This window comes from Pelobates fuscus, chromosome 7 (assembly GCF_036172605.1).
Source record: "Pelobates fuscus isolate aPelFus1 chromosome 7, aPelFus1.pri, whole genome shotgun sequence".
NCBI classification, from domain to species: domain Eukaryota; kingdom Metazoa; phylum Chordata; class Amphibia; order Anura; family Pelobatidae; genus Pelobates; species Pelobates fuscus.
The window spans coordinates 57,267,754-57,411,932 of record NC_086323.1 but is presented as its reverse complement, the minus strand read 5'-3'; the positions used below and the strand labels follow the sequence as shown (position 1 = coordinate 57,411,932).

Below are 144,179 nucleotides of genomic sequence, written 5' to 3'. Positions count from 1 at the left end.
TAATCTAAAGGGCACTGCTGTGTAGCCTAAGATTACATAGGAACACGCTAAGCCACAGGTGCTGAAAAGGTATATCACTAGATGTTTTAAAACTACAATTCCCATGATGCCTTGTCAGTCTAAGGCATGCAAAACCCTGTAATGTATCATGGGAGTTGTAGTTCTACAACATCTGGGGATCTACCTTTTGGACACCCCTGCGCTAAGCACCTTATTTAAAATTACAGAGCTTTTTTTTTTTTTTTAATTCTTTATTTTTGTAGTGCGTATATTAGTCACAGGCATACATATGGTACCCCAACGGCATTCCATATGCAGGTTTCTAGACATTAGTTACAGTAGGGGGTAAATAAACAATGCACTTTTTTTGTTATTTGTAAAGACGAAATGTGCATGAAAAACAGGCGTGAAAAACAGGCGTATATAACAGGCTTAGACGACAGGCATATAAATCAAGCTTAGAACACAGGCTTATAAATCAGGCTTTGAAATCAGGCTTAGAAATCAGGCCTAGAAATCTGGCTTTGCAATCTGACTTTGACATCAGGCCTTTAACATCAGGCCTTTAAATCAGGCTTTTAAACCAGGCTTTTAAAACAGGCTTTTTAAAAACAGGCTTTTTAAAAACAGGCTATTAAAACAGGCTATTATAGCAGGCTTTCAAATCAGGCTTCAAGAGATTAAACCTACGTACCGCTTTAGTCTGGTTAGCCTTGCGTTTTATAAATGTACTGCGTTCACCTAACAGTGTGGTGGCGCTTATTTAAAGAAAAAACAAAAGGAAAGATTTTAAGGCAGTTTGCATAGACGCTTCTCTTGCTGCCCTCGTTAGTGGGCGCTTAATTAAGGCTTATAGTAAAAGTAGGATCAAGTGGGTATTACAGTAATGTAAGCAAATAAAAAAAAAACGGTATATCAGAACACATGCTGTTATTTTATATCAGAGCTGTGTGTGTAAGAGGGAGCAGCAGATCTTAGCCCTGACATATCTAGTGTCCCCTTGTGCTTGTTCTACTCAGCCTATGCCCTTGGCTGTCAGACACAGTCCAGACCCATTTGCAGGGTAGTTGGATTCCCTCAGTGGGTGTTTGGTTCTGGCTCGGTGTATCTGGGGTGCCTCCTGTGTCGCCACGTGGCGGTTGTCTCCAGCCCTGGGTCGCCGCATGGTGGCTTGTTTGTCCAGAGTGCCGTGCTTTGACGTGTTGCATGGCCTTTGGGGCTGCTCTGCATCCTCCCCACTGCGCTGGTGGAGGCAGGTGTATGTGCCCGGGTCGGCGTGCTCCACTTCTCGCCCTCCTGTGTGTTGGGGCTTACGTGGTCGGGCGGCTGCTCCGAAGGCTCGTAGTGGGGTTCCATAGTGGCGTCGGCGGGTCACAGGGCGAATCCACGAGACCACCGTCCGAGCGGCATGGAGGTAGGACACACCCCTGTCTCGCAGCATCATACAGAGGGTCGAGCAGAGCCGGTCCAGGGCCTCCACGGGGTGCGTGTGGGACTGGGCGCCCGCGTTCTGCTTCCATTGCTTTCGTTGGGAAGCCATCTTGGATAAGCACCGACAGTCTTTTGCTACTGCCAGTTGTCTCTGCTCGCTTTGTGTCGTTTGCCCGCTTGTCTAGCTGGGACCGGGATGACCCCCACCGGTCCGGGGGGGGGGGGGGTTAGGAAGTCGGTATCGATTCTTGGGGTGCCTGGTGCTGTAGAGAGCGGCCGCCTCTCCCCAGCTCCAACTCCTGTAGGCCTCAGGGTACGGCCCGGTCTGTGTGCCCCAACAGGCTCCAACTGGCTCCAGAAAGGTATCCCCCGGTTCCACAGTGCACCCCCGACGTGGGTAGTGCACTCTGCTGGGTCTTTGGGCTGTATAGCCGGCTATATTGCCCTTGTTTCGGGTCACTCAGCAGGAGCTCCGTCCCCACACGTCTTTGCAGCTTGGCGGTCAGACTCCGCCCCCAAAATTACAGAGCTTTTAAAGATCTATGCAGCTGTAAGATTGCCATTTCACTCTCTGACATTAACGGATGGATTTACACTTCCTTCTTTGATGTCCAAATTCAGACAAATTGTCTGTACAGCATGCCCACTCTGGGCAAGTCCCTATGCCCCCTCTCCAGGTCTTAGAGTGAGCTTGAATCGTGATAATGCCCATGCGCAATTGTTGTCTCCAGATAAATCGTGCACAGCCAAGTTCACAAAAATTATAGCAACCACATTATAGCTACTATCCACATACTGAGCAGTTCCAATTATTCTTTGTAATGACCTGGAACCTTTGCATGGGATTACCCACATATCCCATAACTTACTGATGGGCAGGTTTATAGGATAAAGGGATAAAACTCGATCCCATAGACTGAGATTGGTGAAGTCCGTTTGTGGTCTGGAGGAAGTCTGTCTGCTTGTGCAGTCTGTCGTTGCAAGTGCTGCACCTTCAAAAACTTTAAGGGTGAAACGTTTTGCATAGTCTTTTAATGAATTATCTATAGTTCCCCCTCTTACAATATTGTAAAGCGCTACGGAATCTGTCGGCGCTATATAAATGGCAATAATAATAATAATAATAACAACAATAGTTCCAGGGCTCTCTAAACTCTGGCCCTCCAGATGTTGCTAAACTATAACTCCCATGATTCTTTGAAACTAAATAGATAGCCAGAGAATCATGGGAGTTGTAGTTCAGCAACATCTGGAGGGCCAGAGATTTGAAAACATTGAATTTTTAAAATCGGTGTCATAATAAAAAAAGTGGATAAAAAAAACCCAGAAGAAACTTGGCTAGAACGATTAAAATGGAAATAGTCCCTAACTTGCTGGACCTGGAGATATTATTTTTTCCCCAAATTTTTTTCCAATTTTTTTAGTTAATGCACCTCTTTTACACCACACAACTCTTTTTGCCATGTTTTTTTTAATACTTTTGAGTACTATAAATGCATTAAAAAAAATAGATATTCCCTTCAAGTATACATGACAGTACCAGCTTTGTACTTGGTATATTCAGGGTTTACACAATACAAAACTCTTGTTATTTGACAGCATTGTTTAGAAAAAGTCTTGGTAGGAATTTTAAGGAACAGATGACCAGTAACGTAAGCCAAGACATAGATAATAGATTTATTTGTAACGTTGACATTTTGGTCTGAATGTTGCAAGCCAGTAATGAATTCACTAATCACTGTTCATTTAAACCACTATGTTTATTTAAGTGCTGGATGTGTACACATTTTAAGTAGACTTCAGAAAAAAGGTAATGAACAGCATTTCAAAAACGGTATAAAAATGCTTTAAGTGTAAAACGTGTACCGTTTCTAAAGGCAAAATAAGTTTTTGGAATGATCAATAATTTTTATATGTGTGTCATAAGAAATCGTTGGTTGTCGTGCCCTATCCAAACGTTTTGGTATATGTTGACTCAATAATATAACCGAGGATTGTAATAGTCTTCTTATTCCTCTGTTTCTAAATAAGTGTCTCTTCCTGTACCCTGCCCAGATGTTCAGTCTGTAGCACCAGATGTCTCTCTGTAACTCTCCTGGACTGCAGATCACTATCGCTCCATGTTTAGCTCCTGTAGCACAGATGATAAATCCATCATGTTGTGTGCAAGCATGGTTCTGTTGATAGCTTCACCATGTGTGGTCCAGGAAACAGCCTGTAAAAGTATATCAAGGGAGGTACATCTATGTTTCCCAAGATCAGAGCCTAGTTTCTCTCTCCCAGCCAACAGCTTGGTTCTCTAATTTGTTCCCTTGATTACAAGAATCCACACAAATTTATATTTTACATGTTTTGAAGGTCTCTGTTTTGCATTCTCTTAAAGGAACACTCTGTGCTGTAAGTAGCTCCCATGCATTGTGATGTGTTGCATAGTTTTTTCTCTCCCAATTCTTTATTTTTGTAGTGCATAGGATAGTTCACAAGCTTACAGTGACATTCTGATATGAAAAAGTACAATTAGTAAGATCTTCATAAAATGTCAGGGATATATCACTTTTTAAAACAGGAAATAAACAAGTCTGGGTCAGTATACAAGAAATGGAGATACTCATGTGAAATTAACTGACAGCACAAGAAAGCAAATACAAGCTAGTTAAACATGTCTAGATTAGTGATTGAACAAGACATATTCTAGGCATGTGGGTAAACGATAGAGTGAAAATAAAATGAATCATGCTATGTTAACATGAGAGTTGGGCTGTGTGCCCAGGAGTAGTGTTAACACGATTGTGGTTTCAGAAAGAGTAGGCTATAACATTGTGAGCAAACAAAAACACAGAAACTACAGGAGTCCACCGCATGGTAGCTGTGCCCAGGCTGGTAGGGTCGCCCCAGCGGATCTAATGCGTCTTCACCTGATTCCTGATTTTCGAGGAAACTGCTGGGCTCCCTCTCAAAGAGGTAAGTGTTGCATTGTACCTCACTGGTAAATCCAGGATGCATTTGCCGCCACTCCTCTCTGTTACAGTAGCCGCCTCCATGAAGGGTCAGAGACCCAGACCTCTGTGCCCCGGCTAGGCCCCAAACAGGTACAGGCTCTGTTATAACCCCTTTGGGTCTCTGGAGAGTGATGGAGCTTTGCTGCCCTGGCATCCGCTGTGAAGAGAAAGGGATTCTCCAATCAGATGGGTCATCAGAAGGTTTGAGGGCATGATGGGCCGCTGCTGATAGCTGGTTGGTGATGGTGAGTTCGAGATGTGTGGGAGTTCTACCCTGCCACGCTGGTGTCTTGCCTCTAAGTTAACCCAAAATTCTGTAAAGATAGAGTTCAGCTTAGTCAGAGTTGCGGTAAAGTAGGAATTGCGTGAATCTTAGGAGCCATGTCGCACTGCAGCACACAGAGGTTCGAGGAGCCAAGAGTAGCGTTGAGTGATCTCCTGGGACAGAGATGACCCCAACTGGTCTAAAGGGTGGGAGGGGGAGTTCAGTCAGCTCTGGGTGACAAGATGCAGCGTCTGGATGCGGCGTCTCTCCGACGCCTGTCAGACTTGAACGCTGCAGAAATTCCAAGATAGGCATTCTGGGCTCAGACTGCACTGAGCGACACACCAGGGTCCCCTATTAACACTCAAGCATATTATGCGGTGAAAACTGCAAGATGGCAGGCAGAAATTTTTATTATTTATTTATTGCTGGCACTTGAGTGCCAGTAAAGCGCTAACGTATTTCGCAGCACTGTACAATTGGGAAAAAGACAGTACAATATAAACAGACCAATAAAAATGTACAGTCTTGCCCTGCCCGTAAGTAGACCCTGAAGACCTTTTATACAAAGTACTTTGCTAGATAGCCCATGAGCTTACAATCTAATAAAAAATTAATTCATTTTTAAAGTTTCTGCAGCTGCTATGCCTTTACAGACAAGAAGCCTTAGTACTGAACTGGAAACGCCAGGAAGAAGCTCCGCCAATCAGGTCTGTGGACTGTGAACTTAATCTCTCACGCACTCCTGGCTGGGCACCATCACTACAACACTCTCTATTGATCCGTTTCACCCCCAACATCTGTACTGCCCATTATTTGGAGGTTTGATATTTTTTAATGTTTTTATTTATAAAATATTTTACCAGGAAGAATATATTGAGATTTCTCTCGTTTTCAAGCATGTCCTGGGCGCACTGACACATTTTGTTCTTTGGTGATTAAAAATAAATATATTGAAGGCTTCCTTTGTGATTGTGTTACTTTCAGTCAAAATCTATTGTTAGTCCAGCACAGTCGTCTTTTTTTTATTCTTTTTTTTTTTTTTTAAAACTATGTAAGCTTTTTAATTGTCAATCTCAGTGTTCCCTCTAGTGGTGATACTGCAATATGAAAATATACCTATGATCTTCCTAGATATTGCCTCTTTATATATATAGTTGAAAATTTCTCGCACAGGTACATACTGTGAAACTGCACTTTAGCTTTTAGCATTTGTATTGGTAAAGTAGCAAGTATACGCAATTCGAGCGGCTGTGTATTTATGTATGAAATACATGCAAACACCCAGTTCACATGCAACATTCAAATCTGTTCATCGTGTGATCTGACTATACGGTTTCTTTAAAAATGTATCTAATGTACTAATTCCCATTGCTTTATCACAAGAATAAAATTTTGAACAACCCAGGGGGGAGATTCAGAGCCTGGACAGAGCAGGTGCGGCTGGATTTTGAGGCAGATTTTAAAAAGTCGAGACATACATGTACACAAACACATATAAACATACAGGGAGTGCAGAATTATTAGGCAAATGAGTATTTTGACCACATCATCCTCTTTATGCATGTTGTCTTACTCCAAGCTGTATAGGCTCGAAAGCCTACTACCAATTAAGCATATTAGGTGATGTGCATCTCTGTAATGAGAAGGGGTGTGGTCTAATGACATCAACACCCTATATCAGGTGTGCATAATTATTAGGCAACTTCCTTTCCTTTGGCAAAATGGGTCAAAAGAAGGACTTGACAGGCTCAGAAAAGTCAAAAATAGTGAGATAGCTTGCAGAGGGATGCAGCACTCTTAAAATTGCAAAGCTTCTGAAGCGTGATCATCGAACAATCAAGCGTTTCATTCAAAATAGTCAACAGGGTCGCAAGAAGCGTGTGGAGAAACCAAGGCGCAAAATAACTGCCCATGAACTGAGAAAAGTCAAGCGTGCAGCTGCCAAGATGCCACTTGCCACCAGTTTGGCCATATTTCAGAGCTGCAACATCACTGGAGTGCCCAAAAGCACAAGGTGTGCAATACTCAGAGACATGGCCAAGGTAAGAAAGGCTGAAAGACGACCACCACTGAACAAGACACACAAGCTGAAACGTCAAGACTGGGCCAAGAAATATCTCAAGACTGATTTTTCTAAGGTTTTATGGACTGATGAAATGAGAGTGAGTCTTGATGGGCCAGATGGATGGGCCCGTGGCTGGATTGGTAAAAGGCAGAGAGCTCCAGTCCGACTCAGACGCCAGCAAGGTGGAGGTGGAGTACTGGTTTGGGCTGGTATCATCAAAGATGAGCTTGTGGGGCCTTTTCGGGTTGAGGATGGAGTCAAGCTCAACTCCCAGTCCTACTGCCAGTTTCTGGAAGACACCTTCTTCAAGCAGTGGTACAGGAAGAAGTCTGCATCCTTCAAGAAAAACATGATTTTCATGCAGGACAATGCTCCATCACACGCGTCCAAGTACTCCACAGCGTGGCTGGCAAGAAAGGGTATAAAAGAAGAAAATCTAATGACATGGCCTCCTTGCTCACCTGATCTGAACCCCATTGAGAACCTGTGGTCCATCATCAAATGTGAGATATACAAGGAGGGAAAACAGTACACCTCTCTGAACAGTGTCTGGGAGGCTGTGGTTGCTGCTGCACGCAATGTTGATGGTGAACAGATCAAAACACTGACAGAATCCATGGATGGCAGGCTTTTGAGTGTCCTTGCAAAGAAAGGTTGCTATATTGGTCACTGATTTGTTTTTGTTATGTTTTTGAATGTCAGAAATGTATATTTGTGAATGTTGAGATGTTATATTGGTTTCACTGGTAAAAATAAATAATTGAAATGGGTATATATTTGTTTTTTGTTAAGTTGCCTAATAATTATGCACAGTAATAGTCACCTGCACACGCAGATATCCCCCTAAAATAGCTATAACTAAAAACAAACTAAAAACTACTTCCGAAAATATTCAGCTTTGATATTAATGAGTTTTTTGGGTTCATTGAGAACATGGTTGTTGTTCAATAATAAAATTAATCCTCAAAAATACAACTTGCCTAATGATTCTGCACTCCCTGTACAATGTCAAATACCTACACACACCCATATTTATGCATGCACCAAAACATAGAGAGATACAGACATATACAACAATGGAAAGATAGATACACAGATATATGGCAGCATGACGTTAGACAACTGGGGATAGAGGAAATATGGTCACTCATTCGCCCCCTGCTCCTAGCCAAATATAAATACCAAAGGATTCTTAGAGGGAAGCAATTACCCTTGGTGTCCCTGTAAGGATACATACACTTGCGCGACACCACTCACCTGGTGCCCCTACTTCCCCAAGTAGGCACCACATCAGTATCACAACCTCAGACACCTTTTCCAATGTTTTGGACGCCAGATACGGGAGCCCGGTGCCTTTTATCATGACATTCACTTTGCTAAAGTGGTTGTTTAAGGTAGCTGCCCCTTCTCTGTGCAGTGAAAAGGTGATTTCACTTACCTTTTCTCCCATGCTGCGTTTGGTCTCTCCACACTGGCATTGCTTTTTAAAATCGCCTATCTCAGCAAGTATGGATATTCAGTTACACCATATGGCCATATCATGTTAAGCCCACCGCTCCGCCACCGTACCCCAATATCAGTGGGTCCTACACTTGTTTAAACATATTGGGGTTCTGTGACATTGTGGTGGGCTTAACATGATATTCCCATATTTGTTTGCTGAGATAAGTGATTTTAAGTATTAAGTATAACTGTATTTTTGTGTGTGCGCTGTTCCTTAATCTGTTTTTGATATACATTTTAGTCTAAACGGCAGCACCACTGCTGAAAAGGCATGATCCAGGTGTGCCTCTAATTCCTCTTTTTTTCTAGTTACAATTCCACTGAGACAAAATACAGTAGGACCAAAAAATAAATAAATAAAAAACACTTAAAAGGACACTTCATTTAATGGTTCTGGTGTGTATAGCCTGTCCCTGCAGTGTTAGCACTATAAACACTTTATATTTAGAAAAAAAGGTCATATTTTCATTGCTGGCTAGTAACACCTGTAATGCTAGTCACTCAGATGGCCACGGCAAGTGCTTTTTAGTCCAGTGCTGCCCTGGCGTTCAGCTTCTCCACGCTCAGCAGCAATGCGGATTGGCACAGCACGGTATGTTGGCGTGCATGCACAATATCCTTCCAATGGAGGCGGAGCCAGGCCTGCCTCAGCAAGATCAGCGCGTCGTGGCAGAAAATCACCTTTTTACTGCACTGAGAGGGGGCCCGTAACGTAAACAGACACTTAAACATTATAGTATCAGGAATACATGATTGTATTCCTGATACTATAGTGTTACTTTAATGCATTTCATACCAAGCAGTACTTACTCAAAATCAACCTATGACAAACCAAGGACAAACTGGTATAAAATAGGTTAAGCATGTTTCAATAATATCTTTTCTAGATTTAGTTTTTCTTACACTTACCAGAAAAACATGCCTGCGTCGTCATCGTCTTAAAAGGTACATTCCAAGCACCATAACCACTGCAACTTACTGTGGAGGTTATGGTGCAAGGAGTGTTCTGGCAACCCCTACTGTAAGAAGTGAGATAATTTTAGAGCTGTTTGCCCTCTTACCTGGCATCCACTCAGCACTGCTTCCTGCTCACACTATTTCCTATAAAAAGCCTGACGCTCCTAAGCAGGAGCTTCCGTTATTGCTGCTGAGCCAAGGTCTTTGGCTGAGAGCATAAGCAAAATTTTCGCAGCCAATGAGTTAAGCCCTGAGTCACTGGGATTATCTCAAACAGAGAGCTAGGCTCTCCATGGCAAGTAGTGGAAGCAGAAAGGATTGTCTGGAGGACCCCAGGTAAGAAGTCAAACCATTCTAAAACAGTGTGGCTACTTACAGTGGAGGTATGCCAGTGCACTGCTGGCACCATAACTGCTACAGTGTGCTGTAGTGGTTATGCTGCTTAGAGTGTTCCTCTAAAGAGATTTTGTAAACTCAATTCCAGGTTATGTTTTGGTGAATTAACAAAAGAGATAATACATTTTGACTATAATAGTTGGACTTGAAAATAAAATCTACAAATTGTTTCTCAAAATTTCCACAATGCGCTGCTTAGTAAGTAAAATACAGAGTAGTTATGAGATCGATCTAACAATATATTTAGGAAAAAGTCACAAAAAATAGGTTTTTGCCAGCATTATTTATTTGCCAGTAAGCACGTTTTTTTTACTGTATAAAAATATCAGACAAATTTAACATTTGAAATTACTTGACAATCATAAAATAGGATATAATCATAATGTCCACCCACTTATTACAAAATTTATAGCACTTAGAATAATTGTGGGTAATATTTGCTATACCAATTGTACTGATTGGGGAAGGTAAATATAGACCTAAGTCTCCAACTGTACCTTTTTTAGCTGGTCTAAAATTTCCTTAACTCTCATTGGCTCTGAAATCTTGTTCAACTTCAATTGGAGGACTGCTATTACACTAAAAAATACATACAAACTGGGCATTCATAGTCTCCAAAGCTCAAATATTGAACCTCCAGCTATTGGAAAACAACAGCTCCCATGGAAAAATGACTAGTTGATCTATATGGAAGGTAAGGTTCCCCCAAAAAGGTGACGTTCTGGTATTTGAATACCTCTACCATAGGATATAGCTCTTATTTCCCTCCTGTAGATCTGAAATATCAACATAATTAGTTTCTTATATTTGTGTTTGTGATTCTGATAATTAAACTGTATGGTTTGTTATATTCCTGCAGCAAATCCGTCTTATAATGTTTCCCATAGAGGTAGACAAACCCCATCAGGTAGTATCGAAAATATGTGCATTGTTGAGGCTTGACACTGTTCTTGTTGTTGTCTATAGCAAAAAAGCTCAAATGTTGGTTAATATGCTTCCGAGAGGAGACATACAGAACATTCCCTATGTAACTGGAGAGATTCTGTCGAAATAATGTGTAAAGAGAATGTAAGCTATTTTTGAGCAGGGCATGAAGCACCTTCTGTTCCGGTATGTCCAACTTTTCTTCTTGCAACTACTTGTTTGTTAGTCCATCTATTGTACAGCACTGCATAATTTGTTGGCGCTTAATAAATAATAATAAAAATAATGAGAGAAATATTACAATAGTCCTTTTATCTGTTCCACAACATATGGCACTGCCACTTCCATTACTAAATGGACACAATAGTCACCCAAACCACTTCATCTCATTACAGTGATCTGGGTGCAGTGGCCCTGTCCTTTTAACCCTGCAAAGTAAATAATTGCGGATTTTTAGAAACTGCAATATTTACATTGCAGGTTTAAGTGAAGTCACTGCACTGAGTAAAACTAGGTCACATGATGGAGAAGCCCCCCCACAGGAAAGCATTGACCACTCGCCACGTATGTGCATCAAGTCCCCAATGATCCTCTATGAAGAGCATTGGATTGGACCATTGTGGAGGAGGCCATGCCTCCTCAGTTGTGTTGTGGGAGGCAGAGAAGTCAGAAGCGCCGAGGAAGCTTTAAAATTCTACATTTAATTTAAAGCAAGGACTAAACTAAAAAGGAGTGGAACAAGTTCAGTATTCAGTAGTAGATAAGTTAATGCTATTGATAACTAGCTTTTGTGTTGTTGCATAGCAACCAGTTCGGTGTCACATTCCACCAACAATGGCACGCAGGTAAATGGATTAACTGGAAGGGGAAGCACTACTCATACAGCCATCATCCAGGGGCTACTCTTATTTGTTAAAGGAGCACTATAGTGCCAGGAAAAACAAACTCGTTTTCCTGTCACTAAAAGGTTATTAGGTGTCCCCCTTCCTCGGAGCCCACCTCCCGCTGGGCTGAAGGGCTTAAAACCCCTTCAGCCACTTTCATTAATCCAGCGCTGGGCTCCCTCAGCGCTGGTGACCTCTCCTCCCTCTGCCGTAGGCAGCTCCCGCGTGGAGCCGAATGCGCATGCGTGGCCGGAGCCGCACGCACATTCAAACCTCCCATAGGAAAGCATTACTCAGTGCTTTCCTATGGACGTCAGTGTGTCCTCAATGCGATTTTCGCATTGAGGATCGTGGAAGCGGCCTCTAGTGGCTGTCACGGAGACAGCCACTAGAGGCTGGATTAACCCTCAATGTAAACATAGCAGTTTCTCTAGTGGGACCTGGCACCCAGACCACTTAATTGAAGTGGTCTGGGTGCCTATAGTGGTCCTTTAATAATGATTCTCACCAAAAGGCTGAATATGTTTCATAATATTAAACATAGAATGCGACGGCAGATAAGAACCACTCAGCCCATCTAGTCTGCCCAATTTTCTAAATACTTTCATTAGTCCCTGGCCTTATCTTATAGTTAGGATAGCCTTATGCCTATCCCACGCATGCTTAAACTCCTTTACTGTGTTAACCTCTACCACTTCAGGTAGAAGGCTATCCATCTCTGTAAAGTAATAATTCCTGGGATTATTTTTAAACATTTGCCCCTTTAATTTAAGACTATTAAAACAATATAAATTATGTTTTACAGTTAAATTGTCTGATGCGCTTCTTAAAAGTACAAAAACAAATTAATATCTACTTTTCCGTCTAAGTGGTCATAGAAGTCTGAAAATATGGTATATTTATTTATCATCTGTTATTATAACGTATAACTGACTTTTGTTTCAGCAGATCATTTGGATTTATCCTAATAGGCAGTGGATTAAATATGCTTTAACACATGCAGGCACTTCTGTTAGATTTTGTTTTGTTTTTCTGCAAATACCTGTGTTTGAAAGCTGATTATACATAAAATAAATTCAACAACAAACCAAAAACATAAAGCAGACTATTATATCAGAAAGAGAACAGATTGTGTAGAATCAAGCCGCATAAAACCTGTCCCAACGTGATATTTTCATCTTAGTGGGTTATGCAGAAAACCTGGTTTAAGATGACTGGCTAGGATCTCAAACAATAGATAAAATATAAGGCATTATTAATTAATAAAATAAAGTGCATGTTATTTAAAGTCAGTTTTAAAACAGCTCTTGTGTTCCCTGCACCAGATTGCAGTAGAAATGGATAAATACATTTTCTAGAATTCCAAGATAATATCTTATTCAAATAGTCTGTAATCTGAGAAAAACAACTAAGTCCTGCTACTCTACCATATGGATAAGAGAGACGCTTTTAAGAGGACATCATTCAGTGCAAAATTGCCCTGTGTCTTCTAATCTGTTTCTTCTTGTCCCACCAAAGGCCAGGGACAATTCCCAGATTCTATTGAATCTACAGGTAGAACTGGGAGCACTAAATGGGATATACGACTCCACACCCCACTGAGTTTATCCACATCCATCTCATTGTGGGAGCCTATGTGATTTGGGCTTGTAAAACGTTTCCACAAGAAGTCTTTTACTTTCTCCTCTATTCCTGCGAGAGACAGATTTTGATCCAACGTTTCTTCATCCAAAAGAACTGTGATCACCAGAGCCACATTTGTGAAAGCAGCATTCTCATGATCACAGTATTTATAAAGAATAAGCAAGGATCCAGCGGGTAGTTCTTCTAACCGATGTAAAACTGCTGCTCGATATGTGGTTTTAAATCCTGAATCTAGTTTCTGATCAATATGCAGTTTAGCAGTCTTACTGTCATATTTCGCTTTAGTAGATCCATCAATCACCAAGCAAGATGCATTTAATGCACTGGAATATGTCTTGGCTAGTTGTTCACTTAAGCAACGCAAGGTACGCTCTCCGCCACGGGCTGCAGTTAGGATAATCGTAGTAGGCTCCAGGGGATTGGACTTGTTTAGGTGTTTTAGATGCATTTTTTGGCTTCTCAACCAAAGAGCTTCATTCTGTCCGGGAAAATAAGTTTTGTAGCTTTCAAATTCACGCTGGTATATCTGGAGCACTGAGGGATTTGGATCGGGAGATGGACTGGACCCTGAAAGAAAATACAAGAAAAGGATCCCCACACCAGCCACACACAAAAAGCCTGAAAAAAAAAAAAAAGTTACATGGAGCAAGTAAATAATATGCAAAAGTATTTTTACCTGTGCTATATATAGTGGTATCTCGATCAATGTTTGTAGATTTGGAAATCTATATTAAAAAAAATATATATATACTTGACAATTCTAGCATTTATAGAGTTAAGGCTGATAAAGCCATGGAGCCATTTTCTAAGGTTCCAAATGCCTAAAGGAACATTATAGGGTCCAGAATACAAACGTGTATTCCTGACTCTAAAGTGGAAAAACCTTATTTAGGTGGCCAGCCCCCCATTGCGCCCCTTAAAAAGGTAATAAACGTACCTTTATTTCCGAGCCGCGTGGGTCTGCTAGCACTGGCTCTGCCCCGATCCGTATCCTTAGCTAAGATAATCAGAATTGACAATCTCAACCAATCCAGTGCCTTCATATGGAAAGCATTGGATTGGTTGAGATTGTCAATTCTCATAATCTGATGACTGGTGCTTAATCCAGCACAAAATACAAAAGTTAAGGAGAATGGATAGCACTGGAACTGCAAACGTTTACACACTTGGGAGAGGGGTGAGTACACCATGTTTATACTTACAAGGCATAAATACTTGAACTGTTATTTTATGCACTTTGTCCCGATGAAAGATTATGTTTTAATCTGAAACATTTGCAAAAAAGTAATGATGGTCCAGGTACTCAAGTTCAATCCAGTAGGCAGATTTATTGGAGCAAAATCAAAACAACGTTTCGACCCACAACAGGGCCTTTGTCAAACGTTGTTTTGATTTTGCTCCAATAAATCTGCCTACTGGATTGAACTTGAGTACCTGGATCATCATTACTTTTTTGCAAATCACATTGTGAGGATTGGCCAAGCTCAGGCCCGGTTGGATACTGGGATCCATGAGAATGCACTATCCACATTGGTAAACATATTAATCTGAAACATTGACACATCAATAAAAGTTAAGTCGTACTTTTTGTAAAGTCCCAGAGTGCTATCAATTATCAATTCCTCCATATATACATACACCCACACACACACACACACACACACACTCACTGATCAGCCACAACATTGAAACCACTTGCCTAATATCGTGTAGGTCCCTTAGTGCTGCCAAAACAGCTCTGATGCATTGATCCATGGACTTCATAAGATCTGGAAATGTGTCCTGTGATATCTGGCACCACGACATTAGCAGGAGATCATTTGAGTCCTGCAAGCTGTGAGGTAGCACCTCCATGGATCGAATTTGTTGTTCCAGCACATCCCACAAATCGGATTAAGATCTGGGGAATTTGGAGGCCAGGCCATGAATGCCAGGACTGAGATATTTAAAAAAAAAAAAAAAAAAAAAAACACACCAGAGAATCAAAACACCAACTGCTGGTAGATCAAGCAGTCACATGCGATTCTAAGACATATGACTGCTATTTTGGGGTAAAGAAGGAAATATTTCCAAGTTTGTTGCAAAATTGGAAGCGCTTCAGACTGTGTTTTTTGCCTTCTTTTGGATCAACAGCAAAAACATATGTGAGGAAGGCTGAACTTGATGGACGCAAGTCTCTTTTCAGCTATGTAACTATGTAACCCCCTTAGCCAGATCATTATGAAGAGTGGCTATGGATCCAGGTTAAAGAGTGGAGCTACCATCCGCCACCTACTCTACATGGACGACATCAAGCTGTAAGTCCAAAGTGAGCAGGACATTGACTCACTGATCCACCTAGGATATACAGCAAGGACATAGGAATGTAATTCAGACTAAATAAGTGTGAGCGGATGATAGCAAAAAGAGAGAAGGTTGTCACGGAAAAAGGAGTTCATGTACCAGAAGATCCAATCGGAAATGTAGAGAACAGCTACAGGTACCTGGTGGTACCACAGACACAACCATGAGGAAGAAGCAAGGAGAATATCAACATCCAAGTACCTCAAGAAAGTCAGACAGATCTTGAAGTCCCAATAATGGCAAGAAGATTATCCAAGTGATCAACACGTGTCCTCGATGAGTCATTGGGTACCCAGCTAAAATAACCTGGCCAAGAGAAGAGCTGGTCACCATGGATGTCAAACCCCAGAAACTACTCAGGATGAATAGAGGATTCCACCTGAAATCCAGCACACAGAGACTGTACACCAGCCAGGAGGAGGACAGGTCAAGTCCAGGATAAAACACAGAGGGATCCCCAAGTACATCCCAAAGATGGCTTTCAAAGATGAATGAATAAGGGAATGCCTGAGACAACATAAACAAGTAGCATGGAGGGCACACTGTGTGAATCAAGAAAAGCTAACCACAGAAAAAAAAGGTACATACAAACTAGGTGCTCTATCTTAATCCAATTTGCCCTGAAGTTAATACATCAATATATACAAAGAGAAAAATAAATTTGATTCAATTTATGCTAAAATATATCATATGAGAATATACAAAAAATGAATGAAACATATACAAAGGCATCCACTTGAGGCTGCCGCTAGTTTGGCACAATCTTGGAAAATATCCTTAGTTTTACCAGCCATTCAGGGTTAAGATACAGTTGTAGCAGGAGCTGGGTAACCCGGCTGGTTACCCCCACTGTTAATGTATTAAGAGACCCATTTTCCCCCAGTAACTGGACGACACAACGTTTTGGAGGTTTAAGCACTGACAAAAACTTTATTGGGAAAAAGGCTTTTAAGCACAGACCCGCAACAACATTGATACCAGACAGTGGTGTCCCTTTGCATGGACAGTTGCCCTTCTTTCACACCCCAAAGGCGAAAAAATTGAAGCACAGGCCTGCAGCCTACTCCTCATCCACCCTCTCCGGGCTCTAGTCTCTCCAAAGCTGATCTCAGGCGGTAGATTTATGCCAGCACCTGAAACCGAACAACTCCAGCAGCCGGGGGATCAATCGCTACTCACAAAGACAACCTGCAGGCACAACATCAAAGATGAGGGATTTTGGAACCCTTTGAAAATGTCCACTGCAGCACAAGATGGCGGCCTATATTTTACCTAGCTCCACAGAACCAACTGACTCACCTTCTCAGCCCACAATCCCGTTTATGCTCCCAGCTTCTCCAGCTCCTCAAGAGGGATCAGAGCTGGCCACCAAACAGGATATCCAGAAACTCTTGCTGGATATCAAGAAATTATTTGAGGTCGATATAGTGGTAGTGAAGGAGAATGTTCAGGTGGTAAGGGACAGGGTCTGCATCTCCGAGGAGGACATACTCAAATCACTATGCAGGACACCATCAGAAGAGTAGAATCCTCTCATCAGGTACTTCTGCACACATGACCGCTATAGGCGACATCATGTTAATATAAGGGGCATTCCTGACACAGTTCCTGAAGAATTGGCACATTATTTTAGACACCTGGTAGCTAACATACTACCCCAGAATCTGGCTAGAAAGCTGACATTTGACGGGACATACCGGCTGCCAAGGTCCTCAAAAGCACCTCCCACTGTTACACTGGATGTCATAGTCCATTCAGTGGCGAAGATCTCGTAAACCAGTTATAAGTCAGCTGAAAGACTCCTCATCAAAATCTTCCGGCGTATTGCATTTCGGCGAATTAAAACTTGTAAATTCAAACAGGGGAATTTCATTCCGGCGAATTCACACGGGCAAATTTAGTTCCTAAAATAGGGCTTAAGAATGAATAGTCTTAATATGTAACACTAAAATTGAATTAACATCAATGTTACTATAGTATATGGCAATAAACATTTTCCTTGTAGCACGATGTTGTATAGTAGTATCTAAATAAAAAAATGTCAGCTTCCAGGTTTCAAAAATTGAGCTGTGCATTAGGTTCGATGGCGCATTAGATTTAAGTAAATACGGTATTTAAGCAGAGACTTGACCCACCTCTTCTATAAGGTTAAAGAACCAAAATAAAGTAATATATAAAAGGCATGAAGCAACAGAGAAAAATAATAAACCAAAAAACACTGGTGAAACCAGAAATTGAGAGTAATAAGCAGACACCAACAATGTTTCTCAAGGGAGGACAGAAAACAAATAGACCAACACAGTGTTATATACCATATTGAGACAATTTAATGCAGTAGGAGAACGGGTGGCCACCCATGAATTAACGGAGAGCTCTGCACCTGCGGTCCCAAGATCACAAGTGGAGATGTCCTATACCAGAATGAACATAAATAACAAAAAGCCAGATTCCATTCTATACTTTACCTAGTAATACATCCTTACCTGCCACCAGTGCTTTTTGCTTCTTCTGCCAAACAGTGAGATACGGATCTGCAAAGGAAAAGATAAACCTAGGTTAGTTACATTTACCAAATACTATCTCCATGGTTGGACTTTGATACATGACGTTTTCTAAACTTCACTGACATCACTTCCTCTGATCTGCTGTGTACACATATTGATCTTACACACGACTGAAGTGGCCAATGCTGAAGGTGTACTCTTTTTTTTTTTTTTGTCAATCTGATTTTTATTAAGGCATATAGTATGGGGTACAAAAGAGAAGACGGAGGTAACGTTAAAGCGAGTTACATTATAGGGTTGGTATAACAATACACATAGTTAACGTACATATCCAGATTATCAATGCCTAATTTTTTATTTTTGCAACGTAGTTAAGCTCCAGTTTGGAAATACAAGCTAGGGATCGTAGGATCCTGATTAGAATCTCGCTAGGTCATGCTAGCCAGGAGGCAGGTTACATATATATAACAAAAAGAAAAACAAAACATTAGTTACTTGTGCTAAGTACATGCTATCTACAGTGTGCGCGCAGGTCTGGCTAGTTTAGCTTTAGTGGTACTGGTCAGGCAGGTTAAGCTATGCACAAGTTACAACATTGTTAAACCATGTGAGCACAGGTGTTTTGTCAGATTTCGTCGTGGGAATACATAGAAATTTCAGGCTTTAAAACAGTAATAAGGTAGTTGAAACACGCTAGGCTTGGCAGATTTAAGATTGGTCCAGTAGATTAATAAGATAGGGCGCTTATAGTGTCGAACACAGCGTTTTTCAATTATACACATTTAAAATATGCAGTAAACAGGGTGCAGTAATATTAACCACAAAAACAAATTGGGCGAGTCAGTGATTGCGATATTTGGGAGGTCAGCATGAACTGTACCAGGGGTGCGAGGTAGTCCTTAGACCGTGCACAATGGCTTATCAGGCTGCCAATTTGGTGCCAGTGTCCCCATTTACCCGATACCAGAGTTCGGTAAGCTTTCGGTGTAGGTCTGTGGGCCGTCCGTGCCTATCTGTGTAGGGGTTACCCCCTGCGCTGCGGTTGTGCGGTTCCGGCTGTGCGCCATCGCTGGGTTTCGGTTACCCTCTTGTCTGTGTGTGGCTTGGACGTGCTGGGGCTGGGCAGGCATTTGTCCTGGGGCTGTCTCCGCCGCTTGTGGTCGCTTGAGAAGGAGAGTGCTGGTGCCTGAGGTGTGATTCAGCGCTACCTGTTGCCTCGCTCTCTGCCTTCGTCCCCTTCTGGAGGCTGCCCTCGGGGCTCGCTGTGGGTGCTTATATAGTTGCCGCCTGGTAGCTGGTCGGACCCATAGTGCTAGTGCCTGAACCGCTTGGTTAAAGGGCCGAATCTTGTGCCGGAGTTGTGACCATAAACCAGAGCAGAGGCGGTCAAAAAACTCCTGGGTACTTTTAGGTGGGGTGGCAAGGGTGTTGCTTTTACCTTGTGCTTCCCCTTTTCTCCTTACTGCCGTTTGCATGTCATCGCTGTGTCGCGGCTGTAGCAGGCCACGTGTAGAGACACTGGGCTTCTCCGCCATCTTGGGCGCCGCCATTCTGCTTGGAAGGTCAGTGGCGTCTGCTATGCTGGCTTGCCTAGCCGTGTCCCGTGTTGGTGGGGACCGGGATAACCCCCACCGGTCCAAAGGGGGGGGGGAAGTGGCGTGCAAGTGTCTCCTCTTCAGCCTGAGAACCGGGAGAGCGGCCGTCTCTCCACGGCTCCCACCCGTGCAGGCCGCGGGTTGAGAAAGTGGCTTTTCCGCGGCGGGGAGCCCCGGGAAGGGTGTCCCCGTGGTCAGCATTCCCTCCTGGATGCGAGGGTGATTGTCCGCTGCCGGCACGATCCGGTGGTCGGGCGCAGTGCCCCGAATCAAGGCTTCAGTGCCGGGAGCTCCCGCCATGAGCGTCCGGCTTGCTCGGCTGGTAAGCTCCGCCCCCGAAGGTGTACTCTTTTCATCTATGATTTAGCTCACAGATTTGCAAAGTTTCTTTACATTGATTATTTTTATATTCAAATCGTGGTGTACTTTAGGGAAAATAATTTAGCATAGGTTTAAAGAAAATTCACTCTACCCTCAGATCTTATTGCTGACATATTACTACTCATATTATGCATCCTTCTTCTCTAAATAAAATTCTAGAAGACATTATGATTGATGATGACTTATTAACTCAGACTATGCAGGATGTGCATGACAAACTTATTCAGTAATGGGATCTCTCTGCACATCTCGGATTCTTTCTATTACTATAACAACCAGGAGTTTCTGATCCTTCTTTGTTATAGCCTCCAAACTATTTTCTTTAACCCCTGAAGGACCAAACTTCTGGAATAAAAGGGAATCATGACATGGCACACATGTCATGTGTCCTTAAGGGGTTAAGATTGTGTACCTACAATACAGACCTCATCAAGAAAATTATATCTTTGTTGAAAGAGAAAACGGCCAACTTGGTTTACTGCTCATTGAGTGAAATAATCTTGTCATTGATTACATCTACCAATGAAATGTCACGGTTCTTTAACAACACGTATAGATTTGCAATCTCTGAATCCAATATTCAAAAAAGTAATCTGTAAAATTGTTTGTTGTAGGATTTAGGAGCTGGCCTTAAAGTTTGGCATTGGTTTGTCCAAGTTATCAATAGATTAATTAGCTCGAACTGAGACACTTGATGCCTTGATCAATTTACCCATTTAACTGGACAGATGATTAAGAGAAGAAGGGCTGAAAGAAAACTAATCACACTACAACCCTAAAGACTTCTACCTCAAGGGACCCACACCACTTAACCTATGGGAATGGAAGCAGCTATATGAGATGCAGGTATATTTAATAATGGTTGCATTACAAATCCTCTGTTCATCTCCTTTCGCTATGTAAAGTGGGTTTTTATGAAAGAACAGAAATGATATGTTAGTCTGTCATTACCCTCACCATTACCATGTCAGAATATTCTTCAGTGCAAATTACTACTACTATAAAAAAAAAAAAAAAAAAAAAATAGATTACAGCTAAAGTTATTCTCTCTCCTTAGCACCCTATTTCTACTGTGGGCAGCTGTGAATCCCTCCACTACATACACTCAGAACCTTTGCAATGTTACTGCTGATCTTACAGCATCTAGAGTCTGAGGACTCAACAAGCAACTCAGCAGTGAGCCTGCAAAAGAGAGACAACAAAAACTTTGTCGAAGAAATATGAAAAATCTGGGATGACTTGTTGTTTTCAATCTTGTCTTGAAACAAAGACCGAAATTAACACAAAGACCGAAATTAACACATAAACATACCACTTGTTTTAGTCACACCTGGAGAAGTTTTGGGAGCCATGGATGAAGTATTCTGAATAAATTGAGGACGATTCCTTGCCCGTAGCTGTTTAGAGTCTTCACCTGAAACAAAGACATGTTTGTTCGCTGGATTATATATATATATATATAATTTTTTTAAAATATGTTCACAAAAATACAGAGTTGTTATAAACGGTTTTTATTTCCTTGCCATTGCTTGTTACTAGGTATGGAGTAAAAGTCTGGGGACTTTGCATAATTTGATGTCTGATGGTGACATCACCGATGGGGGTTCGGTGTCCCTCGCGAGCGCTGCCATTGTCTTACTGCTGGTCCTCTTCAGCACCAGGAGAAAACAACACTGTTGTACTCTTGCGCATGTGGATCGTATAGCATTGAGGTCTATGGAAGATCCGGCGAGACTGTGAGATTCTCCATACAAAGAGCCAATTCCCGGCAGCCTTCACTTGTGATAGCTGTGAGGCTGACACTTCTTGACATCGGCAGCTCCACAGAGTGTCAAGAAGAGGAAAAATACTGAGACTAAGTCAACCACAGGAAAGCATACATTTGAGGAGAGTCTCTGGAAGTTGTTTAACCCCTTAAGGACCAAACTTTTGGAATAAAAGGGAATCATGACATGTCACACATGTCATGTGTCCTTAAGGGGTTAAGCAGTAAGTAGTGTAGTTAGCATGTTTATCTCCAATGTTAACATTAACTTAGGACTCACCAATATTGGAGTTCTGTGACATAGTGGTGGGATAAACATCATATGGCCATGTGTAACCAACATTTCATTGCTAAGATAGGTGATTTTTAAAAATAAATAAATAATAAAATAAAATATAAAAAATAATAATATTAAAAATAATAATAAAAAAGCATTAAAATAATAATAATAAAATTGCCCACCCCCACCAAGGCTCAGCTACACACACACACACACACACTGCACTCATACACACTGCACTCATACCTCATACACACACTGCACTCATACATACACACTGCATTCATACATACACACTGCATTCATACATACACACACATCACTCATACACACACATTACTCATACACACACGCTGCACTCATACACACACGCTGCATTCATTATATACACACACTGTAAATAAATATTCAATTAATATAATTTTTTTAGGATCTAATTTTATTTAGAAATGCATTTCCAACCCTAGTCTTATACTCGAGTCAATAAGTTTTCCCAGTTTTTTGGGGTAAAATTAGGGGCCTTGGCTTACATTCGGGTCGGCTTATACTAGAGTATATACGGTATGCAGTTTCTGGGTGTGCCCTCAATTTCCATTTTTTCTGTGTATATTTGGAAACCAGACCGTATTCTTTTTGGGTTCAGCAGCTCATCTCCACTCTAGATGCCCCATTGTAGCTGCAGGAAAGCATAAACTTATAAGCAGTTTAAGTAGTTTTTACTGCATTTGGCATGTTTATCTCTTATATTACAATTGGAGTGCACGCACCAATATTGGAGTACTGTGAATTAGTGGTGAGCTTAACACATTATGACCATATGATACAACCAAATTCTCATACCGGTTTGAGAAGATAGGTGATTTTAAGTAAACCTTGTGAGATTTAAAAGTTTTTTCATATTGTGTGTGTGTGTGTGTGTGTGCGTTGTTCTTTAATCTGTATTATTTAATTCTCTAATACCTCACATCTAGCGCACCTTGGCTTCCCCTACTTTGCCTGACTTCCTGGTAGTGGTCTTGCAGTGTGACTGTGGAGTGGTTTTGAAGACAGCTCTCTCTTTCCCCATTCCCCTCTCTTTTTTTCTATTCTGTTTCTAACTTCATTCCATTTATCGCTCTTTTTTACAAGCAGGTTTCTCACTCCTCTCTGACTCCTCTGCTGTAGCTCGCTCTGGGCAAATCTCTCTCCTTTTCCTCCTCTGCTTATTGCTTAAGACGGGCCCACAGCCCCTTGCAGATCAGGTTAGGTATTGTCACCCTTTATATAAACTCATATCTCTGTATATTATTTGACTATACAGTATTTTGCGTTTATATATCATGAACCCGGTTTTAAAATAAAACCCATTAAATTGCTGTTTGCAATATCTAGTTGGATATGTCTTGTTCAAACTTCATAACTGTACTCGCATTCTTTGTATCAAAACTAGGAAATCTCTAAATAAGGATTCTTAAAAAAAAATAAAAAATAAAAATCACTCATTAGGAGGCTTACTTTTTTTGTGATGCATTACTGTACTTTTAACTTGTATCAATTTATAGGCAAGTTGCCATACAACAACAAGCTGGATTAATATGTTCTTTTGTATATCACTAAACTTGTTCTGCTTACCTTCTAAATTAGCTCCATGTGACCTTTCCACTTGCTTGCTCTCATATTTTTCTTCTGATTCAATAGATGGTGACTTTTCCCCATATTTCTGAGTATCTTCTGACGTCAAGAAGAGGTTACTGTCATGCAAGTTACTTTCTTTACTGTGCTGGTAAAGCACAGTATTAGCACTTTCAGCCAGCCCTAATGTTTCACAAGGTATTTTTGTTCGACTACTATAATTTTCTGTGACATTAGTTGGCACTTTTCCATCATTAAAATCTTCCCCTTTGTTCAATATAGATTCTATTTTTTTAATAGCATTTTTGTTACGGACTAAACTCTGTTCTGTTGTTTCAACAGCAAATTCCCCTGGGTCTGCACCTGATTTTGGGTGTTCACCAGGCTTTTCATCTATGTCCATTGTTGATGGTTTTATTTTTTTCGCCAGGCTTCTATCTTCCTCTGGGTCTACACTTGACACAGTGTGAGATAATTCTTCTGTGTTCTCAGCTGATGTTTCACTAGGATATTCTATGGATTTAATGGGACTTTGCTCCATTTCCAAAGCTGATCCTTTTGTGTCATTATTTTCTGACGTTAAGCTTGAATTTTCCACATACAAATTTTGTGGGACATCATCTTGCGTCGTTTTTTCACCAACCTTTTTCTCTGTGTCTGCAACTGTTGTTTCAACAGCAAATTCCCCTGGGACTGCACCTGATTTTGGGTGTTCACCAGGCTTTTCATCTATGTCCGTTGTTGATGGTTTTATTTTTTTCGCCAGGCTTCTATCTTCCTCTGGGTCTACACTTGACACAGTGTGAGATATTTCTTCTGTGTTCTCAGCTGATGTTTCACTAGGACATTCTATGGATTTACTGGCACTTTGCTCCATTTCCAAAGCTGATCCTTTTGTGTCATTATTTTCTGACGTTAAGCTTGAATTTTCCACATACAAATTTTGTGGGACATCATCTTGCGTCGTTTTTTCACCAACCTTTTTCTCTGTGTCTGCAACTATTGTTTCAACAGCAAATTCCCCTGGGTCTGCACCTGATTTTGGGTGTTCACCAGGCTTTTCATCTATGTCCGTTGTTGATGGTTTTATTTTTTTCGCCAGGCTTCTATCTTCCTCTGGGTCTACACTTGACACAGTGTGAGATATTTCTTCTGTGTTCTCAGCTGATGTTTCACTAGGACATTCTATGGATTTACTGGCACTTTGCTCCATTTCCAAAGCTGATCCTTTTGTGTCATTATTTTCTGACGTTAAGCTTGAATTTTCCACATACAAATTTTGTGGGACATCATCTTGCGTCGTTTTTTCACCAACCTTTTTCTCTGTGTCTGCAACTATTGTTTCAACAGCAAATCCCCCTGGGTCTGCACCTGATTTTGGGTGTTCACCAGGCTTTTCATCTATGTCCGTTGTTGATGGTTTTATTTTTTTCGCCAGGCTTCCATCTTCCTCTGGGTCTACACTTGACACAGTGTGAGATAATTCTTCTGTGCTCTCAGCTGATGTTTCACTAGGATATTCTATGGATTTACTGGCACTTTGCTCCATTTCCAAAGCTGATCCTTTTGTGTCATTATTTTCTGACGTTAAGCTTGAATTTTCCACATACAAATTTTGTGGGACATCAACTTGCGTCGTTTTTTCACCAACCTTTTTCTCTGTGTCTGCAACTGTTGTTTCAACAGCAAATTCCCCTGGGTCTGCACCTGATTTTGGGTGTTCACCAGGCTTTTCATCTATGTCCGTTGTTGATGGCTTTATTTTTTTCGCCAGGCTTCTATCTTCCTCTGGGTCTACACTTGACACAGTGTGAGATATTTCTTCTGTGTTCTCAGCTGATGTTTCACTAGGACATTCTATGGATTCACTGGCATTTTGCGCCATATCCAAAGCTGATCCTTTTTTGTCATTTTTTGACACTGAGCTTGACTTTTCCACATACAAATCTTGTGGGACATCATGTTGCGTCGTTTTTTCACCAACGTTTTTCTTAGAGTCTGCAACTGACTCTCTGTTATTAGAAGTCTTTTCTTTTGCATGCCCAGCAGGTCCTGCGTTTTCACTAGGCTTTTTTTCCATGTCCACCAGACTTTGCTTCTGTATCCACTGATCTTTTTCTTTTTTTTCTTTTCCAGGCTTCTGTTTTGTGCCCACAACTGACACTATTCACCAAGCTTATCTTCGATGTGCATGATTTCAATGAATCCTCAGAATATGATGCAAATACCAGGTTTTGTGTGTTTCTTTGAGCTGAGAGATTTGTGAGCCCTGTTTCCTAGAATAGACCCATCACCGTCTGTCTTCAGTATCAATCCTTTAGAGTTTCTTTGCTTTTCATAACTTGTAGATGAATATGGGAGACTGTCTTAGAAGATCATTCCTTTTCGTCCATGTGTTCTGAAAGAGGGGCACAGACTTTCATTAAAGTCAATGAGTCTATAATCAAAATAACGTTTTTAGTTAGTAGTGGCAGTTTTTAGTTATTTTTTTTCTCCGTCAACATTCCCAAAATTTATGACCTGGTGCGACCCTAACATGAAAAGAACCTTAGCACTACTCCTAACTATGGGTTTTCTGGAGACATCCATAACTCTCAATTACATATTTGCTTAATACACTATTGTACTCTAGCTCATACGCCTGAGAACTCCATAGAACTCTGCAAGACGATGCTTTAACTTATAGTCATTGCTAGGGACAGCTGCTGGGAAAAGACATAAAAGTTACCAATGGAAACTCTTTTGAAGAGAGTTCAGTCTTTATGAAATACTCAAAAACAACAGTTTCTCTTTAACCAGTGCTAACAAATACCAGCAAATGTTAAACTCAGTAGTTATAGTCATAACTCTAAATTGTTCTATCTTAATATATGATACAACATATCAAAGCTAATATTACATTTAAAAAAAATTAAATTAAATAAAGCATTCATACCTAATGGCAGATATTTACCAATCAACAGTAGTTAATTTATGTTGTCACATTAAACCTTTCAAGACATGTTGTATTACTACTGTCATTCAGACTCCATGATATACCGGTACTTTTTCCCAGTATTGTTAAAAAACAGCACTTTTTTTTTTTTTTTTTTTTACAGCTTTCAAATACCCGTCTTTACTCACATAAAAGGACTTTATCATTGTTTTAATAGTCCTGTTCAAAAGACCAGCTAGGGGACCTAAAACAGCTCTGTCAGAACCAGTAAATAATTATTGTTATAATATTTATAATTTTATATTATGAAGAGTAAAGGGCTGGCCATTAATATTCATGTAACAAAAACATATAAACAGATGCAATGCTTGTCTAGATAGAATATGAAGAAAACAATACTATGCTATGTTAGATCTTAGACACGTATTAGGTAAGTAGTTTGTGGATCAGGCTGTAGTCGTCGCGAAGCTAACAACATATAGTAATAGTAATAAACTTGCTAACCATGCTTGTCCCGTTAAATGTATCTTCAATATGTTTGCTGTTATACATTATTAGCTAGAGACTTAATAGAATATGCATCAACAAGGCTAGTACCAGCAATGCCCGCTTATCAGCTAAATTATGAGGCTAGCATACAGGCTATAAAGAATAAGCTAAAACAAAATATGCTGGGCTATCAAAGTTGCTTAACAGGTGTCACTATGTAGGCAAGATTACGTGGCAGGTGAGGTATGCTTAGTTGTAGAACATACAAGTTCTGAGAGTCGTCAGTCTGTCGTTTCGTTGCAGGGTAAAGGCAGATAACAGTTTGCTGTGCAGTCTTACTCGTGGGTAGTCTCAGGGGCAGCCTGATTGGGGTTCTAGGTAAGTGTTGAAGCTCACAACCGGGGGGGATCTGTGAGCTGGTCCTATGGACCGGTGCGCTGTTGGTCAGCCGATGCCTTTACAGGGCAGGAAGGTGCCTTGTGTCTGATGCGTCCCCAGGCGAACGGTGAGATGCAGGTGTTGGGAGGCAGCCCTCCAGCCCCAGGCCGTTGTGAAGGCCAGCACATGCGAGCCACACAGACTCGGGACCTCACTGAGGCCGGGTCTTCCCTTGATTGGGAGCCCTGGAATACCCTGGTGTTCTGCCGCCGCCGCCAGCGGCGGGCTTCCGGCGATGTGGACAGTGCCATGGAGATGAACTCCGTTTGGCCTTCGGCCCAGGATGGCTTGTATGGTGGGTAGCATTTGCGGCTCTGCGTGGTGTGCCCAGACGCGGCCCCTTTCGAGTCGGTCTCACCGTGTTCTCAGCGTGGTCTTGGGGTTTAGGGTTTTTCACCCTCCCGGTTCCTCTCGGTTACTGACTCTGCCGGCTGGAAGCCTCTCAGGGTGAGCTCCCATCTCAGGAAGGAGGCGAGTTGCGAGGTCTGCGGCTCGAGGCAGCTTTGTTCTCTGGGCTAAACATTGCCAGAATGTGTGGCAGATGGCATCGAACCGGGTCTCCTACAGGGCCTTCCACTGAGTACCTGAGCTGTTGTGGTAAGCTTCCATCGTGGCGGCCATCTTGGTCGCGCCACGAGGTTCGCATTGTGTGGCACCTCTGCCCTTCCATGCGTGCTCTCCCCTCCGCAGCAAGTGGACCGGGATATCCCCCACCGGTCCTGGGGGGGAGGGGGTGGAGTGTAGCTTGCCTGCGTGTGGGCTGGAACGCTGGAAGATCGTCCGCCTCTCCCCCGTCCAGATCCCAGTAGGCCGCATAGGACTGTCGGGCTGTCGTCTAAGGTAATGCTCAGGAAGAGTACGTTAGTGTGTGCCCGGAGTCCCCCGTGTATATGTGCTTCCAAGCCCCAAATTTAGGCTGAAAAGTTTGTTTTTAGTCGATTAATGCTGGAGCTCAGGCTGCATGCATCTGCTCTGCTTGGCAGTCAGGCCCGCCCCCTTCAAACTGGATTTTTTGCCTTCTTTTGGATCAACAGCAAATACATATGTGAGAAAGGCTGAACTTGATTGAGGTATGTCTCTCTTTAGCCTATGTAACATGAAAAGAGTGAAAATATGCCAGATTTGACAATGCAGGATGCAAAATACATGGAAGTATTACAGGTAAAATTAATTTAAAGGCATATTGTCGGCACTGTAAGTACTTCATCTCCGCGTAGTAGTTATAGTGTTTGAAGTCCCCTGGCACCATCATTAATTTTAGTGTTAAACTGTTTTTTTTATATTTTAATGCTAAATAAGAGTCCCCAGAGCCAATCCTTTCTGCTAATGAGGAAGCTTGAGTGGCAATGGGCGGCTGTGATTAGTTGGGAGTGGCAGCTGACCCCTTTTAGCCTATCACAGCGCCCATTGTTGGTTGATTTGGTATGGCTAGAAGGAAGTGTGTAGTCTCTGCCTCAGCCATACCTCCAGTTGGGTATTGACTATGGGTAGTCTGAAACCCATATTTAATGTCAAACTCCTCAAAAATTATTTTGAATGGAGGGACAGGCCAGAGGTCCTCAAGCACTCTAACCAGGTCAATGAGATGAAATAGCTAAACTGGTTACAGTGTCCTTTTAAATGGTGCTTGACCTATACTCCACCCATTGCCAAGTTTTGTTGAGTTACAGGTTATACATAAGAAAAAGTAGACCCTACTTTTTCCCATTTGTATTTTAAGAGCACTATAGGCCTCAATGAAAAAAAAATCCAGAATAAGAATCTGTGTCATACTTACCCATTTTGGACCTACCTGATCCGGCGGCGGGTCAAATGCTGCACGCTTTACGTGCACGTCTATTTGTATGGAGTCGTGCTGATGTCATAATGGTGCGATTGAAAGTGACAAACTGATGGGTTCGCATGAACTGAAACTCCCGAATTCGGCTTTGGACGAATTCAGGTGTTTAGGTGTTCTACAGTGATGCAGACCAATGGAATTGGTTTCCTGGCTTTATAAGCCAGGGCCTTTCAGTAGCAAGTGGTCCTGTTGTGGTTCTTGTTGACCCAAGAGTGCGCTTTATATTATATTTGGATTTCTTGTTACCCACTTTGGCTTGTCTTACCGTTTATGCTGTACTCTCTTATGTTTGGACTATGGCTTTCTTCCTGACTACTTCTTTACGTTAAATCCGGCCATCCTAAGGCCAGGTAATACGTTATACCTCTCCTTTAGCAGATTAGGGTCTGTGTGTTTTGGGTTCTCCTACTTTAGCCGTGACAATCTGGAAGTCAAAGAGACTCACAAAAACAGTCTGAAGAGACACCACCACTAAAGCTTAACTGAAACAAATGGACAAAGAGATTAAAAAAGAATTTGCTTCTCACAAGCAACAAAGGCAGACACTAGTCTGCCAAGCTTCTCCCAGCATTGCACAGATAAGTGTCATAAAGCGATTGCCTCTGATTTGTCTGAAAGGCACCAACACCATGAGACGTGCTTGGTCAAAAGCAGTTTATAACTAGAATATGGTTGCCAGCACATCAGAGAACTTTGTCCTTAGTAAGACTATATGACAACTTTGAACTATTGATTTGTGGAATGAATCTGTGCATGTGCATACATACATTGCGTTTTGTATAATCAAGGCTGCAATCATAGACTGATTTCTAACATGAAAAGATATCAGGTGGGGGTTATTCACTTAATAGGAAATCATGGAGAAAAGACCAGGAAATTGTAAATTTTATTACAAATAGCAGCATTGATAAGAAGTCTCACTTTAGAGAGTAACCCTGATGGTGTTTACTAGTATGCCAAACAAGCACTTTTGTTACTACTATATCATAATTTCTAAAATTATAAGGCACAGACCAAAAAACATTCTACATTCTTTGTAGTGCAAACACGTTACTCACATCTGGAACTCGGATGGTAAATATATTAAATACAATTCAGGCAAAAGCAAACCCTTTTCACTAATGTCCAAATCCTAACTCACCACGTTTTATAAAATAATACTCATATAAAAATGATCAATACATACTCTAGCACGCCACTACCCCCAAACATCAACCTGCTGTGACACCTGGACAGTTCACTACTGAAAAAAATCCAAAAAGGTTCATGTACGGTATTTCCTGGTGAAATTATTACTCGAGCCCCAGCTCTTTTGTTTAAAATTACTGATGAGAATTGTTCTATTTTATTTTATTTTTTTAACATTTGCATGATTTCTTTTATCTCACTCTGCTCGTATCACTTGAGAGCATATGAAGTAACCTTCCATTTATATTATTCACCATTATGAAAACAGAAAGTGAAAGTAGAACCTCATTCCTGTAATCTCCAACAAACACATTTCTAGGCGTGTGGCTGTATGGGTAACTCATACTGTGTGTTTCGTGTCGTGCCTTTATAAGTCAGTTATACACTGCGTCCCACAGCACAGTACCATGTGAACACAATTAAAGACACAGGCACGTGTTCTTCTAATGTTAATTTCAACGGCCTAAATTACTACCATGAACAGAAGATATAGAAGTCAATGTTAAAAACATACAAAACAGCCACTCTTTCTTATGACACTGGTTTAAAAAAAATAAATAAAGCGGTTTAAACACCAGAACTACTACATACCTATACAGCACTTATAAGCCTTCAGCCTGGGAGTGACAGCCTCTGACCTAGTTCTTGTTTATATCCTTTTTGAAAAGTGTGACTAAATTAAGGTGTCTTTGATAGTGTGCACATCATCACTAACATATGTCCCAAAAGACTTGTTTTCTAAAAAAAAAAAAAAAAGTAAAATGAGTGGTGAGGTGACACATAACATTTTTGAAAAAGATACATAAATAATAAAACTTTAATTTCTGTAAATGAATTGCTTTTTTTTTTTTATTACTAGCGAACAGTCTAAATATAAAATTTTTGATCAGGCTCAATTTCTTGAGGATATATTTTAGATACAAAATTGCTTCCTTTATACAGTAATTGTTTGTTTCTTTATTTATCTGAATAAACAAAAAATAAAATAAACAAAAAGAACAATAAACAAGGAGTGTGCTAATAAAAGATCCTCTGTGCCAATACATAGCCCGGTTTCCTGATGCATTCTGCAGAGAACGTGTGGATTGCCAAATGAGATATAAGTTCTATAATGTTCTTAAGAATTAGACATACATGATTATTCACTAAAGAAGTCTCACTTTAGAGAGTAACCCTGATGGTGTTTACTAGTATGCCAAAGAAGCACTTTTGTTACTACTATATCATAATTTCTAAAATTATAAGGCACAGACCAAAAAACATTCTACAATCTTTGTAGTGCAAACCAGGGCCGGATTAACATAGGGGCTGATGGAGCTGCAGCTCCAGGCCCAGGCCCATGGAATAGGCCCACTTTTTACACACTACTCTTAGGTTTGCCACCTGACTGGTATTTTAAGGCACAGCTGGTATTTGAGGCTGCCTGTCCGTGACGGTATTGCAGTAATACCGCCAATAAAAATGCAAATATTTTTCTCAGTATAAACGGAGATTACTCTGCAATTACTCTGCAATACCAGCACCGGCCAGTAGGGGTCACTGTGTATGGACAGAGGCAGGGATAGGAAGTTACAGCATCTCCCTGCCTCTCTCTACTTACTGATCCATGGGGGAGCAGCTACACAGCACAGTGGTTCCAGACAGCAGCTCAGGTATGTGAAGGATAGGGGGAAAGGCAGCAGGGAGACATGGGGACACTGAGACACTAGGGGACACCCAGTGTCTGTGTTCCCATATCTCTCAGTGTCCCCATGTCTCTGTGTCCCCATGTCTCCCAGTGTCCCCAAGTCGCCCAGTGTCCCCAAGTCGCCCAGTGTCCCCAAGTCGCCCAGTGTCCCCAAGTCGCCCAGTGTCCCCAAGTCGCCCAGTGTCCCCAAGTCGCCCAGTGTCTACATGTCTCCCAGCCAGTGTCTCAGTGTCCCCATGTCTCTAGTGTCCCGATGTCTCCCAGTGTCCCCAAATGTCTGTGCCCCAGGTATCTGTGTACCCATGCCTCCTAGCCAGTGTCCCTAGTGTCTGTGTCCCCATGTCTCCCAGTGTCCCCTAGTCTTTCAGTGTATGTGTCCCCATGTCTCCCAGTGTCTGTGTCCCATGTGTCTGTGTCCCATGTGTCTGTGTCCCATGTGTCTGTGACACCATTTCTCCCAGTGTCCCCAAATGTCTCAGTGTCTCCCAGTGTCTCCATGTCTCCCAGTGTCCCTGTGTCCACAAGTGCCCCCATTTCTCCCAGTGTCCCCAAGTGTCTCAGGGCCCCCATGTCTCCCAGTGTGAGGAACTGACTCTGCTGGGTTTCGAACCCTCTGCTAAACCTCTTCCTTACTCTGCTGGGTTTCGAACCCTCTGCTAAACCTCTTCCTTACCAGTACACCAGCCTGCCTTTTGCAAATGTACCTGAGATCTGGTACCTGGTAACCTTGACTCTACAGCATTGGTATCAGTGACAAGTCTCTTCAGCTGTGTCTGGTCATGTGTCTGGTTCTTGAGACATAGGGAGACACATTGGGACATGGAGACTCTAGGGACACAGTGTCACAGTGTCACTAGTGTCTGTGTCCCCATGGCTCCCAGTGTCCCCTAGACTGCCAGTGTCTGTGTTCCCATGTCTCTCAGTGTCTACATGTCTCCCAGCCAGTGTCTCAGTGTCCCGATGTCTCCCAGTGTCCCCAAATGTCTGTGCCCCAGGTATCTGTGTACCCATGCCTCCTAGCCAGTGTCCCTAGTGTCTGTGTCCCCATGTCTCCCAGTGTCCCCTAGTCTTTCAGTGTATGTGTCCCCATGTCTCCCAGTGTCTGTGTCCCATGTCTCTGTGTCCCTAGTGTCTGTGACACCATTTCTCCCAGTGTCCCCAAATGTCTCAGTGTCCCCATGTCTCCCAGTGTCTCCATGTCTCTCAGTGTCCCTGTGTCTGTATCCACAAGTGCCCCCATTTCTCCCAGTGTCCCCAAGTGTCTCAGGGCCCCCATGTCTCCCAGTGTGAGGAACTGACTCTGCTGGGTTTCGAACCCTGGTTTACATGCTGCTAAACCTCTTCCTTACCAGTACACCAGAACTGCTCCGCAAGACGGCCCGATAAAACACCGACTAACAGCAGTAATACCCGAGATCCAGACCCACACATGCGGGGGCCCGTACCCCGATACGATGGGGAAAAAGAACAAACAGCCACTCTTTCTTATGACACTGGTTAAAAAAAAATAAAGCGGTTTAAACACCAGAACTACTACATACCTATACAGCACTTATAAGCCTTCAGCCTGGGAGTGCCAGCCTCTGGCCTAGTTCTTGTTTAAATCCTTTTTGAAAAGTGTGACTAAATCAAGGTGTCTTTGATAGTGTGCACATCATCACTAACATATGTCCCAAAAGACTTGTTTTCTAAAAAAAGTAAAATGAGTGGTGAGGTGACACATAACATTTTTGAAAAAGATACATACAATAAAACTTTAATTTCTGTAAATGAATTGCTTTTTTTTTTTTATTACTAGTGAACACAGTCTAAATATAAAATTGTTGATCAGGCTCAATTTCTTGAGGATATATTTTTTAGATACAAATTGCTTCCTTTATACAGTAATTGTTTGTTTCTTTATTTATCTGAATAAACAAAAAATAAAATAAACAAAAAGAACAATAAACAAGGAGTGTGCTAATAAAAGATCCTCTGTGCCAATACATAGCCCGGTTTCCTGATGCATTCTGCAGAGAACGTGTGGATTGCCAAATGAGATATAAGTTCTTATAAGTTCTATAATGTTCTTAAGAATTAGACATACAGGATTATTCACTAATGTGAGAATTCAAAGTGAATTTAAAGAGAATTTCAAATTTTAGTCCAAAGTTGCCGATCTGGAAGCATATTTGAAGGGACTCTCCAGTGCCAAGAAAACATATCCGATTTCCTGGCACTGCAGGACCCTGAGATGCCCCCCTCCCTCCATCCCATGTTGTTGAAGGGGTTAAAACCCCTTCAGTGACTTACCTGAATCCAACACAAATGTCCCTTGGCGCTGGGTCAGCGATATCAGACGGCGGGGGAGACCTAATGTGCGGCAATGGCCACGTGCGCATTAGACCTCCCCATAGGAAAGCATTACTGGACACTGGAGGTCCTCATGAATAGCGTGAGGACGCCCAGCGTCGTTTAAAACACTTTTCGTGTTCTAAGAACACGGAAGTCCCTCTAGTGGCTGTCTGAAAAAACAGCAATAATTACACTTGCAGGGTTAAGGGTGGTGTGAGTTGGCACCCAGACCACTCCAATGGGCAGAAGTGGTCTGGGTGCCTGGAGTGTCCTTTTAACTTTTGGCCTTAAATTTGAAATTAGTTTTGATATATATGTATTTTTACACATTTAAGGAATTTGTTAGTAAACCTAAAAAACAAAGATATGCCGAGTTCAAATGCCAATATTCATTCACTAAACTGTTAATTGTCGATTACTGAAACTTGAATACTAAACTTCATGCCTGAAAATGCCAAGCTATAACGCAGCCGATTTTGGGAATCATTACGAATTCTAAACATTACAGCTCCCTTTCCTTTCACATTTCAGTTGTTGAATACACTCTTTAGTTTTAGGTATCCAAGTGATACATTGTTTGAATATTGTGTCTGCTTTCTACAAAGCGAGTTACCTGTGTTCTGCAATCTGTTTAGGGTTCCAGCAAGGCTCAGTCTCTACAGCAGGAATAGAAAGCTCAAACTTCCTTTTAGAGGAACAGAAAGCAATAAGAGCTGGTTGGAAGGAAACAAAACTTCAGTTAGAGGAAAGGCAGCATTCTGACCTTTGCATGCTAGCGTGTAAGGAAGGGGTGGAGACAGAGGCACAGCACCAAGGGATCTGTAGTCTGCACAGGGAGTGTGACACGGTGATGTAAGAAGGTTTAATCTCAATGCTGTACAAGTAACACAGTTGTAAAAAAAAAAAAAAGCTGCAGACGAGCTACAGTTGTCAACTCTAGCCACTCATAATTCTTTTTTTCTCAAACATCAGCTTATCCTATCCCTGATTTCACTTTCTATTAGTGACATTAAAATGTAGTTAGAACAAACTAAAGGATGTCATTTGTGCAGATTAATATCTAAACATGAATTAATTCATTTTATTCTGGCTTTATTAATTTATTTACTAAAATCCAAATGGCCCCAAACCGAATGGGGTAAAACCATCTAGTGCTGTAAGGGGCAACTGCGGACTTCAAAATCCAGGCATTGTTCACACTATTTAGGCAAAGGAAGCTCCCAAGACGCCTGAATTTAGTCCAGATATCAGACGGGCTGAAATTTAGACCCGGATGCTTAAAAATCAGGGCTGGATTTTCAAAATCCAAATGACTTAGAAGCCAGCACGGAAATAGTTAGTAAAATCCACAGCAGCGCAATGGTTAAACATGAGGCAGCTGGACAGTCTCTGCTAGCGAGCCCCCACATTAAAAAGTGAATAAATAAAATAAAGATTATGTAGCTCAATATGAACCCCGTATTTGTAAAGGGAGGTTTTACACCTCCCTTCTGACCTCCACCTGCCAGGGCTTAGGTAGTGACGTATCTACAATCTAGCGACATCTCAAAAAGTCCCTCTAACCACCATAACCACTTCAGTGAAACACTGAACATACAGAAATATTAGTAATTGTGTGCTGGTAGCTAGTTGCACCCTCAGAACACATGACATTGGCAGTCCAGAACTCTTTTCCGGGATGCCTAATGTAATTTCTGTGCATATTTAATGTCTGGCATCAGCGCACACTGCATGCTGCTGAAAGATGTTAAAATCTTCTTCCTCCACCTTGTGGGTGCCCCCTCCCACATTCCTTCATAGTAGGCTTTTTTTTATTGTTCAAATACCCCTTCTTCCACCTCCCCACTCCCTCCCTCCCCTTGCCGGCCCGCCGGCAAAGAGTCCGATGACAGGCTTCTCTAAAAGTGATTGTACTGCGTGGCCCCCAAGGATGTCAGGTGGGGGCGTGCAACTCAGCACCGGGAAGTTTGCCTCCCACTGGATTCAAGATGAGTAAAAATAAAAAAAAAATCAGCTTTTATTGCAATCGGAGCGGGAGGACCCACTCCAAAATAATAAAAATATGGCTTTTTACACAGAAAAGATACCCCCGCTCCAAAGTGTTGAAGTAGGGAATTAGGTTTTTAAACTTGTTAAATGACACCTTCATGTCACAACTAGTACAATCACCAACTAGAATGGACTCTTGTCTGGACCTGGTTTTAACAAACAACGTTGATCTTTTGACCAACATTCAAGTAGGTGAGCACTTGGGAAATAGTGATCACAATATAGTGTCCTTTGAAATAAACTCAAAAAAACAAAAGCACATGGGGTATACTAAAACATATAATTTTAAAAAGGCCAATTTCAATAAGATAAGGGAAGCTTTACAATATATTGACTGGCATAAACTCTTTAGTGAAAAGAACACTGAGGATAAATGGATCATCTTCCAACAAATATTAGAAAGGTACATTTCTCAGTATGTACCATTGGGAAATAAATATAAAAGAAACAAATTAAAACCAATGTGGCTTAGTAGAGAAGTAAAACAAGAGATTAAAAATAAGAAAAGGGGATTTAAATCAGACAAATCAGATGCATCTTATAAAAGATATAAGAAAGAAAATAATGCGTGCAAAAAGGCAATTAAACTTGCTAAACTTCAAAATGAAAAAATGATAGCTAAAGAGAGCAAAACCAACCCCAAAGCATTTTTTTAAGTACATAAATTCTAAAAAACCCAAAAATGAAAGTATAGGTACACTTAAAACTGAAACGGGGGTGTTAGTTAATGAAGACCAAGAAAAGGCAGGAATTCTAAATAACTATTTCTCCTCCGTATATATTAAAGAAGAACCCATGGCAATAGATGTGCAAATGATTGCTACTAAAAACTTGCAGAATAATTGTAATTGGTTAACTCAAGACAATGTGCTGCAGCAACTAAAGAAAGTTAATATAAACAAAGCTCCAGGGCCTGACAGTATCCATCCACGTGTACTTAAGGAACTAAGTGTAGAAATAAGTGAACCTCTGTTTTTAATCTTTCAAGATTCTTTTCTTTCAGGAAGTGTTCCGGAGGATTGGAGGAAGGCAGATGTGGTTCCTATATTCAAAAAGGGTTCAAAATCCTTGCCTGGAAATTATAGACCTGTGAGCTTAACTTCTGTGGCTGGTAAAATATTTGAAAGGTTATTAAGGGATAATATTCAAGAATTCCTTGAGAAGAATATGGTTATCAGCAAAAATCAGCACGGTTTTATGAAGCACAGGTCATGTCAAACTAACTTGATTGCGTTCTACGAAGAAGTAAGTAGAAGTATAGATCACGGTGTTGCAGTGGATGTGATCTATTTGGATTTTGCCAAGGCATTTGATACAGTTCCACACAAAAGATTAGTGTTCAAACTCAAGGAAATCGGTCTCGATGAAAATGCTTGTTCTTGGGTAGAACATTGGCTTAAAAACAGAATACAAAGAGTTGTCGTTAATGGTAAATTTTCAAGCTGGACAGAGGTGGCAAGTGGTGTCCCTCAGGGGTCTGTTCTGGGACCCCTTCTATTTAACATTTTTATAAATGATCTTGAAGACAGCATTGAAAGTCATGTTTCAGTGTTTGCAGATGACACAAAACTTTGTAAAATAATACAATGTGAGCAAGATATTACTTTGCTGCAGAAGGATTTAGATAGACTGGAGGACTGGGCACTCAAATGGCAGATGAAATTTAATGTTGAAAAATGCAAAGTTATGCACTTCGGCGTAAAGAATACACAAGCAACGTATACCCTTAATGGAAGCGAATTAGGGATAACAACACACGAAAAGGACTTGGGAATTGTTATAGACAACAAACTATGCAACAATGTGCAATGTCAATCAGCAGTGGCCAAGGCCAGTAAGGTATTGTCATGCATGAAAAAGGGCATTCATTCTCGGGACGAGAATATCATTTTGCCTCTCTATAAATCACTGGTAAGACCACATGTTGAATATGCTGTGCAATTTTGGGCACCTGTTCTAAAGAAGGATATCATGGCACTAGAAAAAGTGCAGAGGCGGGCTACAAAATTAATAAAAGGAATGGAACATATCAGCTATGAAGAAAGGTTAACAAATTTAAACCTATTTAGTTTAGAAAAACGTCGCCTGAGAGGGGATATGATAACATTATACAAACATATTCGGGGCCAATACAAACCATTGTGTGGAAATCTATTCACAAACCGGACTTTACATAGGACACGAGGCCATGCGTTTAGACTGGAAGAAAGAAGATTTCGTCTAAGGCAAAGGAAAGGTTTTTTTACTGTAAGAACAATCAGGATGTGGAATTATCTGCCTGAAGAAGTGGTTTTATCAGAGTCCATACAGATGTTCAAACAGCTACTAGATGCATACTTGCAAAGACAGAATATTCAAGGATATAATCTTTCAATGTAGGTGTCAGGGTCTTACCTGAGTTGGGAGTCTGTAGCGCAGATATGACGCTCACCCTTGCAGATAGCCACAGACCGAGGTGGTCAGGTAAGAATTCACCTGGCCTGTGGGTCTGTGCACGGGGGCTGTGCAGGATGCAGTACCAAATTCGCAGGACAGGCAAGGACAGAACCAGCAGGATAGTCGAGGGATAGCCGAGGTCAAAGGATGCCAGAGTTCAGAATAACGTAGTCACAAGCCGAGGTCAAATATATGAAGCAGAATAAACAGGAACACTGGTACGACACAGGAACACTAGATCAAAGACTTGACAATGAGTGCAGGGCGAGGCTGGGTTTAAATACCCTGCTGATGAAGATCAGAGTCAGGTGAGATACAGACCAGTCAAGGTGCAGCCCCCGGTGTAGTAGCCAAGCCAGGAATAACAAGACCGGAATCAGTAGTCTCTGGAAAAGCTGCTGTGGCTCAGAGGCAGAGAGCAGGACTGGGATGGATAAGTACCCCGGTTCAAGTCCCCTGTTGGGAATTCCAGGAGCGGCCACGTCTGGCCGTCTGTCTCACAGGTGAGTACCCTGACAGTACCTCCCCCTTCAAAAACGACCTCTGGGCGTAGGTAGGCTCCTCATTGAAATAATCCGTCTCTCCAGAGTCACTCTCAGAATCCGTCGAGTCCCCATAGTGAAAGTCCTCAGTATGGGATCCCTGATTAGCTCGGGATTTCCCAGTACCAGCTTCTGGTACAGCTGACGATCGGTCTAGGTTCCGGGTAGGGGTGACAAAAACTTCCACAACTTCGGGAGGGACAGTGCTCGCAGCTAGCAGTGCTTTTTCGAACACTTCCAGGTCTTTTTTACAGACCGTAGTGCCATTAGAAGCAATGACACAATCCTTAGGTAAATCCTTTTCAAGTGGGCAGGAAGTAGTGGTGGTAATACAGGAAGCAACTTTGGTAGTAAATGCAGACGACTCTGGAGCAGGAGGTCTAGGAGGGCGAACAGGACAAAGCGTGATGAAGTGTCCACCTTCTCCACAGTAAAAACACAGACCATGGCTTCTCCTTCGGTCCCTCTCCCCAGGTGTGACTTTGCAGTGGACACGTCCAATTTGCATAGGTTCCTCAGGATCAAGTTGAACACAGGGTACCTCTGGAGTTCTCCTGGGAACTGGATCATAAGAGGGGGTGTGGTGACGTAGACTCCGCGATTTTTTAGTAGGTGGAGCTGGCTTGGGCTTAGTGATCCTGCACTGTGAGTCCAAAGCAACAATAAAGGACTCCCAGCTGACAAGGACAGGACTCTTCCTCTGCAACATTTGGTAAGACCAAACTTTAATGCGTCCAGACAACAGGTTGATAGCCGCTCTGACCCTGATGAAATCCGTGGCGTAAGTTCGAGGCTTTAAAGAGAACAATACCTCGCAATCCATCCTGAATGACTGGAAGGACGTGTAGTTACCATCAAATCTGTCGGGCATGATGACAAAGGGTTCCGGAGCTGGATGTACTGCGCCTTTAAGAGAAAAAAGTTCCTGCTGCAACTCCGAAACAATCTGGGCCAGGCTGGACACTTGCTGGAGTGAGGGTGAGCACATTTCTGCGGACTCCATATTGGTCAAGTCTTTTGTCAGGGTCTTACCTGAGTTGGGAGTCTGTAGCGCAGATATGACGCTCACCCTTGCAGATAGCCACAGACCGAGGTGGTCAGGTAAGAATTCACCTGGCCTGTGGGTCTGTGCACGGGGGCTGTGCAGGATGCAGTACCAAATTTGCAGGACAGGCAAGGACAGAACCAGCAGGATAGTCGAGGGATAGCCGAGGTCAAAGGATGCCAGAGTTCAGAATAACGTAGTCACAAGCCGAGGTCAAATATATGAAGCAGAATAAACAGGAACACTGGTACGACACAGGAACACTAGATCAAAGACTTGACAATGAGTGCAGGGCGAGGCTGGGTTTAAATACCCTGCTGATGAAGATCAGAGTCAGGTGAGATACAGACCAGTCAAGGTGCAGCCCCCGGTGTAGTAGCCAAGCCAGGAATAACAAGACCGGAATCAGTAGTCTCTGGAAAAGCTGCTGTGGCTCAGAGGCAGAGAGCAGGACTGGGATGGATAAGTACCCCGGTTCAAGTCCCCTGTTGGGAATTCCAGGAGCGGCCACGTCTGGCCGTCTGTCTCACAGGTGAGTACCCTGACAGTAGGGTAATAACTGCTTGATTCAAGGATAAATCTGACTGCCATTCTGGGGTCAAGAAGGAATTTTTTGTCCTAGCTTGTTGCAAAATTGTGCTTCAAACTGGGTTTTTTGTTTTGCCTTTTGGATCAACAGCAAAAAAAACAAATGTGAGGAAGGCTGAACTTGATGGACGCAAGTCTCTTTTCAGCTATCTAACTATGTAACTAGCACTTTAAATTAAATAGTTGGTGGACGGACCACTGCCCATCTCTGTGCCCCTACCAGTGGTTAGTAGATGGAGGCTACTTATAAAACTTAACGGGAGAACCTATTGTTTTTTTCATTTGATACTTAATGGAGGGGGCTTAGTGTTCCTCCCCAGACCCAACCCATGCTAGGTGTGGGTTATCGATTCAATAACCATGAAACCTAATGGTCCCCCAGCCACCACCCATAAGCGGTGGGAGGGGGCTACTGATAAAAATCTGTTGTACATAGCATTGTCTACCCCACCCATAAAAAAATACATAAATCTGTCAACCACATGATCCTAATAATATGGGGAAAGGGGTAGGGGGGGTGATATCTAATACCTGTGGTTTCAAGGTTTTCCCCCACTTGTTTTTATAATTTAAGTAAAGCACACTGATTGGTTGGCTGCTCCATGGCCTTTGACAGACTTTTAAACAGGTTTCGGCATTGACTGATCACATACCACCAGAAGATTTGGGATTTCCCTGAGGAAACATTAACGGATAAGTTGCGTAGGGCTTGCAGACTGTTTATATCCTAATATTTTATGTGTTTTTATTTAATTTCGTTTTAAGCACCTCCTAAAAACCTGTTTCATATGGGCGAGGACGCTGTTCCAGTGGATCCTTCAACTCCATTCCCCGACTTATTTTCGACCTGCCTTAATTAACTGGATTTTTGCAATATTATATTAAAGTTGTTCACATTATAAACAGTCTTGCACTATGGTTTTATATGTCTTTCCTTACATGTGATTGAGGTCAAGGAGAAGAAAGATGTATTTTATATTTTTATTGTAGATTTTGGTTGTTTTTGTTATATGAAGACTAAGAGGAGTCCGGATATCTACAATTATTGTGAAAAGAGAATGTTATGTTAACCCTCACATTCATTTGTTTTTTTTCCACTGGGGAGTGCAAATTGTTTTCTTTGCTTTATCAACTTTGCCATTGGACTCTATACTCACCTCCCTCATTATCGTTGTTGAAAGACTCAATGTTGTGATCAGTGGAAGACGCCAGTTCCCTTGGGCATTCATGTCATTTCACGCACATGCCCAGGAAACGACAGAAGATTTCATCTCTGGGTACCACCATCTTGGAATCTTAAAGATGGCGGCCCTGAGAGAAAAGCCCTTGCAGGACTGGAGCAACTTTAAACGTCATGTTGAACCAGTCATGATGTTAGATAAAGTTAATATTGTAAAGCGCTACGGCATTTGTTGGCGCTATATAAATACCAATAATAATAATAATGAAAATAACAACTGGGAGGTTCCAGTAGTTAAGGTAAGACATCTCTATGCTGGGAGCACAGAGGTCTATATAGTGACAGAGCCGCTTTAATAGGCTAGTACCGAAACTGTGTAAATACAGTTCATAATTGTAAAAACAAGCATTGACTGCTTTATGGTTTTTCTAATCAGACACAAAACAAATTAAAATCACACGTTCACACAGTTATTGACTGCACACTCCCTTTGCTGTACAAATATATGCTAAATTCAAGGTTTTTTATTTTTTCCTACTCTGATTTTTTTTTATAAAAACTTATTATTCAGGTGGTTGCACAAAATAATATCAACAAATACAATACAAATATCAATAAAGCAGTCAAAGAATTGACAGAGTAATCTATTCGTCCGTTAGAACACATCACCTTTGCTGCTAGTGGTGTTCCCAGTCTGCCAGTAGTTGGTGCACCGTGGTTTCAGCCCCAGTGTAGCACAGTTAGTGGCCACGTGCAGAAACACAGACTAGCTAGGAACGTTGTTGCCCCTACTAGGAAGTGAGCGCTGTACCGTTTGTGAATAGCGGCTGTGGTGGAAACAGGCGGCAAACATGTCTTTTCGCCCCGTTACTCGTAGTCAGGCTCGGCAGACTACCGGTAAGTGGATAAACTCCGGGAGGTGGACAGAGTCCATTCTTCATAGACTTGCAATGTGCTTTTAAATCGTGGGTTGGTGAGTGTTCTGAGAATGGAATGAGAGGCAAAATCGAAAGTAAAAAATAGGCGCTCTGAAAAAGATGTTCACACCCAAACAGGACAGGAAATATCGTTATGTACTTACTATAGGAAACCCACCACAGGTCCAGGATGGTGTTAAGTGCTGAGAATTCTAACTGGGGTGTTTCACTAATATGGTTCAAAGATTCACACTATCAGGGTTATTCAGTAAAGTGAATTTCAAATTTCAAGGGTTGCTCTAAGCACCATGACCTCTTAAATGGAAACTATAGTGACAGGAAAATAAAGCTGTTTTCCTGGCATTATAGCTCCCTATAGTGCCCCCCCCCCCCATTAAAAAAAAACTAAAAACATTCTGCCACTTACAGTAACAGAATGATGCTTTCCTCTGGGGTTTCGGGTGACGCTGAATGTTCTAATGCATAGTGTGAGGGCAAACAAAAGTTGCCTAACCACTTGGTAGACAGCCACTAGAGATGGAGTAAACCCTGGCAGGTAATTATTGCAGTTTATTAAAGGATCACTATAGTGTCACGAAAACAAACTAGTTTTCCTGACACTATATAATCCTTAGGGTCCCCCCACCCTCAGGGCCCCCCTCCCGCTGGGCTGAAGGGGTTAAAACCCCTTTAGCCATTTACTTTTATCCAGCGCCAGGCTCCCTTGGCGCTGGTGACCTCTCCTCCCCCCCTTCCGACGTCAGCTCCCGAGTAGAGCAGAATGCCCATAGGGAAGCATTTCTTAACCCCTTAAGGACACATGACATGTGTGACATGTCATGATTCCCTTTTATTTCAGAAGTTTGGTCCTTAAAATGCTTTCCTATGGACGTTCTGCATGCTCAATGCGATTTTCGCATTGAGTGTCGCAGAAGCGCCTCTAGCGGCTGTCAGGAAGACAGCCACTAGAGGCTAGATTAACCCTGCAATGTAAACATAGCAGTTTGTCTGAAACTGCTATGTTTACATCTGAAGAGTTAAAACCTGAGGGACCTGGCACCCAGACCACTTCATTAAGCTGAAGTTGGGTGACTATAGTGGTCCTTTAAAAACTACAATAATTACCACTGCAAGGTTAAGGGACCTGGAACACTGCACCCAGAGCTCTTCAAAGGGCTAAAGTGGTCTGGGTGCCTATAGTGTTCCTGGAAGTGGTGATTGTGCTTGGCGAAAATGTTGTGCTAGCTAATGTTAGTTTTATGCATAATTGGGGTCTCTGATCAGCATGCTGGTGAAAGATGACCAATAGAGGCATGCAACCCCATCGGTGCCATCCAAGTCCTTCCGTCAGCAGTCCTTCCCCGTGCAGTGAGGGGGAGTGATGTCCCCAGAGGATCAGACTGCAGGGAGCACTTAGTATGGGATTCTAGGTACTTTTTTTTTTTTTTGTGGGGAGGACTATATGCAAGTAAGGATCACTCTAGTCTTTACTGGCATAGTAATAGCTTGCTATTTTTTAGGTTGAAGTAACTCTTTAATGTCAAATTAGCTACGCTTCCAATTCATCTATTTCGCCTTAAATTTGAAATTCATTATGAATTTGCACTTTAGGGAATGATCCTGTTTGTTTTCCTGGGCACATATCCTTTCATGTAGATAGCTAGCACACATGTACAATTGATATGCTGGAGGAAACATAGAATGTGACGGCAGATAACCATTCGGCCCATCTAGTCTGCCCAACGTCCTAAATACTTTCATTAGTCCCTGGCCTTATCTTTTATCAAGGATAGCCTTATGCCTATCCCACGCATGCTTAACCCCTTAAGGACGCGGGACGGTTCAGGACCGTCATCAGCATTTTCCCATTGCCGACCGACGACGGTCCTGAACCGTCCTTAATTTAAAATGTACTTACCCGATCGCCGTCGTTCCCCCGGCGGCGATCGGCGGTGCTCCCATTGTGGGGAGACTGCCTGCAGCCCAGACAGTCTCCCCATGGCGAATTAGGACCCCTGTGGCCATGTGATCGCCCAACAGGGCGACCACATGGTCACAATAGGTGTCCTAGTCTCTGCCTGCAGGGGGACTGTCTGTGCTGACAGGCAGTCTCCCTGCTGCTGTAAAATCATTAAAAAAAATTAAAGTTAAAGTTAATTAAAAAAAAATATTATTATATATGTGTGTATATATATATATGATATATAGACTTATATTATACCTATGTAATATATGTCTATATATCATATATATAATGTCATGCTAAGTGTATTTTTATATTAATATGTACATATATTAATATAAAAATACACTTATAATTAAATTACACACGTATATATATATAATATATATAATAACTATATATATATATATTGTATATATATATTATTATAAAATACAAATAAGTAAATTAAATTAAATAAAAAAATTAAAAATAATAATAAAAAATTTAAAAAAATTATATATCTATACGAAATTTTATTCTAACTGTATTTTGATATTAATATATATATATTTATATCAAAATACACTTAGAATGAAATTGTATATATATCTATGTATATATAAATAAATAAAAAGAATACGAACTATTCATATGTCCATATAAAAAATTACATAAATAATTATATAAATATACACGTAGACTTCAAATATATAAATATGCATATATATTTAAATTCTACGTGCGTATTTATGTAATATTTTACATAATTAAGTTATTTTATTGATTGCAATTTAAGGGACCTGCCTGCCAACCCAGGCCGAAAGTCCAGAGAATTTTATCTGCTATCACTGTATTTTACCCTGTAACGTTCTACGACACCCTAAAACCTGTACATGGGGGGTACTGTTTTACTCGGGAGACTTCGCTGAACACAAATATTAGTGATTCAAAGCAGTAAAACATATCACAGCGATGATATTGTCAGTGAAAGTGACTTTTTTTGCATTTTTCACACACAAACCGCACTTTTACTGATGATATAATTGTTGTGATACATTTTCCAGTTTTGAAACACTAATATTTGTGTTCAGCAAAGTCTCCTGAGTATAACAGTACCCCCCATGTACAGGTTTTATAGTGTTTTTGAAAGTTACAGGGTCAAATATATGGGTCAAATATTTTTACATTGAAAATGGTCAGGTTGGTTACGTGCCTTTGAGAGCATATGGTAGCCCAGGAATGAGAATTACCCCCATGATGGCATACCATTTGCAAAAGAAGACAACCCAAGGTATTGCAAATGGGGTATGTCCAGTCTTTTTTAGTAACCACTTAGTCACAAACACTGGCCAAAATTAGCGTTCAATTTAGTTTTTTAGTTTTTTCACACACAAACAAATATGAACGCTAACTTTGGCCAGTGTTTGCGACTAACTGGCTACTAAAAAAGTCTGGACATACCCCATATTGAATACCCTGGGTTGTCTACTTTAAAAAAAAATATGTACATGTGGGATGTTATTCAGAGATTTATGACAGATAATAGTGTTACAATGTCACTATTGATACATTTTAAAAATGTATGTTTTGAAACCGCAATATCCTACTTGTACTTATAGCCCTATAACATGCAAAAAAATAGCAAAAAGCATGTAAACACTGGGTATTTTTGAACTCAGGACAACATTTTGAATCTATTTAGCAGTTTTTTTCATTCGCTTTTGTAGATGAGTAAAAGATTTTTCACATAAAAGTCAAAAAACATGTATTTTTTTCAATTTTTCATCATATTTTTTCATTTTAAAAAAATTAAATTACATGAGATTATATAAATAATGGTATGTAAAGAAAGCCCCTTTTGTCCTGAAAAAAACAATATATAATTTGTATGGGAACAGTAAATGAGAGAGCGGAAAATTACAGCTAAACACAAACACCACAAAAGTGTAAAAAGATGCCTGGTCGCAAATGTACAACATCGCAAAAACAGTCCGGTCCTTAAGGGGTTAAACTCCCTCACTGTGTTAACCTCTACCACTTCAGCTGGAAGGCTATTCCATGCATCCACTACCCTCACAGTAAAGTATTACTTCCTGATATTATATAGGAAATCTTGTTAAATAAAGGGACGATCTAGGTGAAAAAAAGTGTATATATTTTTTTAAGTTCATTTGAACAAGGCAGGTAACGTGCAAAATACGCATCTATTAGCTTTTCAGAAATATTTTCCTAAGTTGCTTAAAGGAACACTATAGTCACCTAAATTACTTTAGCTAAATAAAGCAGTTTTAGTGTATAGATCATTCCCCTGCAATTTCACTGCTCAATTCACTGTCATTTAGGAGTTAAATCACTTTGTTTCTGTTTATGCAGCCCTAGCCACACCTCCCCTGGCTATGATTGACAAAGCCTGCATGAAAACAAAACTGGTTTCACTTTCAAACAGATGTAATTTACCTTAAATAATTGTATCTCAATCTCTAAATTGAACTTTAATCACATACAGGAGGCTCTTGCAGGGTCTAGCAAGCTATTAACATAGCAGGGGATAAGAAAATCTTAATTAAACAGAACTTGCAATAAAGAAAGCCTAAATAGGGCTCTCTTTACAGGAATTGTTTATGGAAGGCTGTGCAAGTCACATGCAGGGAGGTGTGACTAGGGTTCATAAACAAAGGGATTTAACTCCTGAATGGCAGAGGATTGAGCAGTGAGGCTGCAGGGGCATGTTCTATACACCAAAACTGCTTCATTAAGCTAAAGTTGTTCAGGTGACTATAGTGTCCCTTTAAATCATGCCTCTTCTGCAAGTTCTGCAGGTAAGCTGATCTGCTCCCCTTCCTTGTTATAGGAACATTTAGGAATACAAAACTGTATTCGTATCATTATAGTGTCCCTCTGCCTGCCTTTTTTAAATTTTATTTTATAAATAAAGTCTTTATAATAAATCTCTTTGCGTACTAGATTCCCCTCTGTGCCCTCCCTCTCCCCAAATGCCATGGTGTCAATGATAACTATATTCTCTTATTTACTGCTGATGTACACCTAATCGTAACCCTTACTGATAATTGTTTGGTCTTTTATTTTCATTATCAAAGGTGATGCTACACAAATAACCTCTTTTAATACCAATACCAGTGCCAGTCCAAGATCAGGTAAAGGATGTTCTAGATCAATTCTAAGGTGTCTGTTTATCAAATTGTATACAGTTTTAAAACAATTTGCAAAATCTAGGCATAGATTTCTGGTGTGTGGAGCTTTGTTCTTCAGGGTTTATTCACTAAATCACAGTAACTTGAAATCTGAATGGGAACAATTAGGCTCAAATAAACCAGCTGTATATACTATGCGTACTATAGCTGAGATGGCAAAATCTTACAAACCCGCACTTATGCCGGTATTGTGTATTGAATTTCTATTTAGTACAATTCTTCGGGGGAATCAACTCCCTTATTTAAAATTCCTTTTGTTTTTTTAAAGGATCACTATATGGCCAGGAACACAAACATGTATTCCTGACCCTATAGTGTTAACACCACCATCTAGCCCCCTCATGCCTCCATAAATATAGCAAACTCTTACTGTATTCAAGCCAGAAGCTGTAGATCCGCATGCTGTTTGCCTAAAAAAAAAACCAAGCATTCTGCTGACATCATCAGAAGTGGTAGCCTGATCCAATCACAATGCTTCCCCATAGAATTGGCTGAGACTGACAAGGAGGCAGATCAGGGCAGAGCCAGCATGAGTCAAACACAGCCCTGGCCAATCAGCATCTCCTCATAGAGATGAATTAAATCAATGAATCTCTATGAGGAAAGTTCAGAGTCTGCATGCAGAGGGAGGAGACACTGAATGTTTGGATGCATTTTAGGTAGCCATGAACCAGGAAGGATCTCGAACAGCCATCTGAGTAGTGGCCAGTGAAGTTATCACTAGGATGTAATGTAAACACTGCATTTTCTCTGAAAATACAGTGTTTACAGCAAAAAGCCTGAAGGGAATGATTCTACTCACCAGAACAAATTCAATAAGCTGTTGTTCTGGTGACTATAGTGTCCCTTTTAATAATCAACAATGCCAATGATTTAAGAGTATTTAGAACATACAATTAGGATTAAGTTCAGCATTCCACAGGTGGTAAAAGTAGTAACTAGCAGTAGTTATCCCCTTAAATAGATTTACTTTCTTCCTCTAGCTGAGATCATCATTACTGATTATCTCAACTAATCCAAAGCATCAGTCAGCATTAATGCTGCCTTCAAGATCTCAGCTCAATTTTTTGCTGTTGCTGAAAATATTCTGCCCATACGGCTGGCATTACCTTAAAGGACCACTATAGGCACCCAGACCACTTCAGCTTAATGAAGTGGTCTGAGTGCCTGGTCCATCTAGGATTAACCCTGCCTGCTGTAAACATAGCAGTTTCAAGGAAACTGATATGTTTACAAATGGGTTAATCCAGCCTCTAGTGGCGGTCTCATTGACGAGTTTGTTTTCCTGGCACTATAGCACTGTCACTGTAGATATATCTATAGTTGGGAACTTTTGCAGTCAAAAGTTATACATGAGGGGGGGTAGGAGTCTAACTGCGAAGCAGAGAGGTCGCATGGCACCGGAGCTCCTGAGCAATTATTGCAAAATATGCTGCTACAGCCCGACAAAACCGCCCAAAATAGCCACAGCTGCCGGCAAAAAGGTGCAGAACAAATATGGGTCGAAAAAACAAAAAAATGAAGCCGGATCGGCAAAGCCAGAACCACAATATTGGGGTAATGTGGAGACAAGCCCATGAAGCCTCAGGGCCCAAGATGGCTACCTTCGCCGACACATACTCCGACCTATCGGACGAATACTCCCTGGAGGAGGACACGCTAGCAACACCGAGACTACCGGTGGCAGTGTCCAAGCCCCAGGACCCTGATGGAGCACCGTTAACAACAGCGGTACTAAAGAACCTGCTGGCAGGCCTGCAGTCCACGCTCCAAGGGGACATAGCCACCCTCCGCGCGGAGCTACAAGGCATCACCTCGAGGCTGGACACCCTGTAAGTCACCTCGGCAGCACACGACCTGAACATTGCCTCCATGCAATCGGAGATTACTAACCTCAAACAAAAGACCGCAGCCCTCGAGCGGCGGTTCACCGCGGTGGAGGATGGGCGCAGAGCTGTTAACATAAAGGTACGGGGGATACCTGACGACGTGCCCCCCGAAGAGCTGCCTCACTATGTGCGCAGGCTACTCACGGCCCTACACACCCCAAAAGCAGCCAAAGCCATACCACTCGAAAGCATATTCCGGGTCCCAAAGCCGGCCAGAGCCCCAGCGACAGCCTCTCGCGACCTTATACTTCGCTTCCAGTTCCGCAAGGACAAGGCCGCAACCATGGCAGCGGCTAGGGACCGGGCGCAACTCACATTTGAAGGCCATCCATTATCATTCTTTCCGGACCTGACGGGCGATACCTTGGCCTGGAGAGGCTCACTAAAGCCCTTTACCACGCTCCTTAGACAGAGGGATATACTGTATAGATGGCGTCCAGACCGCTCCCTTCTTATCGTAAGGGGCGAAGACAAGCACGTGGTCCGCAACCTCTGTAACGGATCGCCTGGCACCCCGACCGGGTACCTCCGTTAAAGGATGCTCCTAGCGCTTCCTGAGGACTCCAAGCACTCTGGCAGACACCACAATCACCGAATCCGAGAAACCTTTTAAATTCTCCCAAGCATATGAATGCTGTAGACCATTGAATAGGAACCATACGAATAGGCTTGTACTCCTAGCAGTCAACTGGAACAGCATGCAATCAATCCTTCCCCCAATAATGAGACGACACTTCACTTTGAGGGTAAAACAGGAACTCTGGACTGGCTCATCCAGCCCGGCTTTTATTTCCAACTCACACATACAGGCCACACCCAGGGGGAGGCATAAAAGAACCAATGACATAGATGTTACCTCCCACACATCCCCTCCCCTTAGTGTGACACATAATCCCATTATGCATACAGTGTAAAATATACTTTTACACAACTTTCATAACTTTAAAACCATACATCACATTCACATAAAAATACATATCCACAATCAATCCATTCAGGGGAACAACATATTAAAAAATGGCATGAATCCGACCAGGGGTTCAAAAGTTACTAAAAGTATCTTTTGTTCCTTTCTGGCTGGCAGAAAAACATCCCCACAATGCACCCTGGTTTCCTCCCTTCTGCCCTGGAGTTAATTGGAGAAGTAATCCAATTACCCAGGACTAAAGGCAGACTCCATTAACCACATGGTTGCAAAACGACATAAAACACTTTAAAATACATAAAGTCACATTTACATATAACACACAGACATTTCACCTATCCCCAGATAGCTGGGATCTGCACGCACAAAACCACCGAATAGCGCGCAGATCCTACTCCCACAGTACAATTGCCATGGAGCTAAAGTCTTTCCCATAGTCTTTCATTATATGAATAGGCTCCATGGTATGGCTATCTGGGGTATCACATTCCCATAAAGTCTGGTCCATAGACCAAAGGCAAGAGGCGGGCAATCAGCCCCCTCCAAGGACACGTGGCGAGGTCGGTTTCGCCACAACCTCCAAGAAGCCAGAGACACACTACAAGTCTTAGGCCTACCCCAAGACACCATGCACCAAACGGCGCCCCAGAAGACCGCAAGACTTACACATGGCTGGAACCCGGACCGGGTTAAAACGTTTGTGCCGCGACAACCCAGGTAGGAACCCTCTAACGGGGCTGGTGCACGGGGACCCTGAAGGACACACAAGCCGCATTTTGTCTTTACTGGGACATTACATAAGTCCATGTCTACCCACAGCCCCTTGGCACCATGAACTGCTCTTCTTCTAACCCTCCATCTGTTTTTTGTGACCGTTAACGATCTGCAGATACCAGCACTAGGTGACCGTTAACACAGACACCTCTCTGCTCCCACCACACATAGCCAACACGTTAGGACATTTTCTGCCCCCCTGCCCCCCCCCCCCCCCCCCCCCCCCCGTTGGTCAAGTGGACCCTCGGGGAGACACACGAGAAAACAATAATAAGACATACTACCACTACTCTTGCAAAGTAGCAGGAACGAGGGCAGAATGTACACATGACCGTCCATACGGCACAGACGCACACTGCCTGTCTAAATCAATAACAGACCCATAGTATGCAGAGCATTGACACACCAGCCCAAGCTGAGTACTGACTGACCCGACGCTTACTGCACAAGTCTAAATCCAACTCTGGACATATTATGAAAGTCAGCAAATACTGCACTACTACGCACACGACTGCAAGGCAGGTTAGTTAACAGTTTTAAAGGGATTAGCCCAACAAAGTTCAGCTAGCCAACTATTCTTCTGTGCACCTCTTGTCTCTTCACAACGACTCTCACACTTTAATCGAGATGTCACTCTACCCTAACCTCAGCCACCACTGTTACTTGTCTTGAGCAACAAATGTTGAATTACGTTAGTTTTTTTTTTTTTATAGTTACCGTTATTTTAATATAAAAATGTGCAATGCTTATATGTCACTATTGTATTACACTGTGAAATGTTCAAGCTTACGATCGCTATCGTGGCAGAGTAAGCCGTGTTGTAAACCCCATGCACTCAAAAATAAAGAATTAAAAAAAAAAATGTCTCATGTCCCAATAATCTTGACACGGCCATGTGAGCAGAAAAGTGACTTTGTCCTCCACCAAAAATGAAAAGACTCCACAAGTGAAAGTGCTGCTTGAATAATACTGAAATATTGAATAATACAGAAATTCATTTTTATATATGCACATATGTTGCATTCTCCCTTAAAAGAATCGATTCGTCTGGCATATAGTAAAAATTAATTGAAAAGTGTTCTATGCCAGATGCTCTAGAATTTAATCTCTTACTCCTTACCACTTCTAAAATATGATAGTTTCTATCTATGTTTAGATATAATAATAATAATACAGAACTGGCTTTTTTTTTTTTTTAGCAAGTTTTTTTTTTTTTTTTTTTTTTTTAATATAGCATCATGTTGTTGTACTTTTATTTTCCTTTTTCTTTTTTCCACCAAAAAGCTTTTGTTTTACCTATTAATTGTTCCTGATTATGTTTTGGTTTTTTTTTTATGTTCTTTTAGTTGGTGGAAAGCCCTCCTCTACTAATGTTCCCAAAAACAAGGGACAGAACAGAGGTAAAGGTAAATCATGTTCTGGATAGAAATGATCTCTTATGCCTTGCTGCTTTTCAAACTAGATAGTTTCTTATTATAATTAAAAATGCCTCCAATCTAAGTTTCTGGTTTGTTTCATGTGTTTTAATGACTGAAATTGAATATCTCTGCAGAATCAATAAGACATCTTATATGTACACCTGTAAAAGAGATCAAATTCAAGATTTCTTTTATTATTTTTGAAACAAAATTTTCTATGGTACCATTCGATTATTTTATCATCAAATATACTGCTTTTGTTACCTATTGGTTATCTCTAATCATCATTGGTTGGGCTCTTTTAATTAAAACTTTTAAGAAAAATTAGCTAGGTTCAGGTTATAAATTGTTTGTTATAGCATCACTATACATCACCAGTGCAATGGAGATCCATGGAACAATTGTTACGATTCTTATAGTTTATTTTGCTATTTATTATATTGGATTTTAAGAAATTATCCAAAGCTAATGTTTCACTAAGGAATTGGTCCCGAAGTTAAAGGGACACTATAGGCACCCAGACCACTTCAGCTCATAGACATGGTCTGACTGCAGTGTCACCATTGCCCTTAGCCCTGCAGTGTAAAACATGGCAGTTTTAGAGAAACTGCAATGTTTACATTGCAGCACTAAGACAGCCTCTAGTGCAAGGCTTGACAAATTTACTTGGAATCTAGGAGCCAGCTAAAAAAGTAAGGAGCCAGTTTAATTTACAACGATAAATATACAATTCTTAAATAGACACAATAGTCCCCAGAACCACTACAGCTTAATTAAGTTATTCTGGTGCTTATAGCCTGTCCTTGTAGCCTTTTCAAAGTAAACGCTAGATTTTCAGAGAAAAGGCATTGTTTACATTGTTGCCTAGTAACACCTCTAGTGACAGTCACTCAGACGGCCACTAGAGTCCTGTGTTCAGCGTCTCCACACTCTGCATAGAGGTGCTTAATGTTACCCATAGAGAACATGTGCAATATCCTCCCAATGCTTTCCTATGGGAAAGCATTGGTTTAGAGGAGATCATAAAGATTGATGATCTCAGCCATGGAGGTGGGACAAGCCACGGCGAAACCGTCACGGCGTGGGGAAAAGGGTGAGTGAAAACACCTCTCTCGTGATCGGTGGGGGGCGGGTACCTAAACAGACACACTCTCTGACACAGACACACAAACACTCTAACACACACTGACATACACACACACATTTTTACACAGAAACACTGACATACACACAAACAACACACATTTTCTCACACTCGCACAAACACTGACATACATACACAGACACACACAAATACACAAAAAAACACACTGCATACACACTCACACATTTACATTTTTTATTTGAATCCACCCAGCCTCCCTACCTTTGGGAGAGTTGAGTGGACTTTCCATGGGGTCCAGTGGGGCTGCTCTTCCTGTGTGGAAGGGAGCAGTAATCTACCTGCGGCTCCTCTCAGTTCCCTGTAGTGATGCCGGGGTCGGAATGACGTCATATTCTGGCTCCTGGCATCACTAGACAGCGCAAGGGAGCTGCAGGAAGATTACTGCTCTCATGCACACAGGAAGATCACTGCTTCCTCGCGCACTGCCCCTTTCTGCTGCCTTCATGCAGCCCAGGGTGGCCACCTCTACGATCCCTGAGCCGGCAACCTTCATGCTCCCCAGGGCGGTCAGTTACATTCTCCCTAAGCCTGCCGCCCCCGTTCTCCCCAGATCGGTCGGCTACACGCTCCCTAAGCCGGATGCCCCCATTCTCCCCAGGGCGGTCGGCTACACACTCCCTGAGCCGGCCGCCCCCATTCTCCCTACGGTGGTCGGCTACATGCTCCCTGAGCCGGCCTCTTTCATCCTCCCCACGGCAACCGGCCAGCTCCTGTGCTCTCCCAACGGTCGCTTTAGCTAAAGGGCTGCAAATCCCAGGCGCCAGGGTGAAATTTCTTGTCGCCATGGCGACCTGGTGCCTGTGATTGGTCGAGCCCTGCTGTAATAGCTGGCCACTAGAGGCGCTTCCTGCTTGATTGGATGCCCTGCATGAGTACATCTAGAGTCCGTGAAATCCCCATAGAATAGCGATGCATAAATGCGAGCGCAGCGCATTAGACCACGTCGGAGAAGGCGGAGCGCTGACCCAGCACCGAGGGACATCAGCTCTGGGATCAGGGCCGTTTGAAGGAATTTAGGGGGCTCCAAGCAAAATGGACCCCCCAACACGCAAAGCCTACAGGAACCACAGCATAGCCATACAGTTTAAGTTCACCCACACTTTATATAAATAAAAAATGCAAATACTGCTGTTGCATATACTGTGCTCCCCCTCCCTATGTTCTTCTTACTGCCCCATGTTCTTCTTACTACTCCCCCCTCCCTATGTACTTCTTACTCCCCCCCTCCCTGTGTCCTTCTTACTCCCCCTGTCCTTCTTATTCTCCCCTCCCTGTGTCCTTCTTACTCCCCCCTGTCCTTCTTACTCACCTCCCCCCCTTCTTGTAACCTTCTTACTCCCCTCCCCCCTCCCTATGTTCTTTTTAGTCCCCCCCCATGTTTTTCTACTCCCCCTCCCTATGTTTTTTTTTTTTACTCACCCTCCCCTATGTTTTTTTTTTACTCCCCCCCCCTCCCCCCCTATGTTCTTCTCAATTCTCACCTCCCCTTCCCTGTAGCGTGGCCGAGCTCCTCTTCCTCCTGGCTGACAGTCCAGCCGGGTACCGCGCGGTAACAGGAGATTCAATTTCCTGTTCCCGGCCGGACTGAAAGGAAGTGAGCACTCAGTGTGCACTTCCTGTCACTCCGGCCGGGAACAGGAAACTGAATCTCCTGTACCGCGCGGTACGCAGCCGGACTGACAGGAGGGAGAGGAGCTTGGCCACGCTACAGGGAAGGGAGGTGACGAGAGAGGAGTGCTGCAGCCGCCTGAGGCTCTCTATAGAGCGCTCAGGCGGCTGCAGCCTTATGGGAAGCACCGGCCCTGCTTGGGACCCAAGGCCAGCTCGGGGCCCCAAGCAATTGCTTGGTTTGCCTGTCCGGTAGCGACGGGCCTGGCTGGGATCAGGTAAGTAGATAAAGGATCCTTTATATTTAAAAGCATTGGCCGGGAGGGGAGCCAGACAGACTATGTTGCTAGGAATACAGCTTTCTATTCCTAACACTGTAGTATCCCTTTAATGCAATAAACATTATTTGTCTCCCTGTTAAATAAAACAGACAAACAAAAAACATTGTAGGTACTTACCTTTCTTACATTTTGTGAATGGGAAGCTAGTGATAGATAAGCCTATTCAGCTGTTGTTTTACCAATAAATTATTCCTAATTGTTTTGTTATTTTTGTTTGTTTGTTTTGTCTATTTTGCATTATTTTTTAGTTGAGTGGAAGCCTTCCTATATTAATGTTTCCAAAAATAAGGGAAAGAACCGTGGTACAGGTAAACGATGTTCTATATAGAGTCTCTTACTCCTCTCTGCTTCTAAAACGTGAAAGATAGTTTCTGACTATACACATGTGCTATAACTACACTCCCCATATAAGTTCAGATGTGTTGTAGTTTTTTTCATGAATGCAAATTTCTTACAAATAATATTTCCATTCAGGGATTGTACAGACAGGTCACACACAGTACGTACACCTGGAAATGGGAACAAGTTTAGTGACTCACTAGTTTTCCGAGTATTTCATGTATTGATATTCCATATTTGGAATGATATTCCTTCTACCAAACTTTTCAGAAAATAAATCCACGATTTCTCATTTTCTTTTTAATCAGATTGGGGCTATTCACATGGCACAATATGATCATTACCTCAACTGTCTAATGGGTGTCCTGCATCTTGGTCCCCACTTGCACTTACGTGTTGGTTTGAAGTAGTTCATTGTGTTTTTGAGGGTGAAGATTTTTTAAAATAAGCAATCTTTGAAAGATGACCACGTTTTTGTGTTGGCAAATACATTTAAAAAAAAAATAGTTGGGTTTTAGTGGAGTAATAGATATGACTGTTGTTATGGTTGCTATATTTTACACATAAAAAATAAAGGCACATTCAGACAATAACTAGGGTTGATTTTGTCTGTAATACATTTTTTTAATAAAAGAAAACGTATACAGACTAATTGGTAAGTAAAGTTTATTTTCAGCTACTTGCACAGAACTATATAGTAGAAGTCCCTTGATGGAACAATTTTTTTCTACATGAATAAATCTCTCCATTGTTTTGGGTGTCTGTGACATCCTTCTATTGAGGTGCTTTAATAATTACATGTGTGTAGACAAATGTTTGTGACAAAAGTATTTGTCACTTAATGTTTTAAGAAGAAAAAAGAAAGCTTTTATCTTTTCTGATATCAGATATAGCATCCGTTTTGCCCATTTAAAAATGTTTTCTTTTTGCTTTGCAGACATTCCTTTGGTACGGCCGGCAATCCATGAATTCCAAGAAGGTAATAGATATATCAGCCGTCTAGCGAACTCCTGCATGCAGCGAGATGTAATACTCTTGGGACTTTTGTCACTAATCAATGCAGTTGGAGTGAACTGAAACTGAATTGCAACATGTATGAAGCTTGACTAAAGTGTTGCAAACTGGAATTCAGTTGACTACAATGTCATGTTTAGTGAATAAACCTAATTGACTATATATTTAAGCATCTAGTCCTAGCAGAGGCTAATACCTCTCCATGTCAGGTGTATTTTATTATTGTGTTGCAGACCAATGAGCTACTCACCCTTAGAGAGCTGCTTGTGTGTGCGTAAAATGTGAATACAATGATTTGGAGGTTATTCACTAAGGTGAATTTCAGCTATCTTTAATTTCAGCTATCTTTAATTTCAGATAACTTGGCCTGAAAAAGGATATTCACTTTAATTTCCTGACAGTTAACACTCATGTGAATAATATGATAGTGTGCAATATTCCCAGCAATACTGTTATGTTAAATTAATCTTAGTATTTCAAATAGAGGCTTCCTTACACTTTCTAAAACAACAAACAAAACAAAAAGAAACATCTAGAGTCCTTTCAAAGCTAAAACAGATATTTTGGTCTCCGATTTGTACGCCTTATTGTCATATATCAAACATACCGTAATGGAGAAATAACGTTTTAACAAAAAGGGTAGCTCCAAACACCATGATCACTTTAATGTTTTTAAGTGGTCATGGTGCTTGGAGACTACATGTGCAGCTTTTCAGCTTGAAGCACTACACATACAGAGATAAATATAGCCCAGTGCTGCCAGAGATGTAACTTTAACAAAAACAGTCTTTTATTAAAACACAGTTTTTTTTTTTGGTAGGAGTAACCCTTTACAGCAGGATTTCACTAAAAATGTTAATGAACGTAAACAAAAAGTTTATATAAATCTTTGATTAATTATGAGATAGTGTTTTCTGATTAATAAAACCATCTGCTAGAATAATCATGTTTGAATGCCTATACAATTTGTGCTCTAGTGCTTTAAAATGAAAGTGGCCAAATGAGGCCAAAATTGCTGGAGGGAGGGCACTAAGACGCCTTTGAAACTCATCTGTTGTAGGTTAACTTTTACTTTTTTCATGCTTTCGCAGATGACTCTGATAATCAGGAAGATAATAGTCATAGCAGTTCTGAAGGCAGCGGCAGTTCGTCGGAGCATGAATGTAAGAAAATGGTTTGGGACAGTTACTTTTCACACCTGTTTATTGTCTGCGCTTAGAAGTCTGTGTTTAACTCGGGTAAACATTTCTAGGGATATTCCATTAGAAAGACACACATACAGAAACACTGATACTAATTGGGAAAGAAACATGTTGATATACTCACATGCAAAGTCACGCTCAGCACATGACAAACATAAACACACTCATGCATGTGGATAAACTTACATGCCCTCTCATGCACAGACACAGTCAGATATAGATAGTAATGCGTATAAAGATACAGTCCTGGACATAGTCTATACAGTCATGGTCATTGTTGTTGTTTAGTCGTTCAGTCGTGTCCGACTCTCCCTGACCATATGGATCATAGCACTCCAAGTACATCTGTCAGTCACTGCCCCTCTGAGATCCAACAACTTCATGTCCGTGGCTTCAGTGGCCTCATCTATCCATCTACGTCTCTGTCGTCCCCTTCTTCGTGTGCCTTCAATCTTTCCCAGCATCAGAGTCTTCTCTAGAGAATCCTGCCTTCTCATTATATGGCCAAAATATTTGAGCTTCAAGGGACACTATAGTCACCTGAACAACTTCAGCTTAATGACGCAGTTTTGGTGTATAGAACATGCCCCTGCAGCCTCACTGCTCAATCCTCTGCCATTTAGGAGTTAAATCCCTTTGTTTATGAACCCTAGTCACTCCTCCCTGCATGTGACTTGCACAGTCTTCCATAAACACTTCCTGTAAAGAGAGCCCTATTTAGGCTTTCTTTATTGCAAGTTCTGTTTAAGTAAGATTTTCTTATCCCCTGCTATGTTAATAGCTTGCTAGACCCTGCAAGAGCCTCCTGTATGTGATTAAAGTTCAATTTAGAGATTGAGATACAATTATTTAAGGTAAACTACATCTGTTTGAAAGTGAAACCAGTTTTTTTTTCATGCAGGCTCTGTCAATCATAGCCAGGGGAGGTGCGGCTAGGGCTGCATAAACAGAAACAAAGTGGTTTAACTCCTAAATGGCAGTGAAATTGCAAGGGAATGATCTATACACTAAAACTGATTTATTTCGCTAAAGTAATTTAGGTGACCATAGTGTTCCTTTCAGCCTCATGATCATAGCTTCCAGTGAAAAGTTTGTCTTGATTTCCTGTAGTACAGATTTATTGGATCTTCTTGCAATCCAACGGATTCTGAGCAGTTTTCGCTAACACCATAGTTCAAAGGTATCAATTCTACGACGCTCAGCCTCCTTTATAGTCCAGCTCTCACATGCCTATGTTACTACTGGGAATACCATAGTTCTGACTATGCAGACCTTTGTTGATAGTGTAATTTATTTAGTTTTTACCAGCTTGTCCAAGCTTGCCATAGCTTTCCTCCCAAGAAGCAAACATATTTTAATTTCATGACTACAGTCATGATCTGAAGAGATCTTGGATCCCAGGAAAATAAAATGTCACTGCCTCCACTTCTTCCCCATCTATTTGCCAGGAACTAAGATTGCTGTTTGCCATGATCTTAGTCTTTTTAATGTTAAGCAGCAAGCCAGCTTTTGCACTCTCTTCTTTTACCCTCATCAATAAATCTTTTAGTTCTTCCTCACTTTCAGCCATAAGAGTAATATCATCCACATATCTAAAGTTGTTGATATTTCTTCCAGCAATATTGATTCCAGCTTTGGATTCATCCAGCCCATCCTTACGCATTATGTATTCCGCAAATATAAGTTGAATAAATAAGGTGGCCATATACAACGTTGTCGCACTCCTTTCCCAATCCTGAACCATTCTGTTGTCCCATGTCTGGTTCTGACTGTGGCTTCTTGGTTACTCCCATCTGGTACTCCCATCTCTTTAAGAACTTGCCACATGTTGTGATCCACACAGTCAAAGGCTTTAGAATAGTCTCTGAAGCAGAAGTAGGTGTTTTTATGGAACTCTCTGGCTTTCTATAATATCTATATTATCCATCGTACATTGGCAATTTGATCTATTGTGCCTTGTCCTCTGTGGAACCCAACTTGTACATCTGGTAATTCCTGGTCCATATATTGTTTGAGTCGAGCTTGTAGGATCTTAAGAATTACATTGCTGGCATGTGAAATTAGTGCAATTGTTCGATAATTGGAGCACTATTTGGCATTGCCTTTTTTTGGGATTAGGATGTAGACTGCCCTTTTCCATTTTTTTGGCCACTGTTGAGTTTTCCAAATTTGTTGGCATAAGGCAAGCAGAATTTTCACAGCATCATCTTGCAGAATTTTGAATAGTTCAATTGGTATTTCATCAACTCCTGCAGCCTTGTTATCTGCAAAGCATCCTAGGGCCCATCTCACTTTGCTCTCCAAGATTTCTGGTTCCATCTCATTGGACCAACTATTGAGGTCATCACTGCTGTTAAGATCCTTTCTGTATAGATCTCCAGTGTATTCCTGCCATTTCTTCTTTATCTCATCTTCTTCTGTTAAGTACCTGCCATTTTTTTCTTTTATCACACCCACTTTGGCATGAAAGGTAACTTTTAGATCCCCAGTTTTCTTGAATAGATCTCTTGACTTTCCCATTCTTTTATCTTCTTCCATCTCTTTTCATTGCTCATTTTCATTTTGCTCATGTCATCTTCTTGCTATCCTTCTGTATTCTGCATTCAGTTGGACAATTATTTTCCGATCTCCACTACCTTTCTTTTCATGGTCACAGTCACACATATATACACAACCATGTAAAGAAAATAGCTCATGCAAACATCAACAACTTTGTATTCTTAACATTATACAATTCCTTTAAGCATTGCAGTGGAGTAAAGTGCAACAGTTTGTTAAATCGGTTGTGGGATAGATGGGCAGAGGCTGGCAGCTCAGCAGCAGTTTCCTACAGGGACTACTAGTTTGAAGGGGGAGTGTGCTGCTGGAAACAGGTTGATTACTTTGTTTCTGCTGGCCATGAACTGCTACCAGGAGGACGCTTTTTTTTTAACATTCTTGCAGCAGAGGCAAGCAGATTGTCTAATAATAAAGTATGGTGTAATCTGGCTGCAGCTCACTGGCAGCCAGAGAAAGTTTAAGAGTAAAAGAAGGGAATTTTAGAGAAAAAAAAGTACCGGGGGGAAAGGCCTCTTGCTCAAATGTTTTCCAGGTCTGGGCTCCCCTGTGTCCTGCTGTGCTGCCCATTTCTACTCTTCCTCATTTTCAGTGTTTTCTTGACACTGCATGAAGGTTAGACTAATACAGTGCCATGTGACCAGAAAAGTGTGAATACATTTCTCTAGCCCCATTCCTAAATGGATCAGTGACGGGATAACAACAATAACAGTATTAAAATTCTTTAGATCCAGGGTTTTACAGGTCTACAGTCAGGGCTAAAGTCTCTAAAGTACAATACTCTAACACCACCACCAAAGGTGGCCCTGAAGCTTGAAGAAAAGGGCTCACCACAGTGTCCCATAGGATTAGATTTAGGTAATCTGTTTTGCTCTGAAATAGTTATTTTAAAAAAAAAAGAAAATAATAATTTTGAATAAATAATTTGGGACATTAAGAAGTTGGGAAATACAAATAAGTACTGTGCTTAGTTTTGGGTAATAGAAAAGAAAATGGTAGTGTAGTTTTTTAAAAAGCCATTTCAGGGGGCGGAGCTAACCGTGCAGCAGAGAGGTCGCATTTTTCGGAGCTCCGTCTCTGACTATCGCAAAGTTGAAATATATGGTGGAAACCGGGCTAGATATAACCCACAATTAACTCTAGAGAAAGCAGAAAGGCCATGGGCAGAAAATCTAAAAAGGCGAAAGCCGACAAAAGCCCGCACGGGAGGGATATCGGAGAAATGCTCCGGGCCACGCAACAGGCCGCATGGTCCAAAATGGCGCTGCCTGACGATATGTCCTCGTACTCATCGGAGGATTTCTCCACAGAAGTCCCAGAGGGGGCCGCATACAGACACCCTTCGGAAGGCAAAACCAAAAGCCTACCAACCGGGGACCCGGTCACGGCTGACCAGCTCAAGGCTATGTTGGCGGAACTCCGCAAAGATTTGGCAGCAGACATGGCCTGCTACCGTAAGGCCATAGAAGGAGCCACAATAAAAATTACGCAGTTGGAGGCCTGCACTAGCACCCATGGGGAGAGGCTTCAAAACGTCGAACAGAAAATAACTGACCTGATCAACGGGCAAACAGCGACCACTGACCGCCTAGACGCCATGGAGGATCAGAGGAGACGTTATAACCTCAAAGTAAGGGGGATACCGGAGTCGGTAGCCCCTACGGACTTACCCCACTATATCAGGCGCCTCCTGGAAGTCTTGTTCCCACCGAAACGGGTGAAAACTGTCAAACTAGATGGTATGTTCCGGCTGCCGAAATCACCTCGAGCACCGAAGGCAGCGACCGCGGATCTCATTTTGCGGTTTCAAACGCTGGCAGACAAGACAGATCTTCTCACGGCACTGCGGGGCAAAACTCCCCTGATGTTTGAGGGGTCGTCGCTCACGGTGTTTCCAGACTTAACCAGAAATACGATCAACTGGCGGAAAACATTACAGCCCCTTCTGCACCACCTCCGTACCAGAGACATTCCATACAGATGGGGCACTCCACGGGCAGTACAGTTCACCCATAACGAGACCCACTACAAGGCACAGAACCGACGGGAGCTGGAAACCCACCTGCAAACCATCGGCATCCTGCCAACGGCGCCAGAGAGCAGTAGAAGCCTATCCCAGCTGAACCCGGCCGGCATCCGAGAATTCGTCCCACGGGACTCCCCTAGATTCTCTACTGGTGGATCGCCCACCTGAAAAAACGGAGACCAGCCACCAAAAGAGGGATTACCCTCACCATCCCGCTCCACCAACCATGCAGAAGCAACGGTCCGTATAGTCAGAGACTCATAATACTCGGACTCACTACTCCTCTCTGGACACTAACATAACACGTTATCACAATTTGACGTATTAGTTATACTTTTGTTTAGGTTTTTATTCACCTCAGCTATAGTAGGTACAGCCTATTTCTTATAACATACGAGGGCAATACAAGGGGGCTTTGCTCTCACGAAGAGGGCTACCGTTTATGAGATAGCAAACCACATTAGAGAGCACACACCCAACCAAACCGCCGGTTCCCGAAACACTCGCACAAAGATGCTGGCACGTACACACAACACATAGAGGCACAATACAGCCGAATTGTAGAGTGATAACCTGACATCCCTCCCCCCCCCCCCCCCCCCCCCCCTCCCGCCGACACAGAGCTGGACACATAGGTTATGAACATGGGGGGAAGCCCTATAGGGCTAACTGTTTAACCGTTAGGCTACACGAGTCTTAATCCCTCACAGGGCCTAAAATCTTTATAACACATTTATTTTTCCTTTTGTTTGAAGAACTCATATTACTATAAAAAGTGCAAGGATAAAAAAAAAAAAAAAGCCACGTTTGTTATACAATGCATGTGATGTCTGTGAACAAAAAGCTGTTGTGGCTTCGTTCACAATGTTGTTACCACTTTGCACACAAAAATAAATAATTCAAAAAAAAAAAAAAAAAAAAAAAAGCCATTTCAGGTTGTTTTTTATTCCAAAACCTGATAGATCCATTGAGTGTCGAAGAACAAGTGAACAGGAATGAGAAACTAAGGAAAGAACGAGAAACTAAGGAAGGTAAGAAAATACAGTGACGCTATCCATATAAATATCTTGAGATAGGTTGTGAATGATGCTGCGTTTTTATTGTGGACTTTGAAGCTGTTTTGCCACTGAGTAAGTGTGAGCACTTGCACTGTGATACTCTGGTCCTGCACTGGCACTTTATCTCGAATTCCTATCTTCCACTATGCTGATGGATTTTAAAGCGGAACTGTCATGCCGAACTTACATTTCCCCAATCGCGCACTGGTTTTTATTTTATTCTAAGTTCAACGGGAATTATGGATTTTTATTTTAGTCTTTTTTGGGGCTGAACATAGAAGGTTTTAGAAAAAAGAAGACATCTAATGATAAGTATGATATATATATATATATCTTTATTTTTATTTTTTACAGGTATCTAGGTTTATTGCTTCCCCCTCACTATTTTTTATGGTGAGGGGAGGGTAGGTAGGGTTTTGTTTTATTTGGGGGGGGGGGGGGGTTACTAGTGGCTTGGGCACCTCTAATTACCTGTGGTGTGGAGGGTCATTTTTACATTTAGCCCCCACCCGTCACCCATAGGTGGGGCAATAAGACACCCCCCCCTATTGTCATTTATGGCCCCCTCCCACCGCTCATAGGTAGGGACCAGGGAGGGACAATATGTCCTCCCCCTATTGTCATTTAACCTAGGGCCCCTACCTGCCACTCATGGGGAGAGGAGGCAGTAGGTACCCCGCATTTGTCACTTAGAGCCCTTACCTGCCGCTCATGGGTGGGGGCTGAGGGGGGACACCAGGCCCGCATTTAGTTTTAAAACTTTCCCTTACCTTTTAAAAAAAAAAAAAAAAAAAAAAAACATTTTTAAGGTTTTTAGAAAACCAAAAACCCCAAGTATTTGCTTAGAACAATACTTTGTTTTTTTGTTTTTCTCAAAGCCTTTACAAAAAAGGATAGGGAAAGCTTTTAAAATTGTTTTAATTTTATGGTTTGGACATATCTGTGACAGTGTCATGGGATGGCCTCTGTTCTGTTCCCTCTTACATAATGTGTGTTTCACCTTTTTCACCTTTTCAGATAGGTATGAAAAGAGAAGAACTGATGCTTACTTCAGGCTGAATAAACAGCCAATATCGACTTCTCCTCGGCATGAGTACCCACAAAGTGAGTGAAGGACAATACGACAGATCTTTTTTTTATTGTTCTTAATTCTGATATAATAATGTTATTGGAAATATGGCAGAGTTGTAATCCCTGTATATTTTGTATCACTTTGACAGAAAGTATTCAAGAGCATGGAACAAATTTTAAATTTGTGCAGTCTGCGCATTACGTTTCTTTGAATCGTGACCTAAATAGTGAGTGAAGGACCATATCAAAGATAATTTACATTAACTAGCTCAGGTTATCTATGGTGTATACATACAAAATATGGCTAGCGCTCAACAGATGTGGATCGATATATGTAACATGCAGCCATTAAAGTACAGAGTGCCAAATGAGATAGAGAAAACCTGTGTTCCTCCAGGTCCATAGATAACATGAAGAAAAAATAAACTCAAAGCATACCATAAAATATTGGATAGAAAAGATCTTTATTCAAAAAACAAGATGTAAAAAAACACACAAAATATAAAGTGCAAGCATGCAAAAAAATGAACGATGTAAACAGCCATATAAACCCAGGCACTAAAGTGCTCACTATATAAGTCGAAAATTTAAGATAACAAGTGGTATACTAACCCAGAACTGGAGACTCACAAAACCCCGACTTTTCAGTGTTCAGCCTTCCTCATTATCCCTGAAGAAGGCTGAACACTGAAATGCCGGGGTTTTGTTGCAATATATATTGCAGCAAAAACAGAGAATATGAGAATGGCAAAAGGCTTTGATAAACTCAATAGCTTGGCCTTTGCATATATACACATACATTTGGTGTGTTTTTTCTTGTCTTGACAGAAAATGATGAAGGAAAAGAGGCTTATGAAGAATTCCAATCTTTTAACCAGTCATTTGTTTCTCAGACACGTTCCCCAAATGGTAAGTGAAAGATTATAAAATTGACAAGTTTTTGTTTAGATAAAATGAAAGCTATTTGCGTTTCCATGTTTGAAAAGAGGTGATGTTTTTTTTCTTCTTATGCATAAACACAGGCAGTGATACAGATAATCAAATGTAGTGCATGAGAGATACAGTATTTGCAAAGGTTACATCTCGAAACTTGCAGAACCAAATTTAGAATTTTAATATTTTTAGTTCTCATTTCCAATGTAAATACCAATGTAAGCTGTTATTATTAGTAGCAGCAAGTAGATATTTGTGGTCTCGAAATACTGACTTATTTCCATGGTTCACCACTACCTTTAGTGACTGTGACTGCATGCCATCGACATCACTGCCAACATTATTTTATATTATTTACTCGTTTTCATATATCGCCATTCTATAATTGTAAAGCATTATGTAATATGTTGGCATGATATACATTAAATTAATAATTATAACAACATCATCTCACATCACTTGTCTCTTAACACCAAGATGAGGTAGGTTTTCATTTTGGTGAGATAGCTGCAATAGGTAAAATTTTGGGACTAGCAAGGGAACAAGTCGGTTACTAGTGCTTATTGTCTCCTACTGTCCTCTGTGGAGGAAGTTGATAGTCTACCAACCTGGAAATTTTGGCAAGAGTTCTCTCTCACCAACGTTGGCAAAAGTAATTTTAAAGTGTCGCGATTTGTTGGTAGAACTTCCAACAACATTGTACTGGAGACCTTTTTTGGGTATCTAGTGGACGACTTATGGCAGCTGCAGTTTTATTATATTTTCAGTTTTATTATGTTTTCATGTCTAATCTTTTAGCTGTACTGTTTTACATATTCTGTTTCTGTACCTAGCTTTCTCTTCTCTTTGCTTTATTTATTTATTTCCTGCTCATTTTAAGCTAACTGGATGCTTTGTTTTTCAGACTCTAAAGCTACTGGAAATTACTCACAGGGAAAGCTTACATTTTCGGATGGTATGTTATCTATGATTATCTATGATTATGATTTTCTATAGGCTTTTGTTCAAATAATATAGTACATTTTCGGCTGCAAAATACTTTTTTTAAAGGGAAAAATTTGTCGGCATATCTTTGATCATTTCGCAAACCTTGTATGTTTTCAAAACTACAATATTTCTTTAGTCAGAAATAAATTGGCTACAGAACCTGTTTACACCAGGTGAAATCCATGTGTCATGATTTTAAAATGTTTACTCCAGCCAAACACCAGTCTTTCCATAAAACACTAGTTTTGGTTAGAGCAACCCTTGTTGTGCTGGTCTGCACCCCCTTCCCTTCCCCCCCCCCCAAAAAAGAAATATATATATATATATATAGAACACTCAGTTCGGTCCAGTGCCGAGACCAAGTTCACCCTGCAGCTCAATCCTCCATGGCTGATGTCACTCCCCCATGCCAGAGGGGAAAGTAGATCAGGAAGTGATGAGGTGAGGACATGGGCAGCACTGTGGAGGGTAGGGTGTGACACCATTTGATGTCTGCAACCAGCATGGTGTACGCGTGCTTACTTCAGACAACAAATTTGCATAGGATTCTTATTAGCCATCCAGAACTCTTTTTCCAGGCTGGCTAGTGACTAATGATTTTGCAGGAGGTGGAGTTACATCTTCTGCAACGGGAGGGTTAATCTCCATGTGTGCAGCGTTTCATAGCAAAATGTACAGACTCCAGGTGCCATAACCACTTCACACCAGTGAAGTGGTCACAGTGCTTGAAGTAACCCTTTAAGCTTTTGAGAAGTGGTCAGAAATGCTAATTTAATAAAATAGATTCTATGTTCATGGAATAGTAAGCAAACAAACTAAAATAGAGCATGATAAACTTATTATGAAGTTTGTCAGTTTGCTTAGTCTGGCACACCCGTGAGCTAGGGGAGTTTCTTCAGCCTCTCAACCACTCCGTAATCCACCCAACTGATTTTCACGTGACCTAACCATGCATGAGAAACTATGTGCATACTCATAACCTTTGCAAACAAAAGAGCAAAGGAGTATCATGGAAACAATGACAAACTAATTCTCTGCATACAGAAAAGGTGTAACAACTGATCGATAACTGATTGTTTGTGTGCGTGTGTATATATATATATATATATATATATATATATGTGTCAAGGGCTCATGATAGTACAGAGGAAAATACACTGATGAGTGTAAGATGGTATTAAAAGATAAAGTCGGTTGTGGTGTGCCGGAACCGACGATGAGGTAGGCCTGTAAATAAAGAGGGCCTACCAAGAAGAAATGTAAATAAAAAGGAAAGTTTAATAATGAGGAGTGGTGGGAGGGTCATTCAGCGCTGACCTCGAATGGTATGGAGCCAGGTAAGGGGTGTCCCTTAAGTAGGGAAGGGGGTGTGTCATATGCCCCTCCCACTATTACATGCCAAATGGCCTTAATACTTGTGTTAGGGGCTCATGATAGTACAGAGAAAAATACACTGATGAGTGTAAGATGGTATTAAAAGAGCAAGTCGGTTGTGGTGTGCCGGAACCGACGATGAGGTAGGCCTGTAAATAAAGAGGGCAAAAATAGAATATCAAATTTATTACATACCAACAATACATAAACATTAACCAGACATGTCTTAAAATGGACTTCTTAATTCTTGTACCGGGTTAGGTATGTATCAAGAGTAAGCAGAGTATTTCCAACGCCCCAGTGTCTTAATAACATGAACCGAAATGTTTACACTGGAGGCTGTGGAGGCCGCTCCTATGCGAAAGGAATGGCCTGAATAGTTAGCTGATTTGAGGCCTAGCTGGGTTAGTAAAGACCTGACGTGGGTCATAAAGGTGGTAGTAGTGAGTACCGAACCTTGTAGAATGAAAAGTGGTTGTGATGGTGGTGCGTTGCTATGCTGGGTATATGGGTCCAGTAGCTTGACGGGGCACCACCTGTTGTGAGTAGGATAGTACTTAACCTCTACTGGAGGAGCATGTTGACTGGTTTTGGAATGGGGCAGAGTCAGGATATAATGGTTCATGTGTTTCGTTACGTGTGAATCAAGCAGGATGTGAGTAGACTGTGTCATGTTGATGGAGGTGAATTCTCTTGGTCTCAGGAAACCATAAAAGGCTACGTATATTGCTGTTTTAATGACAAGATTTGTGCTGGCGTCAAAAGGTTTTAAATCTAGTAAGTTGGATGTCTTTAAAAATATGAAAATCTATAGGTAGCCTCTGAGCCGTATGCGGGGGTTCGGATCTCTGGATACCCCTAAGGATATTCTTCACTTGGTAAGAGGACATGAAACTTGAGTTGTTTGGTTGTAAAGTTAGCATGTGATGTTGGATGCCTGTCAGATATAGCTTGATTGTGTTGTATGATAGTTTGAGTGTGAGGTGGCAAAAAGAAGCAAACCCCAACGAGGATGTCATGATGAAAGGTTGTAAGATGTTGTGTTCCGCAAGGAATCTTTTAAATAAAATGAAAGCTCTGTTGTAAGTTTTCCTGGTATTAGTGGACAGTGCTAGTTGGGACAATGTTCTGCTATGTTGCATGATAGCGTCTAGTCTATTACTAGAGGGTGAAATAGTGGAGTGGTCGTAGCTGTGAGCGTGGTTGACGGGAGTATTTGACGAAAAGCCTGGATTTTAAAACGAGACAAATTGTCAGCAGCCGTGTTACATACACCTGGAACATGAACACAACACAAGAAGAAATTATGACATGCAGCCAACCAAGTGAGTTTCCTCAGAAATCTCATAATAGTCAGGGATTTGGAGCGGCCTTTGTTAATAATGTGACAAGTTGCTTGGTTGTCTGAGTAACAACGTACTGATAAACCTGCCCATAAATGCCCCCATGCCACGGCAGCCGCCACGATGGGATAGATCTCAAACAGAGCTGAGGTAGTGGAAAAACCCTCCAGGTCCTGAACCTCTTAGCTGCCCCAAAGCCATTTGTTCCCTAAAATTGCTGCAAAACCTGTGGTAGACGCCGCGTCTGACCAAATGGTAGGTGAGGAGTCAGACAATTGAGGGAGGAACATACTTTTACCATTCCAGGTGGTTAAAAATTTTCGCCACATGAGTAGGTCTGCCGTGGCTTGGGTATCTAGGGATAACCTGTGCGCATCATGTAGAAAAAGTGGGAACATGTAAAGGAGTCGTGAGATGAAGGCACGGCATTGAGGTATGATGCGCATAGCAAAATTGAGTGACCCCAGCAGAGACTGTAGTTATTTGCGGTTGCAAGTACCGAGTTGTATGTAGAGATTTATGTTGGTGAGAATGTTTTCTACCTTGGCGCGTGGCAGGCTAGCTTGCATGGTGGCTGAGTCTAGTATGATACCCAGGAATGTGATAAGGTATCTGGCCCTTCGGTCTTGGTGGGGGAAACTGGGACACCCAACTGTTCAAATAGGCTGATGGTTTCCTTGAGGCTACTGGGAGGGGAAATATTCTCCTCGACCAGTAGGAAATCATCCAGATAATGTAGTACTGTAGGACATCTGGCTATATTTAGTAATAACCAGCATAGGGTTTCAGCCAATACGTCAAAGATGGCCGGACTACTTTTAGAACCAAAAGTTAGACGTGAGAAAAATAAGTAGTTCCCGGCCCACTTGATGCCATGTAGGTGCCACAGTGTAGGGTGGATAGGCAGTAACTTGAAAGCATTTGTGATATCGGTCTTACTGAGCCATGCTCCGACCCCCGCCTGTATGATAGCTGTAATGGCGTGATCTATGGTGGAATATTGTAGTGAAAATTCCTCAGAGGGTATAAGGGAGTTCAGACTAAGAGTGGCGGAGGTGTGGTGCCGATCGATGATAAGTCTCTGTTTATTGGAAGATTTCCCCATGACAATACCGATGGGGTTTGTCCGCCATGTGGTGAAAGGAGGGGACTGGAAAGGCCCCAATAGGAAGCCCTCTGCCACTTCCTTGGGTATGAGTGTGTCAACAGCTGTAGGGTTTTGCTGTGCGGACTGTAAATTAGGGCATTCCAGGATTCCGGAAGGCATGTGTATGATACCTGTGTGGAATCCTTCTGATAGCCCCGAAATTATGAATTCCACCAGATGTCTAGACGGGTTATGTAACAGTAATGTCGTAAGTGTAGAAATGTTTATCAATGTTAAGTATTGTTTAGGATACATTTTATTAGGACGCATGGTTTTAGCATGTGCCCCGAAACATTTTAAACATATATGCAATAACCGACATCCACTGTAATTACATGATCCGACATTAAAGTTGTTACATATCTGGGACTTGCCCAGAAACTTGATAGGCCGTCCTAGTTTGTCTGTGGGCGTTTTTTCTGTAGTACCAGTGGAACTAGTGCCCTGCCAGGGGGTACGTTCGTTCGCAGTGGTGGGATAGAAATTAGCCGTATGAGCCATAGAGGAGCAGTATGCACAAGCCGGCGTTCTTAGACCTGCAAAGTGTCTGCAGAAAATGACCGTATCTATCTTGCTCCAGCTGGACCTTGTCCCGTACTGGGAGAAAGCGCCAGACACTTTAGCAGAAAAGGATCTATTGTAATCGTAGAAAGCTGACCCACGATATTTGTTGCCCAGGTCCACCAGCTTGAGCATATACAGATCAAACTCCTCACGCCTGTGGGGATATACTGCACAGATGACATCACGGTAAATGCCAGCGTTAACCTCTTGATCGTCAGAGGTGGTGGCTGGAGAAACTAATTGCAACTCGACTGGTGCTGGGGGGGTTGCAGCGGGCTTCCCAGCGGGCGTCCCAGCCATGGTAAGGGCTGAGGTGACCGATTCGAGTTTCTCCAGCCTGGAGTTGACCCTGCTCATGGATGCCATGAGGGATGAAAGCATGCCATGTATTTTTCCCGGGTTAGACTGGCTAGTCCCTTCCCCTGCATCAATGTTATCGGTTGAGGTGTGAAGTAATTTGTAGAGTTCCGCTTTCCTTGCTGTTGCGGGGAATGGGATTTGTCGTCTCCTGAGTTCGCTGGTTATGCGAGGGATTGTCCATGATCTGAAGGATGCCGGACTAGCCACCTTTCCTCCCTGTGATGGAGTGTTTGCTCTAGCCGGTGTGCCCGGTAGGGAGAAATCCTCTACCCCTTCCTGAGACATACTACAAACAAAACAATTAATTAGTGTATGAAAACCACCAAATTGTACTGGCAGGCCGGATGGTGAAACATTATACTTGTTTGGAGACAGGTGAGGCCCTACTAATTGCCAAGCGGCTTGAGAGGCTCTATCTATGCGTTGGCGCGAGGGGATTTGAGGCCACTCGTCGTAGTGGCAGGAGTTTTAGGCCTCTCGGTGACTATAAGACAGAAAAACAGGGGAAGGGAGTGACAGGTGAGGCCCTCTCTGTGCAACATGCAAGGCGGCTCGTTAACGTGTGGCCCGATGGATGTTTTCCTCCGAAACGTTGAGGGTGGGGTGTTGGCCTCGCGGGACCACTAATTGATGGCGACTGCCAAGAAGGGGTAAATACCTATTGGGAAGCCTATGACCCTATTGCCAGTACTCTAACCTAGGGGGGAAGAAATGAAATGTATGGTAGAATACCATATGAGCAGGTGTACGTACCTGGTAGTATGACAAATCTCACAGGAAAAACCGTGTGGTGCAAATATATTTAAGCTTGACAGCCTGAAATGGGTAAAAGAGAGTAGTATGATGAGTGTGGATTGTTGGGAAGAAACAGACTTGTAGCCTGTACCAGCGATGTTTTTAAGGCTTGCTGGCTTATGACTTGTAAAATGAAATGTTGTGATATACCATGGGAATATAAATGTATACTAAGGAAAAGTGATGCCGTGGCTTTAATAAAACATCTGTAAGAGGAAGGTGAGGGAGGCCGTGGCCTATGTATAAACAGCATATGTGTTATATAACAATAGTGTGTAAGGGAAACATAAAATTGATGTAAGTTATATATATATATATATATATATGTATATTATTGTGCAGGAATAACGACGTATGATTGGTTGGCTTAGAAACGTGTGATTCAACCCAAGCATGCATGAAAAGGGAACTATAACCTTATGTATGTGTCATAGTTAACAACAAAGAAATGAAGCCTGTAACGTAGGCTGAGTCAATTTAAATGAAATGGATAATTATGGAAAACTCCTGGAAGCGTGGGAGTCAAATGATCCATACAGAAATGTTAGCTGATTTCATGCACCTTGATAGAATAAGTGATACCTTTAAATAGAAAGGACAATAGTCTGTCTATTAAAACAAGCAACTATTTAACCGAATGTATATACATGAAATGATGAACTGTAACTCACGAAACAGATCTATGCGTAATGCATAGCAGAATAACCGAACCCAATATGAAGGGAACCAGAAGCTAGGACGAATAGTTTAAACGTATGCATTTTTATGCGAACAGCAAGCGTGCTTAAATATAACATGAATAAAGTGCCGAACAGAAAACACAAATGATAATTGTTCAGTGTAACAAGGGAACATTTTGTGCGAAATGATCACTTCACTTAATACGTCTGATTTAGCCGAACAACCGTACGAAATGAAGCCGCGAAACGGCTTGTGTAATTGCGACATAGCAGAGAAAAAAACGTAAAGCGAGGACCCGTGCTGTACCGTGCGCCGTGGGAACCGATCCTGGCGTGACAGATAGGTCTAACTTACGATTTAGGAGTCCCTGGGACGCGATCTACGACGAAGACCGGGTTAAGAAGCTGGACGGACGGAAAAGGCCTGCAACAGGATTCCTAGACACAGCTTGCCGCGGAGAAACTCGTGGGTAAGAAAAACCAAGATGGCGTCTGAGAGAACCCGGAAGTGGATCCTCATTCAGCGCTGACCTCGAACGGTATGGAGCCAGGTAAGGGGTGTCCCTTAAGTAGGGAAGGGGGTGTGTCATACGCCCCTCCCACAATTACAGGCCAAACGGCCTTAATACGTATATATATATATATTTAGCCTACTATACCCAAATGTAGGAAAAAATATTATTGCAAATTAAAGCCCATTACAGATTTGAAGAGTATAAACAACTAGGTAACTATTAACAAGGGTTTAAGCCCAAGATATATTCTAATGGAATCCACCTGACGTCTAGGGGCTTAGGTATTTTTTCCTTTGGCACATATTCATTTGTTCAAAATACGTATTCCCTCTATCCCAGTTTATGTCTGGGTAATTAAAATCTCCAATAATTAAAGTGTGACCCCAGATGTATTCCAGTTTGCTCTAACATCTGTTCTTCCTCATCAATATTAACATACTACATTAGGAAGTTTACATATCCCAACCAATAATTGATTTACCTTCTTTTGCCCCAAGCAGATATCTACCTCTAAAGTCTTCTATTTGTTTAATATTTGGCTTTAACTCATGGTTAAAATACAAACATAACCCACCACCTTTCCTTTTTTTTTTCTATCCTTCCTAAATAACGTCTACCCATTTAAGTTAAATGCCCGGTCATGTGTCTCATTTCACCATGTTTCTGTTATGCCTATTCTGTCATATTGCTTAGTGTATGCTATTGCCTCTTGTTTCCCCATTGTGTTATTTAGGCTCATTGCATTAGTAACCATACAGTTTATATTGTCATGAATCACTTGTACTATATGTAAATTAATAAACGTGTGTTTGTTTCAGATGAAGAGTCAGAGCAACAAATGAAAAAGTTTCATTCTAGGGCCACGAAATCGAGTTCATATGCAGCTACCAAGACTTCTCCACCCATCATTCCTTTTACTGTAACCAAAGACAGTGGTACGTTTGTTAGTTTCTGACTTTTTTTTTTCTGTCGTGTAAACATGTCATTTATTATCCTAGATATTCTTCTTTGTATTTGCATCACAAAACTTTGAATGGAAATATCAGTAAGTTGATAGCAGCTGCTGTCTGGTTAGGCTGCAGTTATCTTCATGTTATCCAATGTATGGAAGCAGGGACGTATTAGCCGCCAGGCAAACAAGGCATTTGCCTTGGGCGACACTTTCCAGGGGGCGGCAAATAAAGCTTTCCCCAAATGCTCAGGGCAAATGTCTTGTTAGCCTGGCGGCTAACTAAAAATCTGGTCAGGTGGGCGGCGCTGGTCATATTCCGGCTCCCAGCATCACTCTGCGGTGCGCGAGGGAGCTGAGCAGAGAGCTCACTAATCAGTGCTCCCTCGCCAGCGCCTCCCGCCCAGCAGCCCCACTGGACCCCAGGGATAGGGAGAAACCCCCCCCCCCCCCCCGCCTCCCCTTCCTCCCCTCCCCAGCATTCCCAAAGGGAATTGAATTTAAAAAAAAAAAAAAAGTGAGTGTGTTAATGTGAGTGTGTGTGTGTCTGTTAGTGAGTGTGTGTGTGTGTGTGTGTCTGTTAGTGTGTGTGTGTGTGTGTATGTCAGGGAGTGTGTTACTATGTGTGTGTCTGTTAGTGAGAGTGTATGCGTGTCTGTTAGTGACTGTATGTGTCTGTTAGTGAGTGTGTATGTCTGTTAGCTAGTGTATGCGTGTCTGTCAGTGAATGTGTGTGTGTGTATTTAGAAGGCGGGGGCGCCTAAGTTTTATCATGCCTAGGGCAGCACGAAACCAGGATACACCACTGTAGTGCTGTTGAGTTCTAAGCCACATATCTTTCATAACACCTACTTCAAAAAGGTTTGCTCTTCCGCCATCAGAAACAATGGGAAACTTTTGGTAGTTATATCAGACAGTGTTTCTTATAGTGTAGCTCTAAAATGATTAATCTAACAAGTGTCTGGTTTGTGGGTTTAACTGTTAACTATTTTTTTGTTTTTCTTTTTTCAGGATCACCACAGGGTACCTGTCTAAAGTTTGCAATACTGATGTTTCTAAGTGTAATTGTTGCCTTTTGTGTAACTTTTGTTCTGCAACTGAAATACAATCATAGAGTTAATGAGAAAATGATCACTGTGAAAGCTTTTCAAGAATGGATTGGAGAGCTGAGGTCTCTTTATCCTGGCCAGTCTGAGAATCTATGGAGAAGAAGCCAGCGTATGTTTGAGAAACATCTCAATAAATCACATCCAGACGAACCTGCCATCATTTTATTAACAGCAGCTCAAGATGCAGAGAAAACCCTTTTTTGTGTCGGCAAACAATTTGCAAAGGCGTATTCAAACTCGCGAAAAGGCAACTATACTATGATCAACGGGGTGCTTACGAAGTTCAGTAATAGCGAGGAAGCTAAACTGTCAATAGACCATACTTTAAGCGAGGGCTTCGGGAACACTTCCAAGGCAGCATTGCTACACCAAATAGAAACATTGCCACCAGATTCACTTCTTATTCTCTATAAATATTGTGATCACGAAAATTCTGCTTTCAAAGATGTTGCACTGGTGCTAACAGTGTTACTGCCAGATTTCACATTGGATCCAGAAATAAAACTTAACGCACTGGAGGAGAAAGTCAGAGATTTCTTAAAAGATACTTTTATTGGCACAGAAACTGTTAAGTCCCATGATCAAATGGACATAGATAAATTAAGTGGAATATGGAGCCGCATTGCTCATGCTGTTTTACCTGTGTTCCCAGAAAGTGAAAACCTGGGAGATTGTGGGGAAACAGAAAACAAAGAATAAAGATAATTTGGCAGTATTTCAGGAAACCAGTTTGGGAACTTCAAAAACTGCTTCCAGCCTGATGTCCTACATGACCGAACGATCATTTAAATTGTTGCTGAGCTTTTTACATAGCTGACTTGCAAGGTTTGCAGGTGTAAATAATCACAAAAACAAGTGACTCTATATTTATGTTTGTGAACAAAGTAAAAATAAAAGCAAAGTCAAAGGATAATAATAAATAGATAAAATGTTTCACTTGTTACAAATTATGAAGATTGCTTGTCTTCCTGGATGTCAGATTGGTTAAAAGAACACTGTTGCTTAATTCTAAACATTTGGCCTACAAAATAGCATACTTTTAATGTTTTGTTTACATTATTTGACAGTGGCTGTTGTCATTTATTTTACTGATGTGCTATAGGTAACATGCATATAGACTTGGTTCTCTATGAGCAGATCATCGAGCTCTTGTGTCACCATCTATTGTTATCTTGTTGCATGTACTCATTGATGGCAATACAAGTTTAATTTTTCACAATTAAGTCTGGATTAGTTTAACAGTGTTAAACATTGTGCATACAATGAGTAACGGGAATAGTCATATATGCCGAGTATACAGAATATGATAAAACTTTGGCTAGTTTTTCTTTCATTGAAAACAGACTGCTTTGAGGATTTTTGTCTAGGTATTCACCTACAAAAATGACTTGGTCCGAAGCATGATGTTTTAGTATCAGGCTCATATTTAACTGTTTCTGGTAGCATGCTGTGTTCTCCAGGTCAGTCGAGATCAATATAAATTTAGAAAAAAAACTAGCACAGCTGTTTGGCTGAATTTTTGATCTTATTATCTATTACAATAAAAAAAAAAATGTCCAGTTATATTTACAATAGAAAAGCGGATTGCCAAGCTAATGCCATTATCAAAATTGTTAAAACACTGCTCAACATAAAGAAATGATCCGAATGATATAGCGATGAGTCTCCACTGTCTTTCCATTACCACCCACTATTTTTTTTAAAAAATTTACATTTCAAAAACAAAATAAATAAAACATTTTTTAAGTGACTTCAAATATGGAGATATATATTGATCTATATCCTCTGACACTTCAGCCGCGGTAGACAATCTCCCGGATAACCCAACTATCTACTAAAGTCTTGCTGGGCTTAATTGGAGTTAAATCCCCTGAAGGCTCAAAGCCAATGGTTGCCTGCCAATAAGATAAACCATGTATGCAATGAACTCACATTAAAAAAAATCTACTGTATTACTGCAACTAATATGCCTACCTTAAAAGGTTACTCTAATCAAAAACAGTGATTTAAAAAACACTGTTTTTAGTCAGAATAACCATTCCTATCCTTCCCACCCCCACCCCCCCCAAAAAAAAAAACCAACAAATTGGCTAAAACTTACCTACCTTTTAGCGCCAAGCCCAAGTTCTCCCTTCCGTCTGATCCTCCTATGCTAATATAACTTTCAGAGAGGACAAGCTACAGGGAGGACATAGGGGGGACATACATGTCGTTGGATGTCTTTTGCCAGCATGGTGATGACAGACACCAAACATGCACAGGACTGACTGAAGCCAGCAGCATAGGGGTTAAATTCAATATCTGCAGCATTTCATAGAGACAACATTGCACACACAGACTCCAGGCACCATCACCACTTCAAATCACTGGAGTGGTCATCGTTCTTGGAGTAACCCTTTAAAATACCCATAGGTTCCCAAACAAAACATGTTGCCCGAAAAAGCTACATCTTCTATGGTGTGTGTTTGGTCTGATGTTGGTTTTTCTTTTTTCTAGTCTTGTCATTTAAGTCTGTAAATTCCATAGTTATTTTTAGAGCCAACAATATATTATAGTATCATAGAAATGCTGGAAAATAGTTCATACATCTTCCTTCTGAGCTTATTTTAACTTCGGCTTCATTTTGAGGTTCAACATGGTTAAGAAGCATATAGAAAGATTAATATTTACCCTTTGCAGATGTGATCATCATATTACTGAAATAACATTCTGAAATTGTAAATAAGTGATGTTAATCGTGTCGGGTCTCTATTCAAATGTTCTCCAGCACATGGAATGTGCAAGTGATCAGTTCTGAACTTGCTATAAAGAATGTATATATTCTGTACAGGTATACTCCTTTGTTATATTGCTTGGTTTTTTTTTTGTTTTTTTTTTATAGCTGTTTAATCCCGCTGTCTAAAGAGAACATGGTGGAAATCTTATATGATAAGTTGATGTACTTATTTATCGTAAGTCCTGATAAAGGTACTGGGAGCTCCACCAAAACGCTCATTAACAAAAGCTTTCGTTTAAGCCCTACTAATAGAAAGTATAGTGATTGAAAAAAATCCACATTGTGATTTACTCTGCATTTTAGCATAGGCATTACTGCAGAATATTTGCAATACACTGAATATTACATTACACATACAGTCTTCCTCTATGCTGCAAGTACAAAGGCAGTGGCCCTGACTCCTCAATCCCTGGCTTTGGACTCAGAGATAGTTCCCCATGCTGATTCAATGAGTCCCTAAGAGGCACATCCTGTTCATCTTGCCCCCAAGCTTACAATGACTTGGTAACTCCTTTTAGACACATGAAACAATCTAATGAAAGTGTTTTGCATAACTTATTATAAATTAGATTACAAATGCAGAATGAGTCACTGGGCTAATTTTACAAAGAAAGATTAGGTTGATAAACTATTCTCGAGTTTGTAATTTTGGTTCATTTAAAAAAAATGTTGAGCTACTGAGCCAATCAAATTATCATAGTATAGTATATTGGGCTTAAAATCAAGTATCATTTCTGTTTTCCTACACATTAATGTAAAAAAAAGTATGAATTTATTTTACTTCCTTGAAATACATTTTTTATAAGTACATGATATTCTGTGATAATTAACTGTTTTTTCCCCCCCTCTGTATTTTGTCTTAATTAAGGTGTAAATATCGTGTGATAGATTGATCTATTTTTTACTTTGTTTTTGTAATGTATGCAGCTAAAATATGTTACCATGGTATACATTTATTATGTTAGGATTTCATTTTAGTTTGGCTAATGAAGCATTGCTAATAAAAGTTGCTTTCTTATTTTTTGTACTATTCATTTATTTTACTTGGCCAAATCTGACTTAAAGGGACACTCCAGGCACCCAGACCACTTCTGCCCATTGGAGTGGTCTGGGTGCCAACTCCCTCTACCTTTAATCCTGCAACTATATAAATGGCAATAATAATAACTGTAAATAATGCAGTTTTCATAAACTGCAATATTTACCTTGCAGGGTTAACTCCTCCTCTAGTGGCTGTCTACTAGACAGCCACTAGAGGGCACTTCCGGGTTTATAGCACAGATTTTGTGTGCTATAGTGTCGCTTGACGTCCTCACGCTATGTGAGGACCTCCAAGGTCGCTGAAATCCCCATAGGAAAGCAGTGAAAGCATTTTCAATGCTTTCCTATGGGGAGGTCTAATGCGCGTGTGCGGCATTGCCGTGCATGCGCATTAGGTCTCCCCCGTCGCCGGCCGCGCATGCGCAATAGGTCTCCCTCGCCGGATGACGTCGGCGTACCCTGAACCAGCGCCAATGTGCCCCTTTAGCAACCTCGGATGTGGGGCTAGGAAGGAGAGGGGACCTGCAGTGCCAGGAAAACGGTTTGTTTTCCTGACACTGGAGAGTCCCTTTAATGGTCTTTTGAAAATGCACGCTGGAATCTGCTAAATCTGGGGGCTTCTCCATCTCCGTATCTTAAAAGAGAGATCTGTAGCTTGGATAATTAAAATTCAAAAGCAAAATCTTATACTAATTCTGTGGGGGGGGGGAAACACATGCACCCACCACGGCAGTCTGGTTCACGAGAGTGGTTGACATCAGACTGCTTAACCCCTTAAGGACCAAAATTCTGGAATAAAAGGGAATCATGACATGTCACACCTGTCATGTGTCCTTAAGGGGTTAAAGAACTGACCTCTATCATACAACATAGACACACAATATATGTCACTGCTAGTAAAAAAAGGATCATATTCGTGGACATTAGCAGCAATCTAACTCTTCCACTCTCTCACACACATAGTAATAATTTAAATCACCACTATATAATCTTATGGTCTTTGCCTCTTAGTTACTAAAGGAACTGTACATTTACCTTGGCTGATAATACTTGAGGGAATATTTGTGAAACACCCTCACTCATGTAACCCGTGGTTGCTTATGTTATATTTTGTTTTATATATGTCTGTATTATATGTTTTCCACTTTTCTAAGACCGAGGGATATAGTCTATTAAGCTGGATGTCATGGACAAACTCCTAAACAGCTACCAGAGTTGTTTCTCTAATATAATATAATCCAACCTTTCATTTTCAAAATCTATAGTTTTTTTTTACCTGTTAAATATCAAAATAGATGTTAAGCAAGTGGCATTGAAAACTAAAGGTGCCCTGTATTTTGAAAACTCCATTCAGACTTCATAAGGCAAATGAAGCATAGTTACAGGCTCCAGTACCTATAGATGTTATAACATGCAAGTGACGGGATGAGTGTATTATTTATGTAGAGTGTCTATACATACAGTGGAACCTTGGAACTTGAACTTAATCCGTTCCAGAAAGCTATTTGAGTTCCGATTCGTTCGAGAACTGAATCCACATTTCCCATAGGAATGAATGGAAATTTGATCCGTTCCAGACCCCCAAAATTACAGCATTAATAGATTTGTTTAGAAAATGCACTATGCATTATGTAACAGAACAGCCCTGAATTCTAGCTGTGTCTTCGGCAAACTTATTTTAAGTTTCCCTTTTAAAATGGTTTCTTTTTTTTAAAAATGCACTACTCTGCACTCAGTAACCCACAGACTCCCACCCAGCCCTGTCATCACTCGGGATCAGACCCCCAGCCCTGCCAGAACCCGAAATCAGAGGCCCCAGCACCCTAGATCAGACCCTGCCAGCACCCTTGATCAGAGCTTCCAGCCCTGCCAGCACCCTTGATCAGAGCTTCCAGCCCTGCCAGCACCCGAAACCAGAGATTCCAGCCCTGCCAGCACCCAGGATCAGACCCTCAACCCTGCCGCAACCTAGATCAGACTCAATGTTGGGCTAAGCAATATGACATTAAAAAGGTTAATTGTTTACCAACGAGATTACCATAGAGATGAATGCCAAGTGATGTGTTCCGAGGATCGTTCGCGTACCGAGACATTTTTTTCGCAACATTTTAGTTCAACTTCCGCATTGTTTGGGAACAGGAACGTTCGAGTTACGAGGTTCCACTGTATATTGTATTTGTGTGGAATGTAACTGTGTGTGTTCGGTGTATATGTAACTGCAAGTGCATATGTGTATGTACTCATCTCTGGGGGTATACGTTTCTTGGACACTATGAGCTGGGGTGCAAATATGATCAATTTTCCACAAAATGGCTAATGATGGTTTCTGGGCACATTTTGCAGCCTCTGTATTCCCCTTACATATGTGTTTGTGTAACCCTCACCTCTTTTTTTTTCTCTTAGCAAAAAAAAAAAAAAGCAGTTTTTTTACGCTATTGGTATTACAATAGACTAACTACGTAAATACACTCATACATTTATCTGCCTGAAAAATGAAGAGTACATGTAGAATTTGTATACTGCAGGATTCCCTAGTGAATATTGCCTCGATTTTCTTCCACCACTTTTTAATTCTGCATACTGCAGGACAGCACTTTTCATATCTTCGCATCAAAGTGAACAAATGATGTGTCCAGGAACACATGATAGATCTGACAATTCTAATCCCACGTGTAAGCAAACCGTTTGCTAATAGTTTGACATCTTACCTGGGGTCGTACAGCTGATATCTAGAGGAGTTGTCTCTCAAATTCAGTTTAATTTATTCTGATTAAGAACATACTTGAGACATTTTTATTAACTCTTTTAGACCTTGATGGTAGAGTACCACAGGGCCCTGGTGAATTGCTCCTCCTCTGAAATGTCATACATACCCTGCTTATATCCCTAAACCTGCAGGTATATTGTCACTAGTGATGTCCCGAACAGTTAGCATATTTTTTCCAAGTTGTTTACCCTCTGGGTGGTACAGGGTCTTGTTTCTAGCCCTTTTATTCTTGTATATTTATGTGGGGTTTCCTCTATTTTATCTTTTTGTGTGGACTTAAGCAATAAACGTTATTTATTTTTAATTTAAGCTAGAGGGACCTCTCATAGTTTGATGTGCCTCAGGACACATCGGACTAGTTTTTCCTTGCACTTTCTGTCTCCTTTTTGTTACCCCCAATTGAGGTTCCCCTTGTGACAGACCCCTCTGTCTTGGAACTATGCTTCTATTCCGTTGCCTTCGTTTATCTTTCAGTTAATTGCCTGTCCGTACCCTCCGTTTACTTATTTCACAAACTACCGAATAAACTACCGAACGATCGACCACCTGGGAACTGGAGTGTGCCATCAATTGACCTCCCAGAAGCTGTGGTTAACCGCAGCTTAATTGGTGAACGTTGGGAGGTCGCTGTTCGTGTAACTCCCACGTGGCGGCGGACATTTTAAAGTCCTGAACGACCAGCGGTGTTCGGCGCCCAAACTATGGAACTGAAAACGGACATTATTTTCCATGAACACCGCTGAAGCCGCCAACCTCCCTTCTCTGCCATCCAGCACACGAACGTCGGTCCATTCGGTACTTTCCGGCACGAATACACACACCCCAGATAGCCATCCCATGGAGCCCGTTCGTAAACCGAAAGACAATGTGAAAGACTTTGGCTCCATGGCTATTGAACTGTATGCATAGGATCTGAGCGGCATTCGGTAATAATGTGCACTCAGATCCCAGCTATCTGGGGAAATGTTGAATGTGGGGATTCTGTTTGTGGAATTTAAAGTTATTGATTTTATTGTATTTTATATTTGTATTTGATTAATTCCCAATTATCTCCAGGATAGAGAGGAGGGTTTATCTACACCAAAGGGGAGTGTTTATGCTTGTGCCACTGTGATTGGCTACTGTATCCATATTGTGTAAGTCTTCCATCTGGTCCCCTAGGGGAGTGTCCACCAGGTGGGAGACCTGCATAAATACCGGGCAGGTAGCCCTCAATAAACCAGATCTCTGCTTAACTCTGAATACGGAGCTTGGTCTCGTACTTGGGGGTATTGGATTCGTCTTATTTACTCGTTCGGCTGTTTGATTCATGAAGGATTTCGTATGGTTCCTGTTCGGCTAATTGGGACTGCTGTTAGCTGCTTCTTCATTCGGAAAGGGAATGTCCTCAGCGGTATTAACCCCTCTTATACCGGGGTGTACCGTAACACCCCTTTTGCATCCCATCTATTCCCCTAGGGAAAGATTTTTTGGGGGAACACACACACAGAAGGGCTGGTGATGGGGAAAAGAGACACACAAAGGGATTGGGGGCAAAGAAACAAAGAGAGGGACTGTGGGGGACAAAGACACACACAGAAGGCTTGGGGGAGAACAAAGAGACACACAGAGGGAGGGGGAAGAGACAATGATGGCTGGGGGGGAGAGAGAGAGATACACAAAAAGGGGCTCTAGGAAAAAGTCACACAAAGGGGCTGGGGGAAGACACACAAAGGGGCTAAAGAAGGGGGGAAAGAGACACACAAAGGAGTTTGTGGTAAAAGAGACAGTGTCACTATCCTAGCCTGCTAGAATGCCATAAAATAGCGTGCCATCTAAAGGAATTAATTTAATTAATTTGGCTATGTGTGCTCTGCAATGAGAAACTGAACGTTCCCCATGGAGATGCATTGATTCAATGCATGTTTATGAGAGGTTGATTGGCGCAGCCAGGCGTTTTGCCATACATGCACAATATCCTCCCAATGCCTTCCTATTAATGTTTATTTGATTCTGGCCTATCCACTACATTCAAACACTACTGCTGTGGGGGGAAAACCCCTCTCTAACTCAGCTACAGCCTGACTTTCTTTGACTCATTTTTACTCTTTCGTTATCAATGTCCCTCACTGTAGCATTTGGTGAACAAACTCCTTCTAGTGACTAGCCCTATAACTATTAGCAAACTTAATTTATCCCAACAATGCCCCATCAAACATGGCGCCGGCGTCCTGTCACTGGCGGCGCCATCTTGCAAAGGTCAGAGCGGCTCTCGCGATGTTTCGCCTGTACGGGGGAAGCCTCCCGCCGGCTGTTGCCGCTGTTAGAATGTCTGTTACAGTCCGGTAACAACTTCCCCTCCCAGGCAACCAATGGGCAACAGCAAGCAGCTACCGGAAGCGGAAGTAGCTAAGGATCAGAAACGAACCAGAGGGTTGAAGGTGGTCCTGGCAGGAGTACATGGTGAGTATTGGGCTGTTTATGGTCTCATATTGTAATAGCTGTATATCGGTATAGACACAATGGCTGCTGGCTGCATTACAACGCTCTGTATTGGGCTGGGTCACAGTATCAGCCCAGACATGGACTCCTATGGGCTGTATCTATAAATGGCTCTGACAGGGAGAACATTGGGAGATGGGGTCAGAATATTAACCTGCAGTAATATGTGGCTGATAGGGAACTGTGTCAACAATATCTGTAGTCCTCAGATTGGTGGTTTATTATTATTATTATTAGGTTTGTTTATTTTGGTAAGTATATTATCCTGGTCTAGTAAATGCCAGACACACTGTGTTCTGTTATACCCTGAATTTGTAAAAAGAGAGAGTGTGTCAGGCTGGAAAAACTCCTATTTATTATATATAATGTTATATATAACATTATATAATAGAAAGAAACCACCCCTATAACGGATAAAAATAACTTTTATTCCTATATCTATATAAAGGTGTAGCGGTGTATCACTAGACCTTTTTATAGATATGTGAATAAAAGTTATGTTTTATACTTTATAAGGCTGTTTTTTTTCTTCTTGTTGTTATACCCTGAATATTTAATATGTGCAATGTAGGATGTCAAACAGTGGGCTGTTAAATATCTTCCTCAATGTCCAGGGTATAACAGAAAACAGTGCCAGTGATTTCATAGTTCAGTGTCTCTTCGTGATTATCTTGTTAAATGTCTGCTGCTGTCTTCTGTGTGAGTATAAACACAGTGGCAAACAGTAGTCTTGTATACATTTTCACTGTAACTACATATTGCTTAGCTGCCAATACACTTCAGAGTTTTCATAGCCTCAGTTTCTGTAAAGTGTGTTTGTGTGTGTATATATATAGGCAATATATGTAATGTAGTCTGGTAACAAATTACACCATTCATTCATTTACCACTGCAGAATATCTGACAGAGGTTAACTGTCACTCATGTAGAGTTTTAAGAAGCTATATTTTCAAGCATTTATTGTTCCAGACATTGGTACAGTGTTATGTGCATTGGCAGATTGTGCTGGTATGTTTTCCCCAGTTTTCTGAGGTGGTTGGTAGGGTTTACATAAAAGCAGATCTATAGGCTATCTGATTAGTCTAAGCAGCAGGTGCATCCCAAACTATACAATACCTGCCATTCAATATGCAAGAAAAGTAGTGTGCCTGTGTGCTGACTGAGCATTACAGGAATTGTAAGTCCTCATCAACTGGATAACTTGCCTTTGATTTGCTGTTACCGCAATCACATGGGTAGATGTGTAGTTCTGTGAGGCTGAATCAAGGCTGAGACTGTCACTGCCCCTGAACAGCCTGAAGTATCAGAGTTGTTACTTTGTAGCAGTTAATGAATGTAATGTTGGTTAGTAAATTGTATCTCCCTCTGTAATATTATAATTTAAAGAAAGACCATGTTTCTCTGCATGCTGTAATCTATGTGTCTGGAGAATGCATCATTGCTCTGCACTTTTATGTTCTTTCAAATGCTTGTACTTTGCAAGTAACTCCAGAAAACAGGGAAACACAGCAGTCTTGATAAAATTAAAACCCTTTCCTCCATTCACCAGGGCAATAATTCAAGAGTAGGCATCTTCTGAGATATATATATATATATATATATTTAATGATTTCGTTTTTTCAAAACAATAGGCTAAACTGAATATCAAAAATGCATTTCAAATTTTAGTCCAACTGCAATTCCATTGATGGTTTGTAAACCGTATGATCACGAAAGCATAATGGAAGGTGTAGTTTTTAAACCGCTTCTGAACCCTTGTCTGTGGTAACCTGAAAACAACGGTCACCATTCCTCTTGTTTTTTTCATGAGTTGAAAACATGAGCATTCTATTTCATCTAATTCTTTTTTCTCTTTTATTAAATTCAATAAAATATTCTCCTGGTGACTATGTCTAGATTAAAGATATCAAAACATTACTCTTCCTTTGGTTTTAATGGTAATATGAATGGCTATTTGACTTCTGTTTTCAATTTATTATATTTAATATGGATACAATATTGTGTGTGTATATGTATGTATATATATATTACACATTTTTTTCCTGTCACTGGAGTGAAATCTGTATTTCCTAACTCTGTAGTGCCATCTGGCTCCCTTCATTCACTCATCTCATTTGAGCACCAGTGTCTGTCGGTGTTCCACCTCCTCCGACATCATCCGACAAAAAGGCCTAACGCGCATGTGCGACATGACTCAATGCTTTTCTATGGGAATTTCAGCGATGCTGGATGTCCTTATGCAGAGTATGAGTACGTCCAGCATCATTTAGGCGACCTAGAGTCGGTAAACTCTTGAAAGCACCTCTAGTGGCTATCTGGTAGATGGCCACAAAAGGCTGTCTTAGTTCTGCAATGTAAACGGTGTTATAAAGTACAGGACTAAGTGGGACAGGTTCAGTGCACCCAGACCACTTCAATTAGCTGAAGTGGTCTGAGTTCCTATAGTGTCCTTTTTAAACTGTTTAGATTGCAGTCCATCCCATTTTGACACATGGGTAATCTAAACATTTGACATTTTGATCTATTAAAACTCTCTTTAGTCCAGTGCCCGCTCTCCTCACTGCAACTCTGTTCCACCTAGTGTGCAGTTGACATTACTAATTACTTTTGTGACTCATAGAGAAGCAGTCGGACATTGATGCACCAACAATGCGTCTCATAGAAGAGCGCTTCTGATTTGAACAAGTGTGAAGCTAGCACTTTTATAAAATAAGGGAGATGCAGACAAGCTGTAATACTTTAGGGGACTGGAGTGTCCCTTCGCTTTACAATGTTGCAATATTGTCCAATGTACGGCTTGAAATTGTATGTCGTACCCTAGTAAATTGACCTCAGAGTTACTTGTCACTGCAAGCCTGGAGAGTTTAGTGACCACACAGAGTATGCATTGCTATAGAATTAGTGGGACGGAAGGTTTAAGCAATCTTTACTTTTTCATTTTCTTTCTTTAGTTTTAAAGCGTTCTCTTATGTAAAGCAAGAAAAAAGTTAATGTCCAATATGTCATAAACCCTATCGCCAGGTCGTCATGCTGGCTGCTCATGAAGGGCTGAGGCAGGCGGTGAGGGAGATGTAATCTCCCTGCTGTGCTCTCTCACACGCCCTCCAGTGATACCGGGAGCCCGAATTTGATGTCACTCTGGTCCCAGCATCACTTAACGGTGCTTTAGGGAATAACGCTGGGAGATGAAAGCGGCACCGCTGGACCCTAGGGAAAGCCGATCCACTCCATCTCTCCTAAAGGTAGGGCCGCTGGTTGAACACATTGAAATAAACAAAATTGTCAGTGTATGTATGTTAGACAATATGTGCGATTATTGCAGTATCAGTGTGTCTGTCACTATGTGTTTTGTCAATGAGTGTCAAATTAGTGAGTGTGTGTGTTTAGGTGACTGCCCTCTTCCCCCGCCCCCCCCCAATTCACATAGGAAAGGTGTTTTTACTCACCTTTTTCCCCACGCCGCTCCAGTCTCGCGGCCGCTGCTGGTCCCGCCTCCACAACTGAGATCTGTTTTAATTATCTCAGCTATTCAATGCTTTCCCATAGTAATGTAGTAATGCATTGAGCAGCTATTGCTCATATGTGGCAAAACGCCACACTGCGACCAATGAGCTTCTCCTGATAGAGATGCATTTAAAGAATGCATCTCTATAGGGAATGTTCAGCGCCTCTATGCAGAGTGTGGAGATGCTGAATGTAGGTGTTTTATTTTTATTACATTAGGGTTATGACCAAAGTGAGGAGGCAAAGTGTAGTGTTTATTTCTTGTATTTTAAATACAAATGAACCCTACCCCAACCATTTTTTTTGTGTTCTTAAAGGAACACTATAGTCACCTAAATTACTTTAGCTAAATAAAGCAGTTTTAGTGTATAGATCATTCCCCTGCAATTCCACTGCTCAATTCACTGTCATTTAGGAGTTAAATCACTTTGTTTCTGTTTATGCAGCCCTAGCCACGCCTCCCCTGGCTATGATTGACAGAGCCTGCATGAAAAAAAACTGGTTTCACTTTCAAACAGATATAATTGTATCTCAATCTCTAAATTGAACTTTAATCACATACAGAAGGTTCTTGCAGGGTCTAGCAAGCTATTAACATAGCAGGGGATAAGAAAATCTTAATTAAACAGAACTTGCAATAAAGAAAGCCTAAATAGGGCTCTCTTTACAGGAAGTGTTTATGGAAGGCTGTGCAAGTCACATGCAGGGAGGTGTGACTAGGGTTCATAAACAAAGGGATTTAACTCCTAAATGGCAGAGGATTGAGCAGTGAGGCTGCAGGGGCATGTTCTATACACCAAAACTGCTTCATTAAGCTAAAGTTGCTCAGGTGACTATAGTGTCCCTTTAAACAAAAATCTATTTTGTTTCAAACTGAATGAAATGATTATAATATTAAAAAATTGCTTTGAGGTGACCATTTTCCTTTATTCTTTCCTCATACTGCTGAGCAGAGAGTAAGGTCGGAGGGCAACAGTGTCAGAGGACCAACTTCATGGTTAAACCGTTGCAAAAATGGTTTAACTGGTAAGACTGTGCCTGATTATTCTGCTCCATAACGACTACAATGAGCTGAAGTGTTTGTTTAAAGCAACACCTTATTCCTGACTCTGGTGTGGTTGTTAGGTTTCTTCCATGTGGGGCGAAAAGGGTTTTTACTCTCCTTTTCTCCGGCTCCGCGTGGGTCCCGCCTTGCTTCACCGCCATGGCTGAAATCCTAAATCTTGATCTCAGGCAACCCAATGCTTTCCTATGGAAAAGCATTGAGAGAACGCTGTGCTGTGCCAAGCAACAGCTCCTCAATGAATCAGTGCATCTCTGTGAGGGATGATCAGTACCTCCATGCATAGCGTGCATATGCTGCATGCCGGTGCTGCACACTGTGCAGCACTGACACAGTAAGCACCTCTAGTGGCCGGTCTGAGTGACTGTCACGTGAGGTGTCCCTAGGCTGTAGGCTATAATGTAAACACTGCTTTTTCTTTGAAAACCCTGCAGGTGCATGCTACCCACACCAGAACAACTACATTAAGCTCTAATTGTCCTGGCGACTATAGTGTCCCTAACTTTCACTGGAATAAGTGCTGTAAAATATTTCTTTAATCCTCATTTTATCATTATTCAATAAAAGTATATAATTTTTAAATTTATTTCTATTTTCTTTATTGGTGGAAGTCGGTGTTTAACTTTTTTTTCTGTGTGCTCTTAGCTGTAACGTTTACAGTATAATGGGTTATTTACCTGAAAATTGTGTACTACTAACAGCCAATTGAGTAGATTGCAGTTCTGCTTCACTGGCATTGTCATCATTGTGTTGCTAATAGTTTCTATTTCCTAATAATTGTTGCTTTGCTGAATACTGCGCTGTGGAGTTTAATGGCTAGTATATATTTCTGTAACCCTGAATGCATCTTACTGCTCCGTGACTTGTTGGCTGGCCGCCCTCATCAAACCTCAGCATTTACAGCCATCATTTGATACCTCACTACTGCAGCTGTTGGGGAGAGTCTCCAGCTCCCTGTATCTAGTGACAGTTCAGCTTGAGTTAAGGCCTATCCAGGGAGGGGAGGAGGGGGTAGAGGCTGCTCGCACTGAGTAGTATGGAGAAACTGGTAATCTTGATTTGTGCTTATAATTTGCTTTCTGTTGCTTGCAGATGAATGGCTGAGAAGGGTGCATGGAGGATACAGACAATTTGCCAGCTTCCAGCACAGGGTAAAGAAACTATTCAAGGTAGGTAAGAGTTGTCCAGGAAAACTCTTAAGTTCTACCTGATGTGTGACTGTTAATATCCTGTCACTTACTGCATGCTATAAAGAGCTCATTGTCTGGTCCATGTGTACAGGTGCAAAAAGGCATATCCTCTCCCTCCAGCACTCACAACATTGTGATAATGTACTAACGTCTGTACTGAGCATTACCTTCCTGTCTATTAGCGAAGTAACTGAGTCAGATAACCCCTATCAGCAGGTCTAAGTTCAAGTAGGGTCTAAATACTTGTTCGCTGGCCATGTCCAGAGTTTGTCCTACTGAATTAATTATATGACCATGTGCAAAACATGCCAAAAAAATGTAAATGCACTGTCAGAAAGCATGCAAAAAAAAATAAATATATATATATATATATATATATATATATATATATATATATCTCAACAAAAGGAAATTACTATCCAGAGATTTTAATTTATTGACTAAACTTTGTATTTCAATAATAAACTTAAATAACAGAGTTGAAGAATGGTTACAATATGTCAGCTTTGCTTAAAATATGCAATGCCCTTGTCAAAAATTCCCAGTTTAGGGAGTAAATCTATGAAGTGTTGCCACTAACACATAGTATTTATCAGATATTAAACGCTATAGGCATCGGATGCCATGTAAATGCTAAACCTTGATGTATTTAAAAAAAAAAAAAAAATTTTTTATATTTTATTGCAGAGCTCAGCAAAGCATGGAAAACCATCTCTAACACGAATGCTGCTGTGAGTATTCAAAGACATAAAAAAAGTTTAGGCGTTGGATTTTTTTCTAACTTGGGAAATCATGTTCCCTTTTAGACATTTGATAAACCCTTTCAGTCTCTGAGTGGTACAGGTGTTACTGCATTACTTTACTGACCTTCCCTACACAACAGTGCTTTGTACTTTTAGTATGTTCTTGGTAAATTATTTTTCTACATTTCACTATATTTGGTGTTTCCCATCTGTCTTTGCACACTTTCTTGCTCATATTTAATTTTGTAATTTTTAAGAATTAACATGTTTTGTTAATTAATTCAGATTATTATTACTATTTTGCAACAGTTGAGACGTCTGGAAGAGAAGCTGGATGTGGGACCCACAAGAGGTGCTGTGTGTGACCCCTTCATGGAGACTAAGAAGCCACCAAGCAGTACAATGCGAAAAGTTAGCCGAAAGGGTAAATATTGACTTTTCTGCGAAATTGGGCAGTTTCTTGAAAACAAAATTAGGTAGTCTCCAGTTTCAACTTTGGTCATACTGAACGTGGTCAATCTTTATATTCTGGCCTTAAGCATTTCGCAACAGTTACGAGATAAATAATATATCTCTGGTAAATGAATAGCATTTTCCTCATAAATGTCAACAAGAGAACTGCTATTGTAGTATCAACCACAGGCCTGGTGCTTCGTTGCATAATTTTCTGGTGCGCATGCATGTCAAATTGCCATGCTGCACCAATCAAATGCTCTCTAGAAGAGTCATTTGAGCTATAACAGAGTTTAGCACGTTTATAGCTGCGTAAACAACACTAGTGGTGTGTTAACTTTGTGCAAAACGCAATGTATTTAATTGCAGGGCTAAGAAGACTGGGGCATGGCACCCAAGCCACTTCATTGGGATGAAATTACATATTTCAACATATAGAGGCCACAGTTACTAAAAGCGCATGCTATGTTTTCTGGATTATTTGACTTGTAATGCTTAACCCCTTAAGGACACATGACATGTCACTATTCCCTTTTATTCCAGAAGTTTGGTCCTTAAGGGGTTAAAATGCTGGTAATTAAAATATTACATTTTATGTAGAGTCATAATAATAATAAAAAAAGCATGTAGAACATTTCTAACACATGTCGACACCCTGTATTGGTATAATGACTTGGGTATACTGTGTTTTGTTTTGTTGTTTTTTTACAGCACTTTATTTGGCTGCCTTGTCCATTAATGCACATTGTTTTCATGCCATAATGGGTGAAAAATATAGGAGTTTCTAATGCCATGCATTTCTTTTATCTATAGATGGGAGATACTCAGAATCCAGCAATAATTATATTAGCAAATCCTCAAACCCAAGTAAAGCTGGTAGAGAGAAATTATCCCGAAGTCCCCTGCGTGCTACCACTCTGGAAAGTAACGTGAAGAAAACCAGTCATGTGGTGTTTCGAGAGCCCCTGGCATCTTACCGGTAAGAGGGAAATATCATTTCAGCTTATCTTTTTTCTGCCAGCTCTGGAATCCCTGGGAAGAAGTCCAACAAACTCTACCTTACTGTCATTCTTCTCCTCTGTTCCATATTTATCTTCTCTCAGTCGTGTCATATTATATCTACAAAAAAAGTCTCTCTCTCTCTCTCTCTCTCTCTCTCTCTCTCTCTGAGCCTCAAATATTCTTTGCAACTGTCGTAGTAATCCAGGTTTTGTCGTCAAAACATTTTAGGTATTATGTTCTTTGCTTTTTAGGGACTCTGCAAGTGCTTTATCCACTGCAAAAGAGAGGTCAACTGTGCGGTTATCGTCTGGTCTGAATGCTGGAGGATCAGAGGAAAGAGATTTTGATAGCACTCGTTCCTCGGCTGTGGATGACACTGCAGTACGATTTTTAAATGACCAACCAGCCATTGATGCTTTGGAATGGAGAGTACTGACACCTCACAGTGGTGCCTCCGAGTTTACCTTTCAAACAGATTACGCAAGGACAGGGCCACTTGATGCAGCTCAGCAATCCCTTTCATTCAGCCCATCAAGTAACAGGCTAGAGGCATTAAAGAGGCGGCAACCTGATCCCAAATTAGATAAGCTAAAGGAGAGAATTCGCCGACAGTGGGAGCTGTCTGGAGAAAGGCATGCTGGTGACCGAATACCTAGTACAACTAATTTTACAGAGACTATTAGCAGTGTAAAGACCCGCAAAGTGACATCTGCTCCCCCTCCCCCTGTTTACCCAGGTGAAACATGCCATTATTTTGTTATTAATTTTATTATTTCTTTTAATGAATTGTGAATATTGGCTGTCAGCTTGTATTGTATTGATATAAGATGAGGCTTGCTTGCCACATACTGCGCGGTGTTGCATGAGGCAATTAGTATTTTCGCTGTCAGGTAATAATACCACAGGCCAGCCTTACATTAACGTAACTTTAATCAGATCCATGTTGATGACCAAAAAAACAAAAATAAATGTGAAACATGATCAAAGCAATACTGCTTGAGAATTACATTATGAGTAGAATTTACAGAGCTATCATTTATATAAAGTGCTCTCTGAGACTGTATTTTAGTATTCTTTGTAAAGTGTACCATACTTGTTTACCTGAAAATACTGCTTCAAAAGCAGCAAATCTAATGCATAATGTGATGGCCAAATTACCGGTATAGATCAGGAGATATGTAGCGATCAGAAGCACATTAACTTGTGTTTGCATAGACCGACCTTTAAGTGTATAGTCGTAATATCTTAAAAATCTTTTGATTTCTGGGCAGCTTTTTTTCTAAAAACTGTTTCATATGGAATTGAAAATGTATTGCACAATTTATGCAAAGTAGTCTTGATACAGGAACACTATAGTGGTAGGAATACAAACCTGTATTCCTAATGCTATAGTGCCCTAGTCCATAGTTACAAGCTCCCCACAACTGCAATAAAAATAATAATAATAAAAAAAAAGTTTGGATTACTTTTTTCTACAGTGTAGAGATTTCCTAAACTTTGTGATTCCGTTTTCAGTTCACTAGCGTTTATAGAGTAGTTAATAAACCTTGTTGTTTTCTACTTCTACCACTAGCACAATATATACATTTTTTTGTTCCTTGTTTCGAGGCATATTTTGCATGTGGCAGACTCTTTTAGGAAAACATAGGCATTCTGATTATTATTTTTATTTTTTATCTGATGTAACCCTTCTGTGATATTTGACTTGTATGTTTGCATATGTTTATTTTGTCTGTAGTATAGTGTGAATAACCATAACTTTAAACTTAACTGCATCTAACCCTTTATTTAGGATTTAACCCCGCTGAAATGAAGGTCCGTACTCCAGATGGCAAGCTCTTGCAAGAAGAGGAGTTTAAAAACCTCAGCCCCCATCTGCATGCCTCTCTGATGCCCACTTCACAAGGTGAATATTTTAATGTTTTGGAATGTGCAGTAGTGAACAAAGAATCTATTTACACTGAGGTTCAAAAACTGAAAATGAATTGACTTGCAGAATTTTTCCAATTCGGCTCTTCTGATTTGTGGAATTCACTTTGAATTCCCAACAATTCACACTTTGGTGAACAAACCTGCTAGTTTGATCTGCATGCTAGAAGTTGTCAGATGCGGCACTATACATTTTGAGGCAGGGCAGGTTTGTGTGCTACCGTCCTATTTGTTCCCAGTGGAAATATTGTAGGTGGAAATCCTACAGACGTTCAAACAAATAAGAATACTGTAACCGTACACAAGGTGGCGCTACAGATTTTATCTTGGGCATTTTACAGAGGTCATTCTAGGCAAACTTGGCACTATGAGAAATAAACTTCCAATTTAGAAAGGAAAAATAAACGTGGCTTTCAGTTTTTTAAATTAATGCTTTATTGATTTTTATTTTATTTTTTTAATATAGATAACCCCCAAAGAAAATATGGATGTGTTTGTTTCTACATGTTTTCTTTGGGATATATGAAAAAAACTGTTTGCTGAAGCGGCAGACCTGCGTCCTCCCTTCTTTCCCTGACACAGACTTTGAGTCTGTGCTGGGGAACACACCAATCAGAGGCTTCGCTTTGAGAAGCCTCAGCGCTGGAGCCGGGAGTGAGCGCATACGTGATCGTACCTTTCCTGTGCTTGTCCGTGATCTGTTGTATAGCTCATTGAGAGGTTGAGAAGGCAGACATGCTCTAGCTTAGCGTGCCTGGAGTGGAAGAAAATCTCCCTGGCTTTCTGATTTTACACTTTCATAAACTGTCACAGATATGACAGACTCCAAACACTTAAAGCATGTTTTATGTCTCTGTAATGTTCCTTTAACTGGAAAACATCAGATATATGAAGTATATACCAGACGTGATGCCAATGTTGCCTGTTTCTCATTTTTCTTTTTTTGCTGTTGTGTTTATGGTAAAAGACATATATACTAATGATGATAAATCACGAAGCAAGAGACCATCTAGACCGGTGAGAAAAGTACAACGATTGCCTGGAGGTGTGGGAACTGGCAGTCCAGAGAACAAGTCAGGTGACTAAATATTACAAACGTTGGTTACCTCTGTGATATCAAACTCTCTAATGAGTGGAGAACTACTTGTTAACGATCAGTCAGTATCTTGGGATATATACGTTCTTCCTTCTTTTTAAAGTAGAACTGTCTCTTTTGGGATCTATGTATTTTTGTAAAGAACTCCTGCTTACATTTGGCACCAGGGTAAGAAGTCTGAGATGGATAACCTTAACCCCTTAAGGACCAAACTTCTGGAATAAAAGGGAATCATGACATGTCACACATGTCATGTGTCCTTAAGGGGTTAACTGATTTTTTTTTTTTGGCCTTAAATCACATCACTGTTGTACTGTTTGCCTCTGTTAATGGCCATTGTAGTTGTACTAAACAGTGCTGTTGTTTCACTGTGCATAAGGATTTAGAATAATGTGCAAGTAACTTTTTTTGTTTTATGTATTTTGACTAACGAATGCTATAGCGATTTCTGCTGCCAAGGAGTGATGGGAGTGAGTTCATAGAATTTTTTTTATGTGTATTTTTATTGTACAGTGTGCTTGTGAAAAAAGCAAAAAAAAAATTTAAAAAAATGGAGTTGTAAAACTTTTCCAGCTCTACTAATTTGATCAAATTTTTTTTTTTTTTTCCAACTCATCACGATTCATTTTAGTAAATAAACCACAGAGAAAGCACTGCCAAAAGAAAGATGAGTGTAAAAAAACTGAATAAACCAATCAAATATACGGTCTTTTTTTTTTTTTATTACTACAACCCACAGGACATATAATCAGCACATCTTCTTGGAGAGATGGGCAGAAGTTGGTGAAACAGATCCTTGGCCCTGCACCCAAGGCTGAGAAATCTTCTTCAAAAAATATGTCCACGGACAGACATGATAGTAAGTTGACTTTGTCTGTTGATGGGCAGTTGGATAGGAAACCAAAATCTGCTGAGAGAGATGCAAGGAAAAGGACCGTGTCCACAGAGAGACAAAAGGACAGACAGACTGTTAAAAGAAGCTTGTCAAAAGAAACACAAGACGACGACCGGGACAGATCCAGTAAATCAGGTTATTTTATATATTTCACTGCCTTTTTTCTAATGTCTGGTTTTGTTAATTTTAGTGCTTTGCTAATTTTTTTTGTATAGTTTACATAATAAGTAAAAATGCGCCTACGTAAGTTGTTCAGGCTATGAAAAACAAACAACACACTTTTTTACTTGGTAAAACAATATTAATTAATACATAAGTGAATCCATAATGCTCAACTTGCCCTAGATCTCACAGTTGTAAATAAGTTGAAATAGGTCATACAGCCCAGAACAATTTCACTCATGGAAGTCCATGGTGTGCTTCCAGAGTTGGTTTCCCAAACCACCAATTCACAGCAAGATAACTATGTATAGGATAATGTAGAGGCATGGAATATGCCTGCACTGTCTTAAATATAAAATGTACAAAAAGTAAAACCTGAGCTGCAGGAACGTGATGCGTTCTGTGCATCACGTATGTCTGTGCACACCCAGGTGCTACTGCCGTTTATTTGAGGACACAATACAAACAGATGTTTTGGGTACAAGCCTTTTTTCAATGCTAATCATTAGCAATTGATAAAGGGCTTGTGCCCGAAACGTCTGTTTCTATTGTGTCCTCAAACTGCAGTAGCACCTGGGTGTGCACAAACATACGTGATGCACAGAACTCCATCTTTTTCTCTGTTCACAGCAAGATAATGTTGTTCTCTTTATTAAAGTATTTCACAGCAATTTAAAAACTCAGCTCAATAAAGAGGCTTACTCTACAGACCATTTTCATCTTTCACACAGTGCCTTCATTTTTTATTTGCTAAAAAAAAACAACCAAAAAAACGATGAAATTGAGATGTTGAGACCTGTTCCTATGCCTTTTACATCCGTGTTTTCATGCTTCTACTCTGATTGGGCAAGCAATCCTATGTGTTTGTTGTTCTGTAGGACAGGGTTAGTCAGCATTTAATGTTAAGGTCTATCCTGACTAGAAGTCTTGGATTTCTACGGCCGATAATTCTTTAAAAATGTGCTGGAAGACGAAGGGTGGACAACCAGAGATAAATTATTGGTATGCAAATAGAATTTTATTGATGGTACCAATGATAGTACCCACAACTATATGGCATATTAGTATGTTTTATAACACTGTACGGAACATGTTTAAGGAAAATCTAAAGTGTGAAGGTCACGTTTTCTGGTTTTGATATGTTTTCCTTCTTGTTCTTTACACCAGAATCCTTTAGAAAAGATTGTTTTTTTAGGAAAATGCAGTAAGATATTTTATTTGTATTTGATGATGTATGTGGTTGTTTCCTTGGCTATTGCGTGATATCTCCAAAGTTGCTTAGAAATATGTTTTGACTTGTTTGTTCCTGTGTTAATATATTTACAGCCACATCTCAACTGCATGATAACATAGATAAATCCGCAAGAGATCCGTCTGGCAATACAAAGTCACATGTACTTCTCGATGAAAATAAGCACCAGACTGAACCTACGGATGTTAAGACAGATTTTCTGCCTCTGGAGATCAGGGGAATATTGAATGATTTACAGCTGGATAGCACAGTTGATGTGGCAAAGCAGACACGAAGCAGAAGCCATAGTCCAACCAAACGGAAACCCGATAAAGCACATCTCAAAGAAGAGCCCCCTATCTCCTCCAAGAAAAGGCACTATGACACAGAACAAGTACGCCAATACATCCTGCGCCAGCAGGAAGAGAGGAAAAAGAAACAAAAAGAGCAGAAGGAGGCCCAGCGCCAAGCAGAGGAACAGAAAAACAAACGGTTACAGGAACTCTATCAGAAACAGAAAGAAGCGTTCAGCAAGGCCCGATCTGTAGCTTTTGAGCAGCATGAATCGATACAGCCTATCCCCAGTCAGTCTCTGGATCCCAGTGCCGCGCGGCCACAAGATTTACGGTCCACGTTGCTGCTAGGACAAGCTTGGCCTGACTTGAGTGAGCAAGAAAAGCAGGTAGGCACCATTAAATGTAAAACCATAGTCAACCTTATTAAATAAATGCCTTACAATGATGTGTAAGCTTCTTTCTGCCCTCTTTCATTAGAGCATAACCTTGTGTACAAAGGGCCATTGCAAGTTTGAATTGAGACATTTTATTTTAATGCATTACATCATTATATTAAAATGTGCAAAAACAATCCATTAAAAGGTTACTTCATCCAAACACCAATGTTTTCATAAAACACTATTTTTGGTTAGAGTAACACTTTTTTTTTTCTGGTGCACCCCTCCTCCAATTCATAATAAAGAAAAATTTTAACTTCTCTCTTTTCCATTGCCATGGCCAAGTTCTTCTGTGCATGTTGACATCAGATGCCAAATGTACACAAAATTGATATTAACCAGCCTGGACCCCTTATTTCAGGCTGGCTTATAACTCCCAATGAAGCCGCAAATGGTGTTGTTACACCTCCATCAGGAGAGGGGTTAATCTGTGAATGTGCAAAAAAAGGGGGAAATGACATAAGCGCTAAAAAGGCATTTGAAAGGGGGGGGGGGGGGGGGGGGAGAGAGAATTGCAGTCTCATGTAAATAATTATTATTTAAAGTAAATAATATCGGCGATGTGTATATACCGATGAAAAGCTGCTACTCACAAAGGCCTAGATCACAGATAGGTTTTATAATCTCTATCAAGAGCATGTAGCAGCCTCCCTCCCTATCACTGAACTCTCTCTGCTCATTACAAGATTAGTTTCAGTTGTTCTGAATGTCACTGGCTCTTTAGTTCCCACCCAACTTATACACAAAATACAGTTTGAAAGCCATATTGTAAAACATCAGCCCCCAAGGCGTTCGTTCTTGGGATTATAAAAATTGACTGTGTGCTTCAGCGCCCTACCATTATCTTGGGAATGGGGAGAGTGGCAGTGAGGTGGAATCAACGTAGTGGGAATCTGGAAAAAAAAAAAAAGTGTCAGGCATATTTCTTCCAATATTAAGTGTCTTCATATTGCATGCTGGAAAATACACATAGCACAAACATGTTTCCTATTGGTCTGTTTCAAGGTCAAACCTTTGTATCAGCCCTCGGGGGAGTCTGACAAGGAGAACAAGTGTCAGGAGAGACCTCCTAGTGCCTCTTCCAGTAGTGACCTGTCCCTCTCAGAACCTCTGCAGCCTCTTCTCAGGTAAGCACCCGCTGATTGGAGCTTGTTTTCATTGTGTACTCTTATATGTTCCCCTATGTCTATATTGCTTTTTGTTATGTGTAAGATTTGTGAGGAAGGTAATTTTAAAATTCAGGAAAGCAGTAGAAGACACTATTTGTGCGGTTGTATCGTTGGGAGACTAAGTCCAGCCATTTTTCATGGCTGTGCTTTGTTCATATCTACCCAGGTCCACTAGGCCATTGATGGCTGACATTGATGGGTTCAAAGTCAAAATGTTCAAATGTACAATAGCCGTAAAATATAACTCAGTTCGCAGAGGACGTATTTGCTTCTCAAAAAGAAAGGGAAACGATTAAAACTGGGAATTTAATTTCCTAGCTTTGATTATTTGTATGCAGATAGCCGGATCCTGAACCTCATTATTTATATGAAAATGGGAGGTAAAATTGTACCTCACTGATGGTATGTGCAGTCTGTTGGAAATGGAAAATAATAGACTGATCCTGCCATCTACTGGTTCCAAAATGATACAGGATACAGGAAAAGGAACATGGATACTTTGTATTTTCTTTATTAGTGGTAGTGTTCAATGGATTCTGTTATGTACCAAAGTTGCTCTTAAGTTAAATGCATAGTGTAATCTAAACCACTCTGATTTTAAGTGGTGAGGTTATTATTTTTTTCTTTTACAGAAGTATGTCTGCACAGAATTTAAAATTGTTTCATCATAACTGTCTCTCTCATGTGTAATAAAACTGTGTTGCCATGTTTTAATGTAATACAAATATGATAGCAAACTATATTATGCCCACATTGCCTACATTTTGTTTGTTTACCTCTGGTTTCTATTATGCCCACATCATGCCACATTACCTCTATATATTTCAGTTTGCTTTATTTTATTATGCCCATATGCCACAATACTAACATTTTATTATGTCCACATTCATGCTACATTGACTTTGTCTAAAATCACAAAATAAGTGATTTGTAGGGGTTTATACAGTTATAACATAGAATAGCTGCTAGACACTGAATTGGGCACTCCACAAACCCAACAAATATAGTATGAAACACACAGAAAACTCAGTGTTTAGGTGAGAAACCCACCACCTAAAACAACCATGTGATAGTGTAGTGCTATACAGTATAATTAAAGATTACCCCTCATTGGATATAGGGGAATAACATTATATAGGGGAATAATTATACATGAAGAGAAAAACCAATAGGATAACTCTGTGGATATTATAGTTGGTATACTTTGTATTAGAGCCAAACTCACATTTTGCAGAGCCTTTTCAGGTATAGGCTCTAAACACACACAGGTACACTTCCAAGGTAGCAGCCAGACATATTGCACTCTCCGGTAAGTCACACAGGATTCTCAGATAGTAGTATTCTCCACCGTAAAGAATTTAAGAGTAGCAAAATCTAGATATAGTATTTGATATTCACATAGGAAAGAAGGTTACTCCAATAACTATATGCTCCCCTTTTTCAGAGCCCGTTCCCTGGCTCTGAGTTGGAGAGTATTGTATCAACTATGGGGTGATACAGCCCTCTTGGATTCAGGAACCATTGCGAAGAAACGAGGATTCTGGATCAATGTAGCCTTAAAAGTATACACTATTTTGTAAACAATATAAATAAAAATAAAATGCAATAAAAGATATGTGAAATTTTAGGATTTCCTATTTCACATAATTTTTATTGTATTTTATTTTTATTTATATTGTTTAATAGTGTATACTTTTAAGGCTACATTGATCTAGAATCCTCGTTTCTTCACAAGGTTCCTGAATCCACTAAGGCTGTATCACCCCATAGTTAATAGAATACTCTTTAACTTAGAGCCAGGGAACGGGCTCTGAAAAAGGTGAGCATATAGTTATTTGAGTCACCTTCTTTCCTATGTGAATATCAAATACTACACCTAGATTTTGCTACTCATTTTCTTTTCGGTGGAGCATATCTACTTTGCCTGCATTACTTAATGTGAGTCTGCGCTATGTGCTCCCTTACGCGCGCTGTCATTATATACATCTCGCCGGAGCATGGCTGAGATTCATGCAACCACGTGGCCTGTGTGCGCAGATACGGTAATTTTATATGTGCTGCAGGCAAAATGGGTGTGCGAGCATACACGCACACATCTTAGAGAGATCAGTGGTGAGATGCCTCTCGTGGACCTGGCAATACATACTTTAATGTTAAGGCACACTCCATAAATTACATCTCATAAATCACGGTTATGGTTGGTTTTATCACTTAATATATTACAGGTAGGTGTATGTTTTGGTTGACATTTCCCGCTTGAAATGGTTTTTGTATTGAGTTTTTAAATGAATAAGGAGTAAAGAAAACACAAAGTATTAATTGTTTGCGTAGTGATATTATCCTTTTTGTTTTTTTCCTCTTAGCAACTTTTTAAGGCTTGACTCCTTTATTTAGCCCACAGGAATTGCAACACACATACATTTTCAAGATAGATATTATTGTGTTTTATCGCTCTTTTCTTCATTCAAATTAGCTTTCTGTCTGCATTTGAATTTGCAGTCATAGTGCTGAAACTACAATGTGTTTTGTGTGTGTTTTTTGGTACAATTTTGAAAGAGATTTCTGTGTTTGCAGGAGTGATCTGATGGACACGTACTGCTTGCAGCCAGACAGATTGATCTCAAAGGGCTCATTACCTCAAAGTCAATCTGCAGGGGGAACAGGAATGCTCTCTCAACTCTTCACTCTGCCTAGGGATGTGGAGTCTTTGATACATTTAAAGAAAACTACGAGCACAACGATTCCAGAAACACAAAGAAAAGGCCTCCAGGGGAAAATGTCCTCAAATTTCCGGAGCAACCTTGATCGCATTGAGAATCTAAAGGCAACTGCAGTGTCTCTGTCATCTAGAATTGAAAATGAAGCTAAAAAACTAGCTGGAGGCTCACCAAGTCTCCCGTCGAATTGGAATGCTGATGTTGAACCCAAGCATGAAATAAAAACTGCTTGGAAGAAACCAGACAGCCCACCTGAAAGAGAAGCCAGTGAAGACATTTTCTCTGCCAGGCTTCAGAGGATGCTGGGGACATGTACAAGTAATTTTTCCCAGAGAGACCTTCCTGGTGCTAACAGTCTTTACAAGATGATTCCTGACGATTTTCATCAAGTAATTACATCCCCTGGGATATGTGAAGTCCGAAATGAAGAAACTCCTTTAATACAAACAGATCGGCTGTTTGATCTTCATCACAATATTTCCCCCAAAGCTAGTCCCTCTCAAATTTCAAGCACCAGTTCTATCAGTGAAGGCCCGCTGCTAAGTGAAGGAAGCCTTTCTGAAGGGGAGGGAGCGTCCCCACATGCTGGGTCACCTATAAATCCAGCAGAAACTCTTAGAAATAAAGAGTTTTGTGCTAGGGACTCCAGTTCCTATGCTCCACTTGTTGAATTCCAAAGGGAGGCCACAAAGTATCCACCACTGTCATCCTCTAACATTGGTTCCCAAGTGAGAGGCCCTTGGGAAGAGCTGTCTAAGGGAAGTCCTCATAGTGTCATTAACATCTTCACTAAATCATACCAACTCTTTGGGAAAGGTGAGTGTGTTCTAACAGTGACATGTTTATCTCTCACTCAATTTTTTTAAAATAACTTATGTATTTGTCTTTCAAAGGTCTTGATGAACAGTCAGGAAAGGGTTCACCTGAAATCCAGCCACCCTATGGACCTGCCAGCTCCCAGGACAGTGTATCCTATGTAGATGATTTTATTTCTCCTTCAGCCAGTGAGAGTACATCAGACATTCAGAAGGTTCTGCAACAGAGGTGAGTACGACATATCACAAAAAGCCATCTGTGCACAGTTGGAACTCCCTAAAATTAAAACCCTCCCGATAACAAGAGTATTTATCTGCCGCTCAATTGAAACAGTTAATACAACTGGTTACAAAAGCCTCCCCGTCATTCCTCCAGAGCTTTCAATATTATCAACTTAAAGACTTTATTAAAACGCTCCCAGTTCCAAAGACAGGCCTACGGCCAGAAACTACCTTTGAAACATTTTGCACAAAGGCTAAGAAACCAAGCAAAACAGTATCACAATGCCATAACCTGATCCAATAAGACAAGCAATCAGCATTAGCAAGATATGCTAGTATCTGGAATGCATATCTCCCGGAACCACTGAACGAACAGACGTGGTTGACAATTTTTCAGAGGACCTTTCACTCACACAGAAATATTCCATTACAAGATGCAAACTTGAAACTACTTACTAGATGGTAAATCACACCATACTATTTACACAAAATGAATATCACCATCTCACCGTTGCAGGTTATCTCATATGACACTACAACATATATGGTGGGAATGCTCAATAATAAAGCCATATTGGGAAGAGGTGAGGGACACTATCAAAAATTTAACCGGACATGCACTAGACATGAATGTACCGACAATGCTATTTCATGCACCCGACTTTTCTTCAAATCAATCTAAACATAAATACAAAAACTCCCAGTTATACTTTAAGCTCACGACAGCTAAAGTAGAGGTAGCAGTTAACTGGAAATCGATGTCCAAACCCTCCTGGGATGCATGGTTAGCCAGAGTAGGAAACTTGAGAGTTATGGAGGAAATGAGATGGTCTACAAATAACTTTTATACGTATGATAAAATCTGCGAACCATGGAAAAAACAGTGACCCTGATTGGGGAAGAAGGGCGTAAAACCATTAAAAGGCTCAGGTATCAGATTATCAGGGGGGAATAAGAGAGGGAGTATAATAACAGAGCAAGAAAAGGATAACTTATCCACGACTCAAACTACTGGGACAGCATTACTTCTCCCAGGGTAAATTGTTGGAAGGGTTAATTGTTAAAAGACCATAATGGGGGGGCGCGGCCGGACCGCCAAGCTGGACGGTCGCAGGGAAAATCAGCTCCTGCAAACCACTGAAAAATAAGCCTATAACCCAAGCATTTAGGGGAATATAACCACCAACAACCGCGACCCACCATGTGCAGGGCGCACCGGATCCGAGGCGAGGCTTGCTCTGAGTTTTAATCCCTCAGAGGAGAGGTCCTCGCTGCTCTAAGCGGGACCTTACCCGGCGGTGAGTGGAGTGGACAGCCGCTGCTCCACTATCCTGTCTAAAGGGGCCCAGCAGGCACACAGAACCTTGGCAGACCCGGCCCTGTTCCCCCCACCCCCCCCTCTGGACCGGTGGGGGTAATCCCGGTCCACAACCTGCAGCCACACTTACCCACCAATGCACAACCAAGGCCCGGAGACTAAACGGCCTAAGGCCTGCATCCAAGTTGGCGGAGGCCATATGCGCGGGAACCGAAAACTGCGCTCCCCGCCGCACACATCTTGCACGGGGCAGCCCGCCTGGTATAAGCTGGCTCGACCATAAAGCCACATGAAACACGCAAGACACGTAGAGCCTCAACAAGACACTCACCTCCTGAGCCCCCGCAGTCTCTGCTTCCCACAGGCTCGAAGTGCGGGGGGTTGACTGTGCAGATCAGGCTGAGCTCATGCGACGACCTCAACAGCTCCCAAGCCAGCTGAAAAATCCACCACGAAGGAGCTCTGCCTAGCCCCTGCGGGGCACCGTCTGAAAGGTGACCGGGACTGCAGCTCTGATATGGTGCCTGTACAACAAGCTATCTACGCGACCCAACAATCACGGGGGCTCAGCGCTGCTGGCATCCGCAGCGCACCTGAACCTCAACCCGACCGCCAGCAGGTCTCAACCCCTCGGCCGGCCCAGGTTCTCCCATGGGCTGGGGGCCAGACAGGTACCGTACCCAGGCTTGGAAGGCAGCCTCTTACCCGGGTCCCCCTGGCCTCAAGACAAACACAAGGCGACACAACTCTGAGACACTTGCCCTTTATGAACTATCTGTGGGCACTGTAAGATTGCCAACCCCCTGAGCAGGCTGAGTGGGTATTGTGAACTGCACACAGGTACTAGATTTGAGTACCCATTGGATTTAGCAGGCTCACTGCCTCCCGAACTACCCCACCTGTCTCGGGTTAAAACCAACTGCAGAGGGCTTCATACAGTCAGTCTTTGTCATCTGACACCACTATCAAGCTTGTGTTGCCATCTTAAACATATGCTGAATCTACGAAAAATAGTGCTGTTAGCTATTGCCATACAAATGCTTAATATATGTTGTATTACTAGCCAGTACTTTCTTTTGTGGCAACACGGGCCTGTTTTGTAACTCGCAGATACACTGTTAAATTATATCTATAATTAAAAATGTGATACGCGGGGCATCACACTTGGCATTTAACATAATTTGCAAACGCATTATAATCGTCTAACTTGCTGATAATAACCACGTCATGTATAACTGCCTCTCTTTAACTCTTGGGCACAATCATTAGACATGCTAGCATTGCTTGTTTTCCACCTGAATAGTTGAGCATCTATTATTTCATTTTATTTTGTTTTATTTAATCTTACTCCGACAATACAGCTGTTTAGTCAAGCTTCCTAAAAATATAGAAAAATGTGCGAATTGTCATGCCACTGTTTAACTACTGTACATCTTGAAATACGCTGTTGTGGCGTCTGTTGATATCCTGTAACCACCTGCACAGCAAAAAAAAAGAATAATACAAAAAAAAAGACCATAATAAACAGAGAGGTGCGCTCCAAAGAATCGACCTTCTGTGGTCTCTAGTAGCACCTACTCGAACAATGTGAGCAGAACCCACCTTAGTATCACATAGATAGGAAAAGGGGGACAGTGCTGTGTTTAATTATGGTTGAAGTTTTTGTTTTAAAGTTTATTCTTTTATTATTTTCTTGTTAACGCTAAAATCATCTCCTTATGTGTGAAGATGGATGGGACTTTCACAATAGGAGAATATGTATTATGTCACAGGGACATTCAAATGGGGAACTCTCTCCCAGAACTTTGCTGTGTGATATTGTTCGTTCCAGTTATCCGTTTAAAAGCATGTAACAAATAAGTAATGTCTTTGGCTTGAACATGGACTGAATGGTATGATTGATACCATTCAGTCCATGTTCAAAAGATTGCAAAAGATTTACTTTATCACTTGCCAAGATCAGCTGTAAGAATCACTCTTGCCCATCTTTGAGTAATTTGAGTATATGTCATGGGTAGAGGTTTGCGCCTCTGAAATCACAAATCCCTCTTGTACAGCATATTTGGTTTTGCTTTGATATGTCATAATACTGACCCTCTACCTCTGTGACATTCATTTTATTCTACCCGCATGCTACATTAGCTACATTTTATGATGTTCACATTCATGCCACATTGCTCACATGTCACATTTACTCTACCTCTGTAAACCGTTAAAGGGAAGGACGCTGCAGGGTAGATTTTAGGTGAAGTTCTGTTCAGCCATCACAGGCCCAAAAATGTGTTCGTGTTTCAACACTTTGCCTGTCTCTTACCTTCTCTAAACAGAAAATATCTGTGTCACCAGCAAAAAACTGTGCTTAGGTTTTAGAGAAAAGTGTTGGGAATTTAACCATGTGTTCCCTAGTTAAGTAAATTTAAAAAAAAGAGGCGGAGCTTAGCGGGCAAAGCGGACGGTCGCATGGTAGCGGAGCTCCCGACAAATTGAGCCACCGAACCCCTTATACAACGAGCAAACAGCTCACAACACCGCTCCAGATACCCATCGAGACCCACACAACCTCAATGGGTCGAAAAACTAAAAAGGTGAAAGCCGAAAAACCCCGACAGAGCATGGATATCGGTGCTCTGTGGAGGCAAGCACAGGCCGCGACCGAAGCGCACGTGGCAGCCATGCATGGCGGATGCTCTGATTTTTCCGATGAGACCTCTGAGGGAGAGGATGGGGACCCCCCACGGCCTGAGACCACACAGGTACAAACGCTGACACAGACACAGCCACCCATGAAAGCCCCCACCCCAGTGACAATGGAGGCTATAGGGGAACTCATGACAGACCACCACAGAAAGATAGCAGCGGATGTGGCCCTGCTTAGAGGGGATCTTAAACTCATGACAACCAGGCTGGGAGCTGTGGAGGGCACCGTTACTACTCACACTACACAGATTGCTGAACTACAAGCGGCAATACATAGCCTACAGCAGCAAACCTTGCTCCACGAGCAACAACTGGCCTCCCAGGAGGATAAACTTCGCCGCAACAACCTAAAACTAAGGGGAGTCCTGGACTCCATCCCAGAGGCGGAACTACCACACCTGGCAAGGAGGCTTCTCACCACGCTAGTGACCCCGAAGTCAGCCAAAGCGATCACCCTCGATGGCATATTCCGCCTGCCAAAGTCTGCGAGAGCTCCAACTACCGCCACAAGAGACCTCATAATACGGTTCCAGTCCATCAGTGACAAGCAGGCAATCTTGACAGCTGTTAGAGGCCAACCAACGCTTACCTTTGAGGGTATGACACTTTCCTTCTTTGCTGATCTCTCGGGGGGGGACATTGGCGTGGAGGAGATCCCTGGGCCCATTTACGTCCCTCCTGAGACTACACCAAGTCCGGTACCGCTGGGGATCAGGACGCACCCTTCAGTTTGACCGAGAAGGCAACTCTTACACAGTTCATACCATGCAGGAGGCCACGGAGGCACTAGAACTACTGAACCTACCCACGACTGCACCCGCCACAGTGACAAGCAAGACCGGACCCACGCGCCCATTGGGGAGGAACGCAGCCGCTGCACCGGAGTTTGTCCCCCGACGACCCACTGCCAACTCTTATGCGACAGCCACTACATGAACTTGGGCTCAGCAAGATTGGACCCACTTTCGGGCATACCATACTTCCCCTGTCGACCGTCCGCATAGGACTCTACACAGGTAGCAGAGGAGAACTTCTCCAGTGATGATGTTGCATCGCGGAAATAGTTTATTCTTATTTTCCTTATTTTTATTTTCTATTACTGTTCGGAGACTCTTTACCCACACGGGCGGACTCTTCAGCGATCCGCACCCGATAGTTTTTCAGACTTACTTACAAACTCGAGGGATGCCCGGTATCCAATGACTCTACCTAATACCTTAGCTAACACATCTTTTCATATTTTTAATGTAAATAAGTTTGTTATGATTTTTCTTTTGAAGTCCAGGCAATCGCAGCAAACCAGTACACGGTGCTGAGTGCGCCATGGGGTGGATATCAGCCTGTTGAATTACTCTATAATTGCATTTTGGTCACATACTTGTCTTTACATGTTAAGGTTCATAATGACAAATATACAAAAATGTGCACAATTCTAAAACCTACGCAAAATATCCACAAAGTTGCTTCGTATTAAATTGCTATTTAGCCTCAGGTCCAATAGCAGGTGACCAGAGAATACAGGGGTGCAACCTCATATTGCACTCAGCTTAACATTGATACGGCGAACACACACTCTCATGCTGCCTCCAAGAGCACCACTACCTAAGGCTTACTCAGTATGCTGTACACTCTTTATGCTCACACACAGTTGAGACATACCAATATAGTATATCCCTAAACACGCAACTCTTAAATAATCCAATTGCATTAACTTACCGCGACAAATAACATGATTATATCTACATCACTCATTAGGCTCTAAGAGCAGCATAATTTTTATGTTACCTACCTAACAATATAGTTATACGCAGGCCTTAATACACATTATTCATATAAAATGAGGCTGACAATGCTCGGAGATGATGTATCGTGAATTGTGATAACTGCATGTCGTTTTATTGTCTCCCCATCTTTATTCTGTACCCATGCAATATTATGCCTCAATAAAAAGAAAGATTGACAAAAAAAAAAAAAAAATGGGATTTTTATTCCAAGTAAATAACTATTCCGGAATTCGGGATCTGCCTAACATGACAGATCTCTTCTGGATATAGAACACTTTCTGGTCATGCTACCTTCAATATCTGTATACCATTAGTGGTAGGGAGAGGTCTATAAAAATTTTTACCAGGCAGTTTTTCACCTTTCTTTTTCAAAGGTTGTTATGTCACTTATTCAGCGCCTGTAGGCCTGTAACACTATGACCAGAAGACCAGGCTTTCTGTTGCAATTGATTTCCATTGATTTTTCTTGATGATGATTCATTGATAAATTCCCATGCAAGCAGTAAGGACGGGCTCCAAGGAGGTGTAAAAAGTAGTTCAGTGCAACTTGCTTTGAAATGTAAGCCCAACTATAAATACAAAGGGGGGCTGAAATCCATGTCTTTAACTCTGCTATACAATGTAGATATTAATGATGTCTGATTTAATATGTGAATAAATTACATGTCCTCTTGTTCGTGCTGTCTCCAGTGTTGATAGTAATGCTTCTAGTATTAAAGAAGAGCTCCCACTGGTCAAGTCTAGAAGTGAAGTGGCATCATCTCATTCATCTGGGTCTCGATCTGCTGCCTCGTCCCCTGGGTCATCATCCTCTCAGAGACTGAATAAACATCGTAAGTGCACATTCCTCTTACTTTCAAAGTAAAAGGCGTTATCACAAACCCAATAAAAATGTGCTTGTTTGTTTGGGTCTGTAAGAGAAGCAGGGTGTAAAAGATAAACATTGTTATAAGGTGTGAATAAAAGGAGTTGCATTGAACAAGCTATATTCATCAAATGCCAAAGATAGGTAGGGGAATATCTGGCATACGAAGCCCACTTAACGTACCACTACGGAAAGGCCACAAAAGGGCATCATACCAGCCCTGGGCCACTGAAAGCGCCAACACCTGATTTCCAATGGCCCAGCTAAGTGCTTGAGTCCTTTTACTTTAGGGGTCTGTGCAGGAGCCAAGAGCAAAGGATTCGGCAACCCCATCATCTCCTACGAATGGCGTGGATGTAACGCCATTGTAATGGGAGCATCCCCCGAACGGCTCTCAGTCCGAGTGGGTTTCACTGAGAAGAAACTCCACATTGAGTAGCAGCTCTGCCCAGTATTTGCGTCCTAGGTCTCCTTCGTTGCTGACTCTGATCCCTCAACAATTTTTTTTGTATGAAGCTGCATCATGAGTGCTCTGTGGGATATCAGAATCCAGGATTCCATGCAAATGCTGTCGAATTTAGACAGGATATCTCCTGTCATAAGGCAGGGTAGTTGCTCATTCTGCCTCTCCGCCATCATAGACTCCACACCTGAACACAACTGTGTCAGATTGTAATCCGCCCTTGCGGGTCTGAATAACTCCCGCAGTTCTTAAGAAGAGGAGGGGAACAGGGGCCAAGAAGTTGTGTTCCAGATGTCTGGTGCACCATAATTAGGGATCGACCGATTATCGGTTTTACCGATATAATCGGCCGATATTCGGTATTTTCGGCAATATCGGTATCGGCCAATAGGGATACCGATATTGCCGATAATACCTCCCAGGACCGCCAGGCTCATTACAAGCCCGGCGGTCCTGGGGGGGGGCGGACAGCAAGCGTTTACTCACCTCCCAGCAGCTCCTCCAGCTCCCCAGTGTAAATCTCGCGAGACCTGCGGCCAGCTCTGACGGCCACGGGTCTCGCGAGATTTACACTGGGGAGCTGGAGGAGCTGCTGGGAGGTGAGTAAACGCTTGCTGCCCGCCCCACTTCCCTCCCCTCCCCCAGCTAAGCCAATGCCACTGGACCACCAGGGATTAACATATCCCCCCTCCCTGGCAAGGCAACAAGCAGGGAGGGGGGACAACAAAAAATAAATAATAATCATAATTAAATATATAAAATTAAATATATATTAAAAAAAAGAATTTAATATAAAAATTAAAAAAAATGTTTTTAATAAAAAAATGCCCCCTCACACATACACTACACAAACACACTGTGTATATAATTCAGTGTGTTTGTATAGTGTGTGTGTATATATAATGCACACTACACAAACACACTGTATTATATACAAACACACACTGCATTATATACACACACTATACAAACACACTGAATTATATACAAACACACACTACATTATATACACACACACTATACAAACACACACTGCATTATATACACACACACTATACAAACACACACTGCATTATATACACACACACTATACAAACACACACTGCATTATATACACACACACTATACAAACACACACTGCATTATATACACACACACTATACAAACACACTGCATTATATACACACACACACTATACAAACACACATTGCATTATATACACACACCCTATACAAACACACACTGCATCCACTACACACACACACTGCACAAACACTGCATCCACTACACACACATACACAGCTCCCCTGTCTAAACACACTGCATCCACTACACGTGGCATGTATATTTTGTGCATTTACCTTTAGAAATAGTTTTTTATTTTCCAAAATGGTAAATGTACAGAATATCGGCAAATTATATCGGCTATCGGCCTGAAAGTTCACAGGATATCGGTATCGGTATCGGCTCTAAAAAATCAATATCGGTCGATCCCTAACCATAATATGAGGAAGCAGAATCAATCTTGGTGTGTTCAGGCCAAACCCGAATTATGTTGGCCTCTACATTGCACCAGCTACCGTGTCTGAGCATAAATCTTTACTGGCAGTCTGAAAAGAAGCCACGGACCATAGGCAACGTAGTAGAATATACCGTTCCAGCAGAGAAGCAAAGTGTTGTGCATCCGTCTGACTCAGGACCTGCCCTCTGACTCAAACAAACACAATCCCTTCCCTGAGAACAAATATTGTGCCCAGCTAGAAGTATCTTTAAATATCTTTAAATTCTGAAATGTTGTTTTTATAAATAATGAATAGAAGTAAGTATTTGCAGATTTTATGTCTGCTTAATGCACATACACATGCTGAGTTTTACAATAATTGAATAGTGTCATATAAGGTCTCTTTTAATTTGTGTCTGCTATAAAGAATACCAAAGGTATTACCGTATATACTAGAGTATAAGCCGACCCGAATATAAGCCGAGGCCCCTAATTTTTCCCCAAAAAACTGGGAAAACTTATTGACTCGAGTATAAGACTAGGGTGGGAAATGCAGCAGCTACTGGTAAATTTCTAAATAAAATTAGATCCTAAAAAAAATATATTAATTGAATATTTATTTACAGTGTGTGTATAATGAGTGCAGCGTGTGTATGAGTGCAGTGTGTGTGTATGAGTGCAGTGTGTGTGTGTGTGTATGAGTGCAGTGTGTGTGTATGAGTGCAGTGTGTGTGTGTGAGTGCAGTGTGTGTGTGAGTGCAGTGTGTGTGTGTGTGTGAGTGCTGTGTGAGTGCAGTGTGTGTGTGTGTGTGTGAGTGCAGTGTGTGTGTGTGTGTGTGAGTGCAGTGTGTGTGTGTGTGTGAGTGCAGTGTGTGTGTGTGTGAGTGCAGTGTGTGTGTGTGTGTGTATGAGTGCAGTGTGTGTGTGTGTGTGTGTGTGTATGAGTGCAGTGTGTGTATGAATGCAGTGTATGAATGCAGTGTGTGCAGGTCCGGTGCAAGGATATTTGCCCCCCCCCCCCCCCCCATATGTCCTGATCTCCCCTCCTCCTCCCTCAGTGGTCCTTACCTCCCCACCCCCGTGTTCCTTCACCCCCCTCCCCCAGTGGTCCTGACTCACCCCTCCCCCAGTGGTCCTGACTCACCCCTCCCCCAGTGGTCCTGACTCACCCCTCCCCCAGTGGTCCTGACTCACCCCTCCCCTAGTGGTCCTTACCCTCCCCTCCCCTAGTGGTCCTTACTTCCCCCTTCCCTCCCCTAGTGGTCCTTATCCCCCCCTCCCTCCCCTAGTGGTCCTTATCCCCCCCTCCCTCCCATAGTGGTCCTTATCCCCCCCTCCCTCCCATAGTGGTCCTTATCCCCCTCCCTCCCATAGTGGTCCTTATCCCCCTCCCTCCCATAGTGGTCCTTATCCCCCCCTCCCTCCCTCCCATAGTGGTCCTTATCCCCCCCTCCCTCCCATAGTGTTCCTTATCCCCCCCCCTCCCTCCCATAGTGGTCCTTATCCCCCCCCCTCCCATAGTGGTCCTTATCCCCCCCCCTCCCATAGTGGTCCTTATCCCCCTCCCTCCCATAGTGGTCCTTATCCCCACCCCCCCTCCCTCCGATAGTGGTCCTTATCCCCCCCTCCCTTCCATAGTGGTCCTTATCCCCCCCCTCCCTCCCATAGTGGTCCTTATCCCCCCCCCTCCCTCCCATAGCGGTCCTTATACCCCCCCTCCCTCCCATAGCGGTCCTTATACCCCCCCTCCCTCCCATAGTGGTCCTTATCCCACCCCCTCCCTCCAATAGTGGTCCTTATCCCCCCCCTCCCTCCCATAGCGGTCCTTATACCCCCCCCTCCCTCCCATAGTGGTCCTTATCCCACCCCCTCCCTCCCATAGTGGTCCTTATACCCCCCCCCCCCCCCCCCCCACAGTGGTCCTTATACCCCCTTTTTTTTTATTTATTTTTTTATTATTATTATTATTATTTTTTATTATTATTTTTATATTTTTATTTATTTTTCGTCCCCCCTCCCTGCTTGATACATGGCAGGGAGGGGGGCTCTCCTTCCCTGGTGGTCCAGTGGCAGTTCAGTGGGGGGGAGAGGGGGGCTGGCAGAGCTGTAACTTACCTGTCCTGCAGCTCCTGTCAGCTCTCTCCTCCTCTGCGCCGTCCGTTCTGCTCTTCTGTCAGCTCCCAGTGTAAATCGCGAGACTTACACTGGGAGCTGACCGAGGTGCTGAACGGACGGCGCGGAGGAGGAGAGAGCTGACAGGAGCTGCAGAACAGGTAAGTTACAGCTCTGCCAGCCCCCCTCTCCCCCAGTCTGTATTATGGCAATGCAAATTGCCATAATACAGACTATTGACTCGAGTATAAGCCGAGTTGGGGTTTTTCAGCCCAAAAAATGGGCTGAAAAACTCGGCTTATACTCGAGTATATACGGTACAATTGACCATGAAATTACAAATTTTAGGCCAAAATAGCAACAATGGAAAAATATTTCAAGTTTGGCTGTTTTGCTATAAAATTTGCTAATTCCTGATTAAGAGATTAACACTATAACCTATGTGTTTTGCTATATTCTGTTTCAGTATATATATTTATTTTGCATTTGGGATTGCAGGGAAAGGACAGCAGAACCTCAGCTCCCAGAATTCTCTGGTACGTGATCACAGCTCCTCTGGCTCGGAGCATAGATCGCAAGGGAACAAACGTAGTCCTACTATGTCCCCTCCTGGAAAGGAGCGCTTGATAGGCTCTGATGCTACAGAGAGCACAATTGGAGAGCTTTCACCTCGATCCATGTCTAGGTATGATGTTTGCTATATTAAAGGAACATTCTGAACACCATAACAACTTCATTGGACAAAACTGATGAGAAACATACATATTTTTCTCAAGCTGTTTTCATGAATGGAGAGCTACTGATTGGCTGAGAGCGTTAGCTGACACTCTTAACCAATCAGCAGCACCCCTGTATGAGGCTTTCTGTTTCAAGAATCCGAGAGAAGGGCAGAAGCAGAGCTAATCAGTGCTGGATTCAAGACTTTCAGGTTAAACCATTCAGGAACAGTTTAAATCCTATAGATAAGCCTGTGCCAAGTACCTGCAGTACAAACAGTTTAATTCCTATGAAGTTGTTATGGTGCACGAACTGTACCTTTAAAACTTATTTGTTCACTTTATGTTCTGCTGCAGTCTCTAACCTTTCATTTTGTTCTGCTCTGATAGTGAAATATCTTTAAGGAGTAATCGCTCAAGTGTCACAGATGCAGTAGCTCAACCACCAATGTTACCAAGACCACCTACAACACCAGGATTGGGAGTTCACGCATCAGTTGCAGCCACAGGGTCAGACCAAGGTAATACCCTCCTTTTTATTTATATTTTATTTTTTTATGCTCGTGATAGCTATTGATCACTATAGATCTTTAGATATAACCTATTTAATGGCCACCTCCTTGCAGGTACTATGCGGTTTTCTCCAGCAGTGCTTCATCAGCGCATGTCAACGGAGCTGAATTATCTCAGTGCCATGGAAGAATCTGTGCGCCAATTGTGTGACATGGAGCGAGCACGTGGAATATCATTAGCCCAGCAAGAAACCATTTCTCTTGCGCAGATTCTTAAGGTACAAGCATACTGGTCCAACTTGTCAGTTTGTCATTGAGGGGTGGGCTAAACAGCACATAAACATACTAAACTTGTAGCAAGGTTGATATCATTACGCTGCCATACCATATCCTTTTGTCTGCAACTGCATTGTTTTTCTTAAAGGCACAACAGCAACGCCATGAGCAAAACATGGCAGCACTTAGACAACAGGCAGAGCAAGAGGCCCAAGAAAGTTTGAGACAACTGGAAGAGGCACGGCAGAAGGCCGCACAGGTAACTTGATTTATCTTACAAAGGCAACTGTTAAAGAGACACTGTAAACACCAAAGCCGCTAATGTAGTTGTTTTGCTAAATAAATGCTGTCTCTTTTCTCTGGCAATGTAAAACACTGCCATTTGCACAAGACTGACACCCATTAAAGACACTTCCTACTTCGAACCTTTAAAAAAAATCAAAGGTTTTCATTCTCATGCACAGCATGATGACCCCAAATGTTGCTATTGCTTCTTTATGAGAACAATGTTTCTCTGATGATTTCACAAAAGACAGAACCACTGCTGCAAGGAGAATGCCTCAATGCTGGAATACAGGTGAGTTTAGTGTTTTGTTCTATTTGCCTGATATATTAAATAATAATGCATGTTCACATTTTATTTTGTGTAGACACATACTGAAATGCTTCAACGCTTCCAGAAGACAATGGAGACATCTGCACCGCAGAAAACTAAAACTCAAGAGGTTAGCAGACGTTCCAAAACCTTTCTTTGCATTGGTACAGCAACAAAATATATTTTTTTTTTTTTATGCCTAAATGTTCATATATTTAAAAAGAAAAAAAGAATAAAATATTTCTTGGATGTTTTGGCTTAAAATTGGAAGCACTGAAAGAATTTACAGGGGTGTGAGATATATAGTCAGTACATTGGGGGAAACAGATCTGCACACCAGCCAAGCCAGAAGACCTTCTTTTCCCACAGAAATATCAAATCTGCAATGACGTTATTACTGCAAGGGATTCTGGTTGCGCATATGCAAATTAGTTCAACAAAGAATCCTGTTTTTGCCTTGTTATTCTATTTTAAATATGGATTCCTTGGAGTATGTGTTTGCTGTATACCACCGCTTTGAAACACAACTCAGCTGTCCAGTGACCCACTCATGGACAGCTGTTTTATTGTTAATGCAACTCATCAGCATGAGATTGGTTACTGGCTTGCTATATGGTGCCAATAATCCCTATTTTGGTATAGTATTCCTAGGAAGCAATACAATTATATGCTTACTAGTTTGGTAACACTGTTTCAATACCGTTGCTAAAATAAATAAATTGAAGTTAAGTGTTGCTTTCTGTTTGGCAGATCACTGCAATATGTGGATAAATTCTTAACTGGACACTTCTGCATTATATGTACAAAGCGGCCCAGTCAATGATAAGCTGCCAGTGTGTGACCTACTTCACCCTGTACTCAAAGCCAATCTTGTGCATGCAGTGGTCAGCTCTGTATGTGTAAAGTGGAAGTGACGATCTGTAGTATATTTGGAAAGAAATCAAAAAAGATAGCCAGTGGAAGGCTGGCACAATCCGTACAAACAAATGGCATTTCTTACAGAACAAAGTCACAGATCTCTGTGTTGATGATCTAAAAAGTGTGCAAATTCAGTTTTGTATTACAATGTGGTATTAACTGACATTTCTTGTTAGGAGATGGATCGTGGTTCAGTTTCTTCAATTAGCCCTGAACCTACTGTGACTTCGCTTGTTGATCTTCCAAACAGAGTACGACAACATGGGACCAGGTATTTATGCTCCTTGTGTATATTTAAAGGAACACTCAGTGACCCTTAATCCCTCCAGTTGAAGTTAGACCAGTGCTTGCAGTCTATCATTGCTGCCAAAGTATGAATTTATTTTGGACAGTTAATGTAGAAATATAGCTTCCTCATTATCTTGGCGTCTGAAGAGGAGTTAGACTTTGTGTGCCAGGTAGAGCCCTAGTTTTTATTAAACTTTTCTAACATTGTTTTACAGAAAACCAGGCGATGGTGCCCAAATTATCATAGCAACATATCTAATGTAATATATTTTAATATCGCAAGATCTCACTGTTTGTATTTATATATACACTAATTTTTTTTTAGTTACTCATTTGCCCATGTACTTGTTTCTGCTTTTTACAGGAAAAAGGGGTCTTCACCTCTGCTTTCTTCTCAGTCTTCCAGTAGTCCGTCCAGCTTTGGGGAACCTCCCCATAGGTAGGAATATTAAACAGAAACGTATGATTCCTCCTCCAAACCAAAAAGTTCTATATAAAAATACTCAAATATATTCATGTTTGGGCAGTATAAAAGTACATGGACCTATCATTATTCTAACAACGCGTTTCTCTTTTGTTAAAGGAACACTCCACACACATAATTCACTTCAGCTGCTAAATTTCTTTGTGTCTTGAGTCTGTCATTTTCTTGACAGTTTCTAAAAGTGCGATTTCAATAGAAATTGTTGGGAGCAGAACCACCCCCTGCCTGTCAATCAGACAGCCCTGGGAGGTTTTCTTCCTCTATTAGCTCCACTGAGTTATCGAAAGCAACATGCGTACTGGGCTGGTGCATGGCCGCGCAGTGAGCCATATCTCACAGAGAAGCATAGGAAAGCCACAATCACATGTGCATCTCCAGCACAGAGGCTTCTCAATAAGTGACTATCTGTGCTGAGGCAAATGTGTGTGTGTGTGTGTGGGGAGGGCGTTCTTGCAAAGGCTGTGGGATTACTGTAAACGAGAATATTTGTTCTGTAGGGGTACTGAGCAGCACAGTGAATCAGCACCTGTGATGGAAGCCACTGTTAGCCACAGTGAAGTTGAAGAGAGCATTTCTGAAGAGTTACCATCCCTGTCCAGGAGCACTTTGGAGGAAAAGAGTGTGTCATTTGAAAACAAAGGTAAAATTGCCCTATACCTCATGAAGTCATTTATACAGATTTGGAATTTAGAATGTGTTTAAGATGAGGCTGGATAGCCCTGCATTTTTAATAGTAGCACTAATTGCCGGTCTGCCTTCAGAAACCAGCTCCGCAGATCCTGTAAGTGAGGAGGGCATAGAAGAGCAATCGTTCCGTTCTCTGCTTCCCTCTGAGGCACACAGACGAGGAAGTCTGGAGAGGCAGCGCAGCCATCGTCATGAGTCTGATGAAGAGAGCACTCCAGAGAAGGTGAAATGAAATGTTCATTTGGTAATGGAATTTTAACTTTAAGTTAATTTGAATGATTCTACTTGTATATTGGTTTCTTTACAGGAACTCAGCGGACCTTTTTCAAGTGGTCAGGACAGTTTTTGGCGATTCACCATGGAAATGGTTCGGCAGTACATGCAGGAAGGAGAAATGCGTTCAGCTCACCAAGCTGCTCTTCTCCGCCTTCGCCAAAAAGCTCTTAAGGACAAGACAAAGGCTGAACTGGCATGGCTCGAACATCAAAAACGGTAGAGTCTTCTTGTTTCCAAGCTGATGAGTCATGATTCCATCAGGTCTGGTCACATTTAGCAGTCTGCCTATTTATTGTGGTTTTTTAAATGGCCGAGGCGCCACCTATTTGAATAATCGCTAGCCGTAAACTATTTTGAATTTAAAATGTGTACATTATGTTAATTATAAGGGTTTATATTGTTTGCAAGTGATGGCTGTAACGCAGATGTAAAAACATAAGAGCATTATTGTGTATTCAAAGAAAAGATAAAACTTGAAAGTATTTACCAAAGAAAAAATAGAGCATAAGATCTAAAAGACTTTTAAATGCTGAGCCTTAGTGGATTGGGCAATCATCTGGTTAAAGCGCCTTTATAACTCTTTAAAATACTGTATTAAATCATATTAATTGCCATGTACTCTTTAAGCTTTCTTTTAATTTTTTAACTTTGAAGGACTTAAACACTCTTGACCCCTAAAGCACTTTAGCCTGCTGTATGCTTTAAATGTGAAGCGGATCCTCTTTCTTTCATTTAAAAAAAAAAAAAGTGCAGATTTCAAAAGAAATTGGCACTTTTATAAAATAACCTTTTTACAGCTTCCTGGCTGCCAATCAGATAACCAGTCCTATTACTTCCTGGTAGTTTAGCTCTGTGGAGCTAAACTCAAGAGGCAGGCAATTGCCCAGAGCACCTGCCCTGCAAAGACTTCTCATTGAGCTGCATTACAGCCACAAAAAGTCTGGACTAGGGATGAAGGGAAGAAAGGGCTTACAAAGATTGCGGGCAAGAGATCTGTAGCGTTTGCAAGCGGTTTGTCTAAAATACCAACAATGAAAAAATGCATAATTACATATATGCATGTTTTTATGGGGTTATATAAACTAGACAGTTATATGTATGTATTTTTATTTGGGCAGTGAAGTTTCCCTTTAATGTCTATTTTATATGAATTAAATGATGCCATGCTGTCTTCTAATGTAACCTTATCTGTTGCTGCTGTTAAGGCGCCTAAGAGATAAAGGGGAAGATGATAAGATGCCACCCCTGAGGAAGCGACAGCGAGGACTTTTACTGAGGCTCCAGCAGGAACAGGTTGGTGTGATACCTGCATAATGGAAAGAAAAGGATAATGTAAATCTTTCTGTATTTCTTTGTGGGTTTTATTGTTATTTTTTTTGGTGGGTGGTTTTGGTTATTTCCCCCCTCCAACCTTGACATCATGTTTTCGTTATCAGGCGGAAATAAAACGTCTCCAAGAAGCAAACAAGGCAGCTCGCAGGGAAAGGCAACTTATTCTGAAACAACAAGAAGAGATCCAGCGCATTCAGAACAGTACTCTGAGGCTGCAGGAGAAGCTGAAATCTGCAGAGAATGGGCAGCTGGTGAGTTTGTACCTTTTACTAAACTGTTATATGTATTATCAACTTTGCTGATGCAAAAAAGAAAGATCATAACTTGTGTATTTTGACACACTGATAGAGTTTAACCCCTTAAGACCGCAGGACGTACTATGCCGTCCTTATTTTGGTGGCTCTAAAAGCCGCAGGACGGCATAGTACGTCCTGCGATCTTATGTACTTACCCGGTCGCCGGCGATCCCACGCCGGCGATCGCGGTATGGGGGACTTACCCGGGAGCCCAGGGAGTCCCCCTGCGTCCTCTTCAGCCGCCCAGGGCCATGTGATCGCGAGGTCCTTGCGAGGACCCCGCGATCACATGGACGGCATAGCCGTCCAAGGCATTGCCAGCAGGGGGAGTGCCTGTAATGACAGGTACTCCCCCTGCTGTCTGAAAAAAAAATAAAAAATGTTAAAACAGTGTAAAAATAAATTATATATACTTAGATCATATATATATTTATTATATATATGATCTAAGTATATATATACACACATATACACACACACATAAATATGCATACACTGTCTACGTGTATTTTAATATTAATATATACATAATTATATATATATATTAATATCAAAATACACGTACAATGATATTGATTAAATATATATATAATTTTCATTATATATATATTTATATATAATAAAAAATAAATAAATATATAAATACGTTAAAAAAATAAATAAAAAAATAATGAAAAAAAAATAGATAAAAAATATATAAACATGCGTAATTTCGTTCTAACTGTATTTTAAAATTAATATATATATATTGATATCAAAATACATGTAGAACGAAATAATATATATATCTATATACATAAGTATATACGTATATATCACTATGTATATACCTATATATAAATAAAAATAATTAAAAAAAATTATATACATATATATACACATATATATATAATAATTCTACGCATATATTTATGTAATAATTTTACATAATTAGGTCATTTTATTAATTACAATTTGCAGGACCTGCCTGCCAACCCAGGCCAAAAGTTCAGGGAATTACATTGTCTAGCACTATATTTAACTCTGTAACTTTCCAAGACACCATGAAACCTGTACATGGGGGGTACTGTTTTACTCGGAAGACTTCGCTGAACACAAATATTAGTGTTTCAAAACAGTAAAATATATTACAACGACGATATCGTCAGTGACAGTGACATTTTTTGCATTTTTCACACACAAATGGCACTTACACCGACGATATAATTGTTGTGATACGTTTTACTGTTTTGAAACACTAATATTTGTGTTCAGCGAAGTCTCCTGAGTATAACAGTACCCCTCATGTACAGGTTTTATGGTGTTTTCAAAAGTTACAGAGTCAAATATAAGGTTTGCGTTTCAGTTTTTTCACATTAAATTTCGCCAGGTTGCCTTTGAGACCGTATGGTAGCCCAGGAATGAAAATTATCCCCATGATGGCATACCATTTGCAATAGTAGACAACCCAGGGTATTGCAAATAGGGTATGTTCAGTTTTTTTAGTAGCCACTTAGTCACAAACACTGGCCAAAATTTGCGTTCAAATTAGTTTTTTGCATTTTCAAATATTAACACTAACTTTGGCCAGTGTTTGTGACCAAGTGGCTACTAAAAAAGACTGGACATACTCAATTTGCAATACCTTAGGTTGTCTACTTTTGCAAATGGTATGCCATCATGGGGGTAATTCTTATTTCTGGGCTACCATATGGTCTCAAAGGCAACGTAACCAATCTGGCGAATTTCAATGTTAAAAAACTGAAATATGTAACACGCTATATTTGACCCTGTAACTTCCCAAAACACCATAAAACCTGTACATAGGGGGTACTGTTTTACACGCGAGACATCGCTGAATACAAATATGTGTATTGTATTGCAGTAAAAGCAAACAGTATTATGACATTCACAGTTAGAATGTCACGTAGAACTAAAAAAATGTAAAAAATTCTTATTTTCTCCCATTTTTTAAATATTTTTTTCATATTAAATTATGTTCCATACCTAAATATTTGATGTTAAACGAAAGCCCCGTTTCCCCTGAATAAAATGATATATAATAATGGGGGGTGCATTTAATATGAAAGAGGTGAATTATGGTTGGACAGACATATAGCGCAAATGCCAGGTTTTGTTTACGTTTTTTTGGATCACAACTTGTACATTTGGCTGCGGTCTTAAGGGGTTAATTATGGGGATTTGCTCTGTTTGTTGTTGGGCAGACCAGGGCATGCTAAGCACCCAAACAACTCCAGCTTAATGAATCCGTTTTGATGTATAGTCTCACAGCAATGCAGTCTCTCTGATCATTTCTCTGTCATCCAGAAGTTAAATTATTTAGCTTTTGCAGCCCTAGCCACACTTTCCTTGGTTGAAATTCACACAGTCTTCCTACACACTTCCTGTAAAGAGAGATCTAATAGTTGTACTTCTTTCATTGCACAGTCTGTTTAATTTAGAATTACTTATCGTCTGTTATGTCAATAGCCAGCTAGATCCTGCAGGAGATAAGACCTTTTAAAGTAACCACAATGTGTTGTAAGATCTGATTGACGTTGAAACCATTTTTTCATGTAGGCTATGTCAGTCACAGGTAGGGCTGCAAAAACAAAATCAAAAATGATTTATCTCCTAAATGGTAGAGAATTTAATTATTTTTAAAGCTTGTCAAGCTTTGTCTCGTGATTTTTTTTTGACTGGGTTGGATTTTCAGTGAATCGTCAATGTGCGTATTTCATAAAGGTTCTATCTTCATGAAATTCTCATTTTTGAGGGTGGGTATGGACAGAGCAACTTTAAAAGCAAATCCGTTTCCTTTTAAGACTTCATCAAAGGATTATTAAAAGTATAGTTTTGAGGTGACCTTTGTCTTTTAAACTAACATTGTTTTAGTGCATAGAGAATCATTTTTAATGGTTCTAAGTGGGGAGCTATGACATCATATTCCTGCGAGATACAAAAAGCAGAATGTGCGGGAAAATATAGTGGTTGCAAAAATGGCTTGCAGGATTTTAGGTATATATGTTTACTGTTTGTAGGGACAAGAATGTGCTTTTTTTTTTCTCTGTTGTGAAAATGTCTGTTTTTTTTATTTAAAATATGTAATTTCAATGGGTAGAACTATAAAACTTTTATGTTATGTGATACATAGGGTGATTTGTTAAACGTTATTGTTGTTTGGTTTTCTGATACGGTATAAGTATGACTTCTGTTTGAACCATCAGCTGCTATTACCTCACTTGTGTTAATGTTTACATGTAGGAGCTTCCCAGTGAAGGAGATGTTCAGCCAAGCCCTGCGTCCACTCGGTTACCCTCTGATGCTGAGAGTCGCAGTCCCTCCCCAGTTTCTGTGTCCGGCAGCGAAACCAGCAGCATTATGCAAAAACTGCGGAAAATGCACAGCCACATGGACGCCAAGTAAATTTTCTCCCTTAAAATTTTGTTGTGTTTATAAATCCTACCGTATGTTTTTCAAACCTTCTATTTTTTAGATGGGTGGGATATAGGAGAATGCTTTTTGCGCCACCATATGCTTTGCTTTCTCATCAATTCCTTACTCCATGTTATTGCAACATATTATTTCATCTTTTCTGTCTTTTGTTTATTGTTCTTAACCTGGTGTGTTGCTGTACATTAAATCACCTATTCATACTGGCACTTTTTTCATTCGCAAAGATTCTGGTATTCCCAGCCTTCCAAGCCCAGGACTTTTATGTGGCTGTCCCCCGTGGTTTTTATGTTTTCTGATTAACTTTCTTTTCTCCCTTGTTAAATGTTGTGAACCGTATTTTTCAAACTGATGATTTGGCCATTTAACATATAATATGTTTTTGTTTTTTTGTTTTTTGCTATTTCCTCTCGCCTTGGTTGAATCCTCTAGTAGCCATGCCTTAGTCCTCTTCATCGCATGCTCTCTTCTGGTCCACTCTGTTACTCTCTCACTCTCTCGTCTCCTTGGTAAACTCTCGCTCCTTTTCTTGTAGAGACATCTGCCCTGTTCACTGCTTCTTCTCTGTCTTTACGCCCCAGCACTGGGCCTCTCTCAGTGTGTGCTTTCCCAAACTTCACCCCAAATTCCAGCTCTATATCTGCCGCCAGCTGCTCAGGTAACGGCACCACTACCTCTGCTCCCTGCATTGTGTGTGGGGGAGAAGATGAATCACGGGGGCATGACAGTGTGCTGTTGGGGGCTAGGGAAGACAGAGCATGTGGATGTTGTGTATCACACCCCCTTCTTCTGCTTGCTCTTCCCTCACCCCTTCCTACCCCCGTGTGATGTTTTTCCATAATTTGGTGGTATTCACACCTTGACTCTTCCTCAGGTTTTTAACAAAAAGGGAGCAGCAACTGGTGCAACGAAGATTACATGCCCAAGAGCTGCTGGAATGGAAGAAGCGGTTGGATGCAGAGGAAATTGAAATCAGACGCATTGAGAAGCAAGCACTTGCGGCTTGGGATAACCAGAGAGCGAAAACGAAGAGTCCAGAAGTACTAAACACTACAGAAGGTGGGATACTGATTGAGTAATATAGATAAAAACTGGGATAGCACAATCCCTATTATGTAAGGGGATAGTGGCTTAATCTAGAAACAATATATCTCATTCGGAAAAATGTCCTGTTGGGCTAAAACCCCTACACTAGGATCAGGTGTAAAATAAATTCCAGTTTCACCTATAATTTCTTGATTGATGCTTTTGTGATCAGGCCAAGTATCCTGCTTAAGGAAATACAGGACAGAACATGCATATAGAAGTTAATGATATTCATTTCGATATATAGATAATTTACCTGCAGTCTCACTTTAGGAATAAAACCGTAGCTGATTATTATAGCACTGGATGTGTCTAATCCTTCTTTGAACAAATAGGGAGAAAAGTACATAATATTTCTCTAGAAAAAGAAAAAGTACTCCTAAGGAATATTGACTTCATAATTACTTTAAAGGGACACTGTAGGCACCCAGACCACTTCAGCTCATTGAAGTGGTCTGGGTGCTGTGTCCCTTTTGCACCTAGTGCCAATGTTTACATTGCAGCACTAAGTCAGCCCAGAGTGACTTTTGGTCCATTATCGGACGCTAGGGTTCCTCGTGCTCTGAAAAAAAAAAAGGGTTTTATTTTCAGGTCAGAAGGTAACTTACTTTAGCAAGTTTTACCCCTGCTCTGTAAGTTGAACTTTATTCACACACAGGAGGCTCCGGCAAGGTCTAGAGGGCTATTAACAGAGCAAGAGCTAAGGAATTACAGATTATACATATTGTGCAATAAAGGAAGTTTTTAACATTAGCTCTCACTTTACAGGGAGTGCTTAGGAAGGCATGCAGGGAGGTGTGACTAGGGCTGCATAAACAAAATGATTTAACTCCTGGATGGCAGAAAATTGAGCATTGAGACAGCAGGAGCATGATCTATACACCAAAACTACTTCATTAAGCTAAAGTTTGTTTGGTGACTATAGTGTTTTTTTAATTTGTGAAAATTCAGAGTAACCCCTAGTGCCTCTCCCTCTGTCCCCCCATATTGTGTGTGTGTGCATGCGCGCGCATGTACGAACATGCATGTATTTGTGTGCAGGGCTGAAAGCCAAAATGATTGCCTGACTGACACCTTGAACTACATGCCCCAGGCATTGGGCAATATAAATTCTCCTCTTTTTTTACATCTTAATATTCATTGAAGAATAATCTTCTTTTGCCAGTAGGTCTTCCTGTTTACTGGAAAAAACATAGTGTATTTTTGTTGATGATCGTAGAAAGATACTGCCCAGGTTCCCAGCTCAGTAACCATGATTGCAGACCGGATGCCTGATTTATTTTGCTTTTGTATTTTTAATGTAAAGAAATTATGAGCAATATCCAAGTTACTCCAAAGTTTTAATGACACATTATGCGATCACATAATGTTTATTTTGACTTCCTACTTGTTATTGCTTTTTATTTGTTTTGCAATAAAGGTTTTTATCGACTGTTTTTTAGAGGACAACCATGAATAATAATTACAATATTGTGTCACTGGTGATGTGCAGTGTTCCCTCAGTAAACACTTCTATTGAAACTGCAAGATTAAACAGAATATCATATTGTTTTGTTTTTTCAATTTAAACAACATTCTTGAAAAGCAGGGTGATTTATTTGGGTGAGTAAAAGCAATAGACTTGTGCACAGATGCAAATCAGTGGATTTAAAGAGATCAAATTCCTTTTAATCTACACCAGAACGAACCAATCTACTGGACATTTGTGCATAAGTCTAAAGAGCAATATTTAATTGATTTTTCTTTCCTATAGAGCAAGTGAGCATTGAGGGCTCTCCTGGACCGTTAAGTTCTACGATTCCCACCAAGGCGCCTGGGAGTCCAACATCAGCCTATGTGCCTTCTGAGACTGTTGAACACTCAAGCATCGCTGAACAACTCGAACAAAGTGAAGCCCACAGCAGTATTTCTGAGGAGGTGGCATCATCGTTACACAGCAACGGGGTAATTCTATCTATTTATCTAGCAGCCACATGGCAAGGGATTTGATCAGGTGCAGGAAGCTCAGATGTCATGTGATGAGTTCTGTATTTAAAATGGGTCAAGTATCATCTTCACATACCACTTCCCCACTCACTAATACCGAGCCAACAAGTTATTGTCCCGTTAAGACTGTTCCACAAAAGCTGCATACCCACTTTGTTACATTTTAAAGAGTCCCACAAACAGCTGGAGAACTACCTATTGCATGGATGTAAGCCAGCAGGGTACAATATGCCCACTCCTGATGTTTTATTTATGTGTTTATAGCACGTTATAGCAGTACACTGTTAGTAAGAGACTCTTAGTCTTCCGGTTATTGTGACCCTTGCAGTTTACCCAAAGCCCTCTTTAAACAAGTGTATAAAGACCTAAGCATTTGCCATATTTGAAGAAGAGCCTTACTGAACCCTTATTTAGTAGACAAATCTATGTATGTTAAATTGCATGTGTATTTTACATGTAAAAGCTGCATTGCAAATATGGAATACTAATGGGGGAGGGGGGACATATTCAAATCTGGAGAGAAACCGTTTTAAAATTAAGGCTTAAATATTTAGTAAAATGGGTCAGGTATGCAGGACTGTTGAACAACCAAAGAGAAATGCTGTATCTAATTATTTCCCCTCCAATTGGCTGGAGAGAGTTCTAATTCACAACTGTGACGTGAAAATAAATATCATCCCAATTCAATGTGTTTCATTTTGTGCCTGAATTTCATCACTTTTTGCCTAATATCTCGGTATTCCCCAAAACACGTGACAGCAATATGGTAAGGGACATCCGCGTACCCTCTAATTCTCTTTCATACCCAGAAATATGTCGTGTCTTGTTTCCTTGTAAGAAACCTTTGCATCAGGGAGGACTAGATGATGTAATACATGTCACACTGCTTTGCCAATAGAAACGCTAGGAACTGTAGTTGTACACTAACGAGGAGACTGCATTTTGCCCATCTCTGCTGTGCGGGATATGTTGGTTCCATGAATTTCTTTATAGTCTCTTTTAACATACAATATATTTTCATGTAAATAATGCATTGATTTCATAATTGCATTAATGATTGTTGAGGTTTTTATTTTATTTTTTTTGCAGTCTACACAAAAACAAAGCAAGTCCTTGAATTCTGGCAAAGAAAGTTTGAAGTCTGCAGCCCAGCAAGCCCACATCACTCTGAGACCTCATCAGCTGTCTCAAACCTGGTCTGAGGAATCCTTATCTGTAGCACATTCAGGTAAAACTCACTGTATTCCTGGCCTATTCACTCCTTTCAGCTGTAGACACCTCATATGACAATATTTGTACTAGTATTTATAGGTAAAATACATAGGCATATCTAATGGGTGTACCAGGCACACCTTATTGGAAGGCACAATTGACATCCTTATCCCCCATTTATGACCCTTCCTGTCTTTTTCTGTCAGTTTGTGTTCATTTATCTGAAAATAATATTCGTTAAGGTTGACTGTCTTTGTATACACTGCTATTTTGTACTTTTTTTTTTTTTTTTAAAGTTAGTTTTAGTTTGAATTAAAATACATGTCGTCCTTGAATCAGTATTCAATAAAGTCTCTTTATTTTATGTTAAGCGACATAAAATTCTGAGTGCACACCCTAATGAGTTTAGGATTCCAAAATCCTCATCTGCCTAGCTTCCAAGCATTAAAACCGCACATGGTGACCATAGTTTGTCTTTCACTTTGTATCCACATCATTTCTCTACCTGAACAGATGATCCATAAACATTAAGTTATAATTTGATATTCAGCTTGCAAAACTTAAATAATAAAGAAAATCTCCAACTCTGATATTTTAACCTACATTTTGAAAGTTAATACACAAGTTGCAATTCCTGTTTTGTGAATATGACAGATTGCCGTGACACATTTAACCCCATTTGTGTTTGATATTTTGAATACGCTTTTGTGCATATTTTTGAACTGCCAAAAAAACTGCTTTTGTTTTTTTGTAGAGACTACATCCGACCAAAGCGATATCGAGTGCCGCATTAAAGCATTAAAGGATGAGCTGAGAAAGCGCAAATCTGTGGTGGACAATCTAAAGAAGGAGCAAAAGAGAAGGCATAAAGAAAGACTTAAAGCACAGGAAGCCATTCTGCTTAAGCAGCTACAGGTGAGCGAATGGCACTTTACCAATAGAGATTGGTAAACTTTCATATAGATCATGGGTGCCCAAAAAGTAGATCCCCCGATGTTTGAAAACTGCAGCTTCCATGATGCTTTGCCATTCTAAAGTCATGCAAAGCATCGTGGGAGGTGTAGTTCTACAACATCTAGGGATCGACAGTGTGTGTGTGTGTGTGTGTATATATGTGTATATGTGTGTGTGTGTGTATATATATATATAATATATAATATATATATATATATATATATATATATATATATATATATATATATATATATATATATATATATATATATATAATATATATATATATATATATAATATATATATATAATATATAATATATAATATATATATATAAATATAAATATAATATTGCGGGGACTGGAGGAACCATCATAAACCACAAGAACCAAGGTCAGGAGCAGGAGATGGCATTATTGTACCCTAGTACACTATGTACTTTTTTTGTTTCATGCTTTTATGTTTTTTAGGCCAGGGTTAGTGTTTTAGAGTTGAAATTAGGGTTTGTGTTTGTGTTGGGGATGATGTTAAAGAAACACTCGTATTTTATCCAATGCATTGAAGATTAAGCAAATTATATTTGAAATAGTAAGTAACAGAATAAATAGTGTGTTATAAAACAGGGAAAAAAAAATTCAGGCACGGAATTAAAGCAGATTTATTGGATCAAAAAGGCAAAGCCTCTTAGTAGGTTGAAATGTTTTTTGCCTTTTTTATCCAATAAATCTGCCTGTGGCTTTAATTCCGTGAGTGCCTGAAGATTTTTTTTTCCTTTTTTATTATACGTGTTTTGGGTTTGCTGGGCTTGCTTTTGGTGCACCCGTTTTTAAGTATATTTGAGTGCTGTTCCTTTTTTTTCTGTTTCAAGAATAGTGTTGACTAATAAAAGAGTTGAAGAGGGCCCTTCTCTAACAATCATTCAATCTAGTATTTGTTGTCTATTATGAAAAGGACCTCTCAAGCCAGTTTGTGGCGCAATAAATAGTCTTTTAGTCCCTTTGAAAATGTCAAAAAGGGACACATGAATTTGGATTTCATGCTTTTTTTAATTTCATATTGAGAGAATTGTACAGAGGTAACTTTTAGGTTTTTTTTTGTTTGTTTAATTCTGTACAGAATATTTTCTCCATATTTATGTGCATTGAAGTAACTAAGGGAAACAAATGTGCACCTTGTAACAGCTTCTATATATTTTTTTGCAGTCGTATGATGAATTTATTCTAAAAACTCAAGCTGAACTCAGTAGAGAACAAGGAGCAGTGCCCAATGCAAAGTCTAGTGCACAAACTACAGTGGATTCCAGAGAACCAGTTGGTGTCATACCAGAGTCCATACAGAGGTATCAAGCATTTTATGGAATATGTGAATTTAAGCAAACTTACTGATTCATCAGTTTGTCTTCCAGTGATCTAGACCTTATTAACCATATCTTGTCTGCTTCTTTCAGCTCTGATGGTACACCCACCTATAATTCTGCAAATGAGAATGAACATCATGTTGAGCCTAGCACAAAGGATTTTGGTATGTAGAAAGTGTGGTTAGAATTTGTTAGCATGGAACAGAATCCATTCAAACCAATACTTAATATTCTTGCTTATTAATTTATCTATCACTCAGGAATCTTCAGTCAAGAGACATCCCAGAAGAGAAGGAGAGAGACTGAGGCAGAGAGTTTCTTGAAACAGTCTGTTCAAGGCCTTCCATCATTATCTGCAAATGAGGACGTCGGTGTCCATGAGCCACGTTCACCTTCACACAGAGACAATGTGTCCTACTCTACACATAGCAGTCCAGTGTCTAGCATCCACTCTGAGGTCCCAGAAGAGATGCTGGAAACACGAAGTGATCACTCTGTATCACCTCTGCCAGTCCTGAGTCTTAATCTGAAGAGTCCCACCACTGATGAAAACCTACAAAGAGAACACTCATATTCTGAAGATTTTGAGGAATCTTCTCCCACAAAGCATTCAGTTGGTGAAACCCCTCGTGATGAGAGAGAATTGTCATATGCAACTACACCTGGGAGAGATCTTCCCAGCGAAGTTTTGGATGAGCATGACGAAGAGCACCTTGAATGTAGATCGTCAAGCCCCATTTTGCTAGAATTGCTTGAAACCACTCCTGCTTCTGAAGAGCCAAAACCTTCCATTGACATGACTAACCCTCTTGCAGACTTTCAGCTGGGAGATAGGGTTCTGGTGAGTGGCGTACAGCCTGGCATTCTCCGCTACAAAGGAGAAACTCATTTTGCAAAAGGTGTCTGGGCTGGGGTAGAACTGGACAAGTCTGAAGGCAATAACGATGGAGCCCACGAAGGCAAACGTTATTTTTCCTGTCTGAATCAGCATGGAATATTTGCACCGCCTCATAAGATTTCACACTTGCTAGTTGAGAATGAGAATTTACCCGAATCTGAAGATCACATTTCTCCAGATAAAAAGTATCTTGAACCAAAGGAAGAGTTGGATGGTTTTCATAGTCCCACTTTTGGCGATGTGCCTGAAAACAACGTTTTGGAGATATCCTCATTAAAAAGCAATGTGTCTAGTGCCTCAGAAGTGAGTACCAAAGCTTTGGAAGAGCAGTTTCACCCATGTGACTTAAATGTTGACATCTCAGAACAAATTTCAGCTGATAAGGAGGACAGCCTTAACCCTCAACTTCCTCTGCTAGATATTTTGGACAGTGAAAAACAGCAACTCACAACCGTCAGAACTCAGGCACTGGAGCTGAACAGTCTTTCTGAAAGTCTCTTGAAATTCTGTCTGAAGGACACTGTCACCTGTCTCCAAAATATACGCAAGCAACGGGCAGATAAGATTCTACAGAGTAACCAAGATCTTCAGAGTTCTCCTACTACTAGTGATATCCAATCAGATAATGACACGCCAAATGAAGATTTGCACCTCCATCTGGTGAGTATTAAGAATGTATATTTTCAACATCAGATAGTGTTCGTACAAACTTGCTGATTAAAGCTAAAAATTGGAACATAACTAAATAAAACCATGTTTTCCAAAATTTGTCGTATGGTTAAAGGATAGACATCAGCATTAGTAAGTGACATACAAGCCAATTGTTTTTTGGAGGGGTTGTTATAGAAAGATTCTAAGCATGGTTAGAATATTTGCTTATGATTGCTGTTTTGGTCCAAACTACCCAAAGCAATCCCAGTTTATTTGCTGCAGATTACATTGAGAACAGTGGTAGTACAATTATTTCTAACATTTCTGGAGCAAAGTCCATTCTCTATGTTGGTACAAATAAGATTCAACATGAATCTGTTTTGAATTTATGTCCTATATTTAGCAATTTTCACTGATATTGCTTCATATTTTTGTGATAAATGTGTGGTCCTAATATAAAGATACAGGAAAAATGTTTTTGGTTCTGGAAGCGTAAACAACTTTGATCTTTGTTCTTGTGGTTTACTATGATATCCCTAGAGCCATTTGATAGCATTATTATTTTTATTTTTTTCCAAATACACAGTTCCCTGTTATGTACTTTAAAATATGCCAGATCCTGGTTTGCACTGCATATTGCTTTCACAATGGTGTATATTATTTTGTAAATATTTTATTCTTCTTTAATCAGCATCTGCTTCTTCGTATCCAGGTACCAGCATACGATACCATTTCCAAACAGGATTTGGAGGAGTTTGAACCAAGCCACAATCTTCTTACTGTACTTGGAGAGGAGCCTGACTGGTTTGATGAGGACTTTGGACTGAGTAGCCGCAAAGCCCAGAAGAGAGAAATAGAAAAGAGTACGTCAGCAGAACTTACCCCTGAGCCATGCCTAGTAGTACCCCTCCCGGAGCCTGCTCCCAAACCCATTCTTCCTGTTCCCCAGCCAGAACCTTTGATGGCTGTTCCTCACACTGTACCAGAAGTAGAACAGTTAGTACAAGTGGCAGCTGATGAGTTGTGGAGATGGAAACAGCTTGGCGGAGATCTTCAGAAGATAAGAGCATCTTATACACAAGCTGGAGAGGAGGACCATAACACTGCTGTTTGTGCTTACAAGGCTGTAAGTTTAGTGGTTATGTTACTGTCCAATTGTTTTGATATTTTTATGCAACCGTTGATGAGTTGTCTTTATGAATAGTCTTTCAGATCTCTTAGTTGTATTTAAATGTTGCTTTCACTGTTAGGCTTAAATATTGATCTCTATACTGAATGCTAAAATATTGATTTATGAACAGGTTCTTTGTTCTCTTGGATATTAAACTTGATGACCATAACCGTTTTTTTATTATAAATAAATAAAAACTCCTGCTAAAATGCCCCAAAATTGAATACGTTCCCTAAATCAAAAAGCTGATGGAGCCACTTAACATTACTGTTTAATCCTTTAAGATGTTTTAATCACAGTGACAAGCATAACTAGTAAGAAAATATATTTAACAAATGTTTAGTTTGTGGTACTTGGTGTAAATATCATATTGTTTTATTCTTCGCAGATTGTGTTTGACCTGACGTTGCAGATATTTGATGATATATGCTCTCCGGACCCTCGGGGATCTCAGCCTCCTTGGAAGAAGCCTCCACGAGTTTCTCCACTGTATGCCCGCCGGGTGAGGGATCCTCACAACATTGAAGAAGTGAAGGTAACACTTTAACAGATTGGGTAACATCAACTTTTCTATCCGCTTTACTTGTTTTTTGACTTGTTTCCTTTTTTAGTCTTTCTTAACAGATGAAGTGCTTAGCCTCCTAAGTTTAAAGAAAACCCACAATCATAAAACAGACTGGCAGAGAATGATGAAGTTTGGGAGGAAGAAAAGAGACAGAGTGGATCATATACTGGTAAATATTTAATCATTTATCACTATGACTTGTCCTTGTAATTGTTTTACGTATCCTTCAGTTCCTGTCACTGTAAACGTTTCTTTAAATCCATTTAATACCATGTGCCTGACTGATTGATTAACAATATAGATGTAATAGCTATAGTAAGCTCTAATTACCACTTCATATGTATCCCATTTATTGGATGATGTGACCATTTTAAAAATGCATTGTAATTTTCCAGAGTGGTGCTGCTAAAAGAGCACTTGCTGGCAGAAGCCAAACAGGAGTAGATTTCAAACTCCCACTATACAGGAGAGAGGAAAGGCCCAGAGTGAGCTAGAAATCTATTGGTTACTTACTATACACGAACAAACTCCTGAACATATTTTTATAGATCGACTCCAGGTGTAAGCTGTTTTTAAAGTGCTGCATGATCTATGATTCATTGACAAATTCTATTGTTAATGCCACCAAAGTTGTGAATTCTACTTTTTTTTTTAAATATATATAGTGTAATGGTTTAACATGTGTAATAGCCAGCATTTTGGTGTTTTTTGTTTTGTTTTGTTTTTTTAAACTTTCAAAGCCTTTATTCTTTTTTTTTTTTCTTTTTTTTTTTTTTTAAATTCTTTTTTTTTTTTGTTGTGCAGGTAGGTACATGGCATTTTAAACATAGATTTTAAATATAGATTGAGATTGAGATTGAACAGTGGCATGAGTGTGTGCACATTTTTTAAATACAAACAACATAACAGGCTTAACATTGATGAATATTTACTGCCATGTAGTGTAGCATGTGAAAGAGTTAAGGTTGCTTAGCTGTACACTATTGCAGTATAATGAATGCTGGGACATTCAAGTCTGCAATCTTAGGATATAGCAGACATGAGAATTTCTTGTGAAATATATTAGGTAGGCAGATGAGAAATCTGGCCGCCCTGAATGGCTAGTACATCCTTAAACATAGCTGCATTATACGCGTAAACAGGACTCCTAGCGACAACATTGTCGGAATCAGTATGACAATCAGAGACTATGAAGTGAGTTGTCAGGAGTAGTATTATGCTAAATGGTACATCATTCCAACCAACCAGGTAGTTATGGGGGGTTGTGTTTAAATTTAAATATTAGTTGTTTGGTTACATGCTGAGCAGACGAGTTATTATGAAGACCCTGGGGTCGAGCTAACTGCTCTGGTGATAATTAGCTAAGCAGTTGTTGTAATTCTGGGCCAGAGGTGTTCCCTCAAAGCCTGCCTCCAGGTTAATGCTTCACATAATAATAAAAAAGGCAACACTTAATGAGAATATAAACTATACAAACAATAATGCAAACAACATGTGTAGCAATACCAGGGCAGAAAACTCTGGGAGGTATGACAGGCTTGTTACTACTGGTCAGAGCCCTGCTATGAGGGTCAGTGGGCAGAGAGACTATTAAGAATTTAGAAACATGCTAAATTCAGGTTAGCTTTGTATGTCTGTTGTGGTGGGTCATGGTGGGGTCGTCAAGCTTGAGTCAGTAAACGTACAGTGGTTCTAGTGTATATAGTGGTGGTTAGATACGATTAGACATTGCTTAACTAGCTAAGGATATCGGCTGATGCCACGACAGCTTAGATAAGTTCGGCATCTTAACTGTAATCCGCAAGCATGGCATTAGAGTAGGAGCACTCTTTTGTCTACGCTGTAGGCAATATAAACAGGCTTATTGCTTTATGTCAGGAGATTAACAACATACAGTATGAACATTAACAGGTTATATTAGCTGACATTTGAGTTTGGTGCAGTCATTTGCTTGATAATTTGCCACCTTTAACTGCTAAACTGAATGAAAGATAAGAACTCAAGTCCAAGTTAGTGCTTTGTTAGGTTAAAACTAGCACATTAGCGTAGGGTGGCGGTGTAGTCCAACTAGGTAATAGCCCAAAAGAGTATAGGGACCAGACCCGCGATTAAGTCCAGCTTCAGCCGATACCAGTGCGTGGGGTGAAAACTGCACCGATGCCGCTGGTGTGCTTCAGGGGGTAGTCCACACTATGACCCCGCGTGATGGTTTGCGGCAGGCACCAACCCCTCAGTTTCTCGCCATGCGGTTTATTCCAGGCTTGGGTGAGGGCTGGGATCTTGCTGTTCTGGCAGCTGGCGTGGTTGCGAGCAGTGGACAGCCCCGAACCGGCTGTGGCTTGCAATCTGCGGTGTTCGGAGGTTGCCGGTGCTGGTGAGTGGGTTGGGTTTGCCTGGCGGTCCCGCTCAGCGATGTGTGGGTGCTTGCAGGGTTTGTCTTCGCTTCCCACCATCTTGGTCTCCATCTGAAGGCTGCTCTCGGGGCGCGGTTTGAGCAGCTACACAGGCGGCGCAGGGTGGATCCATGCCGCCATCCCCTTCACTATTAGCTGGAAAGACCGACCCTTGAGGCGATATTTTGTCCATAAGTTGGTGCAAAGCCGATGAAAAAATTCAAGGGTTAGTGAAGGTGGTTTAGTAAGGGTGCGTTTTGTCGCGGGTTTCGCTCGAGCCGCAGAGCTTGGGCTCTGACAGGCTTGGTTGACCGCTGGTTTTGTCGCTTGATGAAGCCGAGTGGTGGGGGTAATCGTCCCCAGCGAGGACCGGGATATCCCCCGCCGGTCCAGAGGGGGGGGGGGGCGCAGCGGGGCAGTGTCCGCTTCTTGCTTACGAGTGGGGCCGGTGCCGGGAGATCGGCCGCCTCCCCCATGCCTCAGGCTCAATTTCTGTGCAGGCCGCGTGGCCGGTTTAGGCTCGTGCGTTGCTTGTCGGTGTTTGACCGGCATCATTCCGTTACGTGTGTTGTGCTGCATCTCTCTATGGGCTCCGTGTGCTGCTGGCAGTATGTGATTATACGGAATCATCTTTATTGTGCCCGCTGGTGCAGGAGCTCTCAGAGAGCACGTCCGGCCATCTTGGCTGTCGGGCCCCGCCCCCCCCCCCTCAAAGCCTTTATTCTATATTGATCTATGTACAGCAAAATTAAAAATAAGTAAATGTTGTCAGTCGGTTTGATAGTCAGCATTGCATAGTATGCAAGAGCATTAGTAGATCACACCAGCTTCAATGGCTGCATAGAAAGAAGCAGTCTATATCTTTAGCCATACATAAAATAAATGAATAAACAATAAAAAGGGTGGGTGGGAGAAGGAGTGACAACCCTTACATGCAACTTTGTCTAATTGAGTTTATAGCAACCTAATGAACCATAGCTGAATAGAAACACAGATCAAACCACCGTTTAGGTAGTGTCCTAAGATCCAGGAGGCAGTGGTTTCACCACTAATAGTGGGACTATAGCACACCGTGGGTTGGAGTCGGGAAGCCTCAATGAACAGTATGAAAAGTAGAATGAGTCGAAGCTACAATTAGTTCCATCAACCTTATTTAGCCATTGCCCAATGGGTAGAGGACCCTCTTTCCTCCAAAATAATGGAATAACGCTTTTGCTGCATTAATAAAATGTCTGATTAGGGAATGTTTATACACCTTAATTAAGAGGTTATGATGAGGCCACAGAATTAATGCTGGAGTTAGCTAGACTGAGTCTTCCAAGACACAGGAAACAACATTTTGAATAACAGACCAGAAACAGACCAGCTTAGGGCTGTCCCACCAAAGATGTAAAGAAGTACTGGCACCACAACGCCAATAGGCATCATGAATGCTAGAGGAGATCCTGTGGAGAAAAGCTGGGGTACAGTACCATCTTGGTAGAATTTTGTAGGCAGACTTTTAAAACTTCAAGGAAATTGAACGTCTGCAAAAAAAAAAAAAGAAACTCATTCTGCCACTGGTTTGGAGATAGGGATAACTGGAGCTCTCTCCCCCAAACTTCCATAAAGCTAGGTAAGGCCATTTCGAGTGGAGCAATCTACAAATTATAAATAGTAGAGATCTGTACAATGAAGTGTTTTATTTGAGTATCCCCATGAGTCAGACTATACCGGGGAGCCACTATCACCTCCAAAATGGGCTGTGGTGCGCCTTAATAACCAAGGATGAGATCAGTTGCAAATACAAATATATAAACTTGAGGCTTGGAGGCAGAAATATTTTGTTGTGGGAAATCTGATTGAGGTGAGATGGAACAGATGAGATCTGGCTGTTTTTAACCAGTTTGTCAAACACTTTCAATGTGGGACATATGGTAATATGTGAGCGACATGCCTCCGTATGGTTACTCCGCTCAATCCAGTGAAGTATCCCCAATGGGACTGTGGAGCAAATTTGTAAAGTGGATACCTATAGCGTATCAGCTGATGACATATACCAATTTATTATTCTGTCAAAAGAGCAGCATAGTTTTGTTTTTTTTACAATGTAGATATGTATACTGTTTTTTGTTTGGGAAATAAAGGTTTCCTGACAATGTAGCAGTAGCACTTATGTGACTTAAGCTTTTACTGACAAAGTAAACTCTCTTCTGACAGGTACAGGAACTGCATGAGGAAGAAGCGCAGTGGGTGAATTATGATGAAGATGAATTATTTGTAAAGATGCAGTTGGCTGATGGAATATTTGATGCTTTAATCCGAGACACTGTGCAAGTCCTGCATCGCATCCAAGAGAAGAAGAATGTCACACTTCTAGTGTGATCTACCACCATACACTACCTTGAGGGAAAAATCTCACTGGTCACTAGCTTCCAGTCATGTGGACTTTAGATATTGGGGTTGACCCAATAAGGAGAAGAATCAATGATTGTGCTGTTCCTGTAAGGAACAAGTGTTGGACTACAAAGTAGAGCTCGACAGAGGGTCCTGTGCAGAAGAAGTAACAGAAGAGTGCTAGTTTCCCTCCTTGCAAATGAGATGTTCTACACTACTGGTCTTAAATGCAAGGAAAATCCGCTTCATCGATGTATGGACTTAATTTTTAAATTGTTTTGACTCATTCATTCTTTTAAGGTTCTGATAACCCCGATGCAGAGGAGTCTACTAATCACCTTGAGATCACCTTACCTGTTGGTCTTACCTGAGCAGTTCCCATTGCTGCAGTACAGAGACTGCAGGAGGCTGAGTAGTATTGATAAACTATATAACTTTGCATGAACATTTGAGGTCGGGTGCGTGCAGCTGCCTCATAAAGTGTCCTTAACTTCTTGCAATACTTGAAAAGTTGGGTGTATAATGCAATTTATGGGCGATCAGAAATCTCCCTAGATAAGCGCTTTGTCATAAGAGCCTGCGGGGAGAAACGTTATCTCATAATGGTTGTATCAGTTTTTGTTTTTTTAAAAAGCGTCCATAAAAGATCGATTGGGAATAATAACATCTTTAGCATTAATACCGTCTATGGAAATAAGGGCCTCATAAGTCTAAAATCTGGCAGTGCAAATAATGAACACATCTCATTAACAGGACAGACATCCATTCTAATCTAGCACATTTCAAGCGTAGCACTTAACCTTGAACATTTCATTACAGATTTATAATTTGTTGGTCTCTGTGGATTTCATGAATACGATATCCAACATACTTCCACTTCATGTTCAATATTCAGAGACCATAGAAAACCTTTTGTTTTCACCAGATTTTGAGTTTGACAAATCTTAGTGTTTTTTTTCTGATAAATATGTTTAGCTGTTTTATCACTGACATGTCCCAATCTCTGATCTCTCTGTTTAACAGGAGGGTCAGTAAGAAATCTGTTGGTTTATGGCCCAGTTGTACCATGAATACTTCACCTTGTCATTTGAAGCTCTGCCTGAGACATGTTGGAGCAGAGCCATGCAGCCTGGTTAACTTGTTCTACCGTATTAAGTTCTGCTATGCAATAAAATGTAATTAGGTGGCGTTAGGCTCTCAACCATCAGACGGAAGTCAGAAACACTAGTAATTGGTGTATTTATAGTTCTGTCTATAGTGCTGCCAAGTCCACAATGTCTTAATGGACAGAAATCTCTTCTTCATACTTATGTGTTACACATGAAAAGTGCTGTCCTGCATTATGTAGCTTTTGTAAATGCCACAGGCATGAACATTGGTAAAATAAACATGGAGAAATCCTAAAATAATTACTTTGGCTAATTAGTAGGTTTCCGTCCTGCAGCTTTTGAATGCCACAAAGTGTACCACTTTTCGTGTACTGCTCATAATTTTGCAGATTTGGTGTGTGCCCAGAAAGAGACATGGTAGATTTGGCAACCCTATTTGTCTGGCACCCAGAAAATATAACCTGTAGCCTTTTTTAATTTATTATTTTTTTTCTATTCCAGTTCCTTATAGAAGATTTGTAATGTGTGGAATGATGCACCACAACTTAGAATATCTCTCTTAGAAGCAGGAGTTTACAGTAAAAGCTTGTTCATTTTAAGAAATTGTGCTTAATAAACTGTGAACAAAAGCATTTAAGCCACGCGTGACAGAGTGCCTAACCTGACATCCCTCAGATCTGTTCAGATTTCCGGCAGTAACCTCAAGCTCCCTTTACTCTGGTGCCGTATACAGATGTATCTTGTCGCCCACAATGCTGCATTGTAAAGTCCCCCGCAATGTAAAACCCTTGTGAATAACCTGCAAATGTACTTTAAAAGCTGTAAATAAATATTGATTTGTACATGAGCCTGAAATGACTTTAGCTCTGACCCTGTATGCGATCCTGACTCTCTTTAAACTTCTTTGCTGCTTATACAGAATTTACCTGGAATTTGCAGAATCATTTGTACAGACCAGGTTCATATTACTCTGTCGGTTTACTTTGTGAAACCTGAATTCCTTGCATAGATTCAGAAAAGATTTAGAAAATGCACCTAAATGTCTGTTTATTTAACAAATGAGTGGAATGTTAACATCTGTGTGATTCTGGAAACAAACTGCCATATTGTAGAGAGCTATAGCTTGTCTTGAACCATTAGAACAGAAATGTATCCGCTTGGCAGTGAAGAGGTTTCTGAGCTGCACATTAACTGGTAACTTTCCTAATCATCGTTAAACGTATCTATGAGGGACATTCTCATTGAACATTCTACCTCTTGACTGGGTGTTTAGTGTATCACTAATACTTTAGGGTTATACTCGGTTTAATTTGCAGATGTGTATATATATGCAAAGGTTAATAATTAAACAAACACATTGCCTGTGCATTGTAGATCAGATCCAGAAACCATATATACCAAACAAGTCATTGAACGTTAAGTAGATAATGCTTCTTTAATTTTTGTTTTCTCATACACTTCAGAGGCGCACGTTTCCAAGGCAATGAATGAGCATGGACTGGTGTGGGTTGTATGCCCTTCTCCAGTGCAAGGGATACAGAATGATAAAAAAAAGTTACAGTAGACGTCAAAATAAAAATGTGCTTCCTACTTACAGCTGGTTAGTAACCATGGCAGCATTAACTAATGGGTAGTGCCTCGCAACTGAAATGCCTGTTAAATAAGTGTAAATGTACTGGGCACTTTCGCCAACCAGTCTGCAAATCCCAAAGACAAATGATAGGTATGTAATACCGCCATGGTTATTAATCAGGAAAATACATTTAAAGAAATTCTTCTCCCTCGAAACAACATCAATGAAGTTGTTTTGCGGTAGGGAGACCCAGGGCACCATCCTACATAAAGTGGGTAAACCGTTTTTTAAATGGCTTAATGTTGAAGTTGGGTCCTTGCTGTGGCTGCTGCACGTCTTTCTCTATTTTCCTACTTGGGCCATGGTGGTTGGACATCATTGGCCACCCATTGAGAGCTTGAATACATACTGTAACTCTCAATGGACAGCAGTGATATTCTGATGGCATCTGCATGCAAATAATTCCGGTTTTCCTCTGCAAACAAGAACTGGATGCAAGAACAAATTAAATACAAAAATCGATCAGAAAGCCATCTACAACCATCCTTAATCAACAGATTACACGGCTACTGCTACAGAATACCCAACAAACTGGAAGAATAAAAGGACTGATAGAATAAACAGAACAAAAGAAAATTGAACAATGAAACATTTGAGTCTGGAAATCCCTAAACGTTTGTCCAGAATGACTAGGCAAGTACAATATAAGAGGGGCTTTCTAGAAGTAAGGAAAGTATGTTGCAATCTATCTGAACATTCAGTTCTGGCTATGTAACACACAGCCACTCCATGGAAGAAAATCAGGAAATGGAAAATGAATTCAAATTGTGAACATGTGAGGCATTTTTACATAGCAGGGTAAAAGTACCCTGATAACTACAATTCCGAATTAAATAAATAGTTTAAACATTATCAAACATTTATGAAAAATATACATTTTATATTTAGTCAACAAAACGGCTATATGAAGCAAGTCTTTATGTCCAGGAGTGTAACATAAGAATTTGGGGAGCCCCTTGCTTTACCACATCCCGATTGCTAGCTACGTAGGTCTTCATGCATGTATGGTGCAGCAGCAGGCAAATATCGGCAAGATATTCTTAATGGCGTACAAATTACTAAACTAAAATTAACTAAAGGTATGATTTCATCAACTGCACATTTGAGAATTGCAGGTACACTATAAACATACATATAAACTTAGTTATTTTTCTTATTCATAAATATGTATCCCTATAAAAAGAGTTATTGATGACAAAGGTTCCAAGTTGTTTGTGATCCAGAAAGGTTATAAAGACAATGTAAATTACATTGAGTGCTATGCTGTCACAGGGGGCCCAGGAGTTGGCTGGCTGACCACCTTAGGGCATTCCCGAAGCGGCAGGAAGAGAGCAGGCAGCCGGCGGGGCCCTCAAGTGAGCTCTGATGAAGTGTTTCCAGTTCTTCTCTGCTTACGCGCCTTCTGTAGTGATGCCGGGAGCCAGAATATGATGCTCGGGCACCGACATCACACAAGGGAGCAGAGAGGAAATGTAAGATACATTATACACTGGAGGCCAGGCAGAGAACCAACACTAGCTCTCCTAAAGTTAGGGAGACCCGAATTGGCCTAAAAAATTTAAATAAAATACCAAGAAAGAAAATTGATTTGTGTGTAAGAAAGAATGTGTGAATGTGTGAGTAAGTTTGTCTGTCAGTGAGATTCTGTATCAATCATTGAGAGTGTATGTCAGGGATTATGGAAGAAAGGAGAATGAGAAGGTTTGGGCACACCTGGTGGTTAAGTAGGC

At 41.1% G+C, this 144,179-nt stretch overlaps 2 protein-coding genes across 8 annotated transcripts; both read left to right on the top strand.

Annotated features, from left to right (window-relative positions):
* The first annotated feature begins 43,080 nt into the window (after positions 1-43,080).
* Positions 43,081-80,077, top strand: LOC134569351 (torsin-1A-interacting protein 1-like). 4 transcript variants are annotated; one of them, XM_063428320.1, is made up of 12 exons: positions 43,081-43,198; positions 48,262-48,318; positions 53,310-53,363; positions 56,744-56,803; positions 57,772-57,813; positions 58,940-59,011; positions 64,595-64,663; positions 65,708-65,794; positions 66,590-66,670; positions 67,599-67,649; positions 75,278-75,394; positions 76,420-80,077. In XM_063428320.1, the coding sequence occupies exons 1-12, from the start codon at positions 43,153-43,155 to the stop codon at positions 77,214-77,216; spliced, it is 1,533 nt and encodes a 510-aa protein (XP_063284390.1). In that variant the 5' UTR covers positions 43,081-43,152; the 3' UTR covers positions 77,217-80,077. The 4 variants fall into 4 exon arrangements, with proteins under 4 accessions (XP_063284390.1, XP_063284389.1, XP_063284392.1 ...); XM_063428319.1 differs by having other exon boundaries at positions 53,310-53,369; XM_063428322.1 differs by lacking the exon at positions 56,744-56,803.
* Positions 80,078-85,389: 5,312 nt separating this feature from the next.
* CEP350 (centrosomal protein 350) lies at positions 85,390-141,671 on the top strand. Of its 4 annotated transcripts, XM_063428317.1 has the most exons (39): positions 85,459-85,543; positions 91,242-91,318; positions 92,027-92,070; positions 92,392-92,506; positions 93,349-93,514; positions 93,789-94,273; positions 95,330-95,443; positions 96,434-96,544; positions 97,302-97,592; positions 98,946-99,532; positions 100,589-100,710; positions 103,327-104,285; positions 104,363-104,513; positions 110,996-111,138; positions 115,745-115,931; positions 116,353-116,483; positions 116,589-116,752; positions 116,899-117,009; positions 117,401-117,475; positions 118,440-118,534; positions 118,916-118,990; positions 119,533-119,675; positions 119,797-119,945; positions 120,030-120,214; positions 121,204-121,291; positions 121,435-121,581; positions 124,870-125,027; positions 125,594-125,716; positions 125,933-126,117; positions 127,898-128,088; positions 129,220-129,358; positions 130,097-130,257; positions 131,499-131,635; positions 131,744-131,817; positions 131,914-133,211; positions 133,915-134,328; positions 134,762-134,908; positions 134,985-135,107; positions 139,531-141,671. In XM_063428317.1, the coding sequence occupies exons 2-39, from the start codon at positions 91,246-91,248 to the stop codon at positions 139,693-139,695; spliced, it is 8,226 nt and encodes a 2,741-aa protein (XP_063284387.1). In that variant the 5' UTR covers positions 85,459-85,543; positions 91,242-91,245; the 3' UTR covers positions 139,696-141,671. The 4 variants fall into 4 exon arrangements, with proteins under 4 accessions (XP_063284386.1, XP_063284384.1, XP_063284388.1 ...); XM_063428316.1 differs by lacking the exon at positions 91,242-91,318 and having other exon boundaries at positions 85,390-85,543; positions 97,302-97,583; XM_063428314.1 differs by lacking the exon at positions 91,242-91,318 and having other exon boundaries at positions 85,390-85,543.
* The last annotated feature ends 2,508 nt before the right edge of the window (positions 141,672-144,179 follow it).

Excerpts from the sequence above, each read along its gene's own strand:
- LOC134569351 (XM_063428319.1), top strand. The coding sequence starts at position 43,153 with ATGTCTTTTCGCCCCGTTACTCGTAGTCAGGCTCGGCAGACTACCG. Across the intron at positions 59,012-64,594 it reads CAGTTCGTCGGAGCATGAAT|ATCCATTGAGTGTCGAAGAA; the intron begins GTAAGAAAATGG and ends AAAACCTGATAG. Across the intron at positions 67,650-75,277 it reads AAAGCTTACATTTTCGGATG|ATGAAGAGTCAGAGCAACAA; the intron begins GTATGTTATCTA and ends TGTTTGTTTCAG.
- CEP350 (XM_063428314.1), top strand. The coding sequence starts at position 85,453 with ATGGGCAACAGCAAGCAGCTACCGGAAGCGGAAGTAGCTAAGGATCAG. Across the intron at positions 96,545-97,301 it reads CAGTCCAGAGAACAAGTCAG|GACATATAATCAGCACATCT; the intron begins GTGACTAAATAT and ends TACAACCCACAG. Across the intron at positions 119,676-119,796 it reads TGTGTCATTTGAAAACAAAG|AAACCAGCTCCGCAGATCCT; the intron begins GTAAAATTGCCC and ends GTCTGCCTTCAG.